Below are 144179 nucleotides of genomic sequence, written 5' to 3' on the forward strand. Positions count from 1 at the left end.
TAATGGTTGCACATAGCTTCTTGGTTAGAAGTGGGACTTGTGCCCACTTCCCATTCTCTGTGCTGGGATATTTGTCTGGCTTGAACTAGTACAGATCTTGTGCATGCTGTCACAGTCTCTGTAATTTCAAATGTGCATTAGGCCTATTGTGTCTGAAAAATGCTGTTTCCTTGGAGTTGTTCATCACCTCTGGCTTTTATAGTCTTTATTTTCACACACACACACACACACACACACACACACACACATATCCCTAAGACTTGAGGGGAGGGCTTTAATGGGCTTTCCCTTTAGTACTGAGTGCTCCAAAGACTCTCACTCTCTGAATGTTGTCCAGTTGTGGTTGTTCGTATTAGTTATTATCTACTCCAAGATGTCTCATTCATGATGAGTCTCAGTAATGTGATACTCCATGGATATAACAATATGTAGTTAGAAGTCGTTTTATTTCTTTGTTCATTTGGTGAAATAATTATAGTAGATTTTCCCTTGAGGCCTCTGACCTATCTAGTCTCAGGTTCTTGGCCTCATTAGTGTGTCAGGTATAGGTTCCATCTTGTAGAGCTGGCCTTAAATCCAATTAAAAGGTGGTTGGTTACTCCTATAGCATTTGTGCCACCATTGCACAGTCAGTGGGTAGATCTTGTAGATAGGTTGCTGTTATAGCTCACAGGGTTGACACCTGGGTGAGGTTGATGATTACTTTTCTTCTCCAGTAGTGTGTATCATACCTTTCAACACTATGAACTCTATTTACCTGGAGTGAAGCTTCTAATTGAGCATGAGCTTTTGAGTGCATCTTTGGTTTCATTTTCTTTTCATTCATCCCATTTTGCTACCGAGGCCCCTAACTATACACTCTCTGAACTGAACTGTTCTCTTTTCCTCTATAGTTTGACTTCCTATTTGTTTTGTAGTTGGAGGCATATTTGAATGTCAGCTGTGACACTGAAAGACTATGTATTGCTCTTGGCTACAGAAATAATGTGAAAACAATCTTGACCTTACTTTGCACATGGTTCTTATGACCATGTTTTCTCAACCTTGTTCAGGTAGTGATGTGTAGTAAAATTGATAATAAAAGATGAAATGAAAGTTAAAAGAATGTTCATTCTGTTACCTAACATCACAGTCTAGTGCCAGAGACTGGTAGCTCTGATGCCCCAAACTACTTAACCATTTTTTTCTTCTCCATTGCTAGATCTCAGTTCATGTTCTAGTTTTGTCCTTTTCCTATTCCATTTAAGAATAATTTTCTGGTTTCAGGCTTGACTTTGAAGAGGATTTGGCACTATTGGGTTTGTGTGCTGTTCAAGTGCTGCTGCAGGGAACTGAGGAGAGAGCACGGTCCAGCTGGGAAGCCAGGACATGAGTTAGAGCTCCAAAAGGAGATCCTGAGAGGTCATTGCATGAAGCTGTGAGGATGAAGCCTGGATTGCGTTTTAGAACACGAGATGAGTCAGAGCCACAGTGAGGAGATCCTGAGAGTTCATTGTATGAGGCTGTGACGGTGAAGTAGGGATTACCTTTTGAGACCACAAGATGAGTGCAGTGACCTATGACGATGTGCATGTTTACTTCAGTGTGGAAGAGTGGGCTTTGCTGGATTCTTCCCAGAAGAATCTATACAAAGATGTGATGCTAGAGACCTACAGGAACCTCACAGCTATAGGCTACAGTTGGGGAGACCGTAATACTGGAAAACATTGTCAAAGTTCTAGAAGACATGGCAGGAATGAAAGAAATCATACTGGAGAGAAACTCTCTGAAAATACTCAATGTGTTGAAACCTTTGCATATCACAATCATCTTCAAATACATAAAAGAAGGCATACTGGAGAGAAATCCTATGTATGTAATAAATGTGATAAAGTCTTTGTATGTCAGAGTCGTCTACAAAGACATGAAGTAGCTCATACTGGAGAGAAACCTTATGAATGTAATCAGTGTGATAAAGCCTATGCACATCATAGTAGTCTCCAAACACATAAAAAAACTCATAATGGAGAGAAACCGTATAAATGTAATCAATGTGGTAAAGCCTATGCATATAAAAGTAGTCTCCAAATACATAATAGAACACATACTGGAGAGAAACCATACAAATGTAATCAATGTGATAAAGCCTTTACACAATACAGTAATCTCAGAGTACATAAAAGAAGACATACAGGAGAGAAACGCTATGAATGTAGTCAATGTGGTAAAGCCTTTTTATATTACAGTGCTCTCCATATACATGAAAGAATACATACTGGAGAGAAACCTTTCGAATGTGATCAATGTGATAAAGCCTTTTCACGACAGTGTAAACTTCAAATGCATAAAAAAACTCATACTGGAGACAAACCTTATGAATGTAGTCAGTGTGGTAAAGCCTTTGTATGTCAAGAGAGTCTCCAAATACATAAAAGGACGCATTCTGGAGAGAAACCCTATGAATGTAATGAGTGTGGTAAAGCCTTTATATGTCAAAGGGGTCTCCAAAGACATAAAAGGACTCATACTGGAGAGAAACCTTATGAATGCAATGAATGTGGTAAAGCCTTTGCACATCACAGTAGTCTTCAAGAACATAAAAGAACACATACTGGAGAGAAACCATACAAATGTATTCAATGTGATAAAGCCTTTTCACAATACAGTAATCTACAAAGGCATAAAAGAACACATACTGGAGAGAAACCATACAAATATAATCAATGTGATAAAGCCTCTTTTAAAAATGCTCATCTTCAAGCTCATAAAAGAACACATACTGAAGAGAAACCTTATTAATGTAGTCAGTGTGGTAAGCTTTTTGCATATCAAGAGAGTCTCCAATTACATTAAAGGACACATACTGGAGAGAAACCGTACACATGTAATCAACATGATAAAGCCTTTACAAAATACAGTTATCTCCAAATACATAAAAGAAGACGTACTGGAGAGAAACCTTATAAATATAGTCAATGTGATAAAGCCTTTGCATGTCGAAGGAGTCTCCAAAGACATGAAAGAAAACATACTGGAACTGGAGAGATACCATATGAATGAAATTAGTGTGATAAAATCTTTGCATATCAAAGTAGTCTCCAAATATATAAAAGAAGACATACTGGAGAGAAACCCTATGAATGTAATTAATATGGTAAAGCCTTTGCATATCAGTAGTCTTCAAAATCATAAGAAAATAATCATACTGCTGAGAAACCCTATAAATGTAGTCAGAGTGGCAAAGTTTTGCAATTCATGGTAGTCTTCATACAAGAGTAAAACTTTGAGTGTGTAATTGAGCTGTTAAATCCTGTGCATAAAATATTAATCTGTGATGATCTGAAAAAAAATAATACTGAAGGAAATCTGATTGTAAAGTATTGGGTAAGATCATTAGCCAACATATGTACATTTAGTTATTCAAGATTATTTAGAGGAAAAAATCTAGCAAGTGTCAACAGTCTCTTCAGTCATTATGATGTCTTTATTTTGTTTGTACCTGCAATCTCACATAGACAAAAGGCCTATGAATTTAAACTATAAAACAACTTTTAGATCTCTTCAATCACAGAAAAAAAAATCTATGAGTAAAACTTTATGGATATGTATTAGTACATTTTCTGTTGCTGTAGTAAAACATAATGCCTAAGTCAACGTATGAAAGAATTTAATTGGCCCTTAGTTCATGAGAAGTACAGATCACCATGAAAGTGGCATGGCAACAATTGTCAGACAGGGCAGCTAAAGCAAGAAGCTAAGAACTTACACCCTCAACTTGCACCATGAAGTAGAGAGTAGGAACTGGAAATGGTGTATGGATGAAAACTCTCAGGCCCACCCCTAGTGACATATTTCATAAGCATGGCAGCATTTCCTAAATCTTCTGAAATGATACCACCAACTGAGAAGGATTGATTTCTCTGACTTCAAGTCTACAGGCTAATTTTCTGTTATGTGAACCACTTCACAATGAAGAAAATCTCTGTAAGCCTTTTAAATGTTTCAAGATTTGTGTTACTAGAATGAATGCTTACAAGAGAAAAGCATTCATGAGGAAAATTTATTTACAGATTTTAACTATGTGATGTCAGTGTGTCTTTGTGTGATTATGTGCATGTGCATTCTGGTTCCCAAGAAGGTTAGACCTTTGGAGCTTGTAGCATGAATTATAGGAAGTTGTCAAAAACTTGACTTTGGTCCTAGGAATGAACTTGTCTTAATTGTTCAACCATGTCTCTAGACCTTTAATATTTTAAAACCTTTTACTATCATCTTGATATCAAGAAATAGGGAAGAACTGATACAAGAGGAAACCCTATTCATGTATATGATTTTTTTTTAAAGAACTTATACACCACAGTTGTCTTCAGGTTAAAAAAAAAAGAACTTCTTTCACCTCTTTAATATCATAGCCTTGAAGGAAGCAAATTTCCATGTTCACACAAGACTGATGTTCGAGATCGGTGCATTGTGGTTCTATTTTGCAACATTTGAGGTAGTTATTAAAGTGTGCTGTATGTGTTGCAAATCTATTTAGTCAAATTCAATTTATGGTCCTTATATTCCTCTGTGGCCATTGTTCATCCTCAATTGTGCTTTCATTTAGAGATAGATATTTTTGTATTGCAATGTATAGAATAGAATGGCCATCATCTAAGTAGTCCATTGTTTATTTAAACATCAGGCAATGCTGATCATACTTTTCAATTAAGGGTGTCTGTGAAAGGGTGGTGGGTTTTTATTCTTGGTTTTCTTTTTTATATTTTCACAAATTCCCTTTAGATGTTGTTTGTTATTCAGCCTAGGTTGGATGTCAGGAATTTGTCTGGAATACATTTGAACTCATGATCCTCATGTGTCAATCTCCAGTATAAAAGTCCAAGGGTAGATGATACACCCCTAACGTTTGCTATTTTTTCAACGTGTTTTAAAATGTTAATTTTAAATTGCTTAATAGAGGAGAATATAAGAAATATTAAATACCTCATGTGTACATCCAAAGCTGCACTTTCATCTCTGAAAGAGATGTAATGAGGTAAAAATGATCAGCAATCAGCTGTATATTTGCCATCTGTTTTCCCCTTTTCTCTGCTTATTTTATTAGCTTGGTACTATTTTCCATTACACATGATTCAGTATCTTCTGTACACATGTGTAAAGTAAGAAATGCATTATCCTTTTTACTGTTTTTACAATGGTGGCTAAAATGTCATAAATGAGAACTATGTACACTAATATTATCTTGATTTAGGACCTCTGCCACTGAAAAAGCCAGGGCTTATGATGTTGCTCTGAGATACGTCTTTTTAAAACTGTCTCATTGCATTGTTTAAGTGGTTTCTGTATTGTTAATGAATTAATGTTGTATTCGCTGTAAAATAGTGATAGATCCCCAAAAACTATAGTGTATTAGTTTGGACTTTAAAATAGTTGAGCTTAGAGAGGCTTAACAATGGTAGTCTGAATGTCAGCTTAAATTTCACCAAGAAGCAGCGTGCACTACACTGGTGTGCTATTTAATACTTGTATGAGGAATAGCTAAATCTGGAGGGTGACAAATAATTGTTATCCATGACCTCCTCTGAAGAAACCATTGTAACAAGTTTTAGCTGACAGCAGACACTAGGACCACCATCAGTGTTGATGGTTGCTGCTAATTTTCAGTTTAATAGAGAAAATAATGATTTATCCCATCACCTTGATATATTATTTGCAGATAGGATAGGTAATTCTCATCTCTGTTGCACTTCTCTTGAGTAGTTGATCTTATTTGATTTCTTACAGTGCTTATTTTATGTGGCTTCAGCTCTGTCAGTTCATTTAAATTGTTTCAAAGCTCCACACCAAACTTAGGATTTAAAATGGCAGAGTGAAAATATTTGTTCTCTATTCTGTCTGAAGTTACCCTTATACAACACAATACAGATTCATGTAGACAAATATTGCTGTAACTCCAAACTGAAATATTTGAAAAATGGTTGCCACATGTAAAAAGAAGATCCTTGTAGAAAGAGATCTCTGAACTGACAGAACAAAGACATGGCTCTTCTGTTCCACTAGATCAGGACATATAGGGAGGCATGGGAGTATCCATAGATGTTTGGCAGCATGAACTAGCAAGAATAAAAGCAAATAAGGTATACACAAGTGCACTATCCTTACAGCGGGAAAACAGAGGGAGAGATTGCCACAGACTCTTTGGTACCTGATTTTCATGAAGGAGAAATGTTTTAACTTTTTCCAACACCTAATATGTATTCTCCATTTTTCTCACAAACACGTGTATAAACTGTTCTGTCGAAAAGAAGTTCCATCTGGTCTAGAATATAATGCTCTTCTCTCCTACCCCAGTATTCCTATGAATAACTGGTCTTGGGGTACTCAAGCCATTCAAAGGTAAGTAAATAAAAGGAAATGATCATGGTCCATGAAAAATGCTACAACAAGAAGAAAATAAACCCAAAAACAAGTGACAATCCATGATGAAATTGTACAGGCCTAAGTGGTGGGGTAGTTTATGAAACAGTTAAACTTTTAAAATGAAAGACAGAGGACTCAGTGGTTAAGACATATACTGCTCATTGAGTGACTTGAGTTTACTTCCTGGTACCTGTATCAGGTGACTCACAATAACCCCCTGTAACTCCAGCTCCAGGGGTATTGGCCACCTCTGTCCTTTATGTGCACCTGCACACATGTGAACATACCCATGAATGTACTTATAATCAACAGTCATTTTAAAAAATCTCTAAAATGACAGTGTTGGCTGTACCTTGGTGGTAATTTGCCAGTCCTGGATAGAAGCCTTGGGTTCAGTTAGTAGCCCTGCAAAAAATTCAGTGTTCATTATCTCAAGAGCTAGGAGTTAATTATAAGAGAGCAGTCTGGCAGAGCTAAGGAAGAAAAAATGCATAAGGAGGAATAACAGACGTTAGAATGCAAAGTCAACATTGAAGCCTAAGTGAGGTGGCTTGATGACAGGCTTTGGAAGTTGAACAAACTGAAATAGGAAAGAAAGGAGATGTATTTAGAGTTCTGGAAATAGAGATTCAATGTTGCAACAAAAGTATTTAAATGACTCCAGAAGTGTTCTACATAGAAATCTTTATAAGTTGAAAGAATACACAAAGACCAAGGAAAAATGAATATATACTCATCACTATCATTATATAGTCTAGGTCAACAACGTAGGGAATATGTGTGCTTCCACTGTGCATCCCATGAAAACAGATCAGATTCCCTGTAGATGATGCTGTGTAATTGAATGATAATCGAGAATATTTAGCATTTCAGGACAGTGATAAATTCTGTAACTTATCAGGGGAAGTAAAGTGTGACCTCAGAAGCAAACTCTACTGACATCAGTTTAAACTATTAAACACTGAAAGTAAGTAGTACATATCCGTTATTTTTTTATAAGCTGCAAAGAGACTGAGTATGCCCAGGGTATATAGGGTGATTGTGGAACACTGTACCAATAAGAGTAAAATGACATAGTTATAGTACAGAATAAAATAACCAAGCAGAAATAAATAGGAAAAGGAAAGAAGACAGAGGTAGCATAGTCTGTCAGTTTCTCATTATAACCAAAAAACATAAGACAGAAAACTTAGATTATTAAGTGAAAGAGGTATTAATATTCTTGAAGAAATAAAGCTAAACACAATAGGACATTTAAAAAATATTTAAGCAAGATGATGTATTGGAGAGGAGATAGGGAGTATATACATACTAAATTTCTAACTAAAGAAATAATAGGAGTTGACACCAAGGATGAAAGACCAAAAAGATTTCCAAGGTGTTCTTTACGCTTGCAAATACCAGGGTCATACATGAGCATTCTAACACACACACACACACACACACACACACACACACACACACACTTCACAAAGAAACAGATACTGTACTCCTTGACTAAACACTTTCTCACTTTGTTCCCGTGGAAATTGTTCTCAGTATGGTCAGAAGTGGTATCACCTTTGGACTTGTCAGACATACATTCTGAGATCCAGAGGTCCCAGGTCACATCTGTGTGTCACAGACATTGGAGAAGCCCCTCCCTGCATTCCTCTTGGTCAAAGTGTTCTGTAGAACTGCAGATGGCTTTTTCTTAGCTTTCTTCCTTTCTGGTTTTTCTTTTTATATTTTTTTTTTGTTCGAGAAAGGGTCTTTTTATGTAACTCAAGCTGGTCTAGATCACTGTGTAGCCCAGGCTGGCCTTGTACTTTCTACCCCCTGCCTCAGCATACCAAATGCTAGCCTTATAGCCATGTACTGCTATGTTTCACTAAATAACTTTGTGTGTGTGTCCTATCAATCTTTGTTAAAGTTAATTTATTTTCCTTTTTTATTTTTGCCACATTGGCCTTTTTATTTTTTCAGAAGTATGTCTTTGTTCACAGAAAACGAGATTACCTTTCTGTTCCATGAAGAAGATGAAAACAGCTGGGTTACTGTTGAGAACATCCGAGAGAACACCACACACCAATGAGTAGAATCAATAAGAACATAATCTTGGCCCTTTTAACACTGACTAGTTCTGCATTTCTGCTGTTTCAGTTATACTACTACAAGCACTGTTTGTCACCAAAGGTAATTCTGTTTTTTCTTATTAGACATCATTGTGGCTTTGTGTTTCCTTAACATTTACATTGCAGTATATTCAATTAATAATGTTGAACCTTTACAGAAACATTTCTCACAGGGGTTCTCAACTTTGTAGGATGTAGTAGTCAGTTCAAAATGACAATGAGATGTTTTTGTAATATACAATTAAATCAAAAGTAATGTTTCAATAATATTTAATCTAGTCACGTTTTCTGATAAATGAAACTTATTGTTCCACAAATTAGTATCAGTTAAATGAAGTCACTTAATAATTTTGATATGTTATCAAACTTACTTTGTCTTATAGTATGTGTTTTGATTTAGAATCTACCAGAGGAATTGTCGAAGAACTTACCTTCATTGCTGTTTGTAGGACTGAAGATGTGGAGATACTGGTTTGGAGTCCAGTAGCTTTTCGTAGTAGTAAATGCCTGTAGCACCATTTTGGGATGACTACATAGCTTTCCAGGATCTTAGGAGAGATTACCCTAAGTCCATCACAGTCTAGGGAAGGGGGCTATTTGCTATCTTAGAGTAAAGAAGGCCTACTTCTTCTTATGTTTGGAATTTCTTGTAGATGTTCTCTAGGCCCTAGCCACTTAACTACATGAGTTTGTATTTTCTGTGGTCAACAAAGGAAACCAATCCAATTATCTAATAATTAAAGGTAACGAACAATTATACTATATTTCATAGAGGGATAGGCTTGACTTTTCAGATTCAGGACAGTCGTTCATGTTTTTGAAATGCAGACTAGTTTGTTTGGATGTTCTGTCAGGGAGCACAGCTCCTCATATACCCTTGGCCCAAGAACAGTCCTCTTTGACTGACTGAGTGCTCGTCTTTAAGAGGGAAAAACATGGAGCAGTGAGGGAAGACGGGGACACCTGCCTGGCCAGGCAAATTAACCCTGACAGTCAGTGGGGTAACAGATACCACAGTGCCATTCCCCTCATATCCTGAAATACAAACTCTAGTAGAATGGCAGCTTTGTGAGCATTCTATGGACTCTAATTTTCAAGTACAGATATTCTTCAACTTACAGTAAGATTATACCCTCATAAACTCATTATAGGATCAAAATATTGTAAGTAAAAAATAACAAGCCTCACTTACTGAACACCATAGTTTGGAATATAGTATGCTGTGAAATTGAGTAACTTCATCATCATATGGCTGGTAACTCCACAGCACTGTTAGTATTGAATAGCCTGTCACTTGGCCAGGAAAAGACAAAAGTTCAAAACTTAATGTATCGTTTCTATGCAGTGTATAATACTTCCACACCTATTGTAAACTCAAAACATTGTGAGTCTCCCTATCTGAAGTTGGGATCCATTCATAATTGGCTTACAGTTCATACCAAAAAGGAGAAGACGTGTTTCTAGGGATTATTTTCTTGTTACACCTAACAGGTTAATGTGGTTTGAATTCAGGACACTTGTCTAAATTGTATTTACTAATGACTTGTTAAGACCTAGGATATATAGCAGGAAAACTGAGATTAGCAGGGCAAAGGTCTTACTCTATTTGAAAGTCATAGCAGTAGTAGTGATTCTTGTTTGTCGTGGGGTTCTCTGTGTAGCCCTGACTGTCTTGGAACTAGCTATGTAGACAAGGCTGGCCTCAAACTCTCAGAGATCCACCTGCCTCTGCCTCCTGAGTGCTGAGATTAAAAGAGTGCATCACCACTGCCTGGCAGTAGTAGTAATTCTTGAGTCTGGGCTCAGTTCAAGTCTTTGTTCAGTCATCTGGCTTTCAGCTGGTCACTTCTCTGAGCTTTGATTCCTTTGGTTAGGATTCTTAGCAACATTACCAACTGAGCTAAACTAGTCTACTTGATGTGATGCATCTCACTTAGTGTTTTCTACATGTATATGATCAAAGACAATAGTTTCTGGCAGCTTATTTTTCCTACTGAAGGTTTACATTACCATTTTGAAAATCAAGTTGAGAGGCTAGTGAGATCACTCAGTGGTAAGGTCACTTGCCTCCCCGCTGGACAATCTGAGTTCAATTCCTGGAACCCACATCGTAGAAGGAGAGAACTGATTCCTGAAAGTTGTCCTCTGACCTCTGCACATGTCCTGTGACACACCTTCTCCCACCACTTAATAAACTAACAAACAAATAAATAAAAATAAAGATGCCGGGGTGTGGTGGTGGTGGTGGTGGTAGTGGTGGTGGTGGTGGTGGCGGCGGCGGCGGCGGTGGCGGCGGTGGCGGCAGTGTCTCACGCCTTTAATCCCAGTACTCGGGAGGCAGGGACAGACGGATCTCTGTGAGTTCCAGGACAGCCTGGTCTACAAAGCGAGTTCCAGGAAAAGTGCAAAGGTGCAAAGCTACAAAAAGAAACCCTGTCTCGAAAAACCAAAAAATAAAATAAAATAAAATAAAATAAAAAAATAAAAATAAATAAATAAAGTTGAAGTAAATGACTATAGAGTACTTGTGAGCCTATTTCTCACTGTTTTATGCATGAGTTAACTGGGATCTAGATTGAGTGTTTCTTGCTCATGATTAAAGTGTTCAGGACCTAAAAGCTTGTGTCTTTACTTGAGCTGCTCTGAAGTATAAGTAAACGTCTGTCTAAACAGAGTGTGTTCAGATTGCCAGATATGAGATGAAATGGCTTTCAGAATGCTGTAGGATAACTGAAATTATTGGGGTTGATGGCTAAGTAAAAGACAAAGCAGTAACTGGAGCAAGCCTTATATTGTTCTTCCTAATCAGACAAGCTCCCTCCCCCCAGTGCCTTATTACTAGCAGGCCACTCACAGGCTGTTTTCTGCGCCAGCTTCCCATTTGTTCAGTAATTTGTTTTCCGTTAGAGGGAGAGATTTGAAAGAAGAATGGCAGCAGTTGTTCACAGTGAACAACTTCCTATGTTATCATTAGGAATGGGAACTAACCTTACAGCCATGTAGAACGTATGCAGCAAAGGCTTTTGGAATAGTTTTAAGTGGGTTGCTTGGTAAAATTGTGCAAAGATTTTCACTTGATCTATGACTTTTATGGTGTCTGGCAATCTCTTGTAACTCCAATTCCAGGAAATTTGATGCTCTCTCTGGCCTCTGCAGACACTTAACACATGTGGTATATATGTATAGGCAAAATACTCATAAACATAAAATAAATACATTTTAAGTAAAAGCTACTAGACTTGCTGGCAGTAGTGGCACATTCAGTACTCAGGAGGCAGATCTCTGAGTTCCAAGACAACCAGGACTACACAGAGAAACCTTGAAAACATTTAAAAAAAAAAAAAGGCGAGACAGTGCAAGGAGATGTCTGTACTATGGAACTATGGACTCTGGAGAGTCCAGTAAATGAAGCGTTCCAGTGAGGCAGATGCTACCAAGTCTTGGTAGATGAAATGAGATAAGAGCTACCAACCAATGGAATTAGCATTGTGGAGGTCAGTGGTAGTGTGTGTGTCTGGCGAAGCGGAATTGAGCTCAAATGAATTGATAGGAAAGAATTAAAGGCAATGAGAGTGACATTGGGAGTTTTTCACCATGGAGAAAAAGAAATTGTTGGAGGAAAGATCTGTCACTAGGTTTTGGGTTGTTTTTGTTTCTTGTTTTAATTATTTTTAATGGGAAAATAATTTTTGGTTTGTATATTCATAGGAATGGTCCAGCAGAGCGATGTCTTTGGCCAAGCAAGAGGGCCTGAGATGTAGTTGGTAGAGAAGTGGCTGTAAAGAGAAATGTAGGCAGTTCATCTCTTAGGAGAAGAGGGCAGTCAGACTGTTTGAATGTAATCTGAGTAGGTGGTAAAGTGTTGGGAGGGTTTGAAAGGTCTCTACTTCCTTTTCTTTTCTTAGGAAAGAGAAAGCAATGCAATATGGTGACAGAGGGGATATGGAAAATGTTTTAAAAAGAAAAAAGAGCAGAAAAAGTCACCTAAGAGAAGGAGAGGATTAATGCCAAGGAAATGAAATGTAGCACTGCTCAACAGAATGAAGGCCTACCCAACATTCCTGGAGATCCAGCAGTGACACCAGTTTGCAGCTGTAGTTAGCTGTGTGCTTGCTTGTGCAGACAAGTGAGGAGTTGGATTCCCTTGCTTGTTTTGCTTTGTTTTGTGATGAAGGGTCTCACTATGTAGTCCAGGTTGGCCTAGAAACCACTAATGATCTTCTGGCCTCGGCCTCCCAAATACTGGAATTATAAGTTTGTTCGACCATGCCCAGCTGTGAATATGAACCGTTTTGTGGGATTTTTTTTGTTTGTTTTGGTTTTGGTTTTTGGAGTTTTGGGTTTGTTTGTTTGTTTGTTTATTTATTTATTTATTTATTTATTTATTTATTTATTTATGTGTGTGTGTGTGTGTGTGTGTGTGTGTGTGTGTGTGTGTGTGTGTTTTACTAAGCAAGTAAAATAGTGGCAAATTGTGAGTTTGTAGGAGGGTTTGCCTTACAAAACATGGTTTTTGTGACAGCATTGCTCATAATGGTTTCACAGAGGAAGTAGACTGGGGAGTGACTGCTAATAAGAATGTAGTTTTGACATGGTGTAAAGTTCTAGGTAGAGGTGATAGTAATACTACTGTAACCATATGTTTACTGCTCTCGTTGGAGTCATGAACCTGAGAGAGCAGGGCTTAAGAATGAGGTGGACTAAAGTCTCATTTGATAGCCAACTTTATTCAGAGCATCGGACTATATATACTCTGAGGGTTAAGTGCTGCAAGCCACAGGAAAATGTAATGGAATTCAGCTATCACAAAAGCTACTACTTGGAAAGGTCAAGGAATTTTCCTAAGGTCAAGCCATGGCTTAAGAAGTCTTGGTTATATTTTAGCTGTTGTATGTATATATTAGCTGATTCCTGCAATGATTTCCTTGTATACTATGTATGCTTCCAAGAACTCATAATGGTGCATTTTATTGGAAATACCTACCAAGCATCCAAGGCCAAATGATCACCTGAATTAAGGTAAATTAAACTCAGACCTTCCTTTCTTATACAGCCTTAATGGTATTTATACTAACATTATAGACTCCTAAAATTTACCTAACCACCCCTAGGAATGTAGTATGAGCACATAAATTCCCTTTTTCTGATATATTAACCAATTTTAGCTCTTAGTGGTCCTCCTGCTTTACCTCTCCCCCTTTGGGTTATAAAAGAAAGCCTGACAGTCATTACTTAAAGAAAACTCTAGTCTGCCTTTATGACCCTGTAAGAATTCAAGCCTGGTGACCTTGCTTTAGCTAGAGCACTGCAATTGCATGGGTATATAACTGTAAACCTCAGAGCCTTGAGGAGGATTTTGAGGATTTTTTTTTTTTTTTTTTTTTTTTTTTTGCTTTTTCGAGACAGGGTTTCTCTGTGTAGCTTTGCGCCTTTCCTGGATCTCGCTCTGTAGACCAGGCTAGCCTTGAAATCACAAAGATCCGCCTGCCTCTGCCTCCTGAGTGCTGGGATTAAAGGCGTGTGCCACCACCGCCCGGCCGATTTTGAGGATTTTTACTAGAGAGGATTTTGATTTCTTGTTTTTTTGGAGTTGTCTCACAAGCACTCAGAATTCCCCTTGCATGACTCCATTTTAGACTGTGTTCCAACATCCATACATTTAACTATACAGTTAACTATACACTTTAAAAATGGTAGGAATTATGATATATAATCTTATTCCAGTAAATTTTGTATAAAATAATCTACAAGCTCATTAGAAATGTACTTACTCCAAACTCAACCAATTCAACTGCTTAAAAATTCAGGCTCCTCTCCTAATGTAGGGCTGTAGTGAAAATCAAATTTCTGTCTACAGTTTCCATCACTTGCCAGATTGAATATTACAAAGTTCCCTGCGTTTTTATTTTTCTGTTGTTTGTTTCTCTCACATGTCCATTTGTATTAAATTGTACTGTCTACAGTGCAGATCTTGTGAGTGACTGAGTCAGGCTCTGCCTTAATTACTCTTCCTCCTTCCTTTCTTCTCCAATTAACAATTTCATACTAACATTTATTTAACCGAGCACTAGGCCAGACATGGTAATACAAAGAAAGCTTGGCCTTGGCACCTGGCGTTGAGTGTGCAGCTTAACAAGAAGATGAGCGTTGTTTTTAGGAATGTTGTGTTTGTAGGATGAGGCGATTCTAATTGTCCGTCAGCTTCCTCTCAGTTATTTATACTTCATAGGTAGAAAATCATTGAAAGCATAAGGAGCTGTCAAACTTCTTTGAGCTTGAAACACTCTTCTTATCTCTAGACCGTCCAACATTCTTTCTCCTATTTAGTTTCAAACATTTGGAGGCATAGGCTATTACTACTGATAATATTGCTTTATTCCTTCTGACTCTCTGAACCTGGACATTTAAAAAGTACTATTAATTTATAAGGAACCCAGAACATTTGAAAAATAGTGTACATGATGAAAAGTGTGGGTATTGGGACCATCTCTCCACTAGAAATAATGACTTTGTGTTGCAGTGTTGTTATGAGGGAGTATGTGGGAGGGACCTTTGAGATGTGTTCATTATACTTTTTAAACCTCATTTTCCATCTCATCACTAATTCAGTACATGGAGATACAGTTAGGAATATGGGACTAAATAGACAAACCCTAATTTCATAGAGATAGCAGAGAACCAGCTGGTTCATGCTGTAGTCTCAGGACTTGGGAGACTGAGGCAGGACAGAGAGAAGGATTGAGGCGGATGAGGAAGGAGGGGGACACAGACAGACATAGGAATGTGGGTGCAGATGCTGTTGCTTGATGGGCATTCACTGGCCATACCATTGAATAATTTCAGAGCAGCACATGCAGCACCCGCCATACCAGCTCATAGAGCCTTCATACTCCTATGGCGCTCGGGCACTATCTCCTCCCTCCAGCCCACACCTGCAGTGTGACAGGGGTCTTGTCTGCCCCAGCGGCCTGCACGGGTCATTGATCCGTGGCTCCCCACCCCTACACAACACCTCACCTAGCCCCCGCCGCCATCTTCCTTCCCTGTTATATCATTTTTCAAGTGTTAGGAGATAAGAAGTGTAAGTTTGCTTTCTGTTCTTCCTACTAACATCTACTTCATAGAAACTAATGGGAGGACACTAACTGAGCATTCTTCTCCTTCGGGAGAAATCTGTGTTATTTTCAGAGTCCTTAGACCTATTCTCCATTCCCCATACCTTTGTTTTGCTACTTCCTTCTTGCCACACTACCTTCTGTTTCCTACTGTCATTTTTTACAATGTTCTGGCAAAAAGCAAATCAAGACAAAAATATGGCTTCATTAATGGTGTAACGATTGCTTTAGTTTTGTTACTAGCATTTGTTTTAAAATATTCAGTCTTGATCTTTTCCTTATTCTAGGATGGCTGGTTTCAGATAGCTGAGAATATGGGATTTCAGTGCTTAAAGACTGAAAGCAAAGATCCTCGGCTAGATGGAATCGACTCACTTTCTGGAACTGAAATCCCTCTGCACTATGTCTGTAAGCTGGCCACTCACGCCATCCACTTGGTGTTCTTTCATGAGAGGAGCGGCAACTACCTCTGGCATGGTCACCTGCGGCTCCAAGGACACATGGACAGAAAGTTTGTTCCTTTTCGAAAGTTACAGTTCGGTCGTTATCCTGGAGCTTTTGACAGGTAAGTCAGTCTATAACAATAAACAATAATAAATCAGTGATATTATGTGTTTATAGTTATATGTAATCTGTATACTCCTACATTAAAGTATTATACGTCAGCGAAATCTGCTGCAGTTCGGCAACAGCATGGATGGGTCCTACAATGCTGAGTGTCCCAAGGCAGAAAAAATTAATAGCATATGCTATACTGTGTTCATGGATATATTTAAAATAGAATAAAGGTACTAAGAATAGTAAGGAAAAGTTACCCCCAAAGAAGAGAGAGTGTATCCCTAGAAGGGGAAGGATAGACAGGGAGTTACTGAGTGGGGTACAGAGACCTCCAGGGGAGCTGACAAGATTCAGTGTCTGTGATGAGGATGAAGACACAAATGCTTGTGACGCATTATTTTGTGCCTTTATGTTTACATGCACTTGAGTGAGCGTGTGTGTGTGTGTGTGTGTGTGTGTGTGTGTGTGTTATTTTAATTTCCCTGTGTCCTGACTCACACTGTAAACCTAGCACTCTGGAAGCTGAAGCAGGAGAGTTGCAAGCCGCAGGTGAGGCTGGGCCAAGGAACAAGTTGCAGGCCAGCCTGGCTGTAATCATGAAACCCTGCCTCAGAAAACTAAGACAGATCATGGGAATAAAAATAATTCTCTGTGTAGAAGTCTGTCCTTAACTACCACACTAGTAAACGCTGCTGACAGGAAACAGGTACTTGAGGAGACTCGGGAAACCGGACTGTGAAATGTCAGCTTTCTGACCCAGAGTCGGACTTAACACATCTTAAAGCAGTCTCAATCATTAAACTTTAACGTTTAAACACTCTGAACAGCAATTGTTTAAGTGAATGGACCAGTTAATACATTATTAAAGCCGATGATGTACTCAGAAATTATTATGTATCCTGAATTTTTTTTTTTTTAACACAGGATCTCACTCTGTATCCCTGGCTGTTCTGAAACTCACTATATAGACCAGAACAGGCTGGCCTAAAGGTGTTAGCCACCATGTCTGTCTTCATTCAAACTTTTGAGGAAGCTGAGCACTCAGCCCAGGGTAAGGAAGGAAGAGAGAGAGGGAGGGAAGGGAGGGAACAAGGGAGGGAAGGGGCGGGGAAGGAAAAAAGCAAGGAGATTGATTTTTCAAGGTAACTGCTGTAACCAAGTGGTTTAGTTTGGGATTTAACTTTTAAAAAATAATTTTAATAAAGAACCCCAACTACAACCTTATGAAATGATAGCCATTTCTATAAAGTTTGTTCATGATAATAACTAATCTTCCAAATATAGTTTAAATATATTTTATCTTTTTCTTCCCTTTTTAGGATGGTATCGGCAGTGCAGTATTATTCCTTATTGCAAAGATGTCGACCTAGGAATTTTTATACAAGATTACAAACCTGATATTATTTTGGCATTTCAGAATGCTGGACTTCCACTAAAATACAAGTTTGGGAAGGTTGGTGACAATGAACTTAATTTCATAAGTAATGTGTCTCAGTTGTAAAGTTTACCTTAACTAACTTATACATGATTAAAGGTATGTCAAACATAGTTTTATCACCCAGCACTAACCAGGATGGGCTGTGGAAGCCTATTATCCCTTAACATTTCTATACCAGTTAAGGAAAATTTTGAAAATATGCCTTTTATTGATAACATGAAAGAAGGAACTTGGGCTCTTGTAAGTGAATGTGTTGCTATTCTGTTATGCAATAATATGGCACAAAATTAATATAAAGATAGAGTCCTGCTACTCTGTTTGAAGTTATATTTGTTTCTGAGTCGTCTAATTAAATGCTCACTTAGGATTAGGTGTCATAATAATCATCAGCACAAATATCCCATCGACTGCTAAGGGACAGAGATATTGAGCCATGTTTAACAAGTGCTTGAGTTTCTTGTTTGTCTCACGTGTGCTAAGGTAAGCAACTTCCTCCGAGGTTAACGTGGGCAAGGGCACTCACTGTGACCCAAATGAACTCTAGACAATTTGATTGCTCTTCACAATGCCTATGAACCTTTTTGATAATGCTGCTCCTAATTTTTTCCCAGGGAATTTTTTTTCATTCCTGGAAAATTATTTCTCCCCATCAGAAGTAATCATTCTAATTTATTAAAAAAAATTAGTGTTTTCTGAGGCCAAATCAGTAGCTTTAGTCACTGAGCAGATACTTGCCAAAGGCTAGTGTCTGGCACTGTCTACAGATGGATACATTAGCATTCATCTCCCTGAGAGTCACATAAATTACTATCTGATGCTGTTGAAGACACATGCACCAAGTCCGATGTGAACTTTACTTTTAGGATAACTTTCCTTTCCTTTCCTCATCAACTAAACATGGAATAATAATGCTACAATAAGACCAGACACATACCATCACATCAAGGCTGGACAAGACTATCCACTAGGAAGAAAAGCATCTCATAAGTAGGCAAAAGAGTCAGAGACAGCCCCTGCTCCCACTATTAGGAATCTCACAAGAACACCAAGCTACTCAGCCATGGACATATGTGGAGAAGGCCTAGATCAGACCCTCACAAGCGCCCTGTTCTCAGCAAGCCCTCATGAGTCAATTGATTCTGTGGGGTGTGTTCTCGGTGTCCCTGAGTTCGCTGGTTCCTCTGATCCTCCCTTACCCTTCTCTGCAGGACTCCCCAAGCTCCACCTAATGTCTGGCTGTGGGACTCTGCATCTGCTTCCCCAGTTGCAGGATGAAGTCACTCTGGGCTCTTTGATGAGGATTCTGCTAAGCTCTGGTCTCAGAACACTCTGCAGGCAAGACAAACTGTAGGGTGATAGTTGTGTGACTGGATTGGTGTCTCAATTGAGGCCCTTCCTAGTTACAGAATATGGACATTTCAGTCTCTGTGTTTCCTATTACTAAGAGTCTTTGGTAGGTTTACTCTCGTAGATTCCATGGGGTTTCTGTTTTACCAGGTTTCTACCTTGACCCTAACATGCCCCCTTATTCCAATAGTTCTCTCAGTATTTTCTCCCTCCCCTGACCCAACTAATCCCTCCTGTTCCCAACTCGACCAGCCCCTAATTCACCTGTAAAATCTGTTCTATTTCCCCTTCCCAGGGAGATTCTTCCGTTCTGCCCAGCCTGTAGGCCCTACTTGTTACTTAGCCTCTCTGGGTCTGTGGACAATATCATGGTTATCTTTTACTTTACAGCTAATATCCACTTATAAATGAATACATATCATGTTTATCTTTCTGGGTCTGGATTACTTCACTCAGGATAATATTTTTTCTAGTTCTGTCCATTTGATGCAAATTTCCTGATGCCTATTGTTTTTAACAGCTGAGAATACTCCATTGTATAAATGTACTACATTTCTTTATCCCTTCTTTGGTTGAGGGATATCTAGGTTGTTTCCAGTTTCTGGTTATTATAAATAAAGCTGCTATGAACATAGTTGAGCAAGTGTCCTTGTGATAGGATAGAATGTCCTTTGGGTATATGCCCAGGAGTGGTGTAGCTGGGTCCTGAAGTAGATTAATTCCCAATTTTCTGAGAAACCGCCATATTGAATTCCAAAGTAGCTGTACAAGTTTGCATTCCCACCAGCAATGGAGGAGTATTCCTTGCTCCACATCCTCCCCAGCATGAGCTGTCACTTGTGCTTTTGGTCTTAGATATTCAGACAGTTGTTAGATGGTATCTCACAGTCGTTTTGATTTGCATTTCTCTGATGGCTAAGAGTGTTCAGTGTTTCTCATTCATTTGAGATTCCTGTATTGAGAGTTCTCTGTTTAGGTCTGTACCCTATTGTTTAATTGGATTATTTGGTTTGTTGATGTCTAATGTCTTGAGTTTTTTTTTTTTATATATTTTGGATACTAGCCCTCTGTCAGATGTGGAGTTGGTGAAAATCTTTTCCCATTCTGTGGGCTGCCGTTTTGGTCTATGGATGGTGTCCTTTGCTTTACAGAAACTTTTCAGTTTCATGAGGTCCCATTTATTAATTGTTGATCTTAGTGCTTGTGCTTTTGGTGTTCTGTTCAGAAATTTGTCTCCTGTGCCAGTGCAGTCAAGGCTGTTCCCCACTGTTTCTTCTGTCAGGTTCAGTGTGTCCATACAAAGACTCAACAAAGAAAGAGAATTACACACCAGTCTCCCTCGTGAACACAGATGCAAAAATACTCAGTAAAATTCTCACAAACTGAATCCAAGAGCACATCAAAAAGATCATCCACTATAATCAAGTAGGTTTCATCCCAGAGATGCAAGGAAGGTTCAACATACGAAAATCTGCCAATGTAATCTACCATATAAACAAACTGAAAGAAGAAAACCACATGATCATCTCATTAGATGCTGAAAAAGCCTTTGACAAATCCAATGCCCCTTCATGATAAGAGTATTAGAGAAATCAAGGATACTAGAGACATACCTAAGCATAGTAAAGGGAATTTACAGGCAGCCTGCTTTCTTACAAAACAGAGAACCTCCTGCCCAGGGAAGGCCCCACCTACATTGAACCTGGCCCTCCCCCATAGTCACTAATTAAGAAAATGCTCTACAGGTTTGGTTATACCCTGATCTTATGGAAGAACTTTCTTATTGAGGTTCAGTTATAGTTAGGTGAGTGGGAGTGTTTTCAAAATGTTTATACCTTATTTTTCAAAATATGATCGAAACTGCAAAGTTAGTGTATAATGAGTTTTTTCTTTATAAGATAGTATACCACAGAAATTAAGGTCATAGAGTCAGCTTTTAAATCCAAACTGTACATGTGACAAGTACTGTTTCCTTCAGCAATTTTTTATTTGACTTCTCTGCATATGGTTCCTCCACTTCCAAGTGGAAATAATATTAGACATTGTCATGCAGCCTTGTTTTAAGGACTAAAAATGTTGTTGTATAAAAAGGATTTGAAGGGATTCAAGATTTCCTGAATGCTGTTAGCTTGTGTTAATGCCACTATAGTAATAGTGGGAAAATGATGCCTTTTATAGTCTTGTGAGAAATTTAGGTACCATCTGATCAGTGTGGTATGAAAGTGCTACATCTGTGTTTTGAGAAGTCCTGTAAAAGTGTCAGTCTTTTGTCTTAAATTTGCTATCAAAGGTGAATTTTTCTTCTCAGGATGTGATCTGAAAACACAGTCCTCACAAGCAGTGTTCAGTCAGCTGCCACATTTATGGTAGAGACAACTTTGGTTTCCTCCCATTGCCCTTTCTAGTAGCAGTGTTGGCCAAGTGTGAAGTTCTCTGAGGAACAGGAGAAATGAGCAGTGAGGGAACGGTCTGGACAGATGGTGTGCATCCCAGATTTTGTCTCCTGTTACTGTGACCTTAGAGGCAGAGAAAAGAACAGGGGAAGGCTGTGTGGAGCCATTTCTTTGGGAGAATCCCCGGCCATATGCCGTTGTCAACACGATTCACTTTAGGAAATACAGGATTGATTACACGGCCATCTATAAAAGGGAGGACCTGAAACTTGAAACTAGTGTGAGGGTTTTTTAAATTTCATAATAGTGTTTTTTAAACCCATGTGTGCATCATACCTACACACATAAGTTACCTACAGGGGACAGAGCCTGTTTCTAAACCAGGAAGTGCTGTGGGATGGTCTGTATGTCAAGTGTGTTGCTGATTGGTCAGTAAATAAATCACTGATTGGCCATTGGCTAGGCAGGAAGTATAGGTGGGACAAGGAAAAGAATTCTGGGAAGTGGAAGGCGGAGAGAGGGGGACACTGCCAGCCGCCATCAGGACAAGGAAGATGTAAAGTACCGGTAAGCCACAAGCCATGTGGCAAAGTAAAGATTAATAGAAATGGGCTAAATATAAGAGTAAGAGCTAGACAATGACAGGCCTGAGCTAATGGCCAAGCAGTTTAAATAATATAAGAGTTTGTGTGTTTATTTTGTAAGTGGGCTCTGGAACTGGCGGGACTTGGTGGCGGGAGCTGGAGAGAAATTCTCCAGCAACAAGGAAGAGAGCAGCTGAGTCACTCACTGCATGAGACTCAGCAAGCCTGCACATGGAGTGCCCCAGCATGTTTTTAAGAGGGAAATGGCACAGTGAACACAGGTGGAAACATGCTAAAGAATAGTTTCATAAGGCATGTGCATAGTCTGACTCTTTACCTAACGGAGTGAAGGGAGTACTTCCCTGTGCACAGCCTCCTTTTCCATCTCCAGTGCTGCCACAGGAGGGAGGGAGGAGGTGATTGAGTTGATGACATAAAAACAAGTCCCCATCAGCAACGATCTTCTAGGAAACTGAATTAAAAGGGATATGGGACTTCCTTGATTTGATGAAGGGAAGATAATGAAAACCTTGAGGGAGCTTCATGTTTAATGGTGAAACTCAGAAGCTTTTCCATGTAGCAGGAATCTTAAAAGTTTTTATTAATAAAATCAAACCTGAAGCCAGGTATTGGGGTGAATGCTGGAAGACCAGAGAAGCAGAACAAGCCACAGCTACCTCACCTTGCCAGTTCCTCAGCTGATCCTGTTTCCTCAGACTGGAAGCCTCTGAGTCCTTATCAAAATGAATCTCAGCTGAACTGCTTCTCGAAAGCCTGAATGCTTAACCAGCCAAAAATGGTTCTAGTTTCTGGTCCTCACACCTTACATACCTTTATGCTTGCTGCCATCCCTCCCTGGGATTAAAGGCGTGAGTCACCATACTTGGCTGTTTCCAGTGTGGCCTTGAACTCACAGAGATCCAGAGAATTTCTGCCTCTGGAATGCTAGGATTAAAGGCATGTGTGCCACCATTTTCTATCCTGTGTATCTAGTGGTTGTTCTGTTCTCTGACTCCAGATAAGTTTATTAGGGTGCACATATTTTGGGGTACACAATACCACCACATTTCCATTACAATCAGAAGCAGCAGCCTGTGTTGACTGCTCCTATTAAACAGGATGCTAGTGTTTAGGCCCTGGAATATCAGCTAAAATGGGAGGTTCAGGAAAAGTGAGGTGCTAATGGGAATAAACTGTGTTTATGAGGAATTCGGGGGGTCTTCAGCTGTGCTCCTGGGACTGCAGTGTTTGGTGCAGACTTAGATTTGGAAAGGTCAGGTCGGTCGTAGTTGATGGCCACTATCTCACTTAGCCTTTTCTACTTAGCACCAGGAGACACCCTGTTCTAGAGTGCTGGGAATACTTCTCATTTAGCAATTATGTTCAAAGATTGTACAACTGTGCTGACAAAATTATTCTAACCACCCCAAAGTGGCTTTATTGGCTCTCAAATTTGGGGAAGAAAATAAAACTATCCTACTCTAGTTCACTGTTCAAGCTAGCAAGTGTTGTAACTGCTGTTTTAGCAAAAGTGGCATGAAATGAAGTGGTCCAAGTAAGAAAACAGATGGGAGAATTTTTTACCATAGTAAGATCTCTTAAATTTGTATCCTAATTTAGGGTGCCTTGCTCTAATTTAAATCTGTTCAGATTTTGGATCTCTTCCCAAGGCTTTAAAGTACAGACTGTTCTGCCAGATTGAATCATAGCTTTTAATCCAGGCAACAATGAGAGATTTAGTATCAGTCATTATTTACTGGTGACCCAGGCAAAGTCCAAGCATGTGCTGTTGTGTGTGACTTGCTGCCTCCTTCCTCTGCATGGTCTGACTTTACAATTACTTATCACGTTTTGTGATTATCTTTCCTGTTCTCCTGGGAAGCCAAGATACTCTTCTGTAGAATAGATTGAAAATGAGTAGAGAAATGAGAATCAGAGAGTCTGGGGATTTGGTTAGGAACAACATTAGAGTTGCATTGTTTTTGTATCATTTTCACATTGTTTCTCTAGTTTAAGTGTTTGGGGTTTGCTCTTAGATTCTCCTTCACTGTTCCAAGCATTCTTTTGTAGCCTGTAGTATTCTACCACGTGTATCCTGAAGCTGTTGTTTTTCGCTCTCAGCTCTTTGATGAGACTAAAGACTAATATTAAGGCAGATGCTTCCTGGTTGCTGTTACTAGGGAGATGGTGTCTGCCTCAACTCGGGTTCATAGTGTCAACCTGATAGTATGGGGCAGGTGGACATTCTGCTGACCAGCAGGTGATTGTGGGGGGTGGAGGCTGATGAAGGATGGCTATTTCTCTTGACAAAATAAGACATTCTGTGGACATGAGTGTACAGGGTAAAACTTTCATCAGGAGATGGTGGGTCTAAGCAGTGTCTTGTTTGTGTCTCAGCTATGAGGTTTTCTGTGGCTGTCTTTCCATAGATGCCAGCTGGGACTGTCCACTAACTGCCAGTACCCACTGCCTTTTGTAGCAGACTTGTTGGCTTTTTTAGAATATTCAGGTACACTTTCACGTGTGGTTTCATGTTTGCTTTGTGGTAAAACAAGATATTCAAAAGTAAAATCCATTCTTGGGGTTCACTTGGTGGTAAAACATGTTAATCAAATACAGTCAGATCCCTTTTCCCCAGTTCTCTACTCTCTCTGTAATTCTCTAGTATATTAAACTTTTGATCCCTATTATTGCCATTTCCTCATTAAATACTGAAAGTTCTTCCGAGTTATGATGAAAAAAATTTCTCATTGAGAATCCAACACAGAATATAGAGCTATGTAACTATAAACAGGCCTGCTGTTTTTTACTTTCCTTTGTTATAGAGTTTATGTAAGGATCTATTTCAATATTTTATTTTTTGAGACAGAGTCTTAGTAGACTAGACTGCCCCAGAATTCACTATATGACTGAAGCTGGACTTGAACTCCTGATCCTCATTCCTTCCCTTCCCAAGAGGTTTAGAAATGTTCTTTAAAATTTAAGAGTAAAGAGAGGTAGAAAGTAGAGTTATTATTGCATATAGAGTAGCGGAAAAACCTCGGACATGCTGGAGGAATCAATCCATTTGCCTTGGAACACAAGATTGTACAAGAAAAGAAAATGACCATTTCCTCGATCTTGTGGAAACGTTTTTACACATATTTCCCCAGGATTCTCAATACAGTCTCAGGGCTGACTTTGATTTTGCCTATTTTTGGTGTGTTCCCATCTCTGAAGCAATCATTCCCTGTAACTTACTAACCAGGCCTGGGTTAGGTTCAGATTGGTTGGTTTGTATTTTTTTCTCCACTAGAGCTTATGGATGGGATTAGCTCTCCTTCAGATGGACGCAGAATAGAAGAACAAGACCAGGGTGTAAACCCCAAAAGAAGAAAGGGGTGCTGAGCAGACAAAGAATTAATGCCAACTCTCTCCCCAAATCTGCTTGATACAAAAGGGCTGTCCCTTCACCAGGAAGGCCTGGCAGTTGAGGTACATGGCCTGATGCTCCTGCTTGTCCTTGTTTTCCTGCAGGTACCTGTTTCCCAAGTACACACTGTGCTGGACCGAGTTTGTAGACATGAAAGTCCATATGCCCTGTGAAACAGTTGACTACATTGAAGCCAACTATGGTTAGACCTGGACGATTCCTGTCAAGATGTGGGACTGGAAGAGCTCGCCCCCAAATGTGCAGCCCAATGGGATCTGGCCTATTTCTGAGTGGGATGAGGTTATCCAGCTGTACTGAGAATACAAAGTTATGGAGGGACATTTCTCAAAAAGAAGGCGGGTAGCTGGTTAAAACATGTGAGAGCCAAAGAAGATAAGTGAAAAGTTTGAAGACAGAAATGTTCTAACTCGTGGGCCATCTAATCGGCTATGCCATTCAGCATTTTCTGAGGTGTTTATACACCAGGTAAAACGCTAGGTTCTGGTGGTCAGGCAGAGATGAATGAGCAAATGCCTGCCTCTCACTTGTCATGTCCAATTTTCTGTTAAGGGAGTCTCCCCAACCTTCTGAAGAGCTGATGTGCATTGTGATGTATTCCATGATTCTTAAAACATTAAATAATGTTTATACTGGGAAGTGAGCTCATCAGACAAAGCTAAGGAAGGGTACATTCATTAGGATTAATTCATTCATGTCAGCCCTCAGGACTTAAGCTACTGTGTTAGTGCCCCTTTAAGATTGTGGAATATGAGTTAGTATTTTGTGAGTGATTAGACTTTGTGTCACACAGAGAAAGACAGTGGCAGACTCATTTTTCAAGCAGTGTGATCCACAGTTGACTTAAACACAGGGTGATTTATAAAGGAAGATGAGAGCCCATTTCAAGTCTTGTCAAGACATATACTCTTTTCTTCATATTTGAAGTGAGAAGTTGATGCCTGTGTGATATTTAAATGTCTGACGTCATAGGAACATTGTCACTGACCTGCAGCAGTTCTTGATAAGTCAGTCATGCTGCCCAAAAGTTGTGATTTCACAGAGCTTACTTTACTCATTTCATTCTCAATCGCTGTTAGACTTAAAAATAGGAGTTATTCATGGATAGTTTTCTATGTTCTGAACTTATAACTCTTCTACTCTTAATTTGAATGTTGACACTAAATACTAGTAGATATACCTCTGAGTTTTCTAAATATATCATTTATTTATGTATGAACCGTAGCTCCATTTCTTTAATCGATAGCCTACACTCTTCATTGATTTAGTATAAAGATATAACTGTTGTTCTATCCAATATTATTCAGGTTTCCATAATGGAGGGTTAATGTGAACCTGATAACTCTTCCTCATTCCAAATCACTGCTTTTAAAACCTGTGTCCATCTCTAGATTTTCCTTCTGCTGAGTATAATAGTGCAAGGACTCAGACTTCTCTACTACCAAGTACTACACCTGCTTGACCCTTTGACCTCCTTTTTCTTCTCAAAATACACTCGTGAGTAGGCTGGGCTAGCTGCACCCATCTCTGTACCTGTACTTAAGTGATGTGCTCTAAGTGAGATATGCAGGGCAGTCTGGCACAGTAAATGTTGCCTGGAAGAAGAGATTCTCTACTCTCTGCTGCTTAGCGACACTATCCCTGGCAGCTTGACAGATTTCCGATTGGAACTATAGTTACTAAAATGGTAACCAGAATATGAGGGAATGGGCTAGCAGAAATTCAAAAACAAAAACAAACAAACAAAAAAAAACAACCTTGGGGGACATTACCTGAAGCCACCCACTTCCAAATTTAAAATTACATGAAAACTCTTTGATGGTTGAAAAAAACCACAGTATATGAGGATACATCCTCCATGTAGGAATACTGAGTCTCATCATAGCTGTCATAATCAGATTTTAAAGAAACAAATTATAGATCATAAACAGTTCTTTTCTAGAAAATAAGTCCATAGAATATGTATCCATGCTTTAGATAGCCAACCCTAATTTCATTTTTTTTTGTGCACCAGAAATAAAATGATTATAATAGTGTTCTTGAGAAAAACCTACCCTATCTGGAGAGAACTCTTTGTTTGTACTTAGTATCCAGAAGTAAGTTCACTCACATCACATTTCTTGAGAGCTCCCATCTTATGCCAGGAGATCTCACCTACTCCTGTTCAAGTTACCTCACCTGTGTCCATCTTTGGAGTTTAAGGTCTGGAAGTGTTCAGAATAAAGCAGTCTTGGACTGTGGTCAGAGGTTCTATATTCCTCCCTACACAGAGGACAGCTAAACTTCTTGTCTTCCCTCTGGTTTGGCATTAGTGTTGAAGTTCCATCCTATCCTGCAGAAAATGAAAGCCTTTCCCCCAGAACTCGAAGGTGAGGCCTGCATCTCAAAATGATCCCATGATTCAGTCACAGTTACGCCTGTGCTTCTTAACCTTTGAATTCTGCTGAGTGTCCAGAGACCTTGGGTTAGGTGTTCCCACTACCTGTACCTTCTCAGATCATTTTTTCTTTCCTCCCTGAATATGCCAAGTGTCCATCTCCTATATTACTACTTTCTGGTCCCATTGCCTGGCTTTCTTGAAGATACTATGTGTAGTAACTTGTTGGTAGTTACATAACCAAGGTTATCTGCAGAGAGACCCTGAGAAGCAAATGCTTTCTCATTTTGCAACATCCAGCTTCTTCTCCAAGCTTGGGGCACATGCCATGCTCTTGGCTGCAGTTATTGACATCTGCCCTCTGAGATAAAATGCTAGTAACCACAAGTGAGTGTCCCTACGAATAGCTGAGCAGTTAGAGGGCAGGCTTCCCAGATTCCCTAGCTGCAGACCCTGAAATGTGGCCCCTGTGTACTCAGTGAAACATTCACTCTAGCCCACATTTTCTCAGCCACTGAGTAATCCCAGGAAGGAGTGAGCTGAGCAAAAGAGCTGAGGCTGAGATCCAAGCATTCTTGACTTCTAGTCTGCTGCTGTCTGCAGTTCTGAGATCAGTTCTTAGTGTGGCCTCCATGACACGTCACTCCAGTGTCTCAGTGACATGTGCTTTGGGGTGTTCCTGCCATCCCCACTGAAGGCCTGAGGTGACAAAAGACGCTAAGGAGGAATGTTTCTTTCTTGTCCAAAATCATTTAACTAGGACACAGAAATTGCAGGTGAGGATACACTGCCTTACTCAGAAGGTGGCATGCCAGAAGTTGCTTAGAAATAACATGGGGGTGGGGCACTGATGAGATGGCTTAGCGGGTAAAAGCACTTGTCACCAAATCTGACAACTTGAGTTGGATCCCAGGATCCATATGGTGCACGGAGAGGACTGATTTCCACAAATGGCCTGTGGCCCCTGCAAACATCACTCTGTGCAATGACTCACAGAACCAAAGCTTTGGAATGCTTAGTCATTTACTACCTACCCTGGATAGACATGTGGGCTGATGGAGTCTTCTTGCCCAGCAAGTGTGATGCCTGGATCAGTACAAAGCACCAGAAGTCTGAGCAGAAGGATTACCATGTTCAAGGCCAGGCTGGGCTACATAGTGTGTTTCAACCCATCCTGGGCTACTGTGTAAGACCCTGTATTGAGGGAAGGAAAAGGAGGAGAGAGAGAGAGAGAGAGAGAGAGAGAGAGAGAGAGAGAGAGAGAGAGAGAGAGAGAGAGAGGAGAGAGAATGAGAATATACTCATGTCAATCATCTGCCTACAAACTTATTTTTTTTCTAATCCAGACAAGACTCAACAGGGTAGGTAATGCTATTTTAAATCACTTCACTTTAGAGCAAAATACTAATTGTAGTTAATTTTAGAAAAAAAAAACCAATTCAGTGTTGAGACCTTTCATATAGGACTAGTAAGCAAATATAAATTTTCTGAGAAATTTGTTTCTGTACCCTCTTACCTAGGCTAGAATTTGTCAGTATAATTCCTGGACCCAACCGAATAGAATTTCTCTGAGGGCCCATGTAGTCATCCAAACTTCTACTTATGAGTACCTTCACAGAAGGGAGTATATAGGAAAGCTTCGTCATATAAGGTATTCTGTCATACACTTTAAAAACTCTAAGCTCTTACAGCCTTCTGGCAATTTATTCAAAGCATGAAAACTAGTTCATGAGTTTGTTAAATGCAAACCATGTAGCTCTGTCAACACGTGTGTGACTATGAACATGTATGTGAATTTTCTAGACAAAGTAATATTTTAAACATGAGATTTCAGTGTATGAATACCAGTTTACTATTTGGTTTTTGTTTTAAGGTAGAGTTTATGATACTGCTGAAAACACTTTTAGTATTATTACTGTGATCTGAATTTGTAATCTATAACCTACTTTGGGATGATATAAAATGTTTTAATCTCTTGTGCTTTTTGTGTTTGTTTTTTAAACAAACTAGAAATAAAAAGCCAATAGCACTCAAAACTAGTGAAATCATAAAATTGGCACAAACACAATATTTCTAAAATTTGAGTCTGGAAATCATAGAGGCCTACACACATACCCAGGAATCCAAAATTTCTCAGTGACAAAGTCTGCCACATGACATTTAATCATGCAGATTTGTCTTATCTGCTCATGGTAGCCAGGGAAAACACCCACTGTGGAGAACCATGACATAGTCAAAGAGCTCTAGAAAGTTCTTTTATACTATTTGAGCTAAAGTCAAAATTGTAAATAAATACCCCCGGACACAGCGTGAAAAGTCATAGTTTATGCAAACCCAAATATCTATAAAAAGGATATATATGAAAAGAAAGAAACCAAAGAAGACCCACATAAATGTAGGTACTGTGTCAAGCATTAGAAAAGTCAAAAGATGTGAAATTTGCCCAAGTTGATGTATACATTTGGTGTGCAACTCCTACGATGATCTTAGGCATGTTTTTCTAAAATCCTTATTCTGTAATTCTATGACAAATTTATCTAGAGGAGCTCAAGCCATCTTGACAAGAATAGGAAAGAGAGTGCAGGAGACATGGTTCCAGTGATAAGAGCACTAGCTCCTCTTCCAGAGCTCCTGGCTTCAGATCCCAGCATCCATGTGGCAACTCACACTGTCATTAACTCCAACTCCAGGGGACCTAACACCCCTTTCTGTTTCTGTGGGCACCAGACATACACATGGTGCATATACAGGCCAAACAAGCACATATATTAAAGAAAAATCTTCTGAGACAAAGAGATGTGAGTCTCCTTGAATTTGAATAGGTCTGTGATCTTAGAAGGGAGGTGGTGATCCCAAGTTTGACAGTGAAATCAGTTGCTCTGTAGAGATGACAGATCTTAAATTCTTGTCTTCTCATTTGAAATCCACTGGTTTTCATTTCTGCCAATTCTTATTACTACTGGCTTGGAAAATAATTTTTTTAATTATAACTTGTATCCAACATTATTTTCAACAAGAATATATATGTGTAGATATATATATATTATGTATATATAATATATATGGTATATATAATATATATATTTGATATGAAAATTTTATGTGGTAGCAATAGCTGGTGCCTGAGTGCTGCAAGGAGACTGCTGTGGGTTTTCACAAAATGGTGAATACAGTCTCTTTCCAGAAGTCAAGAGTCTTAGAGATGGCATCAAAGGTGGCCTTAGTGAAGTTGTCCAATGCGTCAGTGAAGACCCAGGTGTCAATTTTGGCCAGCAGTGTCACTTTGAATACAAGAATGAACATGGGGCCTGAGCTGCTCAGGGCAGGGTTGAGGCACATCAGCAGAGAGCCATAGCAGCCTGTCACCTCACATGGTACAGTGTGGAGTTTACCATTCTTATCCCACCAGTTACTCCAGCCTCTGCACTGGGACAATGGAAATCTTGGCCCCATAGGAGGGTCTGAGGAGATGCTACCTCCTCAGGGCTCTTAACACCCAGGCCAATATTACCATTGTAGATGACCACAAAGCTGGCAAGCCAAAGTCCACATAAGCCCTGGCCTGATCATCAGAACCTCATCAAGGGACTCTCCAAAGGAAAAGTCAGTGATCACATGTTCTTGGATGGGCAGAGGGAACAGGTAGATCTTCAGGGACTTGATCTTCATATCCTAGACCACTGGACATAAGTTGGTGACTTCTTATCTTTGGCTCTGCCTCCAAAACCCCACAGCCTTGACTCCGGTCTTGACCACTATGTCCTCTATGAAAGGTTCTGAATCCTCCCAAGCATGGGCCTTTATCCTACTGCTACATGGGCATCACCCATTTGATATTTTCTTGAACAAGAAGTGAATCCAACCCGAAAAAGAAATAAGTAAAAAACTATAGAGATTGTTGTTTCCTGAAGAGGGGAAAAGGCATTGGGTGACAACTTATAAAGGTAGATATCAGGGTGATGATGGGTGGGAACTGAGATCCCAGCAGATGCTGGTTTGTAGAGTTGACAGCTGGTGGTGTTGGTGACTTAGAGCCCTTAGATGTGCCAAACACTGCAAACCTTGCATAAGATGTACCCACCTGGAGGGTAGCACCCTTGACACTTGCCCTCTGAGGACAGCAGTAGCCCACATTCCTCAGGCTTGTAACAGCCAATGTGAAAACTGTCCAGATCAACAATTCCCACCATCCCCTTCTGGTTCCAACGTTATGGCCCACCCCACACTAAGCATTGTGGGGCAGATTTCTAATACCAAGTCCTTGTCACAGTGAATCTGGATGATGGCATCCACTGTGAAGAGGATTCCATCAGGTTCATTGTGACACACCACCGACATTCTGAACTGTGTACTGGCTGCTGAGATGTGGCTGGTGACTGAGCCAGGGTTTGTAGCTCTAGACCATGCCTTCCATATTGGGTGTTTTGTGTATTCTACCTGCTGGGCCCAAATCTCAGGCTATCATCCCTGTGCTGTGCTAGGCCAGCCTACTGTGAAAGCTGCTCTGTGGCCACCCTGGAGAAGTGTTTTACATTCTCTAAACCCATCCTAGACTGGATCCTTTAGACCATTCAGAAGACTTACTGTAATAGGGTCCCAGACCTTAGCACAACTGACTCCATAACAGAAGTACCATTCAGCCCATAAACTCTACATGTCGACTGTACCACCTGACAAAATGAAAACAAAGACCTAATCCATCTACGTCCACAGTTATGAGAAAGTCTCTAAATGTTCTAACCCTGCTTTTCGGCTTCTGTAGTTCTACTTCTGGCTAAGTGTTCCTGTTAACTAAAGATGTCAACCCAGAACATTTTTTGTGCTTAAAAGCTCACCCTGAGAAAGGCTCAGTGCTACACTGGGATCCTGAACACCCAGTGTAAAAGCCAGCTGGCTAATAAGAACTTTCTATTGGCTTAAACCCATGTCCGAGCAGTCTTCTCTGGTGAATACTCCACAACACTTACCACTCCAATCAGGTGGCTTATGGCATGCACCAATTTCTTGGGCAGTATCTCCAGCTCCTATTCCAAAAATGGGGACCTGGGGCCTGTACCCTAACTACCTTTCTTCCTCCTGCAGTGCTATGTACCCCAGCAACTTTATCCTTCCCTTGTGGTCCTGGCTCATGATGCCTCCTAAAGCCATCCTCATAGACTTCACCAGGGCCTAGGAGAAGACCCCACCTGGACCATCTACAGGCTCTCTGAGCCACCTTGACGTTACAGAGAAAGCAGGACCAGCTGGGTGCTGGTGGTAGTGTAGAAAGACCAGGTAGTTCGGCCATAGGGGTAGAATAAGACCTCCACTGGGTATCAGAGACCTTGCAAAGTAAAAAGGTGTTGGGGTCATGCTATTAGGTCAGAAAGGGGAGAACATGACTGCCACCCATGTCCAGACCATCCAGCATGCTGGGCAGGGAGTCTATCTCAGCATCCAGGCTTCTGGAGCAAATGACCCCTGCTTTTTTGGGGTGGGGGGCTGGGAGGCTGGGAACAGAAGCAAAGAAAGAAATAATACAGCTTGCAATCCCTGGGTTCCTCTCACCTCTGCTCTGAGAGAGAGACCCCATACATCCCATCCTCTACCCCAATTCTCACATAACTTCTTATAGTGATGGTACAATTAGTTATTCTGTCCAATATTAAGTTTTACATAGAAAATTGTAAGTATAGTAAGAAGGAAAAAGGCAAAAAGAAAAATTGTAAAAGTATACAGTATATTTAATTTATACTATATGATTGTTATGATCACACTTAAAATTCAGGTATTGAAGTCCCACCTTAACTTTCAGTATGCACAATATTATGGGATGTGGAAACAGAACCTTTTAATAGACAATTCAGGTACAATGGAGTTCGTATGTGCAAATCCTAATCCAGTGACGACTGTGTCATTTTAAGAGAGACTAGGACAAGAATGACTCATAAGGAGAGTACCGCATGTGGACAGGAAGAGGGTGTCCGTCTACAAGCCTGGAAGAGGAACCTACAGAAGGAACTAACTTGCAACACCTTAATTTGGATTTCTGGCTTCAGAACACAGGTGAAGGATAATGAGCTTTGGTGTGGCCTGTCAGAACTGTAACATAATCAGACAGAGTGGGAAAAGCATGGACACCCTAGGAACAATTTCTCTCCCACAGCACACTGAAAGAGCAGGGGACAGAAAGAGGAGCAGGCCACAGGTGCTTTCTGCAAATGTTAGGTTGTGTTTCTGGGCACTAATTGGCCAGCTCATCTTATTCTTCCCTCCACTGCGTCCTCAAGCTACAACCAGAATGAGTCTTCGAGTCCCAGCTGAAGTTACTGTTCCCATCTTTGCAGCTCACTGTTGTCTTCCTATCCTCTACCCTCCCCTCCAAGATTCCAGGCACCCAGGGCCCTGTCCTGGGTATTGTACTTTAGAAACCCTGCTTCTGGTCTCCTCCCCTGCCTACGCTGTACCCATGCTCCACCTTCTAGACAACAACCTGGACATTTGGGAACCCTGAATTGCTTTACAATAGGCACCGAGCTCATTTTTAGTGTTGGTTCGGGGCTCTTTTCAAGTCTGTGGAGCAGAGTCCACCTAATACACAGGGCCCTTTACTGAAACAAATGGAGCTGTGGGTAGGAAAAAATAGAGAGGAAGGAATTAGGAGTCTCCGTTTTTCCTTTAAGGTCCTCAATTGCCCATGGAAGCCTTGCTTCAAGGCCTTGTCTAAATACCATCCCTCCCACACATAATGCCTGGTCATCCAGCCAGAATCTTTGACCTCTTGTCCTAACTAGAGTTTACCTTCTCTGCTCCTGAGGACTGTCAATCTTGTATTCAGTCTGTCATGTCCCCTTCACCTTTCTGACTCTACCCACATACCTGAGCTTTGTAATCCAGACAGTATCTTCTCCGTTTGTAATAAAATTATGAGTTTACATGGGTGTAGGGTAAGGAGTCCTAGGTGTGACAAGCAGCCTGAGGTCTCAGTGCCTCACAGCAGTGATCTCTCCTGTTGCATTAGGGCTGTGGGTTGTTTGGGGTTTGCTCCATGGTACCCAGGCTGCAGGAGCAACCTCAAGAATGACTTTCTCGCTGCTGCCTCAGCCCGCAGTCATCCTGCTGGAGCCTCTCTCCATGGTCTGTGTCATATTTGTTCATATTCCATTGGCTGATTCTTGCACATGACCAAGCCTGGCTCTGAAGAGGGAAGTGTATTCTTTCCACCTATGCAGAGCTACTGGTCACATGAACTTGAAGGGTTTCTATAATCCTCACAGAGAAGGGAACTAGAATGCAGTTTTAACAATAATATAATCAACTACAACAAAAATCTGTTAATACTATGCTATGTGCTACTTGTGATCTTAAATACCTTACCTGATTTCCTTCTAATTTGATTCCGACAGTTCCAGCACTGCAGCCATTTTACAAATAAGGTAACTGAAGTAGAGAGAAGGTTAGGAATTTGCCTGGCATCCTACAAATGAATAGACAAGAAATGTCAACCTGGATGAATACCTCAGAGTCATTTGCTCTTATTCATCAAGGTACAATGCATTTATGAATTTATTGTCTCAAATCCTGGGACCTTCAGAGAGAAATACCTAGAGATTGATTTTTTAATCATATACTAGCCGGGCGGTGGTGGCGCACGCCTTTAATCCCAGCACTCGGGAGGCAGAGGCAGGCGGATTTCTGTGAGTTCGAGGCCAGCCTGGGCTACCAAGTGAGTCCCAGGAAAGGCGCAAAGCTACACAGAGAAACCCTGTCTCGAAAAAAAACCCAAAAAAAAAAATCATATACTAATCAAGCAACATTTGATGGACATCTATTCAATGTGGTACTGAGGGATATAGAAGAGATGTAAGACATGATAAATAGTAAGTTTACTAAGTGTGGTGAAGCGCTGAGAATACACCAGACAAAGGATGAAGTGTGTGGGTGCCTGTGCCTGTGCTCTGGTGTGTGTGTGTGTGTCTTTGTATAGGCACAATCTTAGTATGAAAAAGCTCTTAGGTGATGGGCTGACAAGAGGGCTAGGTGGGGAAAGACACTTGCTGCCAAATCAGAAGTTCTGAATTTGATCCCTCAGATATATAGCAGTGTCTGTATCTTAACCATGTGATCCAGTCTCCACCCAAAAGCATATTAACCAGGAAAGGACATCTTTCTTCTCATGCCAAGCAGGCTATGTCTTCTGGAAACGTTAAATGGGGGAGGAGCACAGGATGAGGGATGTTGGCACTGAGTATGGTGAGTACCTGAAAGAAGGCCCTGACCCTCTCTGTTATTGGGCTAAGAAATGTCCTGCTTTTTTCCTTCTTGGATCTGATTTTCAACTTTTCCTCAGTTTCATGGGGTTCAATAACTTCCTCACTTTGCTTAGCCTTCCCAGAATGACTTATTGTCTGTCCTGGAAATTTCTTAAAGATTTATTTTATCTTATGTATTATCATTATCATTATCATCATCATCATCATCATGATTAGCTGTCTTAGACAAAGCTTTATTGCCGCAAAGAGACACCATGACCACAGCAGCTCTTACAAAGGAAAACATTTATTTGGGTTTGCTTACAGATCAGAGTTTTATGCCATTGTTGTCATATCGGGAAGCATGGTGGCACACAGGCAAACATAGTGCTGGAGAGGTAGCTGAGAGTTCTACAACTGGATCAGCGCACAGCAGGAAGAGGGAGTGACTCTGGGCCTGGCTTGAGCATCTGAGACCTCAAAGCCCACCTCCAGTGACATACTTCCTCCAACAAAGCCACATCTACTCTACCAAGTCCACACCTCCTAAGTGTCACTTTCTATGAGCCTATAAGGGGCCATGTTTATTCAAACCACACATTATTATTGTTGTTGTTGTTGTTATATGTGGGTGGTATTCACATACAGGCACCTTCTTGATAATGCAGCCATGCGGAAGTTAGCAGACAACTTCTTGTGGGAGTTGATACTTTTCTGCCCCTGTGGATTCTGTGGACTAAAACTAGGTCATCAATTTGTGCATCCAGGACTTTTACTCACTGAGCCATCTTTTGGGCCCAAAAATACTTTTATTTTCTTCAAGTGTCTTGGTCCATGTTCCAATTTGAATGTCCTATGAATTTAATGGAGGATTTTTACTAGAGAGGAGTTTGACTGGAGAACTAGAAGAATGTGATGGAAGATGAGGAAGAGCCAGATAAGAAGAATGAGATGAGTAAGAATAAGATGAGAAAGACCAAGATGGGGCAGAATTAAGATGAGAGAAGTAAGATAGAACTTAGAGGGGGACAGCAGATAAATGTAGAGAGAAATCAGGCAAGAGAGGAGCTAGGCATGAGAACAGAACTGAAGCTGAGGAGACAGAATTTTATCATAGAGGAATAAAGTATGAACTAAGAGCTCGATGTACTTAGATTCTTTTCCTGAAAATAATTCTTGCTGTTCATAGCTTCTCTTCTGGTTCCCTGGGAAGAAGATTATTAAGGCTGGACCATAATAATAATAATAATAAAGTATGAATGGTACTGATACTTAGAGAAAAAGATTTTCATTTCAAGTGTGGGAAATAAGGGGCAAGGTCATATTTTCCCAGATACAACACCAAATGTATTACCAAATACATATTGAGTAGAGTTAAGTGGATTCTCAGACCAACTTAATCACTGAAACGTCATTGTGCTGATCGGAAGTGAGGTATGTTGAGTGTGACCAGCATTCTCTAGTTAACTGTCCTTTATAATTCTGAACATTAAAAAGGTTAAATTCAAAGTACATGTGTTTATGTGTCATGTGTTATTATAATTCATAGAAGGCAGTTATTAAATGGCTATTAAAATAAGTTTAGACAAAATGCCTATCTAGCATACTAAAGTTTAGAAGTGCAATCAGTCCCTTTAATATGAGACTTTCTATTTTGCACTATTCATATATATATATATATATATATATATATATATATATATATATATATGTATAATGGATTCTTCGAAGTGAACAGCATGCTGCCCAGTGGCTAGGAAGTAGTATTGCAGGAGAGAAAGGAAATGCCATTAGTGATGCTGAGTATGGAGACACAGAAGCAGGAAGAAACATGAACAAGCTGCGAATAAAATGGGTTATGAGAGTAGATCTAGAATTAACCTGCTGTTTAAATTTATGGCACGACCACAATGTTTGTATTAATAGAAGCACATTCTGCCAATAGACGTGTGTGTGTGTGTGTGTGTGTGTGTGTGTGTTCTGTTCTGAATATTTTAAAATGAGACACTGACTTACATTCATTGTCTCATTTTTGGAATCAAACCATCAACAATATTATGTATAATCTGAACTGATCCTTGGTATAAATAATAAAAGAAAAGGAGCAGAACTGTAACACTTCTGCTTTGAAAACATCACCTCCACCTCTGCTGGAGCAGAGATTAACACTTCTGGTAGGGAAACTTTTTCCCCACTGCTGGAACAGAGCTATAACACTTGCATTGGGGAAGCTTTTCCCTTCAGAGCTACAAAACTTACAGCTATGCATTTGAAAAGCATTCACTTATAAAAACCTGAGAGGTCATCCTACTTAGAATTCGCATACATTGTTTAGCATAATAAACACTGTTCATTTAAAAAAAAATCACCTCTTAACACTCCAGAATGCATCAATTTTAACTTTTTTTTTTTCGTTAAAAGACAAAGCCTGACTCTTGACCCTTCTGCCTTGAAGTCCAGAATGATTGAGTGATAGGCATGCCAGGCTTAATAGTGACTTTTTGGAAGAGTCACATCCCATTACAGTTTTCAAAAAAAATTCTCTTTAAGCCAAGCATGGCAGTGCAAACTTGTAATCCCAGCACTTGAGATGTGGAAGTACTAGGAACCGTTGAAGGCCATCCTAGGCTACATGGAGAGTTTAAGGCCAGCTTGAGTTACATAATACAGAACTGGATGTGGAGGGTAAATTATTTCATATTTTTCTATGGTCTCAATAAATTTTGTAGAGAGGACTTAAAACTACAATACTGTGTCTAGTACTTTGTAATTTTCAGAAACTCCTATCAAAATCTACATCTAATACTTACCAATAACTCTTTACACCAAGAGATGCCAGTCCGAGGAATTGTCTATGTTTGTTTCGAGTCCTAATCTGGAAGACAGCATCTTCTAGACCTGGATGTCAACTAGGCAGCTCAGCCTCATGAGCTTATACATCACTACCTAGTAATCTTTCCCACTCTGTCCCCAATCAGAAGCAATGGTATCTAAATCGCAAGTAACGGTATCCAAAGCAAAATCCAAGGAGTTATTCTGAATCTGTTTGCTTAGTACATGCGTTTACACACCAGGGGGGTGGGAGACAGAGACACAGACAGAGACGGAGAGAGAGAAGGGAAGATAGGAAGAAGGAGGGAAGGAGGGAGGGAGGGAGGGAAGGAGGGAGGGAGGCAGCAAGCAAGCAAAGCAAAAGGAATCCTTATCCACCGGAAGTTTGCATGTAGCCCACACTCTGCACTGTCTGGTGAACCAGCACACCAGGGGAGACAGTTCTGCCTTGCTCGCTGAGGTTTTTCTAAACTCTCAGGCAGCCTCGGTGGGCTGTTGAAGGGCTGGCTGCCTGCGGCTTTCTAAAGGCCAGGCAAACAGCAGGGCTCCGAGAACGTGGGACAGTGAAGTGGCAGAAAACGCGGACGGTCCCAGGCCACCTCAGACACTACTGAGGAAAGCCTGTGAGGCTGCGCGCTTGACGGCACCTTTGCGACGGTCGTCGCGACTGCCGTAAAGCGAGGCCCCCGCCGCTGCTGTGGAGTGAGGTAAGATGAGGCACCCGGGCTGTGTCTCTGGGCTCTGGGCGGGCGTCCTCAGGCAGGTGTCGCTGGTCGCCGGGTACCCGGACTGGCGGTCGGCCACATTCGGGGTACCCGCCCTAGGCGGTGGAGCAGCGGAGGTCGGCCGCAGGTCCATGTGTGAGTCAGTCCGCCGGCATGCTGCGCTCCTCACGGAAGCAGGTAGTCCCCACGTGCCCTTGCGGTCCGCTGATCGTCCTGACCCGCTTCGATTTCCGAGGTTGATGGAGACGCTCGTAGAAGCCGGGTCGGGACGGTGTCATCATTTGAGCTGGGTGGTGAGAGCGGAGGATGGGGGAGAACGAGGAGACGTGAGGACCGGTGCATGGCAAGGTGCCTCGGCAGGGGAGGAACTGCTGCAGCCCGCTGCTCTGCCTGCATCTTCAATAGTGGCTGGAGGCATGAACTCGCCAGGGACAGGGACAATGGCAGGCGGCTAACCAGAGTTCCCCCTGAAGGAGTTTGATGCCCCGCGAAGGACTTGAGAAGTTCTGTGTGCAGGGGCCAGCTGCAGCCGCTTCGAAGAGAGGAGGCGGTTGAATTGCCAGTGTCTTTCCTGTCCCCTGAGACTCCTCAGTGTTTGTCCTTAGTACGTTTGGAGGAGTGCTCACTGTGCTTAATAGTAACGGTGGATGAGGGTAATAATAATAATAAGGTGGACGCGGTTAGCCATGACAGATAATTGCGTGTAGCTTTGCTGTCTTGCATTTACATTATCAGTTGGGGAATATCAGGAAAGATTGGATATAATTGGGGCGGGGTAGAGGCTTTAGATAAGAGTACAGAAAACTGAATTCACATTTCATCACTGTCTTCAATTTCTCAGGTAGCACGAAGGAAACCACTTTGCTGTGTGACTCAAACTTACTCAGCTATAAAGAATGATACTCTAGTCTTTCTACCTTTATATATTTCAGATAAATAAAAGTCAGCCAGGCATGGTAGCTCACACTTGAATATCAGCACTTTGGAGGTGGAGACAAGAGAATCACTGCATAATGAGCTTCAGGCCAGCCTGGGGTAAATGCCCTCAAGAAAGCAATTAATTTCTTGCTTCTTGAAGGAAAGGCTTTTCTCACTACCTTAGAGTTAATATTGCTGTGATGAAACACCACGACCAAAAGTGACTTGTGGAAGAAAGGGTTTATTTCACTCCCTGTTCATTCTAACAGTTCACCATCAAAAGCAGTGGGGGAAGAAACCTGGAGGGAGGAGCCAATGTAGAGGCCATGGAGGAGTTTTGCTTACTGGCTTGCTGCCATGGTTTGCTCAGCCTGCTTTCTTATAGAACCTGGGACCACTCATAATGGGCTGGGTCTTACCACATTAGTAACTAATAAGAAAGGGTCCCCCATATTTGCTTACAGCCTTGGTCTTATGGGGGCATTTTCTCAGTTGGGTTCCCTCTTCTCAGATGACTCTCGAGTTGACCTAAAATTAGCTAGCACACCCATAAAAAGAACTTGATTTGAGCTGGGAGGATAATTCAGCCACTAAAGTGCTTGTCATTACAAGCATGATCATCTGATTTCCATTCCCAGAAGTTACATAAAACTGAGCATGGCAGCCTGCAGGTCTACTCTTAGATCTGGGGAGATGGAGACAGAAGGATTCCTGGGAATTTCTAGCTACCCACCCTTGTTCATATAGTGACTTCCAGGCTAGGGATAGACTTTGTTTTTGGGGTATAAGCGGTAGGAAGGAGGATGGCTCAGTGACAGAGAGCAAGCATGAGATGTTAACCTGAATTCAGATATTAGCACTCATGTAGGAAGCCAAGCATGGCTGTGTGCATGTCGGTCACCCCAGAACCAGGGGAGGCAGCAAAAAATAAGGGTTGCTGGCCACCAGCCTGGCTCCAAAGTCAGTGAGAGTCTCTGTCTTGAGGGAATAAGGTAGAGTGTGAAAAATCAAAATACTGAATCTCTTTTGGCCTGCTTGCTGCTGCCCTCATAGAAGTGCACATATACCCGACACACACAAGTCCCCAAACCTGCAGAACACAAGTGCACATAGCCTTCCCAAACACACATAATTGCACATAGCCCCTTATATACCCACACAAAGGATGATCATACCTAAAGAATGACACTAGAGATAGTCTTACCTCCACATACTTGCATACACTGCTTTGCACTCATCATCTCCCTACACAATAACAACTGGTTTAGTACCATTCTCTTCTAGCCCTAAGAACACATTACCAAAATGAAGTTGGTGGTGGTGTTGGGTTTTTGTTTTGTTTTGTTTGAGACGGTCTCATTATGGAGAGCCCTGTCTGGCCTGGAACACATTATGTAGACTAGGCTGACCCTGAACTCAGCAATCCTCCTACCTCTGTCTCCCAAGTGCTTGAATTAAAGGCTTACACCGCCATACCTGGTTAAGAGTAGAATTAAAAAAAAAAAATAACATTTTTTTTTCTATTACAAAATTAGGTTCAAGTGAAAAAGCCATTAAATAAAAAGAAAAGCATCTATATTTTCTCCCCTTGAAATTCAGTCATACCTACCATTTCTTTTTGGTTAAGAAATTTTTTTTATTCATTTTATATACCAATGACAGATCACCCTATCTTCCATCGTCTGGCCTCCCAGCCTGCCCCCGTACCCATCTTCCATTTCCTCCTTCAAAAAGGTAAGGCCTCCCATGGGGAGTCAGCAGAGCTTGGTACATTCAGTAGAGGCAGGTCCAGGCCCCTCCCTTTGTATCAAGGCTGTGTAAGATGTCCCACCATAGATAATGGGCTCCAAGAAACCAGCTGATACATCAGGGATGGATCCTGATCCTACTGCCAGGGGGCCCCTTAAGCAGATCAAGCTATACAACTGTCTTGTTTATGCAGGGGTCCTAGTCCAGTCCCATGGAGGTTCCACAGCTGTTGGTATAAAGTTCATGAGTTACCACCAGCTTGGTATGGTTGTCTGTGTAGGTTTCCCCATCATAACCTTGATGCCCCTTGCTCATAGAATCCCTCTTCTCTCTCTTCGACTGGACTCCTGTGCTGTGATAGGAATATATCATAAGAACTCAGGTGGTTATGGCAAAGTCACCACCTGGAGGAATCAGGGAATTCCTCCAGAGGAAGCCAAATCCCAAGGAGTTTTTGGTGTTACTTGGCTTGTTATATATCAGCTGTATTCTGTTATGAAAATCATGTGTGCCTTCATAGTTTTCCCAATTGACTTTCCCCTAAGAAGGGCTAACAGTGTGGACTGATCACTCTCTGGACATACACATTCCAGGAATTTGGAGAACAGCCTCAGGTAAGGCTTTCTCTGGAATCAGATTACCTCCCTTAGCCACTTTCAAGTAATACAGGAAACACTGCCCAGGTGGGCACCCAGCTTCCAAGGACTAACAATGATAACAGCCCACCTGCAAGTCTCCTGACTTAAATTCCACAAGGAGACACCGCCCAGGTGGGTGCCCAACCTTCAAGGACTAACAGTGATAGCAGCCCACATATAAGTCTCCTGACTTAAAGTAAATTCCACAAGGAGACACTGCTTAGGTCAGGTGGACATTAAGTAATAGCTTTATAAAATTTAGCTCAGGCCCTTCTTTCTTACAGCCTTACTAACTTTAGACCTCTAACTCCTTACCTAACCACTTCTAGGAATATTTAGATTTTTAAAATTCTTTACCAAACACATTTTAGACTATAGTTGTGCACATAAGATCCCTCTTAGATATTACCCGAATTTAGCCTTTAGTCAATTCATTAGTCACTACCCCTTTTTGTTGCAAATGGCAATTAACAACTATTGCCCCTCATTGTGATTCTTATCACCCCTCCATTTGATCCTGATAGCGGACAATCACTGCCTGAGGAAGTTCAGGCTGGGTGTCCTGGGTGGAGGGGAGGATTGTGATTTTGGGGGGATATATAACTGTAAAGCAAGGGACGAAAGGTGAATTAAAGCGAATGGACCAAAGAACTCTGCGTGCGTAGATTGATTCGCCGACCTTAAGAATAAATTCTCAGCTGGTTGATAGATTCTTCCCTGGACCCTGGAAAGGAGACTATTAGGGGCTGGACCCCCATAGTCCCCGATACTCTGGAGCTTGGCCTGATGCTTGGCTGTGGATCTCTGCATCTGCTTCCATCAGTTACCTTATGAAGGCTCTATGATGACAAGGTGTTCACCAGTCTGATTACTGGGGTAAGCCAACTCAGGCACCCTCTCCACTATTGCTAGTAGTCTAAGCTGGGGTAATTCTTGTGGATTCTTGCATAAGAATTTCCCTAGCACTAGGTTTCTCTCTGTCCCCATGATGTCTCCCTCTATCAAGGTATCTCTTTCATTTTGCTCTCCCACTCATTCCCTCACCCAACTTGATCATCCTGATTCCTTATGTACTCCACATACCTTACCCTACATTGCCCCCTAAACCCTCATTTTACTAATGGAGATCTCATCTATTTCACCTTCCCAGGACGATCCATGTGTCCCTCTTAGTGTCCTCCTTGTTAGCTATCTTCTCTAGAGCTGTGGGTTGTCATCTGGTTATCCTTTGCTTTACATCTAGTATCCACTTATGAGTGAGTACATGCCATGTTTGTCTTTCTGAGTTTGAGTTTCCTCACTCAGGATGATATTTTCTAGTTCTATCCATTTGCCTGCAAATCTCAAGATGTCATTGTTTTTTAACTGCTGAGTAGTACTCCATTATGTATATGTGCCACATTTTCTTTAGCCATTCATCAGTTGAGGGGCATCTAGGTTGTTTCCAGATTCTGGATATTACTAATAATGCTGCTATGAACATAGTTGAGCAAGTTTCGTTCTGGAATTCTTGAGCATTCTTTGGGTATATGCCCAAGAGTGGTATCTCTGGGTCTTGAGGAAGATTGATATCCAATTATCTGAGAAACCTCCACACTGATTTCCAAAGTGGCTGTACAAGTTTGCACTCCCACCACTAGTGGAGGAGTGTTTCCCTTGTTCCACATCCTTTCCTAACATAAGCTGTCATTAGTGTTTTTGATCATAGCCAATCTGACAGTTGTAAGATATTATCTGAGAGTCATTTTGATTTACATTTCCCTGATGAGTAAGGATGTTTAGTTCTGTAGCCCATGTTTTAAATGGATTGTTTGATATTTTGCTGTTTAGTTTCTTCAGTTCTTTATGTATTTTGGAGGTCAGCCCTCTGTCAGATTTGGGGTTGTTAAAGATCTTTTCCCATTTGTAGGCTGTCATTTTGTATTGTTTACCATGTCCTTTGCCTTACAGAATGTTCTCCACTAGAGGAGGTCCAATTTGTTAATTCTTGCTCTCAGTGTCTGTCTACTGGTGTTATATTTAGGAAGTGGTCTCCTGTGCCAATGCACTTAAGGCTACTTTCTACTTTCTCTTCTGTTAGGTTCAGTGTAACTGGATTTATGTTGTGGTTTTGATACACTTGGACTTGAGTTTTGTGCGTGGTGATAAATATGGATCTATGTGCAATCTTCTACATGTTGACATCCAGTTATGCCAGCACCATTTGTTGAAGATGCTTTCTTTTTTCTGCTATACAGTTTTGGCTCTTAGTCAAATATCAGGTGTTCATAGGTGTGTGGATTAATGGCAGGGTCTTCAATTTGATTCCATTGCTCCACATATCGGTTTTTTATGCCAGTACCAAGCTTTTTTTTATTACTACAGCTCTATTGTAGAGCTGAAGGTCAGACATGGTGATGCCTTCAGAAGTTGCTTAACTGTACAGGATTGTTTTGGCTATCCTGTGTCCCCCCCCCGCCCTTGATGAAATTGAGTATTGTTCTTTCAAGGTCTGTGAAGAATTGTGTTAGGATTTTGATGGGGATTGCATTGAATCTGTAGTTTGCTTTTGGTAAGATTGCCGTTTTTACTGTGTTACATGTCCCTAAACATTGGAGATCTTTCCATTTTCTGATATCTTCTTCAATTTCTTTCTTTAGAGACCTAAAGTTCTCCTATATACAAATGATAAATGGGGCAAGAAAGAAATCAGGGAAACATCACCCTTTACAGTAGCCACAAATAATATAAAATACCTTGGGGTAACTCTAAGTGAGTGAAAGACCCATATGACAAGAACTTTAAGTCTCTAAAGAAAGAAATTGAAGAAGATATCAGAAAATGGAAAGATCTCCAATGCTTATGGATCTTTCAATCACTTAGTTAGAGTTACCCCAAGGTATTTTATATTATTTGTGGCTATTGTAAAGGGTGATGTTTCCCTGATTTCTTTCTTGGCTCATTTATCATTTGTATATAGAACAGCTATTGATGTTTTTGAATGAATCTTGTATCCCTCCACATTACTGAAGGTATTTATCAGATGTATGAGTTCCCTAGTAGAATTTTTGGGGTCACTAAGTGTACTATCATACCATCTGCAAATAGTGAAAGTTTGACTTTTTCCTTTCCAATTTGTATCTTCTTGATCTCCTTTTTTTTTTTATTGCTCTAGCCAGAACTTCAAGTACTGTATTGAATAAATATGGGAAGAGTGGATAGCTTTGTCTTGTTCCTGATTTTAGTGGAATTGCTTTGAGTTTCTTCCCATTTACTTTGATGTTGGCTGTCTTGCTGTAAATTACCATTATTATGTTTAGGTATGTTCCCTGTATTCCTGATCTCTCCAAGACCTTTATCATGAAGGGGTGTTGGATTTTGTCAAAGACCTTTTCAGCATCTAATGAGATGATCATGTAATTTCTTCTTTGAGTTTGTTTTATATGGTTTATTACATTAACAGATTTTCGTATGTTGAACCATCCTTGCATCCCTGGGATGAAGCCTACATGATCAAGGTGGATAATTGTTTTTATGTGTTCTTGGAGTCAGTTTGCTAATATTTTATTGAATATTTTTGCATCAATGATCATGAGGTTGATTGGTCTGTAATTTTCTTTCTTTGTTGCATCTTTGTGTCGTTTGGGAATCAGAGTAATTGTAGCCTCATTAAAGGAGTCTGTTTCTGTTGTGTGGAACAATTTGAAGAGTATTGATATTAGCTCTTCTTTGAAAATCTGGTAGAATTCTGTGTTCAAACCATCTGGTTCTGGGCTTTTTTTGGTTAGGAGACTTTTAATGACTGTTTCTATTTCCTTAGGGGTTATTGGTCTATTTAAATAGTTTATCTAGTCTTGATTTAACTTTGGTATGGGGTACCTATCCAGAAAATTGTCTATTTCTTTTAGATTTTCCAATTTAGTGGAGTACAGGTTTTTGAAGTATGACCTGATGATTCTCTGGATTTCATCATTGTCTCTTGTTATGTCCCCCTTTTCATTTCTGATTTTGTTAATTTGGATGTTCTCTCTCTGCCTTTTGTTTTGTTTGGATAGGGGTTTGTCTATCTTGTTGATTTTTCTCAAAGAACCAACTCTTTGTGTCATTGATTCTTTATATTGTTCTTTTTGTTTCTGTTTTATTGATTTCAGCTCTCAATTTGATTATTTCCTAGCATCTATTCCTCCTGGGTGAGTTTGTTTCTTTTTGTTCTAGAGCTTTCATGTGAGCTGTTAGGTCACTAGTATTAATTTTCTCCAACTTCTTCATGTGGGCGTTTAGTGCTATAAATTTTCCTCTTAACACTGCTTTTTTAGTGTCCCATCAGTTTGGGTATGTAGTAAATTCATTTTCATTGAATTCTAGGAAGTCTTTCATTTCTTTCCTTATTTCTTCCTTGACCCATTGGTGACTCAGTTGAGCATTATTTATCTTCCATGAGATTGTAGGCTTTGTATAATTTTTGTTGTTGTTGAACTCTTTAACTTTAAGCCACAGTCGGCTGATAAAATACAGGAGGTTTTATTCAATTTTTTTTTGTATCTGTTAAGATTTTTTTTTTGTGACTGAGTATGTTGACGATTTTAGAGAAGGTTCCTTGGGGTGCTGAGGAAAAGGTATATTCTTTTGTGTTAGGATGGAATGTTCTATAGATTTCTATTAAGTCCGTTTGAGTCATAACATCTGTTCAGTCCCTTATTTCTCTGTTAAGTTTCTGTCTACCAAATATGTCCATTGATCAGAGTGGGGTGTTGAAGTTTGCCACTAATAGTGTGTGGGGTTTGATGTGCAATTAAAGCTTTAGTACTGTTTCCTTTACATATGTGGATACCCTTGTATTTGGGGCATAATTTCTGAGAATTGAGACTTCCTCTTGGTGCATTTTTCCTGTGATGATATGTAATGTCCTTCCCGATCTCTTTTGATTGATTTTAGCTTGAAGTCTATTTTGTTAGATAATAGGATAGCTACACTATCTTGCTTCTTAAGTCCATTTGATTGGAAAGTCGTTTTTCAGCCTTTCACTCTGAGGTAGTGTCTGTTTATGAAGTTGAGGTGTGTTTCTTGTATGCAGCAGAAGGATGGATTCTGTTTTTGTATCTATTCTTTTAGCCTGTGTCTTTTTATAGAGGAATTCAGTCCATTGATATTAATGTATATAATGACAAGTGGTTGTTAATTCCTGTTATCTTTTGGTGGTAGTTTGTGTGTATTTCCCTTCTTTGAGATTTACTACTGTGGGGTTATCTATTTCCTGTGTTTTATGGGTACACCTAACTTCCTTATGTTGGAGTTTTCCCTCTTGTGCTTTCTGTAGGGCTGGACTTGTGGATAGGTATTATTTAAATCTGGTTTTGTCTTGGAATATCTCGTGCACTCTGTCTATGGTGATTGAAAGTTATGCTGGGTATAGTTGTCTGGGCTGGCATCCATGGTCTCTTAGTGTCTGCATTACATCTGTCCAGGACCTTCTGACTTTCAGAGTTGCCATTGAGAAGTGAGGTATTATTCTGATGGATCTGCCTTTATAAGTTACATGGCCTCTTTCCTTTGCTGCTCTTACTATTCTTTCTTTATTCTTTATGTTTTGTGGTTTCATTATTATGTGATGAGGGGACTTTTTTGTGGGGGGTCTAGTCTATGTGGTGTTCTGTAACTTCTTGTATCTTCATAGGTATTTCCTTCTTTGAGAAAGTTTTCTTGTTTGATTTTGTTGAATATATTTTCTGTGCCTTTGAGTTGGTATTCTTCTGTTCCTCTTATTCTTAGATTTGGGCTTTTTATGGTGTCAGAGATTTCCTGGATGTTTTGTGTTATGACTTTTTTGGTTTAGTGTTTTCTTTGACTGATGAATCTATTTTTTCTATGTGTCCACCACGCCTGAGATTCTCTCTTCCATCTCTTGTATTCTTTTGGTTATGGTTGCATCTGTAGTTTCTGTTCATTTACTCAGATTTTTTTATTTCCATTATTCCCTCCTTGTGTGTTCTTCGTTGCTTCTGTTTCAATTTTCAGGTCTTGAACTGTTTCCTTCACCTCTTTAATCACTTTTACTTTGTTTTCTTGGCTTTCATTAAGGGACTTATGATTTCTTCCAATTTTTTTGGTGGTCTTTTCATCAGTTTCTTTAAGGGGATTTTTCATTTCCTCTTTAAAAGCCTCTATCATCTTCATAAAATGATTTGTAAGATCACTTACTTCTGCTTCTTCTGTTCTGTGATGCTCAGGTCTTGCTGTTGTAAAACCTCTAGGTTCTGTTGGTGCCATATTGCTCTTTATGTTGTTGTATATATTTTTGCACTGGTGTCTACCCATCTTTTCCTCCAATAGGTGTAAGAGGTGTCTTTGTCTAAGGGAGCTGCTCTTGGTTGAGTCTGTGCTTACTGTGTCTGTGTCTCAGGGGACCACTCTTGGTTTAATCAGATGTAGCAGATTCTGTTTCTCAGGGAGAAACTGAGGTTACAGGGGGATGGTTAGGTTAGGGTCAGGGAGTGGGTCTTGTGGATTGCTGTTTCCAATGTGGGGTATATTGGGGAGGCTTGTGTGGAGGAGTGTTGCCTGCTGGCCTGAAACTAGGGTAGCAATGGGTGGGGGTGGGGAGCATGGATTGTGCTTTCATGCCAAATCCTTGAGGCAGGACTCTCTGGATGGGAGAAGATTCATTCACCTCTTTGTCCAATCAGCTGGCAGATTATGTCCAACCTTACCTATCTTACTTTTTAATACAACCTATGTTTCCTGGGTCATTTATTTCCATCACTCCCTCAGAACTTTTCTTATAGCATAAACGTGTCCCTGCATGTTTATGATTTTTCTGGATAATCACATGGAAAGACTGCTCTATTTTACCCTCACCTTCTAAGTGGCAATGTGGCGAGGTAGAAGTTATTTTGCAAAGGATTACAAAGTGAATGAATAGTACATAGATAAAGACCCATTCTGATCATTATTATTATTATTTTCAGTCCTAGGATTGTGTATGCAAGCACTGTATTGCCAAGTTACATTCCCATCTCTTTTTTTCAGTTTTTATTTTGAGATAGTCTCACTAAGTTTCCTAGGCTGGCCAGGAAGTCTGTTGCACAGGCAGCCCTTAAACTTAACCATCATCCTGGCTTGTCTCTAGAGTAGCTGGCATAATAGGTCTGTGCCATGAGCCTCTAGTAGACTTCCTTTTTTAATTTAATGTTGTTATTTGTTTTTTACTCTTTTTGGGCCTCCTCCAACCAGCTCCCCAATAAATCACATTCAGATGCTTATTCTTAATTATGATTGTCTGGCCTTAGCTTGGCTTAGTTTCTAGCCAGCTTTCCTTAACTTAAATTAACCCATCTATCTTTTGCCTCTGGGTTTTTCCCGTTCTCTTCTATAAATCTTAATCTTACTCCGTGGCTTGCTGGTTTTGTAGCTGGGTAGCTGGCCCTTGATGGTTTCCCGTTCTTTGGCACCTTCTCTATATGTTCTATCTGCCTGAGATTCCCATCTATCCTTTCTGGTGCCTTGCCATTGGCAAGTTCTTTATTAGACCAGAAGGTGTTTTACACAGGCACAATAGCACAGCTTACAGAATTAAAGAAATGCAACATAAACTAAAGTAACACAACTTAAAGTAATATTCTACCAAAATTAAAAAAAAAAATTGTCCACTGTATTTTAGTCATATTTTCCTCTCCCCCAACTACTCCCAGATACCCACTCAACTTCAGATTCTTTCTCATAAAAATGAAAACAAAAAATACATGGGTTCCGTTTTGTGTTGACCAACTATTCATGAGCATGTGGCTTGTCCTGGATTGTGTTTAATATATTCTGACTCTCCATTGAATAAAATTGGTTTTCTCCCTCCCAAAAGTTAATGGTTGCACATAGCTTCTTGGTTAGAAGTGGGACTTTGTGTCCACTTCCCATTCTCTGTGCTGGGATTTTTGTATGGCTTGAACTAGTACAGATCTTGTGCATGCTGGCCCAGTCTCTGTAATTTCAAATGTGCATTAGCCCTATTGTGTCTGAAAAATGCTGTTTCCTTGGAGTTTTTTTTTTTTAATCACTTCTGGCTTTTATAGTCTTTCTACTTTCTCTTCTGTATATATACCTGAGCCTTTGAGGGTTGCTTTAATGGGCTATCGCTTTAGGACTGAGTACTCCAAAGTCTCTCACTCTCTAAATGTTGTCCAGTTGTGGTTGTCCATATTAGTTATTATCTACTGCAGAAAGTCTCCTTTCTGATGAGTGCTCAGTAATGCAATACTCTATGGATATAACAATATGTAGTTAGGAGTCATTTTATTTCTATGTTCATTTGGCATAATAATTATAATAGATTTTCCCTTGAGGCCTTTGACCTATCTAGTCTCAGGTTCTTGGCCTCATTAGTGTATCAGATATAGGTTCCATCTTGTAGAGCTGGTCTTAAATCCAATTAAAAGGTGGTTGGTTACTCCTATAGCATTTGTGCCACTATTGCACAGTTAGTGGTTAAATCTTGTAGACAGGATGCTGTTATAGCTCACAGGGTTGACACCTGGGTGAGGTTGATGATTACTTTTCTTCTCCAGTAGTGTGTATCATACCTTTCAACACTATGAACTCTGTTTACCTGGAGTGAAGCTTCTAATTGAGCATGAGTTTCGGAGTGCATCTTTGGTTTCATTCATCCCATTCTGCTACCTAGACCCCTAACCATACACTCTCTGATCTGAACTCTCTTTCCTCTGTAGTTTGACTTCCTATTTGTTTTGTAGTTGGAGGCATATTTGAATGTCAGCTGTGACACTGAAAGACTATGTATTGCTCTTGGCTACAGAAAGAATGTGAAAACAATCTTGACCTTACTTGCACACGTTTCTATCACAAGTGTGTTTGGTTCTTACGACCATGTTTTCTCAACCTTGTTCAGGTAGTGATGTGTAGTAAAATTGATAATAAAAGATGAAATGAAAGTTAAAGGAATGTGCATTCTGTTACCTAACATCACAGTCTAGGGCCAGAGACAAGAGGACTGATAGCTCTGATGCCCCAAACTACTTACCATTTCCTTCTTCTCCATTGCTAGATCTCAGTTCATGTTCTAGTTTTGTCCTTTTCCTATTCCATTTAAGAATAATTTTCCGGTTTCAGGCTTGACTTTGAAGAGGATTTGGCACTATTGGGTTTGTATGCTGTGCAAGTGTTGCTGCAGGGAACTGAGGAGAGAGCATGGTCCAGCTGGGAAGCCAGGACATGAGTTAGAGCTCCAAGAGGAGATCCTGAGAGGTCATTGCATGAAGCTATGAGGATGAAGCCTGGATTGCCTTTTAGACCACAAGATGAGTCAGAGCTGCAATGAGGAGATCCTAAGAGTTCATTGCATGAGGCTGTGACGGTGAAGTCGGGATTGCCTTTTGAGACCACAAGATGAGTGCAGTGACCTATGACGATGTGCATGTGGACTTCAGTGTGGACGAGTGGGCTTTGCTGGATTCTTCCCAGAAGAATCTATACAAAGATGTGATGCTAGAGACCTACAGGAACCTCATAGCTATAGGCTACAGTTGGGAAGACCATAATACTGAAAAACATTGTCAAAGTTTTAGAAGGCAGGGCAGGAATGAAAGAAATCGTACTGGAGACAAACTCTCTGAAAATACTCAATGTGTTAAAACCTTTGCATATCACAATCATCTTCAAATACATAAAAGAAGACATACTGGAGAGAAACCCTATGAATATAATAAATGTGATAAAGCCTTTGTATGTCAGAGTCATCTGCAAAGACATGAAGTAACTCATACTGGAGAGAAACCTTATGAATGTAATCAGTGTGATAAAGCCTTTACATATCATAGTAGTCTCCAAACACATAAAAAAATTCATACTGGAGAGAAACCTTACAAATGTAATCATTGTGGTAAAGCCTTTGCACATCAGAGTAGTCTCCAAATACATAATAGATTACATACTGGAGAGAAAGCATACAAATGTAATCAATGTGATAAAGCCTTTTCACAATACAGTAATCTCCAAACACATAAGAGAATCCATATAGAAGAGAAACCCTATGAATGTAGTCAATGTGGTAAAGCCTTTTTATATTACCGTGATTTCCAAAGACATGAAAGAATACATACTGGAGAGAAACCTTTCGAATGTGATCAGTGTGATAAAGCCTTTTCACGAAAGTGTAAACTTCAGATACATAAAAAAACTCATACTGGAGACAAACCTTATGAATGTAGTCAGTGTGGTAAAGCCTTTGTATGTCAAAAGAGTCTCCAATTACATAAAAGGACACATACTGGAGAGAAACCCTATGAATGTAAGGAGTGTGGTAAAGCCTTTGTATGTCAAAAGCGTCTCCAGAGACATAAAAGGACTCATACTGGAGAGAAACCTTATGAATGCACTCAATGTGGTAAAGCCTTTGCATATCACAGCAATCTTCAAGAACATAAAAAAACCCATACTGGAGAGAAACCATACAAATGTATTCAATGTGATAAAGCCTTTTCACAATACAGTAATCTGCAAAAGCATAAAAGAACACATACTGGAGAGAAACCCTATGAATGTAGTCAGTGTGGTAAGCTCTTTGCATATCAAGAGAGTCTCCAATTACATAAAAGAACACATACTGGAGAGAAACCCTATGAATGTAGTCAGTGTGGTAAAACCTTTATATGCCAGAAGAGTCTCCAAATACATAAAAGAACTCATACTGGAGAGAAACCTTATGAATGTCATCAATGTGGTAAAGCCTTTGCATATCACAGTAGTCTCCAAGTACATAAAAGAACACATACTGGAGAGAAACCATACACATGTAATCAATGTGATAAAGCCTTTTCACAATACAGTTATCTCCAAATACATAAAAGAAGACATACTGGAGAGAAACCTTATGAATGTAATCAATGTGATAAAACCTTTGCATGTCGAAGGAGTCTCCAAAGACATAAAACAAAACATCCTGGAACTGGAGAGATACCATATTAGTGTGGTAAAGCCCTTGCATATCAAAGTAGTCTCCAAATATATAAAAGAAGACATACTGAAGAGAAACACTATGAATGTAATTAATGTGATAAAGCCTTTGCGTATTAGTAGTCTTCAAAATCATAAGAAAATAATCATACTGCCGAGAAACCCTATAAATGTAGTTAGTGTGCTAAGGTTTTGCAATTCATGGTAGTCTTCATACAAGAGTAGAACTTTTAGTGTGTAATTGGGCTTTTAAAGCCTGTGCATATCACATTAATCTGTGATGATCTAAAAAAAAAAAGAATACCAAAGGAAATCTGACTATAAAGCATTTGGTAAGATCATTGGCCAACATATATGCATTTAGTTACATGAGATTATTTTTCTGGAGGAAAAAAAAATCTAGTAAGTGCCAACAATCTCTTCAATTATTATGATGTCTTTATTTTGTTTGTACCTGTAAACTCAGACAAAAGGCCTATGAATTTAAAGTATGAAGCAACTCTTAGATTTCTTCTCTTCAATCACAGAAAAAAGAAATCCATGAGTAAAACTTTATGAATATGTATTAGTGCATTTTTTATTGCTGTAGTAAAACATAATGCCTTAGTCAACTTATGAAAGAATTTAATTCGCCCTTGGTTCCTGGGAGATACTGGATCACCATGAAAGTGGCATGGCAACAGTTGTCAGACAGGGCAGCTAAAGCAAGAAGCTAAGAACTTACATCCTTAAACTGAACCATGAAGCAGAGAATAGGAACTGGAAATGGTGTATGGATGAAAACTCTCAGGCCCACCCCTAATGACATATTTCATAAGCATGGCAGCATTTTCTCAATCTTCTGAAATGATACCGCCAACTGAGAAGGATTGATTTCTCTTACTTCAAGCCTGCATGCTAGCTTTCTGTTACATGAACCACTTCAAAATAAAGAAAATCTCTGTAAGCCTTTCAAATGTTTCAAGACTTGTTTTACTAGAATGAATGCTTACAACATAAAAGCATTCATAAATAAAATTTGTTTACACTTTTTAACTATGTGATGTCAGTGTGTCTTTGTGTGCATCTGCATTCTGCTTCCCAAGAAGGTTATACCCTTGGAGCTTGTAGCATGAATTATAGGAAGTTGTCAAATCCTGACTTTGGTCCGAGGAATGAACTTGTTTTAATTGTTCAATCATGTCTCTAGCCCTTTTAAATTTTAAAATCTTTTACTATCATCTTGATATCAAGAAATAGGGAAGAACTTGTACAAGAGGAAACCCTATTCATGTATATGATTTTTTTAAAGAACTTATACACCACAGTTGTCTTCAGGTTTAAAAAAAAGGACTTCCTTCACCTCATTAACATCATAGCCTTGAAGGAAGCAAATTATCATGTTCACACAAGACTGATGTTGGAGATCAGTGCATTGTGGTTCTATTTTGCAACATTTGAGGTAGTTATTAAAGTGTGCTATATGTGTTGCAAATCTATCTAGTCAAATTCAATTTTTTGGTCCTTATATTCCTCTGTGGCCATTGTTCATCCTTAATTGTGCTTTCATTTGGAGATAGATTCTTTTATTGCAATGTATAGAGTAGGATGCCCATCATCTAAGTAGTCCATTGTTTATGGACATCAGGCATCTTTAAACATCAGTCAGTGCTGATCATACTTTTCAGGTAAGGGTGTCTGTGAAAGGGTGGTGGGTTTTTATTCTTGGTTTTCTTTTTCATATTTTCACAAATTCCCTTAAGATGTTTGTTATTCAGCCTAGGTTGGATGTCAGTAATTTGTCTGGAATACATTTGAACTCATGATCCTCATGTGTCAGTCTCCAGTGTAAAAGTCCAAGGGTAGATGATACACTCCTAACGTTTGCTATTTTGTCAACATAATTTGAAATATTAATGTTAAATTGCTTAATAGAGGAGAATATAAGAAACACTAAATACCTTATGTATACATACAAAGCTGCACTTTCATCTCTGGAAGAGATGTAATGAGATAAAATGATAAGCAATCAGCTGTACGTTTGCCATCTGTTTTCCCCTTTTCTCTGCGTATTTTATTAGCTTTGTACTATTGTCCATTACACATGATTCAGTATCTTCTTTACACTTGTATAAAGTAAGAAATGCATTATCCTTTTTACTGTTTTTATAATTGTGTCTAAAATGTCACAAATAAGAACTATGTACACTAATATTATCTTGATGTAGGACCTCTGCCATTGAGAAGCCTAGGCTTATGATGTTGCTGTGAGATACTTCTTTTTAAAACTGTCTCATTGCATTGTTTAAGTGGTTTCTATATTATTAATGAATTAATGTTGTATTAGTTGTAAAATAGAGATAGATCCCAAAAAACAACAGTGTAGTAGTTTGGACTTTAAAATAGTTGGGCTTAGAGAGGCTTAACAGTGGTAGTCTGAAGGCTAGCTTAAATTTCACTAGGAAGCAGCATGCATTACACTGGTGTGTTATTTAATACTTGTATGAGGAATAGCTAAATCTGGAGAGTGAGAAATAATTGTTATCCTTCTATGATGAAACCATTGTAACAAGTTTCAGCTGACAGCAGACGCTAGGACCACCATATGTGTTGATGGATGCTGCTAATTTTCACAGTTTAATAAAGACAATTCTGATTTTATCCCATCACCTTGATGATGCATTATCTGCAGATAGGATAGGTAATTCTCATCTCTGTTGCACTTCTCTTGAGTAGTTGATCTTATTTGATTTCTTACAGTGCTTATTTTATGTGGCTTCAGCTCTGTCAGTTCATTTAGATTGTTTCAAAGCTCCACACCAAAACTTAGCATTTAAAATGGCGGAGTAAAAATATTTGTACTCTATTCTGCCTAAAGTTATGCTCAAACAACACAATGCAGATTCCTGTAGACAAGTATTGCTGTAACTCCAAAATGAAATATTTGAAAAATGGTTGTCACCTGTAAAAGGAAGATCCTTGTAGAAAGAGATCTCTGAACTAACAGAACAGAGACGTGGCTCTTCTGTTTACAGTAGGTCAGGACATATAGGGAGGCATGGGAGTATCCATAAATGTTTGGCAGCATGAACTAGCAAGAAGAAAAGCAAATAATGTATACACAAGTGCACTATCCTTACAGCAGGAAAATGGAGGGAGAGTTTGCCAGAGACTCTTTGGTACCTGTTTCTGACATCATGATAGAGTAATGTTTTAACTGTTCTTAGTATCTAATATGTATTATCCATTTTTCTCACAAACACATGTGTATAAACTGTTCTGTTGGAAAGAACTTCCATCTAGTCTAGAATATAATGCTGTTCCCTCCTCCCTCAGTATTCCTTTGAATAACTGGTCTAGGGGTACTCAAGCCATTCAAAGGTAAGTAATTAAAAGGAAATGAGCATGGTCCATGAAAAATGCTACAAGAAGAAAATAAACCAGAAAACAAGTGACAACTCATGATGAAATTGTACAGGCCTAAGTGGGGTAGTTTATGAAACAGTTAAACTTTTGAAATGAAAGACAGAGGACTCAGTGGTTAAGACATACACTACTCCAAGTGACTTGATTTTGCTTCCTAGTACCTATATCGGGTGATTCAATGACCCCCTGTAACTCCAGCTCCAGGGGCATTGGCCACCTCTGTCCTTTATGTGCACCTGCACACATCCAAACATACCTATGCATGTACTTACAGTTAAAAATCATTTTAAAAATCTCTAAATAAATAAATAAAAATAAAAAATAAAATCTCTGAAATGACATTGTTGTTTATACCTCGGTGATAATTTGCCAATCTGGGATAGAAGCCTTGTGTTCAGTTAGTAGCCCTGCAAAAAATAAAGACAGTGTTCATTGGCTCAAGAGCTAGGAATTAATTCTAAGAGCGCAGTCTGGCAGAGCTCAGGAGGAAAAGACACACAAGGAGAAATAACAGACATTAGAATGGAAAGTCAGCATTGAAGCGTCAGTGAGGTGGCTTGATGACAGGCATTGGAAGTTGAACAAACTGAAATAGGAAAGAAAGGAGATGTACTTACTGTAGTGCTCAAAATAGAGACCCCGGTGTTGCAATGAAAGTATTTAAATGACTCCAAAAGTTTTCTACATAGAAATCTTTATATGTTGAAAGAATACACAAAGACCAAAGAAAAATGAATATATGCTCATCACTATCATTACATTGTCTATGTCAACAAGATGAGAAATATGTGTGCTTCCACTCTGCATCTCATGAAAACATCAGATTCACTGTAGGTGGTGCTGTGTAATTGAATATTAATCGAGAATATTTAGCATTACAGGGCAATGATAAATCCTGTAACTTATTAGGGGAAGTAAAGTGTGACCTTACAGGCAAACTCTACTGACATCTGTTTAAACTATGCAAACACTGAAAGTAAGTAGTACGTATCCGTTTTTGTTTTTTGTTTTTTTTTAATAAGCTGCAGAGAGACTAAGTATGCCCAGGGTATATAGGGTCATTGTGGAGCACTGTACCAATAAGAGTAAAATAATATAGTTATAGTACAGAATAAAATAATCAAGCAGAAATAAATAGGAAAAGGAAAGAAGACAGAGCTAGCATAGTTTGCCAATTTCTCGTTATAACCAGAAATCATAAGACAGAAATCTTAGATTATTAAGTGAAACAGGTATTACTATTCTTGAAGAAATAAAGCTAAACACAATAGGACATTTTAAAAATATTTAAGCAAGATCTTGTGTTTGAGTGGAGGTAAGAAGTATATACATACTAAATTTCTAACTCTAAAGAAATAATCGGAGTTGACACCAAGGATGAAAGACCAAAATGATTTCCAAGGTGTTCTTTACCCTTGCAAATACCAGGGTCATATATGAGCATTCTAACACACACAAGCACACACACACACTCACACACACATACCCTTCACAAAGGAACAGATACTGTCCTCCTTGACTAAACACTTTCTCACTTTCCCGGGGAAACTGTTCTCAGTATGGTCAGAAGTGGTATCACCTTTGGACTTGTCAGACATACATTCTGAGATCCAGAGGTCCCAGGTCACATCTGTGTGTCACAGACATTGGAGAAGCCCCTCCTTGCATTCCTCTTGGTCAAAGTGCTCTGTAGAACTGCAGATGGCTTTTTCTTAGCTTTTTTTTTTTTCACCAGGTTTTCTTTCTCTTATTTGATAGTCATAGCAGTAGCAATGATTCTTGTTTGTCATGGGGTTCTCTGTGTAGCCCTGGCTGGCCTGGAACTAGCTCTGTAGACCAGGCTGGCCTCAAACTCTCAGAGATCCACCTGCCTCTGCCTCCTGAGTGCTGGGATTAAAGGGGTGCACCACCATTGCCTGGAAGTAGTAGTAATTCTTGAGTCTGGGCTCAGAGTTCAAGTCTTTGTTCAGTCATCTGGTATGGTGATATTTCATTTGTACTGAAATGTGATTTTATTTGTTAATAAATAAAGTTGCCTGAGGGTCAGAGCTAATAGCAAGCCATAGCAGAAGCCAGGCAGTGGTGGCACACACCTCTAATCCCGATCACATGACAGACAGATCTCTGTGTGTTCCAGGATACAGCCAGCATGGAAACACAGGCCTTTAATCTCAATACCAACCATAGAAGACCTGGAGGTCTGTATACACAGGCAATGATGAGAAGGTCATGTGGTTGGGTTTACAACCAATGAGAAGGCAGAACAGAAAGTCAATAAAAAGACAGATACACAGGAAGTAGGTTTCTTTCAGAGAAGAAGGACGGCAGCGGCAGTGAAGGGTAAGGAAGCGTTTTTAGAATCAGCTCTGACCTCTTGACTTTTGACTCTGCATTTGGCTCTGTGTTTCTTATTTAATAAGACTGTTATATCTACATTTGGCTCACACATGGCACGAATTCATTAAAAACCACTTGGCTCAGCTCAGCTTGGCGGCTTGGTGGCCTATCGGCTCCTCGGCTTCCTACCTCAGGCCAGCTCGGTCTAGGCTCCAGGCCCGACTGACCGTAGCTACACCGGTGCTACGAACAACTCAGGCCTGCCCTGCCGGAGCTACCGCTAATTGCAGTAGCTACATGCAACTGCAGATAGAGCTGCTTTTGGCTGAAATGCCAACACATATGGTCAGGTCTTAAGGAAGCCGGAGCCCAGGCTCAACTTGGCTCAAGTGGGAACACGTGGCTGGATTTAAGCTTTCAGCCAGAACTCATGGCTATGCTTTCTTGCTTTCTTTTTTTCCCCTCTCTGTCTCTCTCTCTTTGGATTCACACCTTGGATGCTAGGTAGCTGTTTTGAAATTCCCTCAGATTTCTACTGTTCTATGCAGTCTTTGTATGTCAATTAATATATTAGATATTTTAAAGGAAAAAACTATTTAAAAGAGAATTTTTTTCTACATTAAAAAATTGGGTATTATGCGTACATTAGCACAAAATTGGTCTATGTTTGTTAAAATTTTTGGCAGTCTGAAAATGGAACAACTATATGAGAAGAGTAATGTTGATGAGATTATGCACATTATTACTTTCCTTATCCTTATTTTACTATTTAAAAAGATAGTCAAATTAAGTGCCAGGATAAAAGCTCTAGAAAAACCTGTTAAAACTGTTAAAATGAATTATAGAGAAATTCACATTCAGACAGAAGAAATTAACAGTGAAATTGTTTCAGGATTGGAATATAAGGTTATAGAAAGAAAGCCTGTTTTCACAGAATCACCCTTAATTTATCCTGTAACAGTATAGCAGCTACCTGGTCAAGTCAATGCACAAAATATTTGGACTCCCATTGAAATGTTAGATTTACAAAGGTTTAAGGAGGCAATAGTATCTTATGGCATGCTATCCCCATTTGTAAAGCAAATGTTAAACTCCTGGTCAACTATAATATGATTATACCACAGGACTGGCAAGAGCTGGTAAATGCTGTTCTGGAACCTGGGGCATAGCTGCAGTGGCGTATGTGGTTCAAAGGAGAAGCTAAAAACATAGAAAATCAATGGAGGTCTAAAGGTATACAAATCTCCCAGGATCAGCTTGTTGGAGAAGGCCAATATACTGCAATGCAAACACAATGTTATATGATATCCAAACCCTAATTCTATGTTGAATGGCAGCCTTGAATGCATGGGACAGAGTTGAGGAACCAGAAAAGAAAAGTGAGTCATTTACAAAGGTTATACAGGGCCCAAAAGAATCCTTCACGGATTTCTTACAAAGACTGACTTCAGCAGTAAACAGAATGGTCCCGAATTCAGAAGCTAGCAAGATAATAATTGAATCTTTGGCTTTTGAGAATGCCAAAGCAGCATGCAAGAGAATAATCAGGCCATTAAAGGCAAGATCTGTACCCTTGGAAGATTGGATTAGAGATACGTTTAATGTTGAGGCTCATGACCATGATGATATGTGGATAGGAGAAGCAATTTCAAGAGATTTGAGAAATGTCAGATGTTTTGGATGTGGAAAGCAAGGACATTTGAAAAGGGACTGTAAACAGGGCATTTCTAGAAGCAATGTTTATTCAAGGGACAATGGCAACAAAATACCCCTTCCTTCTGGGGTATGCAAAAAGTGTGGTAAGGGAAAACATTGGACCAACTAATGTAGATCAACAAGGGACAGACAAGGTAATACTTTGCCTTGGTCTTTGGGAAACTCCCAGAGGGGCCTCAGAAAGGCCCCCACAGCAAATCCAGTTCAGACCTTTCCTGCAGTCATAGAGGAAACCTCTACTCAGAGCAATTAAATAACCAAATGTCATTTATTCAAATGACAATTTGAATAAACCAGGCTGCTTGGGGTGATGACACAGCTGAGACAGAGAGAAACCATAAAGAAAATTTTTTTGGCAAACTTCTATAAATGAATGGAGACCAAAGTTAACAATAAGAATAAATGGTGTTTTGTTGTCTGGTCTGGTAGACACAGGTGCTGATGTGACTATAATTGCACCAGAATTTTGGCATCCAACTTGGCTTCTTCAGGAGGTAAACGTTCAGCTGTTAGGAATTGGAACATTATTAATATTATTATTATTATTATTATTATTAATTTTTTTTTGGTTTTTCAAGACAGGGTTTCTCTGTGTAGCTTTGCGCCCAGGCTGGCCTCGAACTCACAGAGACCCACCTGGCTCTGCCTCCCGAGTGCTGGGATTAAAGGCGTGTGCCACCACCACCTGGCTTGGAACATTATCTTAAGTGAAACAGAGTGCAAGATGGCTGGAATGTATAGGTCCAGAAGGACAGAGAGGAAAATTAAAACCATATGTGGCTAACATAGCTATGAACCTGTGGGGTCGAGACCTGTTGCAACAATGGAATACTCAGATTAATATCCCTCAGACCGCAGAAACAATCACAAACTAGCACATGTTTCTGAGAGAAATATTAGAAGGTATTATTCTAATGAGTGGTCACCAGCCATCCATATTATACAAGAACAGGGCACAACAACTGATGATCTTCCAAAGATAGCAATAGCTCTACCTTTAAAATAGTTAACAGACAAACTTGTATGGGTTCATCAATGGCCTTTAACAACAGAGAAACTCCAGGCTTTAGAAGAGCTGGTAGAAGAACAGTTAAATGCTCAGCATATTGAAGAATCAACCAGCCCTTGGAATTCTCCTGTATTTGTTATTAAAAAGAAATCTGGTAAATGGAGAATGGTAACAGACCTTAGAGCAATTAACAAAGTAATTCAGCCAATGAGCTCTCTACAATCTGGAATTCCTTTGCCTACTCTGTTACCAAATGTTGGCCTCTTATAGTTATTGATTTAAAAGACTGTTTCTTTTCAATACCCTTACAAGAAAAAGACAGAGAAAGATTTACCTTCATGGTGCCTACTTACAATAATTCTCAACTGGTTAAGAGATATCAATGGAGGGTCCTCCCACAGGGAATGTTGAATAGCCCAACCGTGTGCCAATATTTTGTACAACAGCCATTGGAAGTGATACATAAAAAATTTCCTAAATCTATAATTTATCATTATATGGATGATATTTTACTAGCTGATTCAAATGCAGATACTTTAGAATGTTTGAAGAAGTAAAGAAAATTTTGCCTTGCTAAGGATTACAAATTGCTCCTGAAAAGATACAAAGAGGAGATTCTATTAATTATTTAGGATATAAAATAGAGCTACAAAAATTTAGACCCCAAAAGGTGCAAATTAGGAGAGATCAACTACAGACTCTTAATGACTTTCAAAGATTATTTGGAGACATTTCTCATCTATTAACTATTGATTGGGTAAAAAATGATGAACTGCATAATTTGTTCAAAACCTTAGAAAGTGACAAGGACTTCAATAGTCTAAGAGAATTATCACCTGAAGCTGAGAAAGAATTGGCCTTGGTAGAAAAGAAAGTACATGAAGGACACGTGGATCATAATCAATCCAAAGCTGGATTGCATTTTGGTTATTTTACCCTCTAGGCATTTTCCTACAGGAATATTAATGCAGAGGGAAGATATTATATTGGAATGGATATTTTTACCAAATAAACTGAATAAAAAATTAAAAACTTATGTGGAAAAAATCTCTGACTTGATTTGGAAAGGAAAATTGAGACTTTGTCAATTAGCAGGAATAGACCGAGCAGAAATGGTCATACTGTTAACTAAGGAGGACATTGAAAAATTATGGTCAGAAAGTGAACCTTGGCAAAGAGCTTGCAGTAATTTTTTGGGAGAAATTAATAGCAAATATCCCAAATGTGATAGAATTGATATTATAAAGAGAGCTGGTTGGATTTTGCCTCAAATTGTACGTGAAAAACCCATATCTGGAGTTCATACATTTTATACAGATGCCAACAAACAAGGAAAGGCAGGTTACAAATCAGAAAATTTAAGTAAAGTGGTTCAAAGTTCTTATAATTCAGTTCAAAAATCAGAATTGTATGCTATTCTGTTGGTATTAATGGATTTTTCAGAACCTCTCCTCATAGTTACTGACTTTCAGTATGCTGAAAGAGTGGTATTACATATTGAGACTGCAGAATTTATCCCTGATGCTTCAGAATTAACTTCACTATTTATTCAATTACAAGATACAATCAGGAAAAGGAGTCATCCTTTATATATAACTCACATCTGATCCCATACGGGTCTGCCAGGCCCTCTAGCACAAGGTAATGATGAGACTGATAAATTATTGATAGGAAATGTACTGGAGGCCTCAGAATTTCATTTAAAAAAAAATGTCAATAGTAAAGGTTTAAAAAAGGATTTTTCCATGACCTGACAATAAGCCAAGGAAATTGTAAGGAAATGTCCTACTTGTTCCTTTTACAATCAGACATCATTACCAGCAGTATGTAACCCAAAGGGTATTCAGAGGAATGAAATCTGGCAGATGGATTTGTTTCACTTTGCAGAATTTGGAAAACTGAAATATGTACACCATACCATTGATACTTATTCAGGATTTCACTGGGCAACTGCTTTGAGCTCTGAAAAAGCTGATTCAGTAATTACTCATTTGCTGGAAGTTATGGTCATCATGGGTATACATGCAAAAATTAAAACTGACAATGCTCCACCATATGTCTCAGATACAATGAAACAGTTTTTGCTTATTACAATATAAAGCATATTACAGGTATACCACATAATCCTACAGGCCAAGCAGTTATAGGAAGATCAAACAGACCTCTAAAGGATATGCTAAATAAACAGAAAGGGGTAACAAAAGCCCCCAGAAATAGACTGCATAATGCTCTATTAAGTTTGAATTTTCTCAATGCTAAAGAGAAAGGAACAACAGCTGCAGAGAGACATTGGATAATAGAAAAAAACTACAGAATTAAATCAGCCTATATACTTTAAGAATGTGCTGACCTCAGAATGGAAACCAGGATATGTGTTACATTGGGGACAAGGTTTTGCTTTTGTTTCTACAGGAGAAGATAAGCTATGGATACCATCAAAATTGATAAAAGTTCGAATTGAACAAGAGAGACCTCTTAATTAGAAGAGGTGATAGTTCATCAACCAGTGTGACCATTCAATTTAAACTAACTTATACCATTAACACATGCCTTTTCCTTTAATCAGATATAACTTGCCAAAAGGGAACCTCCCCAAAATTAGTCTTGGGGAAAGATTTTTGTTTTTGTCTTTTAGGAGAATGAAGGCTAAGGAATCTGAAGAACACTGGACAAATGAGACATCTGAAGAAAAAGGACAAATCATCTAGAAAAAAATGTCCTAAGAAAAAGAGTAAAATGTCCTATTGGTATATCATCTATAAAATTTCATAATTCTTCCTCAATGTTTGTTTCTGTTCTTCTCTAAAGAAATTTAACACTATTGGTCTTCTTGTAGTCCCAGTTCAATTAAAATTTAAGCTGACTTTGCAGTTAGAGAATGGCTCTCTCCTTCTTTAAACTCAAGCATGTTGTTAAAAGGAAAATGCAAATTTCCTGTATAATGCCAGAAGAAAGAGCCATCTTCTGATATGGGACAGGAGAAAAACCAAATTAATTAAGGAACTATTCTATAACTACTAATCTCAATTCTTTGATTCTATTCTGATTCTTTAACTTTTCTTAAAGTATGAATTTTATATCAAAATTTACAAGATATATATATACACACATATATATACACATTTTAAACTTTTTAAGATATTATTGGTCATATAGAATACTAATTCTAGAAAAAAGGCTTCAATTAGCTGCCTATACATGTCTTTGTGTTCGAGTCTCTTATCAGTTTTCTGCAGGAAATCACAGCCAGGCCTAACATCAACTGAGGTCTCCAGGAAGAAGATGGGGCCCCAAAACAACAACAATTCCATGTGGACAATAATAATATCACTAAGCTGACAAACATCATCTACAGATCAGCTTTGGACAACAAATTGCTCAGAGCAATTATGAGATGGCTAGCTGAGATGATCCAGTTTCAAAGACTACTTGAATATGGACTTGAGATAAACCCTGAACTTTGGCATTATGCACAGACTGGATAACAAAGGATATAGCTACCTTTCTTAGAATTTGACAATTAACCCAAAATTTTTCTTTTCAGAATAAAGATACCTTCGCCCATATCCAGCAGGAAGCAATTTTAAGAATACAACGCCAACATTCCCAAAGAGGTGGTGTAGGGCAGCTGGTTTTTTGGTCTTTTAATGTGTTTTGGGTCTGGGATAATTTTCATTGTTTAGGATGGTTGGTTACAAGTTGTTGTTAAGGGTTAGGAAAAGGGCTAAGCAAAGGAGATTAGATTTAAGGTTCTTGTTTTAAAAAAAAAAGATACATAGAAATGATAGAATAGAGGGTAGATTATTGAATCTACTCAGAAAAATAAAGAGAAGCTATAGATACAATATAGATTAAAAGATAGATTATTGAATCTACTTTTAAAAGACAGTTACTAGTTTTAAATACTTTACATTGGATTGGATTTTTTATATTGTATACAAATTATATATATTGAGATTGATATTGTTAGAAAATGCTATATGAATATTTCTAATCTTGTTCAAGATATTGTACTTATACCGTTGATTTAACAATGTAATGCAATTTGCTGATCCTTGAATGTTATTATTACCAACTATTAGGATATAAAGAAATGCAAGTTAGTAGTTAGACATTACAATCCAAATTGTAGTCATATTAAGTATGTTTTCAAGATTGAGCAGATATATTTTAGATAGACAGGTCATCTTCAAACCCTTTACAGATCTACAATATATGGCATTTAAAATGTTTTAATAACTTAGTAAATTTTTCTTTTTTTGTTATGACTATGAGACATGTTGGCTCCTGGCAGTACCAATCTACTTCAGAGAAAATATGGGCATTGAAGAAACTGCATATGGAGTTAACTTTCATTGTGGCAAAAGCTAGCCACTGAACAACAAAGTATCCTCGAATCAACTGCTGACAAACAGGACAGACAGGACATGAAACAAAGGACTACCAATTCTTGCCAAAACAAGTGTGGCTGTGGCCTTAACAAAAGGCATCTTCTGAGGCCAGGACAATATGGCACCATCCCTGAAGTGGCCTTTGCAATCCAGAAAAAGTACAGTGCACTTTTCTTCAAAGGCAGCTGAACAGGTAGTGGGTCAATAGCTTCTGATGTGGAGTGAAACAGCAGCTGAAACAGTTACTCTTGAAGAGTAACTAAGCTCACACCTCTCAATAGTAGACTGACATTTAATAGAGGGATATGGAGAAGAACGGGATGCTAAGATGAAGCCACACACACACAGCCAAGAAGAATGGACACTGAATTAAAAAAAAATCAACAATTTCCAGGATTTAAAATCCTGAATTGTGACATGACACTAGTGGAATCCATGTGTTTCTGGTACATGGACTGCTCTCACCAAATGTGAGGTCGAACTGTTAACCTTGTGTACATCCTACTTCACAAATGAATCTGTCAGATACACTAAGCCTATAGGCTGAAGATGATGCCCCAACACTGCAGAGAAACCTCAGGTGACTGTCCAGGCAGCTGGCAGTTTCTGTCAACTTACATTTTTTTTGGAAGCTGCTTGCGTGCACTTCCTGTTTTTATTTTTTATTAGGTAATATTATTTCCTTCTTGGGTCTCTGAGGGAGTTGAAGATTAGTTAGTTATAGTTGAAGATTAGATAGTTATAGTTATAGTTTTCCTTGTTAAGAATTTCAGAAAAGAAACTCACTAAAGAGGTGTAAGTGTATAAATTTGAAAGACGTTATAAGATAGTTCTGTTAGTAATATAAGTTAGGATAGACAGTGAATCAGGTACATTTTGGACTTACCAAAATAGGATAGATAATGGAATTATTTTCTCTGAATTTGTCAAATACAAATGGAATAGACATTGTTTAGGTATCTATTGCTTGTATATGTGGTATATAGTTATTGTACTTTTGTATATAGTTTTTCTTATATTAGTTATACCTTTTTTCCTTTTTTCTTTTTATTAAAATAGAAAAGGGGAAATATGGTGATATTTCACTTGTACTGAAATGTGATTTTATTTGTTAATAAATAAAGTTGCCTGGGGGTCAGAGCTAATAGCAAGCCATAGCAGAAGCCAGGCGGTGGTGGCACACACCTCTAATCCCGATCACATGACAGACAGATCTCTGTGTGTTCCAGGATACAGCCAGCATGGAGACACAGGCCTTTAATCTCAATACCAACCATAGAAGACCTGGAGGTCTGAATAGACAGGCAGTGACAAGAAGGTCATGTGGTTGGGTTTATAATCAATGAGAAGGCAGAACAGAAAGTCAATAAAAAGACAGATACACAGGAAGTAGGCCTCTTTCTGAGGGGAAGGACGGCAGCTGCAGTGAAGGGTAAGAAAGGGTTTTTAGTATCAGTTCTTAGCTACTGCTCTGACCTCTTGGGCTTTTAACTATGCATTTGGCTCTGTGTTTCTTATTTAATAAGATTGTTGTATCTACAATCTGGCTTTCAGCTGGTCACTTCTTAGAGCTTTGATTCCTTTGGTTGGGACTCTTAGCAAAATTACCAACTGAGTTAAGCTAGTCTAGTTGATGTGATGCATCTCACTTAGTGTTTTCTACATGTATATGATCAAAGATAATAGCTTCTAGCAGCTTATGTTTCCTACTGAAGGTTTTACATTACCCATTTTCAAAATAAAGTTGAGAGGCTAGTGAGATTCCTCAGTGGTAAGGTCACTTGCCTCCCCGCTGGACAATCTGAGTTCAATTCCTGAAACCTACATTGTAGAAGGAGAGAACCGACTCATGAAAGTTGTCCTCTGACCTCCATACATGTACCATGACACACCTTCTCCCACCCCTTAATAAGCTAACAAACAAACAAATAAATAAAAATAAAGTTGAAGTAAGTAATTATAGAGTCCTTGTGAGCCTATTTCTCACTGTTTTATGCATGAGTTAACTCAGATCTAGATTGAGTGTTTCTTGCTCATGATTAAAGTGTTCAGGACCTAAAGCTTGTGTCTTTACTGGAACTGCTCTGAAGTATAAGTAAAACTCTGTCTAAACAGAGTGTGTTCATATTGCCAGATATGAGATGAAATGGCTTTCAGAATGCTGTAGGGTAATTGAAAATATTGGGGTTGATGGCTAAGTAAAAGACAGAGCAATAACTAGAGCAAGCCTTATATTGTTCTTCCTAATCAGACAAGCCCCCTCCCCCCAGTGCCTTATTACTAGCAGGCCACTCACAGGCTGTTCTTCCGGGCTAGCTTCGCATTTGTTCAGTAATTCGTTTTCTGTTAGAGGAGAGATTTGAAAGAAGAATGGCAGCAGTTGTTCACAGTGAACAACTTCTCATGCTATCATTAGGAATGGGAACTACCCTTACAAACATGTAAAACATATGCAGAAAAGGCTTTTGGAAAAGTTTTAAGTGGGTTACTTGGAAAATTGTGCAAAGATTTTCACTTGATTTTTGACTTTTTTGGTAGCTGACAATCTCTTGAAACTCCAGTTCCAGGAAATTTGATGCTCTCTCTGGCCTCTGCAGACACTTAACACATGTGGTATATATGTATAGGCAAAATACTCATAAACATAAAATAAATACATTTTAAGTAAAAGCTACTAGACTTGCTGGCAGTAGTGGCACATTCAGTACTCAGGAGGCGGATCTCTGAGTTCTAAGACAGCCAGGACTACACACAGAAACCTTGAAAACATTTAAAAAAAAAAAAAAAAAAAGGCGAGACAGTGCAGGAGATGTCTGTAGTATGGACTCCAGAGAGTCCAGTAAATGAAGTGGTCCAGTGAGGCAGATGCTACCAAGTCTTGGTAGATGAAATGAGCTAAGCGCTACCAACCAATGGAATTAGCATTGTGGAGGTCAGTGGTAGTTGTGAGTGTCTGGCGGAGCGGAATTGAGCTCAAATGAATTGATAGGAAAGAATTAAAGGCAATGAGAGTGACATTGGGAGTTTTGCACCATGGAGAAAAAGAAATTGTTGGAGGAAAGATCTGTCACTAGGTTTTGGGTTGTTTTTGTTTCTTGTTTTAATTATTTTTAATAGGAAAATAATTTTTGGTTTGTATATTCATAGGAATGGTCCAGCAGAGCGATGTCTTTGGCCAAGCAAGAGGGCCTGAGATGTAGTCGGTAGAGAAGTGGCTGTAAAGAGGAATGTAGGCAGTTCATCTCTTAGGAGAAGAGGGCAGTCAGACTGTTTGAATGTAATCTGAGTAGGTGGTAAAGTGTTGGGAGGGTTTGAAAGGTCTCTACTTCCTTTTCTTTTCTTAGGAAAGAGAAAGCAATGCAATATGGTGACAGAGGGGATATGGAAAATGTTTTAAAAAGAAAAAAGAGCAGAAAAAGTCACCTAAGAGAAGGAGAGGATTAATGCCAAGGAAATGAAATGTAGCACTGCTCAACAGAATGAAGGCCTACCCAACATTCCTGGAGATCCAGCAGTGACACCAGTTTACAGCTGTAGTTAGCTGTGTGCTCGCTTGTGCAGACAAGTGAGGAGTTGGATTCCCTTGCTTGTTTTGCTTTGTTTTGTGATGAAGGGTCTCATTATGTAGTCCAGGTTGGCCTATAAACCACTAATGATCTTCTGGCCTCAGCCTCCCAAATACTGGAATTATAAGTTTGTTCCGCCGTGCCCAGCTGTGAATATGAAACCATTTTGTGGGATTTTTTTGTTTGTTTTGGTTTTTGGAGTTTGTTTTTTTTTTGGGGGGGGGTGTTTTTTTTTTTTTAACTAAGCAAGTAAAATAGTGGCAAATTGTGAGTTTGTAGGAGGGCTTGCCTTACAAAACATGTTTTTTGTGACAGCATTGCTCATAATGGTTTCACAGAGGAAGTAGACTGGGGAGTGACTGCTAATAAGAATGTAGTTTTGACATGGTGTAAAGTTCTAGGTAGAGGTGATAGTAATACTACTGTAACCATATGTTTACTGCTCTCGTTGGAGTCATGAACCTGAGAGAGCAGGGCTTAAGAATGAGGTGGACTAAAGTCTCATTTGATAGCCAACTTTATTCAGATCATCAGACTATACATACACTGAGGGTTAAGTGCTGGAAGCCACAGGAAAATGTAACAGAATTCAGCTATCAAAAATGCTACTACTTGGAAAGGTCAAGGAATTTTCCTAAGGTCAAGCCATGGCTTAAGAAGTCTTGTTAATATTTTAGCTGTTGTATATATGTTAGCCGATTCCTGCAATGATTTCCTTGTATGCTATGTATGCTTCCAAGAACTCATAATGGTGCATTTTATTGGAAATACCTACCAAGCATCCAAGGCCAAATGATCTTCTGAATTAAGGTAAATTAAACTCAGACCCTCCTTTCTTATACAGCCTTAATGGTATTTATACTAACATTATAGACTCCTAAAATTTACCTAACCACCCCTAGGAATGTAGTATGAGCACATAAATTCCCTTTTTCTGATATATTAACCAATTTTAGCTCTTAGTGGTCCTCCTGCTTTACCTCTCCCCCTTTGGTTTATAAAAGAAAGCCTGACAGTCACTGCTTAAAGAAAACTCTTGTCTGCCTTTATGACCCTGTAAGAATTCAAGCCTGGTGACCTTGCTTTAGCTAGAGCACTGCTATTGCATGGGTATATAACTGTAAACCTCAGAGACTTGAGGAGGATTTTGAGGATTTTTACTAGAGAGGATTTTGATTTCTTGTTTTTTTGGAGTTGTCTCACAAGCACTCAGAATTCCCCTTGCACGACTCCATTTTAGACTGTGTTCCAACATCCATACATTTAACTATACAGTTAACTATACACTTTAAAATAGTAGGATTTATGATATATGATCTTATTCCAGTAAATTTTGTATAAAATAATCTACAAGCTCACTAGAAATGTACTTACTCCAAACTCAACCAATTCAACTGCTTAAAAATTCAGGCTCCTCTCCTAATGTAGGGCTATAGTGAAAATCAAATTTCTGTCTACAGTTTCCATCACTTGTCAGGACTGAAGATTACAAAGTTCCCTGCGTTTTTATTTTTCTGTTGTTTGTTTCTCTCACATGTCCATTTGTATTAAATTGTACTGTCTACAGTGCAGATCTTGTGAGAGACTGAGTCAGGCTCTTCCTTAATTACTCTTCCTCCTTCCTTTCTTCTCCAATTAACAATTTCGTACTAGGGGCTGGAGAGATGGCTCAGAGGTGAAGAGCACTGCCTGCTCTTCCAGAGGTCCTGAGTTCAATTCCCAGCAACCACATGGTGGCTCACAACCATCTGTAATGAGATCTGGTGCCCTCTTCTGGCTTGCAGGGATATGTGCAGACAGAACACTGTATACATAATAAATAAATAAATCTTTAAAAAAAAAAAAAAAAAAATTTCGTACTAACATTTATTTAACCGAGCACTAGGCCAGACATGGTAATACAAAGAAAGCTTGGCCTTGGCACCTGGTGTTGAGTGTGCAGGTTAACAAGAAGACAAGCCTTGTTTTTAGGAATGTTGTGTTTGTAGGATGAGGTGATTCTAATTGTCCGTCAGCTTCCTCTTGGTTATTTATACTTCATAGGTAGAAAATCATTGAAAGCATAGGAGCTGTCAAACTTCTTTGAGCTTGAAACACTCTTCTTATCTCTAGACCATCCAACATTCTTTATCCTATTTAGTTTCAAACATTTGGAGGCATAGGCTATTACTACTGATAATATTGCTTTCTTCCTTCTGACTCCCTGAACCTGGACATTTAAAAAGTACTATTAACTTATAAGGAACCTAGAACATTTGAATAATAGTGTACATGATGAAAAGTGTGGGTATGGGGAACATCTCTCTACTAGAAATAATGACTTTGTGTTGCAGTGTTGTTATGAGGGAGTATGTGGGAGGGGACCTTTTATTTTCATTTGGAAGTATCAAACAGAACCTGACACTTGAGATGTGTTCATTATACTTTTTAAACCTCATTTTCCATCTCATCACTAATTCAGTATATGGAGATGCAGTTAGGAATATGGGACTAAATAGACAAACCCTAATTTCATAGAGATGGCAGAGAACCAGCTGGTTCATGCTGTAGTCTCAGGACTTGGGAGACTGAGGCAGGACAGAGAGAAGGATTGAGGCGGATGAGGAAGAAGGGGGACACAGACAGACATAGGAATGTGGATGCAGATGCTGTTGCTTGATGGGCATTCACTGGCCATACCATTGAATAATTTCAGAGCAGCACATGCAGCACCCGCCATACCAGCTCATAGAGCCTTCATACTCCTATGGCGCTCGGGCACTATCTCCTCCCTCCAGCCCACACCTGCAGTGCGACAGGGATCTTGTCTGCCTCAGTGGCCTGCACGGGTCATTGATCCGTGGCTCCCCACCCCTACACAACACCTCACCTAGCCCCCGCCGCCGCCATCTTCCTTCCCTGTTATATCATTTTTCAAGTGTTAGGAGATAAGAAGTGTAAGTTTGCTTTCTGTTCTTCCTACTAACATCTACTTCATAGAAACTAATGGGAGGACACTAACTGAGCATTCTTCTCCTTCGGGAGAAATCTGTGTTATTTTCAGAGTCCTTAGACCTATTCTCCATTCCCCATACCTTTGTTTTGCTACTTCCTTGTTTCCGTACTACCTTCTGTTTCCTACTGTCATTTTTTACAATGTTCTGGCAAAAAGCAAATCAAGACAAAAATATGGTTTCATTAATGGTGTAACGATTGCTTTAGTTTTGTTACTAGCATTTGGTTTAAAATATTCAGTCTTGATCTTTTCCTTATTCTAGGATGGCTGGTTTCAGATAGCTGAGAATATGGGATTTCAGTGCTTAAAGACTGAAAGCAAAGATCCTCGGCTAGATGGAATCGACTCACTTTCTGGAACTGAAATCCCTCTGCACTATGTCTGTAAGCTGGCCACTCACGCCATCCACTTGGTGTTCTTTCATGAGAGGAGCGGCAACTACCTCTGGCATGGTCACCTGCGGCTCCAAGGACACATGGACAGAAAGTTTGTTCCTTTTCGAAAGTTACAGTTCGGTCGTTATCCTGGAGCTTTTGACAGGTAAGTCAGTCCATAATAATAAACAATAATAAATCAGTGATATTATGTGTTTATAGTTATATGTAATCTGTATACTCCTACATTAAAGTATTATACGTCAGCGAAATCTGCTGCAGTTCGGCAACAGCATGGATGGGTCCTACAATGCTGAGTGTCCCAAGGCAGAAAAGAATAATAGCATATGCTATACTGTGTTCATGGATATATTTAAAATAGAATAAAGGTACTAAGAATAGTAAGGAAAAGTTACCCCCAAAGAAGAGAGAGTGTATCCCTAGAAGGGGAAGGATAGACAGGGAGTTACTGAGTGGGGTTCAGAGACCTCCAGGGGAGCTGACAAGATTCAGTGTCTGTGATGAGGATGAAGACACAAATGCTTGTGACGCATTATTTTGTGCCTTTATGTTTACATGCACTTGAGTGAGCGTGTGTGTGTGTGTGTGTGTGTTATTTTAATTTCCCTGTGTCCTGACTCACACTGTAAACCTAGTACTCTGGAAGCTGAAGCAGGAGAGTTGCAAGCCGCAGGTGAAGCTGGGCCAAGGAACAAGTTGCAGGCCAGCCTGGCTGTAATCATGAAACCCTGCCTCAGAAAACTAAGACAGATCATGGGAATAAAAATAATACTCTGTGTAGAAGTCTGTCCTTAACTATCACACTAGTAAACGCTGCTGACAGGAAACAGGTACTTGAGGAGACTCGGGAAACCGGACTGTGAATGTCAGCTTTCTGAACCAGAGTCGGACTTCTCTTTCTCCTCGGAAGTCCTTAATAATGATGTTATAATCTGTCTGAAACTCTGGAACTTGATATGAACATAGCAGTGAATGTTTGTCCTTTGCCTTAAAGTCTATCATTCTTATAAGAATTTTCATATCGATATCTTTTGTGACCACTTTCAGAGAAACACTGCTTTGTTAGCTTTAGAACTGTAAGCGCATGTGTATTTTTGTTTTCTTGTTAGTGTTTAACATCATGAATTTGAGAAACAGCTGAAAGGGTGTTCAGAACTGGGGAAGTCAGGAATATAAGTGACCAAAAGCGATTAGTGGGTTGTAAGAAACAGTTTCTTGTCAATGTTTCTTCCTTTATTTTTGTCGAAATCTTAGCCACTATTCACATATGCACTTTTTCTTACTTTGTGTTTCAAACATTTTTTTTTGTGGGGGGGAGTCATTTAGCTCTTTAAGGTATTAAAAGTTTATATCAAAGTTTAGTTAATAATTTAATTAAGTTCAATATTGTCAACTAAGAAATAACTTGTAAGTGTAATGTGTGCCAGTAGATAAAGTTTTACATAGAGGAATAGAAAGTTCTCAAGAAATATTCATAGAAGGTGGGTTTCCGGTATTTTTCCAGTCAATGAGGCTCCCAAGCTACTATAATTTAACTCAGTATTTCTTAGATGTAAGAACTATTTACCTCTCTAAAACTAAATTGATAACTGAAAATGATGTTGTTCAACTTTCATTTCTGCTTAAAATGCCAAAGTAGCTATAAAACTGTTTTACATGCACCAAGTCAGGCCTAGTGGCACAGGCCTATAGTCCCTGCTCTTGGGAGTCTGAAGCAGGAGGATTGCAAATCAGTGCCAGCTTTGTCAACTTAGGAAGAACTTGTCTTAAAAAAAGAGGGGTGATATAGCTCAGTGGTTGCATGCAGAAGGCCCTAGGTTCAATCCATACCATTCCCTCCTCACTCCCAAATTAAGCTGCATTAGTGAAAATACTTAATACTGAAATTCTGTGCTGCTATTGGATGTCAGATTTCCAAGGTCCTAATAAAGTTGTTGATTGAGACCTGAAGTATTTGAAGAAAATTCACTTGATGTTTAGCTCCTTGGCTAATGTTCACTATTTTAAAAGGCTGCCTGTGTTCTGGATTAAATGTTGATAGAAAATCTTCTTAACTTTCCTTTTCAGGCCAGAGTTACAGCAAGTTACTGTAGATGGACTAGATGTGCTTATTCCAAAAGACCCAGGACACTTTCTAGAAGAAGTACCACACTCCAGATTTATTGAGTGCAGGTATAAAGAAGCTCGGGCATTCCTGCAGGTTAGAGACGATGAAATAATGTAGTTCTAAATTAAATTAATGAGAATTATGGCTCGATTAGTTTTTAAGAGGAAGTGAAGATGGCTTATGCAGAATAGGTTTAAATGTCTTGTTAAGTTGATCATTTTTCATCCTACGTATTTTCTTTTCATTTAAAGTTAAAAACTTCAGTTTTTTCCTAAGGGTTAGTGGTGTAGTGTAATGGGTTGAGTGCCTGTCTGAAATGCACAGGGCTTGAGTTTGATTTCCTCCACCACATAGATCAGGTGTGGTAGCAGGTACCTATAATCCTGGCACTTGGAAGATAGAGGCAGAGGGTTGATGGTGATGTTCCACTACACAGTGAGTGCAGAGGCAGCCTGGACCACCAAGAGCCTATCTCCAACAGGAAAGCATAGATTCTGCTGGCTGATAAGGCAAGTTTGTAACCCCAGCCAGCACCCAGCCAGCTAAGGCAGAAGATCTCAGTTAGAAAGCATCCCTGGGCTTCACACATGGACGCAAGCACACAGGCATACACACAGTTTCTTCTTCCATGAATGTGTCTGCTTCATTTCTTCTTGCTTGGGTTTTTTTTTATTTTGGGGGGTTGACCAGCCCACTGGGGGCAGTGCCACCCCTGTGCATATGATTTGGGGTTGTATAAAAGTTATAGCTGAGTAGGCCGGTAAGTAGCATTACTTCATGGTCTCTGCTTAAGTTCTTTCACTATTTGTTTGTTTTGGTTTTATTTCTTCTTTTTTTGGCTTTTTGAGAGAGGGTTTCTTTGTGTAGCCCTGGCTGGAACTCACTCTGTAGACCAGGCTAGCCTCGAACTCAGCAATCCACCTGCCTCTGCTTCCAGAGTGCTGGGATTAAAGGCTTGTGCCATCACCAACCCACTCTGCTTTAGGTCTTACTTTGAGTTCCTGCCCTGACTCCCTCAGGGGTGGACTGTGAATTGGAGTTAGTAGTAAGATGAATTAAACCCTTTTCTCCCCTGAGCTGTATTTTGATCTTAGTGTTTATCACACAATATAAAGTCAATTAGGACAAATAGAATGTGAAACTATCAACTTTTTATTGCTGCCCAGTATCCAAGACTCAAATACAAGGGTCTCAGATACTGTATGTTGATACCCCAAGACTTCAGCCTGACAGCCCAAGTGGAGGAGGAGGAGGAGGAGGAGGAGGAGGAGGAGGAGGAGGAGGGGGAGGAGATGGAGTTTGGTGCTTCCTGCCCTAAAGGAGGAGGAAGAGGAGAGAGAGGAGGAGGAGGAGGAGGAGGAGGAGGAGGAGGAGGAGGAGGAAGACAATGGGCAGGAGGAGGAGGAATAGAGTTTTGTGCTTCCTGCCCTAAAGGAGGAGGAGGAGGAAGTTATGGAGTTTGGTGCTTCCTGCCCTAAGGGCGTTTCCCAACTCTGCCATAGAAATTACCACAGTGAACTGTGAGTGTCTCGTACCCTCCTAATTCTGTGAACTTAACAGCAGGCACCTATTTTATTCACGGTAGTCAGTTGCTGCCATGCCATTTGTGATGCTGGCTTTGTTTGATTTCTTTTTCCCTTCTGACATTGTGTTGATATTACTAATGTGGAACCAATGAAAGGTTTGGTCATGTTTTTTATCCTTTTCCTCTTACATGTTTCATTCTTTGTTTCTTGTGTTAGAAAGATAATAAATAAATAAAAGACCAGGAGGGTCCACTTTCAAGTTAAAGTGAACTTACACCCATTTGTACACTTGATGGCGCCAAACAGTCTTCAATGAAGTGAAGTACACAGGATGGTTATAGCCGTGAATTAATCCAATTTAAAAAAACAAACAAAAAAAAGCATACAAAAATCTAGTAAAGTAGTCCCCTAGCTTTCTCATTTTATTTAATAATGATTTTTAAAAAGTGTCAGACTTACATAACAATTGCAACTACAATACAAATAATATGGTGTTTTTGCTTTTTTCTGGTGCGTTTGAGAGTGATCTATAAACTAGTGTCCTGAAGCCTCAAATAACTCAGTATTTTCTAAAAACCAGAATATTCTCTATATCTGAATAAAAAAATCAGGGATTAACATACATTGCTTTTAATCTCTATCTACGTCTGTGTGATAGCACATGCCTATAATTTCCACACTTGGGAGGTCAGGACGGGAGGATTGCCCAAAATTCAAGGCCTGCTAAGGCATATAGCAAGACCAGTTTTAAACCTGTGCAAGTGACACTTAGGAAAGCTGCGTGCCCTAGAGCTCCTAACAGCTTCCAGGACATCATCAGTCTCAGACCCTAGAAATTGTTGATGCACTCATAACCTTGGGGTGAGGCCTTGTGAAGCTTGCAGCTTTGGGGAGTTTCCTGTGACCTTTAGTTTTCATGTACTTCCTGAGTCCTGTGACCTCCCTTCTCCCCCAGGTGGAGATGTTTAAGTTCAGAGGAAGGGCTACAGAACACTATTGATGTTCACATCATTCACCCAGTTTTCAAGTCTTAAAGTCTTTTGTGACTTTGCATTTTTCCCTTTGTAATTAGAAGTATTTGTTTGCAAGTTACTTTGCAACTATTTAAATCTTAACATTTCTCATCAAATTTGTTATTTAAATAAGAAACTCATGGTTTCCTATTTTCATGAATTGTAGACCCTTACTTTTATCATTGATTTTAATCTGAAGATTGTTGTATATTTGGCTGTTAGAAGACTCTTGACCACAGCTTCTGTATCTTCTGTCTTATCTCCATCTTTCTTCATTTTTATCAAAATATAGATATTCTAAGTTCATCTTGTGAATTTCCTGTCTCAGCCCTGGGTTCAGCCATTTCTCTGAGTCGTGGGTCCTTGTATAAGCCAAGGTCTGGACAGTAGGAAGCATGCCCATTGCTGTTTGGGTTTTTCTGTACACAGGCCCTCTCACTTAACAGGGACATTATGCATATGTCTGTTTATATTTATTTCTAAATCTGTTTGTTGAAATTTATAAATTCAAATCATTATGTCCAGCCCAATTAAGTTGTAAGATCTAACTAAACAACATTGGATGACCTGTCAGGGGACTCATTACTGGAGAGATTAGATTGTCCCTCTCAGCAGCCATTAATTGTCTGTAGCTCTTCATCTAGGGTTGGAGCCTTGTGGAATTTCCCCCATCCACATTGTAATATCAGCTGGTGCTGTCATTGTACAGGTCTTGTTTAGGTGACCATATTGTTAAGATTTTTAGGTACACATCCCTATTATCTATAGAGGGTACTCTCTCATAGTAGACATCCTGATCCTTTCACTTATAGAGTCTTTCTGCCCCTTTTTCCATGTTTCCTGAGTCTTCGATATAAAGACTGTGTTGTAGATGTATTAACTAGTTGTGGATGCCCCGTGCTCAGCTGTTCATTTCTGGGTTGACTCCTCCAAGCCCTGGGTCTGAAGTATGTAGTGTCCTTAGCAATAAGGTCTTATCTTCATGTTCTGGAACACAACCAAGGACGAGGACTTACATTGTTTGGGGAGCTTCTTAGACTCCTCTGACCAACCTCTTTGAAGGGAGGTTTCCTATAAGGCAAGTGTTCTTTAACAGAGAGGAAACTGTAGCTTTAAGATGCTTTTAACATTGATAGGCATTATTGGCTTAGCACTTAATCTAAATGGTAGATAGTCTACAAATGTGCAGCTCTAGGCATTCTCTCTTAGAATAAGCATAAAAATATGGACCTCTTTCCAGTCATTGGTTCTAAAAGAAGTAGTGACTAAGGAAAGGGATATTTTATTTCAGGATATTCTGTATAATTTGCTTAATTCATAAAAACTGCTTTCCTGCAGGGAGCTTTCTTTCATAGGATACTCTTGCTTCCCTCAAGATCCATGTAGTAATTCTATTCCTTATAGTCCCAGGGACATGTCTCTGTGAACTATATACTCTCCTGTTCTGTTGTAAAAGAGAAGAAATCACATAATATTTAGGATACTGTCAGAGTTAGTCATTTGCTGTGGAATAATGCTCTTGTACATTGGTTTAATAAAATGCTGATTGGCCTGTAGCCAGGGAGGAAGTATAGCGGGGCAGGCAGATGAGAAGAATGCTGGGAAGAGGAAGGGCTGAGTCAGGAGTCACCAGCCAGACACAGAGGAAGCAAGATGACAAGGCAGAATTGAGAAAAGGTACCAAGCCACGTGGCTAAAAATAGGTAAGAATTATGGGTTAATTTAAGTGTAAGAACTAGTCAGTAATAAGCCTGAGCTAATGGCCAAGCAGTTATAATTAATATAAGCCTCTGAGTGATTATTTTATAAGCATCACAGGACCTCAAGACCGGTGGGACCCAAGAAACCTTACAGCTACAATCATTTCTTCATTTAGCCACTCAACAGTATTTGTTGCTAACCTACTGTGTACCAGGTGGCATTCTAAAGCTGTTGATTCAGTGATGGAGAAATGCAGTACCTGTTCTCATATGTTTACAGCCTCACTGAGGAAATGACACAAAAGCAACACTTACAACTAAATATAAGAATTAAAAAGATAGAGAACTAGCTCAATGGTTAAGAGCACTGGCTGCTCTTCCAGAGGACCTGGGTTTGATTCCCTGCACCCACATGGCAGTTCACAACAGTCTATAACTCCATTCCCAAGAGATCTGATGTCCTCTTCTTTCCTCCATGGCAACCAGGCACATATATAGTGCACAGATATGCATATAGGCAAAATCTCATATACATAAAATAGTAAAAACAAAAATTTAAAGACTTACAATTTCTGTGTAAGTGGCAACCATTGTTCATGGAGGAGCTGACTATTTTGCTTGGCTTTATGTATTAGCAAATGTTGAATGGAAACATTGGGGAAACACACTCATCTGTCTTTTTAGGGAAATAAGGATATTTCTCAGAGGTTGGAGCTCAAACATGATTTTGTTAGTCAGAGGCATACTGAATAAGAAAGCAACATATAAACTCACATAGACTAGAAAGGCTGTGGTATATTGGAGAAATTATATCTTATTATTATAACAGGACATGTAAGAAGAGGCTAGTGATAAGGCCAGACAATAGCCAGAGACCTGTGTCCCTGGTCTGCTAGACCAAGTAGTTTATATTTTGTTCCATAGTGACATATCACTGAAGAATTCGTGCTGTTCAGATACAGAATGAAATGTACTAAATCAGAAATTAAAATGCCTAAGTAAAAGATAGCATTAGTACAAATTCTTATACTTTACAAAAGGGCTTTCAATCCGATCTGTACAGTAGTTGTATAAAGCATAGTTATTATCTTTAAGTTATAAATGAGGACATTAACCACAGTGAAATTTGTTTTTTCCATTCTGTTGTTCATTTTTCAGATGTAGAGATACTGTTCTAGACACTGGGGTATTTTATACAATACCCCAACAAACGTCCCCTCCTCATTGAGCTTACACTCTTGTAAAATGGTCTGCCCATCCCAAAGGAGATGGACCTAGAGTCCAACACAGATGGTCTGATTCAAAATGTGTCTTTCTGCTTGATGACCCAATCTGTAAAGACAAGTAAACAACTGCATCTAAAACATCATATAATCTATTTGGATTAAATAATGCTCCTGGCTCTGTAATTAGCTCTTCTTTTCTCCCAACTGCCCAACCTGCTAACTTCTGATGTACAGAGGAAACAGATAACAGTTCATGTCTCATTGTTGGGAAATCCTCATTATTTAAATTTCTTCCTCTTAACCTGGCTTCTCCTAGAATCTATTTGAATTATTTTAATGTGTGACTAAGAAGCAACTATAAACTTTGATTTCTGGGCTTATGGGGTATATGCATTTGTGCCTGTATGTAGATATGTGGGCACACTTGTGCACTTGCGTCTGTGAGGCCAGAGGTTGGAACTAGGTGTCTTCCTCTATTACATCTTGATTATATCCACTCCCAGGTCCTCTGTACTCCTGCCCAATACACCCCCTTTCCATTTTCATGTCTTCTTATTTTTATAACTCAAAGAATCCAATTAGTGCTTCCTACATGCACGTGGGAGTGGGGCCATGCACCAGAGCTTGGGCACGTTAGCAGCAGTCCACAACTTCTTCACCTTATTTTCTGAGACAGTGTCTCTCACTTAACCTGGAACTGATGGACTGGCTAGACAAGCTGGCCAAGGAGCTCCAGGATCTGTTTGTCTCTATTCTCCCCAACCCCCACAGCACAGGTATCGCAGACCGACATCAACACTCCCAGCTTTTATATGGGTGTTGAGAATCCAAAGCCACTGAGCCACCCAAGCCCCCTACATTTGGATTTTTTCGCAGTAGAAAAAAGAGGCAGTGCTAATTTCCAAGTTCAAATCAGATATCATAGAAAAGTTTCTAACAGTTTAGGGATTGTTATAATAAATAACTGTTTATTAAACTTACAGCATTACCTTGAGGATAACACTGTGGATGCTATGGTTTTTCGGAGGAGGGCAAAGGAATTACTGCAACTAGCAGCCCATACATTATAGGAATTGAGAGTGCCCTTCTGGCTGAGCAGTGGAACTTGTCTAGGTAAAATTGCTTTCCTTTTATCTCCATCTCTTCCTTTTGACTTTAGGAGTGAATGTTTGAGGTGATCAGACATCAGTGATAATGGAACTATAATATTTATAAGCTGAACAAACATTAATGTAGAAGCAAAGATGTGTTGACTCCTTTAAAGAAAGTAATTGATGAAATATAAAATAGAATCTTTTTGAAGACTTATTTATTTATGTATTATATGTAGAGAAGTGCTCTATTTGAATATACACCTGCATGCTAGAAGAAGGTATCAGATCCCATTATAGATGCTTGTGAGCCACCATGTCGTTGCTGGGAATTGAATTCAGGTCCTCTGGAAGAGCAGCCAGTACTCCTAACTGCTGAGCCATCTCTCCAGACCTATAAAATAGAATCATAAGGTCACTTGTATTTACTAAAAGATATAATTATGTGTACAAATTTACATCAGACATGTAGAATATGTTTGGTTTTCAGGTAATCCTTAAATTAGCATTTTGCTATTTCTAGCTTCAAGATTATTATTGCTTTAAATTGAAATATTGCAGGAAACATTTCTTGTGAGAGGAAGATTGACAGGCATGATTTAAGGTCATCCATAACTTCCAGATCATTGAGAGCATCACTGGTTAGGCATCACTGTTCACCTGAGATGGGAAAGATGCTTTTTGTAGTTTTAAGCAGGCAGCTATTAGAATCTGAGAAATTTTTCCGGATACACCATTCATTACGTCAGCTTCTTGGACTTTAGTATTGTTTAGATCATTAAGATTGTTGCATTTATCTGTTCCTTCTCAATTTTTATTGTAGTTGATTATAATTGTATCTGTATTTTTTTTAAATTGTGACTGTATTTGTAGAAAAGTTAATGCCAGTTAGTTCAGCTTTTTAAAAGTTACCATAGAATTTATTTTCCCATTCAGGACACTTTAAGATTGAAAGGAAATGCCTTAAATAATTATGTAGGTACAACAGGTGTAGCCTGAGATTTGTGGCTGTCCTATATACTGGGCTATATGAGAGATTACATGCTTAGACAGGGTGAGGCACACATTTTTAATTTAGCACAGGGGGTAGAGGCGGGAGGCTCAAAAGTTCAAGGCCATCCAGGCGGTGGTGGCACACGCCTTTAATCCCAGCGGCTTGGAAGCAGAGCCAGGCAGATCTCTGTGAGTTCGAGGCCAGCCTGGTCTACAGAGAGTGATCCAGGAGTGGCACTAAAACTACACAGAGAAACCTTGTCTCGAAAAACCAAAAAAAAAAAAGAAAAGAAAAAAAATGTTCAAGGCCATAGCAACAAAGCAAATTTAAAGCCAGTCTGGGATGTGTGAGACCGTGTCTCAACAACAAAACAGTAAAAGCATAAAAGAATACATGGTAATCTCTTGTGTGTGCGTGTTTGCTTGAAAACCTTTTTATACAATCGTGTTTGTTTTTATAGTCAGTAGCTAAAAATGCTTAGTCGTTTGATTTGAAATTTACCCTTGTGGTTTATTTCATTTATAAAATAAGAGAGTTATATTTGATGATATTGTTTATTAAATGATATTTAAGGACCCCTTTATTTTTAGGTTTTGGTGGTTTTTTAATGTTTTTGTTTTGTTTTGTTTTGTTTTAAGCAGGGTCTTACTGTGTAGCAACGCTGGCCTAGAACTCTCTGTGTAGACCAGGCTGGCCTTGAGCTCTCAGAGATCCACCTGTCTCAGCATCTATTGAGAGGCAAACCCTTCATTTTTAATAGTTCATAGTTGTTTATTAGAATTCTTTTATAATTCCAAATCATATTTTGTAATAGCAAACCTCCTGGGCTGACTCTAGACACTTACGTACTTTAAAAGCTATTGGAGTGGAAAGGTTAGAAGCTAGTAGGGAGGACTGGGGAGTTACTAATAATGTTTAGGTGTAAGCTTTCTCAGTTCGTTGTTGAGATACCTAAGCCAGATGTAGATACAAAAGAAACACCGAGAAATAGCATTGGATGTGCACTGCATATCATACCTTAAAAGATCTTTTATGTTACCCATCAGTTATGAGCTGTGGGAGCTGTTAAATACTATAGATTATGGACTCAGGAAAGTATATTAAAAGAATTAAATATTCTTAACACATCTTAAAGCAGTCTCAATCATTAAACTTTAATGTTTAAACACTCTGAACAGCAATTGTTTAAGTGAATGGACCAATTAATACATTATTAAAGCTGATGATCTACTCAGAAATTATTATGTATCCTGAAATTTTTTTTTTTTTACACAGGATCTCACTGTGTATCCCTGGCTGTTCTGAAACTCACTATGTAGACCAGAACAGGCTGGCCTAAAGGTGTCAGCCACCATGTCTGTCTTCATTCAAACTTCTGAGGAAGCTGAGCACTCAGGCCAGGGTAAGGAAGGGAGAGAGGGAAGGAGAGGAGAGAGGGAGGGAAGGGATGGAACAAGGGAGGGAAGGGGCGAGGAGGGGAAAAAGCAAGGAGATTGATTTTTCAAGGTAACTACTGTAACCAAGTGGTTTAGTTTGGGATTTAACTTTTAAAAAATAATTTTAATAAAGAACCCCAACCACAACCTTATGAAATGATAGCCATTACTATAAAGTTTGTTCATGATAATAACTAATCTTCCAAATATAGTTTAAACATATTTTATCCTCCTCCCTTTTTAGGATGGTATCGGCAGTGCAGTATTATTCCTTATAGCAAAGATGTCGACCTGGGAATTTTTATACAAGATAACAAACCTGATATTATTTTGGCATTTCAGAATGCTGGACTTCCACTAAAACACAAGTTTGGGAAGGTTGGTGACAATGAACTTAATTTCATAAATAATGTGTCTCAGTTGTAAAGTTTACCTTAACTAACTTATACATGATTAAAGGTATGTCAAACATAGTTTTATCACCCAGCACTGACCAGGGCTGTGGAAGCCTATTATCTCTTAACATTTCTATACCAGTTAAGGAAAATTTCGAAAATATGCCTTTTATTGATAATATGAAAGAAGGAACTTGGGCTCTTGTAAGTGAATGTGTTGCCATTCTGTTATGTAATAGTATGACACAAAATTAATATAAAGATAGAGTCCTGCTACTCTGTTTGAAGTTACATTTGTTTCTGAGTCATCTAATTAAATGCTCACTTAGGATTAGGTGTCATAATAACCATCAGCACAAATATCCCATCGATTGCTAAGGGACAGAGATATTGAGCCATGTATAACAAGTGCTTGAGTTTCTTGTTTGTCTCACATGTGCTAAGGTAAGCAACTTCCTCAGAGGGTAACGTGGGCAAGGGCACTGTGGCCCAAATGAACTCTGGACAGTTTGATTGCTGTTCACAATGCCCATGACCCTTTTTGATAATACTGCTCTTAATTTATTCCCAGGGAATTTTTTTTTCATTCCTGGAAAATTATTTCTCCCCATCAGAAGTAATCATTCTAATTTATTTAAAAAAAATAGTGTTTTCTGAGGCCAAATCAGTAGCTTTAGTCACTGAGCAGATACTTGCCAAAGGCTGGTGTCTGGCACTGTCTACAGATGGATACATTAGCGTTCATCTCCTTGAGGGTCACATAAATTACTATATGATGCTGTTGAAGACACATGCACCAAGTCCGATGTGAACTTTACTTTTAGGATAAGTTTCCTTTCCTTTCCTCCTTTGTTCGAAAGGGACTCTGGAATTCATACTTTTGTTTTCCCTGCAGAGTGACAGTTTTAACTACCATGAATTGTCATCATTTAAGACTCATTATTGTATATGCATTTAAGAAAGGCTAGTATAGTATCCCACTTCACAGGGATTTAAGTTTTAAAAGCATGCATCTTAGAATTAATGCTCACTATATACAACATTTTTCTTTATTTAAAATAGGAAATGTATTTCTGTTGTTTCAGTCCGTGAAAGTTTTTGTTTTCCCTACAGGTGGAAGACAGCTTGGAACTATCCTTCCAGGGAAAAGATGATGTAAAACTTGACATTTTTTTCTTCTATGAAGAGACTGACCATATGTGGAATGGAGGCACGCAGGCCAAAACAGGAAAAAAGTTTAAGTATGAATCAGAGAAGTACTTATTAAAAGGGGCTTTGGGAGTAATTTCAGAAAGGAGAAAGGAAAGTCCGTCCCCCAAGGCTCCATCAGCAGCTACTGTGCTCTCAGCTCACCCACAGTCCAGCTTTCCTGGGAAACTCTCCTGAGAACTGGCTGTGAGGATGGTCTGAGAGGAGGGGCCCTGCCAAGGCTAGTCAACCGCAGGAGTCATGATGAAAGCTCTTGAGTTACCATAGCAAACTTACGATGCAGGTTTTCTTGGGTTCATCCATCCTCCTAGGATCCCTGAGTCTTCATCTGAAGATTGCAAAGTAAATTTGTTCTGGAGGTTTGAGAGTAATCCAAACCTTTTCCTGAAAGTTACAAACTATCCATCCCTAATTGACTCTGACTCTAGAACGTATTCGTTAAACCTTTATTAATTATAAAAACTACTTTGCTTTATGACAACACACTCCACTGAGTACAGTCTGGCTATAAGATACATAGAAATAAAAATACAAAGGAAGAGAGATGGGCCAGTGAGATGGCTTAGCAGGTGAGACACTTGCTGCCAAGCCTAGCAACCTGAGCTGCATCATTGGGGACCTGCATGCTGGAAGGAGAGACCACCTCCCAGAAACTGTCCTCTGATCTCACACATACAACATGCTGTGCCCACTTACACATGTACACACACAGATAAATTAAAAGTAATTTAAAATTTAAATATACTTAGAAATAGGTAAATCAGTGGGTTTATATGTGTCTTGGTTGGGGTTACTATTGCTGTGATGAAACACCATGACCAAAACACAAGTTGGGGAGGAAAGGGTTTCTTTGACTTACACTTGTGCATTGTAGTCCATCATGGAAGGACGTCACACTGGAACTCAAAGAGGACAGGGACCTGGAGGCAGGAACTGATGCAGAGACCATGGGGGGTGCTGCTTACTGGCTTGCTGATCATGGCTTGACTTCTCAGGCTGCCTTTTTCCTTTATTCTTTTATACTTTATGTCCCAACTACAGTTTCTCCTCCCTCCCCTTCCCCCAGTGTCTCCCTGACCTTCTCTTTCCCCCAGGTCCATCCCCATTCCATCTTCCCTCAGAATAGAGTAGGCCTCCCAGGGATATCACCCAAACATGGTGTACTAATGCTACAATAAGACCAGGCACATACCATCACATCAAGTCTGGACAAGACGACCCACTAGGAGGAAAAGCATCTCATAAGCAGGCAAAAGACTCAGAGACAGCCCCCACTCCCAGTATTAAGAATCTCACAAGAACGCCAAGCTACTCAGCCATGACATATGTGGAGAGGGCCTAGATCAGACCCCCACAAGCTTCCTGTTCTCAACAAGCCCTCATGAGTCAATTGATTCTGTACTGTGTGTTCTTGGTGTCCCTGAGTCCTCTGGTTCCTCTGATCCTCCCTTCCTCTGCAGGACTCCCCAAGCTCCACCTAATGTCTGGCTGTGGGACCCTGCATCTGCTCCCCTCAGTTGCTGGATGAAGTCACTCTGGTCTCTTTGACGATGATTCTGCTAAGCTCTGGTCTCAGAACACTTTGCAGGCAGGACAAACTGTAGGGTGAAAGTTTTATGACTGGATTGGTGTCCCAACTCTTCTACTTGAGGCTCTTCCTAGTTACAGAATATGGCCATTTCAGTCTCTGTGTCCCTTATTACTAAGAGTCTTTGGTAGGGATACTCTCATAGATTCCATGGAGTTTCTGTTGTACTATGTTTCTACCTTGACCCTAACATCCTCCCCACCCCCTATCCCACTCCCACCCCCGATTTCCCCTTCCCAGGGAGATTCTTCCATTATGCCCATCCTATAGGCCCTTCTTATTACTTAGCCTCTCTGGGTCTGTGGACAATAGCTAGGATATCTTTTATGATACAGCTAATATCTAATTATAAATGAGTACATACCATGTTTATCTTTCAGGGTCTGGGGTACTTTGCTCAGAATGATTTTTTTTTCTAATTTTATCCATTTTCCTACAAATTACCTGATGCCTGTTGTTTTTTACAATTGAGTAATACTCTATTGTGTAAATGTACCACATTTTCTTTATCCCTTATTTGGTTGAAGGACATCTAGGTTGTTTCCAGTTTATGGCTATTATTAATAAAGCTGCTATGAATATAGTTGAGCAAGTGTCCTTATGGTAGGATGAAGTGTCCTTTGGGTATATGCCCAGGAGTGGTATAGCTGGATCCTGAAATAGATTAATTCCCAATTTTCTGAGAAACTGCCATATTGAATTCCAAAGTGGCTGTACACTTTGCATTCTCACCAGCAATGGAAGAGTGTTCCTTGCTCCTCATCCTCCCTAGCATGAGCTGTCACTTGTGTTTTTGATCTTAGCCTTTCAGGCAGGTGTTAGATGGTTTCTCAGAGTCGTTTTGATTTGCATTTCCCTGATGGCTAAGAGTGTTAAGTGTTTCTCATTCATTTGAGATTTCTGTATTGAGAGTTCTCTGTTTAGATCTGTACCCTATTTTTTAATTGGATTATTTGGTTTGTTGATATCTAGTGTCTTGAGTTCTTTATATATTTTGAACAGTGGTCTTCTGTTAGATGTGGAGTTGGTGAAAATGTGGGCTGCCATTTTGGTCTATGGATGGTGTCCTTTGCTTTACAGAAACTTTTCAGTTTCATGAGGTCCCATTTATTAATTGTTGATCTTAGTGCTTGTGCTTTTGGTCTTCTGTTCAGGAATCTGTCTCCTGTGCCAGTGCAGTCAAGGCTATTCCCCACTTTTTCCCAGTTCAGTGTATCCATACAAAGATTCAACAAAGAAAGAGAATTACACACCAGTCTCCCTCGTGAACAGACATGCAAAAATACTCAATAAAATACTCACAAACTGAATCCAAAACACATCAAAACGATCATCTACCATGATCAAGTAGGTTTGATCCCAGAGATGCAAGGAAGGTTCAACTTACCAAAATCTGCCAATGTAAACTACCATATAAACAAACTGAAAGAAGAAAACCACATGATCATCTCATTAGATACTGAAAAAGCCTTTGACAAATCCAGCGCCCCTTCTTGATAAAAGTATTGGAGAAATCAGGGATACTAGGGACATACCTAAGCATAATAAAGGCAATTTACAGGCAGCCTGCTTTCTTACAGAACACAGAACCTCCTGCCCAGGGAAGGTCCACCTACAATGAACCTGGCCCTCCCCCATAGTCACTAATTAATAAAATGCTCTATAGGTTTGGTTACAGCCTGAACTTATGGAGGAACTTTCTTATTGAGGTTCAGTTTTAGTTAGGTGAGTGGGAGTGTTTTCACAATGTTTACATCTTATTTTTCAAAATATGATAGAAACTGCAAAGTTAGTGTATAATGAGTTTTTTCTTTATAAGATAGCATACCATAGAAATTAAGGTCATAGCATTTAAATCCCAACTGTACATGTGACAAGTACTGTTTCCTTCAGCAATTTTCTATTTGACTTCTCTGCATATGGTTCCTCCACTTCCAAGTGGAAATAATATTAGACATTGTCATGCAGCCTTGTTTTAAGGACTAAAAATGTTGTTGTAGAAAAAGGATTTTAAGGGATTCAAGATTTCCTGAATGCTGTTAGCTTGTGTTAATGCCACTATAGTAATAGTGTGAAAATGATGCCTTTCATAGTCTTGTGAGAAATTTAGATACCGTCTGATCAGCTCGGTATGAAATTGCTACATCTGTGTTTTGAGAAGTCCTATAAAAGTGTCAGTCTTTTGTCTTAAATTTGCTATCAAAGGTGAATTTTTCTTCTCAGGATGTGATCTGAAAACACAGTCCTCACAAGCAGTGTTCAATCAGCTGCCACATTTATGGTAAAGACAATTTTGGTTTCCTCCCACTGCTCTTTCTAGTAGCAGTGTTGGCCAAGTGTGAAGTTCTCTGAGGAACAGGAGAAATGAGCAGTGAGGGAACGGTCTGGACAGATGGTGTGCATCCCAGGTTTCTCTCTCTGACCTTAGAGGCAGAGAAAAGAACAGGGGAAGGCTGTGTGGAGTCATTTCTTTGGGAGACTCCCCAGCCATATGCCATTTTCAATACCATTCACTTTAGGAAATACAGGATTGATCACACCGCCATCTCTAAAAGGGAGGAAAGAAAACTTGAAACTAGTGTGAGGGGTTTTTAAGTTTCATAATCGTGTTTTTTAAACCCATGTGTGGTTCATGCTGAGAAAACTCTAAAACTATTAGAGAATCCTATATCACTCTTTGGATTATGTCTTCTAATGACCAGCTCAGGCTTGGGGAAGCTAAAACACACTGATGGTCAGTGACTGTCTAAGGCCATGGACCATAAATAACAGAGCCATGATTTCACCTCAGAATGGTTTGACCCTGGCCTAAACACTTGAGTTAATAGCGTAAATTAGTTGATCCGTGTGAAGTATTAGAACAGTGCCTGGCACCCTATAAGTACATGTCACTGTTAAATACTGCTTCTATTCCCACTTCTAGATTGTCTCTACTACTGCTGTTATTCATCAGGTGCTGGACTAGCACAGATCACAGCACCTTCAACACATACTGACTTGAGTAGTTACCCCCTTGGTGAGCATTTTCTTCCTGGGTATCATTCAGTCTTTTACTTCTTAGTTCCCATTAGTCTTTTATTGTTCTGCTGTTATATCTTTTAAATATATATGTTCTGTATCTGCTTAATTTTCAAAAGTTGTCTGTGGTTTTCATATTTGCTTTTCATCTATAGAGTCCAGATCACCTGTAATAAAAAGTGATGAAAATATAAGAAGTTTTTGGGTTTTTTGTCCCTGAGGGGTGGTTGAAGGGAGGGGATAATCTGTTTAATTTTCTTACAGAGTTTGTACATAATTAGCATTATTGCTTTCTAACATATTCAGTGGAGTGTACAGGTAAAGCTATCTTAGCCCAACCTTCATGTGGGAAGTTTTTCCTTTTTAAGTTTTTATTACCATATATTCATGGTACATAGTAATGGGTTTCATAAAGGCCTTTTGTTTCAAACATGGGTACTTTGGTATGCCCCATAACCTCCTCTTTTTCCTTGTCTCCCTTAGTCCCCTTCCTTCTCTCAGTCCTGCTTCTAATCATTTTTCACACATTGTCTTAGTTAGGGTTTCTCTTGCTGTGAAGAGACACCATGACCATGGCAACTCTTGCAAAGGAAGACATTTCCCAGGGTGGCTCAATTACAGTTTCAGAGATTCAGTCCATTATCATCATGGCGTAGTGGGGAGCATGACAGGAGCATGGCAGCATGCAGCCAGATGTGGTGCTGGAGCTCAGAATCCTACATCTTTCAGGCAACAGGAAGTCGGCTGAGACACTGGGTGGTCTCCTGAGCATAGGAAACCTCAAAGCCTACCCCCACAAAGACACATTTTCTCTAACAAGGCAAAACTCACCCCAACAAAGCTACACCTCCTAATAGTACCACTCCACATGAGATTATGGGGGCCAATTACATTCAAACTACCATATTCTACTCTGTGGCACCCATAAGCTTGTAACAATATCATAATGCAAAATTGATTTAGTCCAATTTCAAAAGTCACCATAGTCTCTCATGTCTCAATAATGTTTAAAGTTGAAAGTCTCTTCTGAGATTCATGCAGTCTCTTAACTATAATCCCCTATAAAATCAAATTTGTAGCTAGAGTTTTCCTGCCTGGCCCACAGTCAAGACAAATCTCTCTCACCTGCCAGACCCACAGCTGCTCAGACCCAACCAAGTAAACACAGAGACTTATATTGCTTACAAACTGTATGGCCGTGGCAGGCTTCTTGCCAACTATTCTTATATCTTAAATTAATCCATTTCTATAAATCTATACCTTGCCACGTGGCTTGTGGCTTACCAGTACTTTACATCTTCCTTGTCATGACGGCGGCTGGCAGTGTCTCTCTCACCCAGCTTCCTATTCTCTCAATTCTCCTCTCTGTTAGTCCCGCCTATACTTCCTGCCTGGCCACTGGCCAATCAGTGATTTATTTATTGACCAATCAGCAACACATTTGCCATACAGAACATCCCACAGCACAGATCACTTACTTCCAACATATAATGGCCCAGGATATACATGACCATTCCAAAACATCAGGAAGGGAGCATAGTGAGGAAATACTGGACCAAAGCAAGACCAAAACTCAGCTGGGTAAACTCCAAACTCTTCATCTCTGTATTTGATGTCAAAATGCTCTTCAGATCTCCAGCACTGTTCAGCTTTGTTGACTGTAACACATTTCTTTCTCTTGGGCTGGTTCCACTCCATTACCAGCTCTCTTTGGCAAGTATGACATGTTGGGTTCTGCAAGGCAATCCAGGCTTCAACTTCACAGCTTCACACAATGTTCTCTGTAGGGCTCCATTCAGGAATACCCCTGATACATGCCTGACCTAAGAGGCTTTCTTTAGCAGAGGAGGCAAATTCCATAACCTGTTTTTGCTATCCTTAACTCTAAAGCCAGAACCACATGGCCAAAGCTGCCAAATTCTGCTGCTTGCTGGGGCTGGACCTGTTCCTCTCATTCATTTACATCTTTACCAGCTTTCTAGAAGTCCTTTATTGCCTAATTTAGCTGTCTTGAAACTTGTTTTGTAAACCAAGTTGGCCTCAAACTCAAAGATCTGCCAGCCTCTGCCTTCCTAGTACTGAGATTAAATGTGTACCCCTCCATACCCAGCTCTAAACTTTTTTTAAGTTCCTTTTCACAAGTTGGGAACTTACCTGGGTGGGATCTTGCCCTGAAGTCACCATTCCCTATATTCCATTTCTTAATTCATTTATCTCCTTGAACATAGGACTTAGCTCCAATCCACTTCCTGGTTGTAATTAACTATGTTGCAACTCTGGGGTGAAGTTATCCTAACTGTTCGGGAGTCAGGGGACACCTTGAGCTGTTAGGACAGTTCTGGCAACTGGAGCTGCAATGGGACAGCTGAGCTCTAGAGGCAGAGATACCCCGGATACCTCCTGCTGCTAGGACAGCTCTGACAGCTGGAGCTGCAATGGGACAGCTCAGCTCTGGAAAGGTATCCTGACTGCTCAGGAGAGTCATGCCTAGAGCTGCTAGGACAGCTCAGTAGGGAAAGGTACTCCGACTGTTCAGGAGTCAGGCTATACCTGGTGTGATGGGAGATGGTCTCCCTGCAGGATATGACAATCCTGTTCCTCTCCTGGAGAGCTGCTACAGCTGAGCTTTGCTCAGCTTCCACTTAAGTGGGCTTCCCTGCAGAGCTCTGCTTCTTCTCTGGCCCGAGGAGATGTTGCTTCTTTTGCTTCAGTCTGCTAAAGGGGAAACTCCTGCAGAAATGTGGCAATCTCCTCCAGCTCCAGTGAAAAGTTACTTTTTCTGCTTCCCCTTGCTCAGCCCCCTAAGGGTCATCTCTGCAAGGTTCTTCTGGTGAGCTCCCCCTTGCTCAGTCCCCTGAAGGACATCTCAACAAGGTCTTCTCTGCTCAGTCCACTATGGGACATCTTAGCAATCTTCTTCTCTGAGCCAATGAATGCAGATCTTCACACCCAAGACTCTTTTGAGAAGGAGATTTATTTGGGAAAGAGGAGTCCAGGAAAGTTGCTGCTTCTACAAGGGTGGAGAGAACAGGCCACAGCTGACCAGGAGGGTGGTTTATGTAGGATCTCTTGGGGGCAGAATTAACCAGGGATTGGTTGATTTTTCAGCTCAGGGATTGGTTAGTTTCGTGAGTTAGGGGCAGTGATGGCCCTGATCTCAGAGACAAACTGTGCTTTTTTCACTGACCTTTCTTAGCCTTTTAACTCTAATTTTAAGGCCAGGGCATATTCTTTCACTGGCTCTGATTCTAGGAACAAAGAGTGTTTCTTTGGTACTGGTTTCAGAGTCTGGGCATGTTTTTTAGGTTCTGGGTTTGGGGATAAAGTGTTTCTTCCTCTGGCTCAGGTCCCAGATCCAGGCTGTGTTTATTTCCATGGGTCTGCACTCCAGGGTCAGGGTGGGTTTCTTTAGCTAGCCCCTTTATCCCTACACTGGTACTCTTTTACTCCTCAAAATTTACATTTTGTAATTTACCCTGCTCATCTTGCTCCTTTTCATTATAATTCTTTATTAGAGTTATCACTAATAATCACACAACACAGTCTATACTAGCTTGTTTTGATATCTCCTCTGCCAATGGAATTAGTTCAAAACTCTTCTTATTAGTCTCAGACAGAAAAGGGCAAAAGTTAACCACTCTTGTTAACCAAAATATCACAAGAATGATCTCTAGGCAACTTACTAAAATTATTCCCTGGAACCTCTTGATCCCCAAAATTCTTCATCACTGTCTTCCTTGCTCCTTTAGTATGGCTCATTAAGCAGTGCTTAAAGCATTCTAATGCTTTCATAGCCCTAAATACCAAAGTCCAGATTCCTCCAAACAAAAACGTGGTCAAGTCTATCATAGCAATACCCCACTTCTGGTACCAACTTCTCTCTTAGGTTTTCTATTGTTTTGAAGAGACACCATGACCACAGCAGTTCTTATAAAGAAAATATTTAATTGGAGTGGCTGACTTACAGTTTCAGAGATTCAGTCCATTATCATCATGGTGGGGAGCATGGAGGCATGCAGGCAGACACTGTACTGGTAAAGCAGCTGAGAGTCCTAAATCTTTTAGGCAACAGGAAGTCGATTGAGACACTGGGCAGTATCATGAGCATAGGAAACCTCAAAGTCGGCCCCTACAGTGACACACTTCCTCCAACAAGGCCATACCCTCTCCAACAAAGCAAGACCTCCTAATAGTACCACTCCCTATGAGATTATGGGGACCAATTACATTCAAACTACCACACACATCTATAAATTTTATGTGCCCATATAAAATGTAGGATCCACAAATGAGGGTTAATGTGTGATATTTGTCTTCATGAGTCAGGTTAATTTCACTTCATATGATGATCTCTACTTGGCCATTTTCCAGTAAAGGACACAATTTCATGTTTCTTTATGACTGAATGAAACTCCGTAATGTGTGTATATACCACAACTCTTTATCTATTCAACTGTTATCAGAAACTCCATTATGTATGCATATACCACAACTATCTCTTCAACTGTTGTCAGAAACTCCATTATGTGTGTATATACCACAACTCTTTATCTATTGATCAGTTGTCAGAAATTCCATTATGTGTGTATATATCACAACTCTTTATCTCTTCAACTGTTGTCAGAAACTCCATTATGTGTGCATATACCACAACTCTTTATCTATTCAACTGTTGTCAGACATTAAGTCTGAGTCGATAGCTTGGCTATTGAGGGTAATGCTGCAGTGAACATAATGTGCACGTGTTTGTGCAGTGTGTTTGACTGAGAGTCCTTTGAGTGTATACCCAGAAGGGGGGTTGTATAGAAGCAGCTCCAAATCCAAGACTTGATAACATTAGAACTGTATGAAGTGTAAAAGCTTTGAATAAACAAACTGTTGAGTAATAGCCTATAGAATGGGAAGAAGAAAAAACTTTGCTTCTGTACATGGGACAGAATATTTACAATATATTAAGAATTCAATAAGCTAAATACCAAAACCCAAACAACTCAGTCAGTAAATGGGCTAATGAAATGAAAAGACAGGTCTCAAAAGATGAAGTACAAATGACTGATAGATACCAAAAAGTGTAAATTAAAACATTGTTATTCCGTCTCACTCCAGTCAGAATGACTATCATTAGGAAAACAGAATGTTGGCAAGGATGCAGGCAAAAGGGAATCTGTGGGTGCCCATAGAGGCTCCCTAGTAAGGCCTTACTTAAGATCAGAGAATCTGAGCTTGCTTTACCCAGCAGGATTGCCTAGTAGAATGATTTGGCCAGGGGTGTGGTTATCAGATGTTTTGAAGGGTTTACACATATCGGTACTTTGCACTTTGATCTTGAAAGGGGGAGGTCTTTTGCCTTTCCCCTTGCTAGTATATAAGAAATCCATTAGATAAATCTCAGGCGGCTGGGTGTTGACCCACAGCCCTCCTGAAGCAATCCTGTGTCTCTGTCTTTCTCATAGTCTCTGACTATATTTCTATCTAATACTTCCTCATTCCTCTCTCCTCCCTCCAAGAACCCTTCAGCAGGTCGGGGCTGGCCACGGACAGGAATGCTGATACACTGCTGGTGGCACTGTAAATTGGTCCAGCCACTACGGAAATATGGAGGGTCCTCAAAAAAAAATGAAAGAACTTTTTATTTCACAACTTCTCAGTTCCTACAGCTATTTGATTGGATTTCTTTGTATTCTTCATCTGAATCAATGTATGAATAGAAGCTAGGTGTTTTAGAGATAACCTTGGGAGCTACTGTTTATGGGATACTTAGTGTATGCAGCTACTATGCCACAAATTTATGTGTACCTTCTTGTATAACCCTCTTGAGAACTTTGTAATGGAGATTTGAATACTGCTGCCTTTATCTAATGGAGAATAACACAGAGCTGAGACCCAGAGCTAGGCTGTGTCATTTTAGAGCCCATGTTCTCCTTCTTCTCTTCTCCCTCCTTTTAAAATAAATTTTGTTCTTTGACAATTTCATACATGTATATAATGCATTCTGGTTACTCTCTCCCCAGCTTATGCTCTCTGGTTACTGTCTTATTTTCCACCCCTGTCTGTCTGCCCCCTTCCCTACAGCTTTCCCATGTTCATAACCTTTGTGTAGTGTCCTGCAGAGACTTAACTAGGGCCTATGGCCCTCCGTGTGGCCATGCCAATAAGAACCCGGTGGACTCTCTGATGGGTACACAAGTGTATACTATGTCTCCCCATTACTCGGAATCTTTAAATGGTTGGGCCCTGTGATTTCTCTTTCCTGTTCATAGCTGACTAATGAGTGGGCCTCACTTATATAGCCTGGTGCCAGTAGCACAGCTGCTCTGAGTTGACCATTGCCGTGACTGTGTGGTCCTTTGAAAATGGCATTTCACAGACCTTCTCCCTACTTTCCAGTAAGAGCCCACTTTTCTTTTCTGTATACTATTGGTGTCACCAAGATCACTCTCATATTTTTAATCCTCCCCTCATGAAAACACTGTTGAGGTAATACAGCTACTGCTATCTCCCCAAGGGAATTGTTTTAACTATAGGCACAGCGGCTGCACCTGAATCTGCTGCTGCTTCAGCTACTGACTGGTTCCGCAATCACTGCCTGCTGCTCAGGCTGCGGTCCAGCAGGACTTGTGCATCCTGCTGGACCCACCTCTGCCAAACTAAGTCTCTATCATTCTATTTTACCAATAAAGACTAGGGAGTCAGATACTGGGGTGAAAACCTGCTAGCTCAGAGATGCTGAGAAGCAACCAGCTGACCTTCCTCCTTAGCTAGTGACCCACCAAGAGAAATTCCCTTCTGCTGTCCCCAGCCAAAAAGACCACCAGACTCAAAGTCCCTCCCTACTACTTCCTGTGTGTGTGTCTATCAGTTCTCCAGACTCCCTCTAGCTCTCTATGGCTACTTCCTGTCAACTAGTTGCTAGTGTCATCTCTTGACCCATGGTTTTATTTAATTAACACAAACTTGGGGTTGACACTGTGATCAAATGTCCCATAACAGGTGATCTTTTATTTATTTAGTAAGTAGTATTGGGTCCTTGTAATGTCTTTCATCTTTGGATAGATCTTCAAGGAATTTTGACTCATCCTTTGTAGACTACACTCCAATCCCATGTAACTCTATGTGATTTATTACTTCATTTCATTTTTTAGTTATTACTTTATTTTTGCTCTATACTAAGAATACTGGTACAAATGTATTTTAGTTTCTGCTCTCATTGTGATCATAATCTTGCCCATAAAATAGATACAGCATATTCTGTAAGCAAAAAACAAAATTACAGAACTGTATACAATATTTAGTTGAGGTTCTTGTCAAAACACAACAAGGAACATGGCTTAAAATAGCAGAATTGGTTAGGTACCTTTGGGGGGAATATGGAGAGAGTCTAATGATAGGTTTATGTAATTGCTTTACTATTCTGATTATTCCAATTTTTAATTTTAAAATTTTCAAACTTAACTTTTGAGGCAGTTATTCTTCACCTGTTTCTCCATTTTACTGACGAACAAAATATAATAACTTATTTAATAAACAGAATATACAATAGCTTACATTTAATACAAAAATATTTAATGAGCAAATATGACTTCTTGCACATTTATCCACTTTTGGAGTGCCTTTAGTTTTTGACATTGTCTAGAATATGATAGTCCATATTCCAGGACTATAAAGGAGGATTACTTGTTTCTTAAGTCATTACAACTAGTGACTTAAGTGATACCATAGAAATAATATGTATGAAGATGACTTCTGACCTTTAAATATACTGCTGATGACTGGCATTGTGAAAACCTGTTTCCATTATTTTTTGAGCTACTGATTCCCTGTGAGCCTTAAGCCACCTACTGTGCTTCAATTAATTTCATTAAAAACAATAATGTTCTTGGTTTTTTTTGTACAAAAGCAGATTTGTTTGCATCTGCTTGTAACTGATGAAGTTATGTGGCAGTAGAACTAACCCTGACATGATTTTAAGTTGAAGCAAACACTTAAACTTTTAGAAAATAATCTAAATTAAACTTTCATGAATAAATAACATTTCTAACCTAAAAAAATAATATGTCATAAATGTGGAATAGTGATTATACACTAATAGTGTGAAAGGAAGCCTAAATGTGATTAGTGCATGCTGTATGCATGGACTGTGTTAATATGTACATTAACTAATATACATTAGTGAAAAAATAAAGCACAAAGAAGTAGGGTCATGTTACATATCATACAAAGAAGTTCAATATCTATTAAGCAATTATGTCCCATTTATTATGTAGTATCCCTGAGCTAAGCCCCAAGCTCACTTAGTAGCTATTGAATTAATGAATATGGATGGAGAAATAAATTAATATAGTTATAATATGGCCAGATTGTCATCCCAAAAAGTTATTAAATTTTTATTGATAGTTACCAGCAGTAACTGATATTGTTAGGTTACTGAATTTCACATTGTAATTATAGTCATTGTGAAACTTGATTGTTTCTTTGAGTCTTTCCCTGCCCTCCACTCCCCACCTCCCACACCCGCTATGGCTTCTAATTAATACAAGATATCTATCATAAAACAGGATCAGCTATTGATGAGTTACCAGAGTTATTAACTGGCAACTATTCCAAATTTGTAGACTCTTTAGTGTTACCAGGCACATCTCTCTCCCTACATTTAGTCTACATTTCAAAATTCAGTCATGAAATATTATAGTGCTTTAGATTATATCATTTTAAATATTAGTTAAGCACTAGGTGAAACTTCTATATCAGTGGTTCTCAACCTGTGGGTCACAAGCCCTATAGAGGTGAGATAACCCTTTGACAGGGGTCCCCTAAGGTCATCGTGCATATCAGATATTTACATTACAATTTATAACAGTAGCAAAATTTCAAGTATGAAGTAGCAATGAAATTAATTTCATGGTTGGGGTCAGCACAGCATGAGGAACTGTTTTAAAGGGTCACAGGATTAGAAAGGTTAAGAACCACTATATATCTAAACCTGATTTGAGTATGGTTTTAGGATAGTGGCTCCAGGAAATCTGTTAGGCCTGGATTCAAGTCTAAAATGTGCATTTTGTGCTCCCTGAGTTTTTGAGCTTCATATTTCTACTCTATGAGGAGAAAATAATATCACACCCTTCCCAGAATGCACCACTGCTTAGATTCCATACTGCAAAATCATCTGGTTTAGGACTTGGGACATAATAGGTTTCAACTCTTTGTAATTCCTAGAACTCTGATTAGCAAGGTTCCGTATCATGCAGTAATTAGGAAAACAATTTTTTAGTGTGTTGAAGTCTACCAGATATTACTGGGAAGATTGCAGATTTATACTTCACACTGACAGAGGGATGAAATGTAACATAGAGTAGGTAGGGAGAGTGTCAAGTAAGGGCTGAGCTAGCACAGTTTAAATGAATGCTGCTGAGTGGGGAATTGTTAGTGAGTTACCTTAAGTGGACCCTAAGAAAGAGACCTGTAATGAAGTATAGAGGTGATGCCAAGGAGTGCTGATGTACGGTAGTTGCCAAGGTCTTGGTGTTGAGCCACAGACATACAGCACTGGTTTTCTTTAGCACATATATGCTTAAAAGGGGTTGCTGGGTCATAGGAATAAGACATTTCACCTTAAGGATCTTACTTGGGGATTGTTCTCCACTGTACTCTACACTGACATCACTGTGTTATAAGACTTCCCATTTCCTGCATATTTTTGTCAGCACTGGATATGCTCATTGATTTTCTTAACTGTTTTGATTAAGTACTGTTGTTACCATACTGTAGATTTAATTTCTACTTTTTCATATTTATTGACCATTTAGATGCTCTGTTTTGTGAGGAACCTATTAAATATCTTACTGGTTTTCCTCTGTTTGAGGTATCAGTCCCTTTCTCACAAACTGTAGCTTCTATATATTGAAAACATCTTCCAGAGCCTGCCAGCACCTGACTGGACTAAGAGGTGAGTCTTTATCCTCATACTCGAATACCCCAGCCCCTAGACTTTGGGCCCAGGGACACAACCCTGTTCGTCTACACCACCACTCACTGCAGTTCCAGTTTCAGGCCAGTTGGCAGGCAGACCTCCTGCACATAGGTCAGACTACCCCCATCCCCCATCAGACCCTGCAATCCAAGCCACACCTCCCCCAAATCCCACTGCAACTGCCCCCTGAGAAAGAGCCTACCAGCACCCAACTGGACTAAGAGGCCAGCTGGCAGGCAGACCTCCTGTAGACAGGTCAGATTACCACCATCTACCACATGCTAAGACTGCAGCTACTCCGAGACAGAGCCCACTAGTGCCAGTTGGACTAATAGCTGCTCCCTAAGACATAAAGTCCATCAGCATCAACTAGACCAAGAGCTCCCACTGGATCAAGAGTATCAATCAGACCAAGAGAGGCTACTTCAGACACAGACACCGCTTGCACCAAGTGGAGAAAGATATGGGTAGATGCCAGTGCAAAAATACAGTCAACAACATAAAAACCAATATGGCTCCATCAGAACCTACATCAGCAAGACCTGAACATCCCAACATAGAAGAAACAGAAGATATCTACCATAAAAATGACTTTAAGAAGATATTAGAGATCTTAAAAGAGGAAATGAAAAATTCCCTTAAAGAAATCGAGGAAAAGTCAAACAAAAAAAGGGAAGAAATCAGTAAATCCCTTGAAAGCCAAGAGAAAGCAAACAAGTGAGGGAAACAGTTAAAGATTTCAAAACTGAAATGGAGTCAATAAAGGAGACACAAATTGAGGTAATGCTGGAAGTGGAAAATCTGAGTAAACAAACAGGAACTACAGATGCAAGTATAACCAACAGAATGCACGAGATGGAAGAGAGGATCTCTAGCTTTGAAGATACGGTAGAAGAAATAGATTCATCAGTCAAAGAAAACACTAAAGCCAACAAAGTCATGGCCCAAAATGTCCAGGAAATTTGGGACACCATGGAAAGACCAAACCTATGAATAATAGGGATAGAAGAAGGAGAAGAATACCAATTCAAGGGCACAGAAAATATATTCAACAAAATCATAGAAGAAAACTTTCCCAACCTAAAGAAGGAAATGCCTATAAAAATACAGGAGGGTTACAGAACACCAAATAGACTGGATCCAAAAAAAGTCCCCTTGCCACATAATAATCAAACCACTAAACATACAGAATAAAGAAAAAATATTAAGAGCTGCAAAGGAAAAAGGCCAAGTAACATATAAAGGCAGCCCCATAAGAATAACACCTGACTTCTCAATGGAGATTCTAAAAGCCAGAAGGTCCTGGACAGATGTTATGCAGATACTAAGAGACCATGGATGCCAACCCAGACTATTATACCCAGCAAAACTCTCAATCAACATAGACGGAGTAAACAAAATATTCCATGATAAAACCAGATTTAAACAATATCTCTCCACAAATCCAGCCCTACAGAAAGCACTTGAAGGAAAAATCCAACCTAAGGAAGTTAGATACACCCATGAAAACACAGGCAATAGATAGTCCCATACCAACAAATGCCAAACAAGGGAAATGTACAACACTATCACCAAAAAATAACAGGAATTAACGATAACTGGTCATTAATATCCATCAATATCAATGGTCTTAATTCACCTATAAAAAGACATAGGCTAATAGAATGGGTACAAAAACAAGACCCATCCATTTGCTGCATACAGGAAACCTACCTCAACTTCAAAGACAGACATTACCTCAGAATAAAAGGCTGGGAAAGACTTTCCAATCAAATGGATTTAAGAAGCAAGCTGGTGTAGCTATCCTAATATCTAATAAAATAGACTTCAAACGAAAATCAATTGAAAGACATCTGGAAGGACACTACATATTTATCACAGGGAAATCTGACAAGATGAAGTCTCAATTCTGAATATTTATGCCCCAAATACAAGGGCACCGACATTCGTTTAAAAAAAAAATTACTAAAGCTTAAATCGCACATCAAACCCCATATACTAGTAGTGGGAGACTTCAACACCCAACTCTCACCAATGGACAGGTCTGCCAGACAGAAACTTAACAGAGAAATAAGGGAACTATCAGACATTATGATTCAAATAGACTTAATAGATATCTACAGAATATTCCACCCTAACACAAAAGAATATACCTTCTTTTCAGCACCCCATGGAACCTTCTCCAAAAGCAACCACATGCTTGGTCACAAAGCAAATCTCAACAGATACAAAAAAATTGAAATAACCTCCTGTGTCTTATCAGACCACCATGGCTCAAAGTTAGATTTCAACAACAACAAAAATTACAGAAAGCCTAGAATCTCATGGAACCTGAATAATGCCCAACTGGATCACCAATGAGTCAAGGAAGAAATAAGGAAAGAAATTAAAGATTTCCTAGAATTCAATGAAAGCGAATGTACAACATACTCAAACTTATGGGACACCATGAAAATAGTCTAAGAGGAAAATTCATAGCTCTAAATGCCCACATAAAGAAGTTGGAGAAATCTCACACTAGTGACTTAACAGCACAACTGAAAGCTCTAGAACAAGAAGAAGCAAACTCACCCAGGAGAAACAGACACCAGGAAATAATCAAATTGAGGGCTGAAATCAATAAAATAGAAACAAAGAGAACAATACAAAGAATCAATGAAACAAAGAGTTGATTCTTTGAGAAAATCAACAAGATAGATAAGCTCTTATCCAAATTAACCAAAAAGGCAGAGAGAGGATCTAAATTAACAAAATCAGAAATGAAAAAAGGGATATAACAACAGACAATGAGGAAATCCAGAGAATCGTCAGATCATACTTCAAAAACGTGTACTCCACAAAATTGGAAAATCTGAAAGAAATGGATGATTTTCTGGATAGGTACCCCATTCCAAAGCTAAATCAAGACCAGATAAACTATTTAAATAGACCAATAACCCCTAAGGAAATAGAAATAGTCATTAAAATCTCCCAACCAAAAAAGCCTAGGACCAGATGGTTTCAATGCAGAATTCTACCAGATTTTCAAAGAGCTAATACCAATACTCTTCAAATTGTTCCACACCATAGAAACAGAAGGAACATTACCAAATTCTTTTTTTTAAAGGTTTATTTATTATGTATACAATATTCTGTCTGCCTGTGTCCTTGCAGGCCAGAAGAGGGCACTTTACAGATCTCATTACAGGTGGTTGTGAGCCACCATGTGGTTGCTGGGAATTGAACTCATGACCTCTGGAAGAGTAGTCAGTGCTCTTAACCACTGAGCCATCTCTCTAGCCCCCCTACCAAATTCTTTTTATGAGGCTACAGTTGCCCTGATACCAAACCACACAAAGATGCAACAAAGAAAGAGAATTACAGACCAATCTCCCTCATGAACGTTGATGCAAAAATACTCAATAAAATACTGGCTAACTGAATCCAGGGACACATCAAAAAAATTATCCACCATGACCAAGTAGGCTTCATCCCAGGGATGCAAGGATGGTTCAACATACTAAAATCTGTCAATATAGTACACCACATAAACAAACTGAAAAAAAAAAAACCCACATGATCATCTCATTGGATGCTGAAAAAGCCTTTGACAAAATCCAACACCCCTTCATGATAAAGGTTCCAGAGAAATCAAGAATACAAGGAACATATCTAAATATAATAAAGGCTATTTACAGCAAGCTGACAGCCAACATCAAATTAAATGGAGAGAAACCCAAAACGATTCCACTAAAATCAGGAACAAGACAAGGCTGCCCACTCTCCCCATACTTATTCAATATAGTACTTGAAGTTCTAGCTCGAGCAATAAGACAACATAAGGAGATCAAGGGGATACAAATTGGAAAGGAAGAAGTCAAACTTTCATTATTTGCAGACGATACAATAATATACATAAGTGACCCTAAAAATTCTACCAGGGAACTCCTACAGCTGATAAACTCCTTCGGTAAGGTGGCAGGGTACAAGATTAACTCAAAAAAATCAGTAGCCCTCCTATAAACAAATGAAAAAGGGACTGAGAAAGAAATCAGAGAAACATCACCCTTTACAATAGCCACAAATAATACAAAATACCTTGGGGTAACTAACTAAGCAAATGAAAGACCTATATGATAAGAACTTTAAGTCTCTGAAGAAAGAAATTGAAGAAGATATCAAAAAATGGAAAGATCTCCCATGCTCATGGATAGGTAGAATCGACATAGTGAAAATGGCAATCTTACCAAAAGCAATCTACAGATTCAATGCAATCCCCATCAAAATCCCAACACAATTCTTCACAGATCCCGAGAGAATGTTGGGCTTCTAAGACATTTCCATTTGGAAGTTTGTCTTCTTGGCACAAAATGGCTTACTGGGCAAAGAACTGCCCTTGCCTCAACGGCTGACAGTACAAATGCAATGCTGTCCTTTCTGGACAAGCAGGACACAAGGAAAGCGACCACTGTACTCTGCCAAGACAGCGTAAGATGGTCTTTCAGAATTCCTGCTTCTGAAAATGGTCTGTCAGATAATTTAGGCCTGTAGCCAATCTGAATGCACCAACAATGCTGAGAAACATTAGGTGACTGTCCAGGCTGCCAGCTGTCTCGGTCTACTCTTGCAAGATTCCCGAAAGTTGCTTGCATCCATCTACCATTTCTCAGGTACCATTATATTCCTTCTCAGGTCTTTGATGGGATTGAAGACTAGCAGTTATAGTTACAACTTAGTAGATAAAAGCATTAGATTCAGGTTCTTTAGGATAGGACAACTTTTGGAACGATATTTATAACATGCCATTTACCTATGCTCTATACTTCTCTGGATTTTAGTATGTGTTTCTTGCTTGATATTGTTTGCATTGGTTGTAGTTCCATCTTATCTAGGTCATTATCCCTCATTATTCCTGGACAATATTTGATAACCATTCCTTTGTATATAGTCTTGTATTAGGTTAGAACTTTCTTATTTAGACAAAAAGGAGGAGATGTAGTGGGTAGCCATTCCAGCTTTGATCTGGAAGTTCCAACCCCCATTGAGACTTCGGCAACTGTCACGCCTACAAGGCAGGGCCAAGGGAGGTGCCGGGAGACCCGAGATCTGGATGGGCCAGTGCTCTCTGTTCCGGGACCCTGGACTGTGGAGGTGGGCCTAGCAGAGCTCCAGAGAACACCGCTGGACTGCGATACACCTTCCCCAGATCCCGCGACCTACCTATCCCTTAATTGGTAAGTTACACCATTAAATAAATCTCTTTTTAACTACGTGGAGTGGCCTTAATAATTTCACCAATAGCTAGGAGGTGCGAGGAGGGAGGAGGGAGGAGCGGTGATCTGTGGATAGTATGTTGAGTGAGTAGAATATTTCTTAATAAAGAAAAATGAAAGAAAACAACAAAAAAAAAACCAAAGAAAACATCTTCTTCCAATTTGTCCTTTATTCTTTTCGCTCCTAATGGAAGCTTGTTCACTGAAATTTCTTAGTTTTAATGTAATTCTGTGTATCAGTCTTTATGTTCAGTACCTTTGGTGTCCTTTTTACAAAATAGTTTCCTATTTTGAGGTAATCTAGATTGTCTTTTAGACACTTGGTTGTTTTTTATGTTATAGAAAGTAAAGATCAAGTTGAAACTCCATACTTGATACTTTCTAGGCTTTTTTTTTTTTCTTGTGTTCTCTTTCTGTTCCAAGAGTCAGTCCTGAGTACCACATTACATTTAGACTTCCTGACTTTTGACCCTGGAGTTTATTCCAGGGTTGTAGAAAAGACACTAGTGTTTCCAGACTGCCATCCATCATTACATGTCCTAGCTCTGCTGAGTCAAAGGCATTGAGTTGCCTTCACTGTAAGATTTAGTATCTCTGTAGAAATGATCTCCCGTCCTTCCTAGTTTCCATAGATCTCCCCTCCCTGAGGTCTTTCTTTCATGGTTTTTAGAGGACTTTGCTAATGTATCTGTCCTAAGTGACAGATAAAGTCACTTTTGATAAACTGGCAGGCTGAGTGAGACCTGAGTGCTGCCTGACACTGAGTCAGCTCTCTACCGTTTAGTGATGATGACAGGTGACACTCAGAGAATGAGTTGATCCAGCCCAGCATCTTTGGACAACTGGAACAATAAAGATGAGTCATTCTGGTTACTTCCAGTTATTCTGCCCCTCACCAAGTTAGACTTAGGGGTGGGGTTGTCCCTGGTGGACTCCCAGCTTCAGAGGCTGATGCTCTGCTCCCATGGTTACAGCTCTCAGGAAACACACTTGTTTCTCAGTTCTTACAGCTGCAAAGCTAAAAGGCAGATTGAGTCATTTTTTAAGTGAGTATATTTGAAGTATTGGCTTTTCTAAAATGATCTCATTCCCTGCTCTATTTCTACCTTCATATTTTGCCACATACTGATTATATCATAGGTCTCCTTAATTGAATCTCCAGATAGCGAGTCAGCAGCAGCAGGTGTAAGTTGAAAGAATGAGGGGAATACTTGAAGAGGCAGTTTCTTCTACGGTGAGCTTTGATTTCTAAAGAGAAGATTTTACTATAAAACTTGTATGTGAAGTAAAAATTTTATTTTTTAAACTTACATATTTTGTTATTTAAACATAATTCTGTAGCATGCTAACTTGTTAGTATTTGAGAGACAGAGACATATCCACAGGTGTTAATAGTTTGTTTTAGGTTTGGGGTTTTGTTGTTGTTGGGGGTGCTGTGTTTGTTTTTTAGTTTTTTGAGACAGGATTTCTCTATGTAGCCCTGGCTGCCCTGGAACTCACTATGTAGACCAAGATGGCCTCAAACCTGGAGATCAACCTTCCTCTGCTTCTCAAGTGCTGAGATTAAAGTTGTGGACCACCACAGCTCAGCTGATAATTTTAAAAAAGATACTAGGCAGTATAATGTAACTTTGGTTTTTCAAGAATTGAGTCTAATTCTTAGATGAGTGTATAAGAGCAAGATTGTTAAACATACACAAATTTGACAATGAAAAGTATAAAAATGTCATAATGAGGCCCATTATTATGTATATTAATATGAGAATGAAATATGGAACAAACAAAGAGGATTAGTAACAGATTGTAGTAGATCCTGTCTGTAATCTCAGCACTTAGGAGGCTAAGTCGGGAAGACTGAAAGTTTGAGGCTTAACAAAAGAGCACCAGGTATGCCTTTAGCTGTCACACAGGCCAGAAGATGATACACCAGAGTCTTCTAAAAACTGTCACCTCTTCACATCACATGTAATTAAGTCATGCTCAGGAGTGAGATGAAAACAATGACATTTACAAATACAGAAAGGCTAAGAAAGTTTAGGCCTCACAGATCTATGCACAAAGACATATTAAAGAAGCCAGAAGAGATACTGGGGAAATGGTCCAGTGGTTAAGGCACTTACCATGCAATCAAGAAGTCCAGAGTTCAGACACACACACACACACACACACACACACACACACACACACACACACACACGAAAAGAAAAGAGACAAAAAAGAAGCCAATTTAAAAATATTTTTTTAAACTGAAAAATTTTAAATATTCTTAATTATAATGAGTCAAAGGGAAATTATAGTAGAAAATACATTATACTTTGTACTGAGATAATGTATATACAACATACTGAAACTTACAGGATATAAAGAACTAAGTATAAATGTATATATAGCCTTGCCTTGAAAAAAAATACTCATTAAAACTGAGGTCTGGAGACATGCCTGGTAGTTAAGGGCACTTGCTGCTTTTCCAGAGAAGGACATGAGTTCAGTTCCCAGCATCCGATTGGGTGGGGCACAAACATCTATAACTTCATCGTCAGAAGATCTGACCCCTTCTAGATTCTGTGGCCACCCACACACACGCATGCATATACATCCATACAGACACATACACGTAAGGATAAATATTTTTTAATACTTGTATAACTTAAGGATTCACATGGAGATAAGTATAAATGATCAGTGAAGTTTTCTGAGGAATTGAAGTAAAAAGTCAAAAGAAATTAATGAAACAATAAATAGTATAAAAGATCAATTCCAGATGCTGGTTTGTTTAAAAATTAATTTTATCTAGGCCAGCCTGGTCTACAGAGCTAGTTCTAGGACAGTCAAGGCTACATAAAGAAACCTATCTTGAAAAAATAAATGGATAAATAAATAGTTTTAAAATTTGTACACCTAACAGACCTTTAGCATGATTGATCAGGTATATAGGGGAAATGAAATAAATAAAAATAATATTTATACCCCATACCCAAGATGTATGGCCCTTTATACTTCTCACTGTGTTGGACTGATGATAAAAAAAATACTGTGGGTGATCTATGTATAGCATTTGCAGTACGATGTGAAATGTAAAAAGTACAGAAAAATACAAAAAAGAATCAACTCAGGAAGATACAGATAGTCTACACCCAGTCTAGAAAATGCACTAATAACTAGAAAGCCTTTTCCCTTTCTTTCCCCTTCCAGGAGTTACCAAGACCCACATGGTTTACAAAGAGTAAACTGTCCATCATACCTACACACATAAGTTAACTACAGGGGACAGAGCCTGTTTCTAAACCAGGAAGAGAGCAGCTGAGTCACTCACTGCATGAGACTCAGCAAGCCTGCACATGGAGTGCCCCAGCATATTTTTAAGAGGGAAATGGCACAGTGAACACAGGTGGAAACATGCTAAAGAATAGTTTCATAAGGCATGTGCATAGTCTGACTCTACCTAAGGGAGTGAAGGGAGCACTTCCCTGTGCACAGCCTCCTTTTCCATCTCCAGTGCTGCCACAGGAGGGAGGGACGAGGTGATTGAGTTGATGACATAAAAACATAAGTCCCCATCAGCAAAGATCTTCTAGGAAACTGAATTAAAAGGGATATGGGACTTCCTTGATTTGATGAAGGGGAGATAATGAAAACCTTGAGAGAGCTTCATGTTTAATGGTGAAACTCAGAAGCTTTTCCATGTAGCAGGAATCTTAAAAATTTTTATTAATAAAATCAAACCTGAAGCCAGGTATTGGGGTGAATGCTGGAAGAACAGAGAAGCAGAACAAGCCACAGCTACCTCACCTTGCCAGTTCTTCAGCTGATCCTGTTTCCTCAGACTAGAAGCCTCTGAGTCCTTATCAAAATGAATCTCAGCTGAACTGCTTCTCGAAAGCCTGAATGCTTAACCAGCCAAAAATGGTTCTAGTTTCTGGTCCTCACACCTTATATACCTTTCTGCTTTCTGCCATCATTCCCTGGGACTAAAGGCGTGAGTCACCATGCTTGGCTGTTTCCAGTGTGGCCTTGAACTCACAGAGATCCAGAGAATTTCTGCCTCTGGAATGCTAGGATTAAAGGTGTGAGTGCCACCATTTTCTATCCTGTGTATCTAGTGGTTGTTCTGTTCTCTGACTCCAGATAAGTTTATTAGGGTGCACATATTTTGGGGTACACAATACCACCACATTTCCATTACAATCAGAAGCAGCAGCCTGTGTTGACTGCTCCTATTAAACAGGATGCTAGTGTTTAGGCCCTGGAATATCAGATAAAATGGGAGGTTCAGGAAAAGTGAGGTGCTAATGGGAATAAACTGTGTTTATGAGGAATTCGGGGGGTCTTCAGCTGTGCTCCTGGGACTGCAGTGTTTGGTGCAGACTTAGATTTGGAAAGGTCAGGTCGGTTGTAGTTGATGGCCTCTGTCTCACTTAGCCTCCTCTACTTAGCACCAGGAGACACCCTGTTCTAGATTGCTAGGAATACTTCTCATTTAGCAATTATGTTCAAAGATTGTACAACTATGCTGACAAAATTATTCTAACCACCCCAAAGTGGCTTTATTGGCTCTCAAATTTGGGGAAGAAAATAAAACTATCCTACTCTAGTTCACTGTTCAAGCTAGCAAGTGTTGTAACTGCTGTTTTAGCAAAAGTGGAATGAAGTGAAGTGGTCCAAATAAGAAAACAGATGGGAGAATTTTTTACCATAGTAAGATCTCTTAAATTTGTATCCTAATTTAGGGTGCCTTACTCTAATTAAATCTGTTCAGATTTTGGATCTCTTCCCAAGGCTTTAAAGTACAGACTGTTCTGCCAGATTGAATCATAGCTTTTAATCCAGGCAACAATGAGAGATTTAGTATCAGTCATTATTTACTGGTAACCCAGGCAAAGTCCAAGCATGTGCTGTTGTGTGTGACTTGCTGCCTCCTTCCTCTGCATGGTCTGACTTTACAATTACTTATCACGTTTTGTGATTATCTTTCCTGTTCTCCTGGGAAGCCAAGATACTTTTCTGTAGAACAGATTGAAAATGAGTAGAGAAATGAGAATCAGAGAGTCTGGGGATTTGGTTAGGAACAACATTAGAGTTGCATTGTTTTTGTATCATTTTCACATTGTTTCTCTAGTTGAAGTGTTTGGGGTTTGCTCTTAGATTCTCCTTCACTGTTCCAAGCATTCTTTTGTAGCCTGTAGTATTCTACCACGTGTATCCTGAAGCTGTTGTTTTTCGCTCTCAGCTCTTTGATGAGACTAAAGACTAATATTAAGGCAGATGCTTCCTGGTTGCTGTTACTAGGGAGATAGTGTCTGCCTCAATTCTGGTTCATAGTGTCAACCTGAAAGTATGGGGCAGGTGGACATTCTGCTGACCAGCAGGTGATTGTGGGGGGTGGAGGCTGATGAAGGATGGCTATTTCTCATGACAAAATAAGTCATTCTGTGGACATGAAGTGCCGGGTAAAACTGGCATCAGCAGATGGTGGGTCTAAGCAGTGTCTTGTTTGTGTCTCAGCTATGAGGTTTTCTGTGGCTGTCTTTTCATAGATGCCAGCTGGGACTGACCACTAACTGCCAGTACCCACTGCCTTTTTGTAGCGGACTTGTTGGCTTTTTTAGAATATTCAGATAAACTTTCATGTGTGGTTTCATGTTTGCTTCATGGTAAAACAAGATATTCAAAAGTAAAGTCCATTCTTGGGTTCATTTGGTGGTAAAACATGTTAATCAAATACAATCAGATCCCTTTTCCCCAGTTCTCTACTCTCTCTGTAATTCTCTAGTATATTAAACTTTTGATCCCTATTATTGCCATTTCCTCATTAAATACTGAAAGTTCTTCCAAGTTACGATGAAAAAAATTTCTCATTGAGAATCCAACACAGAATATAGAGCTATGTAACTGTAAACAGGCCTGCTGCTTTTTACTTTCCTTTGTTATAGAGTTTATGTAAGGATCTATTTCAATATCTTATTTTTTGAGACAGAGTCTTAGTAGACTAGACTGCCCCAGAATTCACTATAAGACTGAAGCTGGACTTGAACTCCTGATCCTCATTCCTTCCCTTCCCAAGAGGTTTAGAAATGTTCTTTAAAATTTAAGAGTAAAGAGAGGTAGAAAGTAGAGTTATTATTGCATATAGAGCAGAAGAAAAACCTCGGGCATGCTGGAGGAATCAATCTATTTGCTTTGGAACACGAGATTGTACAAGAAAAGAAAATGATCATTTCCTCGACCTTGTGGAAACATTGTTGTGACACGTATTTCCTCAGGTTTCTCAACACAGTCCCAGGGCTGGCTTTGATTTTGCCTATTTTTGGTGTGTTCCCATCTCTGAAGCAATCATTCCCTGTAACTTACTAACCAGGCCTGGGTTAGGTTTAGATTGGTTGGTTTGTATTTTTTTCTCCACTGGAGCTTATGGATGGGATTAGCTCTCCTTCAGATGGACGCAGAATAGAAGAACAAAACCAGGGTGTAAACCCCAAAAGAAGAAAGGGGTGCTGAGCAGATAAAGAATTAATGCCAACTCTATCCCCAAACCTGCTTGATAGGAAAGGGTTGTCCCTTCACTAGGAAGGCCTGGCAGTTGAGGTACATGGCCTGATGCTCCTGCTTGTCCTTGTTTTCCTGCAGGTACCTGTTTCCCAAGTTCACACTGTGCTGAACCAAGTTTGTAGACATGAAAGTCCATGTGCCCTGTGAAACAGTTGACTACATTGAAGCCAACTATGGTAAGACCTGGACGATTCCTGTCAAAACGTGGGACTGGAAGAGCTCGCCCCCAAATGTGCAGCCCAATGGGATCTGGCCTATTTCTGAGTGGGATGAGGTTATCCAGCTGTACTGAGAATACAAAGTTATGGAGGGACATTTCCCAAAAAGAAGGCGGGTAACTGTTTAAAACATGTGAGAGCCAAAGAAGATAAGTGAAAAGTTTGAAGACAGAAATGTTCTAACTCGTGGGCCATCTAATCAGCTCTGCCATTCAGCATTTTCTGAGGTGTTTATACACCAGGTAAAACGCTGGGTTCTGGTGGTCAGGCAGAGATGAATGAGCAAATGCCTGCCTCTCGCTTGTCATGTCCAATTTTCTGTTAAGGGAGTCTCCCCCACCTTCTGAAGAGCTGATGTGCATTGTGATATATTCCATGATTCTTAAAACATTAATAATGTTTATACTGGAAAGTGAGCTCATCAGACAAAGCTAAGGAAGGGTACATTCGTTAGGAATAATTCCTTCCTATCAGTCCTCAGGACTTAAACTACTGTGTTAGTGCCCCTTTTAAGGTTGTGGAATATGAGTTAGTATTTTATGAGTGATTAGACTTTGTGTCACATAAGGAAAAACAGTGGCAGACTCATTTTACAAGCAATGCGATCTACAGTTGACTTAAAGCACAGGGCGATTTATAAAGGAAGATGAGAGCCCATTTCAAGTCTTGTCAAGATGTATCCTCTTTCCTTCATATTTGAAGTGAGAAGTTAATGCCTATGTGATGCTTAAATATCTGACATCATAGGAACATTGTCACTGACCTGCAGTAGTACTTGATAAGTCACTCAGTCATGCTGCCCAAAAGTTGTGATTTCACACAGCTTACTTTGCTTATTTCATTCTCAATCGCTGTTAGACTTAAAAAATAGGGGTTATTCATGGTTATTTTTCTATGTTCTGAACTTATAACTCTTCTACCCTTAATTTGAATGTTGACACTAAATACTAGTAGATATACCTCTGAGTTTTCTAATATACCATTTATTTATGTATGAACTGTAGCCCTGTTTCTTTAATCGATAGCCTACACTCTGAATTAATTTAGCATAAAGATATAAATTTTCTTCTATCCAAAATTACTTCAGGTTTCCATAATGGAGGGTTAATGTGAACTTGATAACTCTTCCTCATTCCAGATTACTGCTTTTAAAATCTGTGTCCATCTCTAGATTTTCCTTCTGCTGAGTGTAGTAGTGCAAGGACTCAGACTTCCCTACTACCAAGTGCTACACCTGCTAGACCCCTTGACCTCCTTTTTCTTTTCAAAATACACTCGTGAGTAGGCTGGGCTAGCTGCACCCATCTCTGTACCTGTACTTAAGTGATGTGCTCTAAGTGAGATATGCAGGGCAGTCTGATAGAGTTAATGCTGCCTGGAAGAAGAGATTCTCTACTCTCTGCTGCTTAGGGATGCTTTCTAAGCATCTCACCTACTCCTATTCAAGTTACCTCACCTGTGTCCATCTTTGGAGTTCAAGGTCTGGAAGTGTCCAGAATAAGGCAGTCTTGGCCTGTGGTCAGAGGTTCTATATTCCTCCCTACACAGAGGACAGCTAAACTTCTTGTCTTCCCTCTGGTTTGGCATTAGTGTTGAAGTTCCATCCTATCTTGTAGAAAATGAAAGCCTTTCCCCCAGAACATGAAGGTGAGGCCTGCCTCTGAAAATGATCCCATGATTCACTCACAGTTACACCTGTGCTTCTTAACCTTTGAACTCTGCTGAGTGTCCAGAGACCTTGGGTTAGGTGTGCCCACCACCTGTACCTTCTCAGATCACTTTTCCTTTCCTCCCTGAATATGCCAAGTGTCCTTCTCCTATATGACTACTTTCTGGTCCCATCCCCTGGCTTGCTTGAAGACACCTTGTATAGTAACTTGTTGGTACTTATGTAACCAAGGTTATCTCCAGAGAGACCCTGAGGAGCAATGCTTTCTCATTTTGCAACAGCCAGCTACTTCCCCAAGCATGGGGCACATGCCGTGCTCTTGGCTGCAGTTATTGACATCTGCCCTCTGAGATAAAATGCTAGTAACCACCACTGGGCGTCCCTACGAATAGCTGAGCAGTTAGAGGGCAGGCTCCCCAGATTCCCTAGCTGCAGACCCTGAAATGTGGCCCCTGTGTACTAGTGAAACATTCACTCTAGACCTCATTTTCTCAGCCACTGAGTAATCCCAGGAAGGAGTGAGCTGAGCAAAAGAGCTGAGGCTGAGATCCAAGCATTCTTGACTTCTAGTCTGCTGCTGTCTGCAGTTCTGAGATCAGTTCTTAGTGTGGCCTCCATGACACGTCACTCCAGTGTCTCAGTGACATGTGCTTTGGGGTGTTCCTGCCATCCCCACTGAAGGCCTGAGGTGACAAAAGACGCTAAGGAGGAATGTTTCTTTCTTGTCCAAAATCATTTAACTAGGACACAGAAATTGCAGGTGAGGATACACTGCCTTACTCAGAAGGTGGCATGCCAGAAGTTGCTTAGAAATAACATGGGGGCGGGGCACTGATGAGATGGCTTAGCGGGTAAAAGCACTTGTCACCAAATCTGACAACTTGAGTTGGATCCCAGGATCCATATGGTGCACGGAGAGGACTGATTTCCACAAATGGCCTGTGGCCCCTGCAAACATCACTCTGTGCAATGACTCACAGAACCAAAGCTTTGGAATGCTTAGTCATTTACTACCTACCCTGGATAGACATGTGGGTAGTAGAGTCTTCTTACCCAGTGTGTGTGAGACCTGGGTCAATACAAAGCACCAGAAGTCTGAGCAGAAGGATTACCATGTTCAAGGCCACCCTGGGCTACATAGTGAGTTTCAACCCGTCCTCTGCTACTGTGTAAGACCCTGTATTGAGAGAAGGAGAAGGAGGGAAGAGAGAGAGGGAGAATGAGAATATACTCATGTCAATCATCCACCCACACATTTATATTTTTTTCTAAGCTAGGCAGGACTCAGCAGGGTATGTAATGCTGTTTTAAGTTATTTCACTTTAGTGCAAAATACTAATTCTAGTTAATTATAGGCAAGCAGACCAATTTGGTGTTGAGACCTTTTATATAGGACCAGTAAGCAAATATAAATTTTCTGAGAAATTTGTTCCTGTACCCTCTTACCTAGGCTAGAATTTGTCACTATAATTCCTGGACCCAACCGAATAGAATTTCTCTGAGGGCCCATGTAGTCATCCAAACTTCTACTTATGAGTACCTTCACAGAAGGGAGTATATAGGAAAGCTTCGTCATATAAGATATTCTGTCATACACTTTAAAAACTCTAAGCTCTTACAACCTTCTGGCAATTTATTCAAAGCATGAAAACTAGTTCATGAGTTTGTTAAATGCAAACCATGTAGCTCTGTCAACATGTGTATGACTATGAACATGTATGTAAATTTTCTAGACAAAGTAATATTTTAAACATGAGATTTCAGTGCAGCATACCAGTTTACTATTTGGTTTTTGTCTTAAGGTATAGTTTATGGTACTGCTGAAAACACTTTTAATATTATTACTGTCAACTGAATTTGTAATTTATAACCTACTTTGGGATGATTCATAAAATGTTTTACTCTCTTGTGCTTTTTGTGTTTGTTTTTGAAACTTGAACTAGAAATAAAAAGCCACTAGCATTCAAAATAGTGAAATAGTGAACTTGGCACAAATACAATATTTCTAAAATCCAAGTCTGGAAACCATAGAGGTCTACACACATAACCTGGAATCCAAAATTTCTCAGTGACAAAGTCAGCCACATGACATCTCTCATCATGCAGAGTTTGTCTTATCTGCTCATGGTAGCCAGGGAAAATACCCACTATGGAGAACCATGACATAGGCAAAGAGCTCTAGAAAGGTCTTTTTTTTTTTTTTTTTTTTTTTTTTTTTGGTTTTTGGTTTTTGGTTTTTTGAGACAGGGTTTCTCTGTGTAGCTTTGCACCTTTCCTGGATCTCACTCTGTAGACCAGGCTGGCCTAGAACTCACAAAGATCTGCCTGCCTCTGCCTCCTAAGTACTGGGATTCAAGGCATGCGCCACCACCGCCCGGCCCTAGAAAGGTCTTTTATAATATGTGAGCTAAAGTTAAAATTGTAAAGAAATACCCCAAGGCACAGAGTGAAAAGTCTTAGTTTATGCAAATCCAACTATCTATAAAAGGAAAGACATATATATGACAAGAAAGAAACCAAAGAAGACCTACATAAATGGAGGGACTGTGTCAAGCATTAGAAAAGTCAAAAGATGTGAAATTTGCCCAAATTGACGTATAGATTTGGTGTGAAACTCCTACGATGATCTCAGCCATGTTTTTCTAAAATCTTTATTCTAAAATTCATATGATAAATTTATCTAGAGGAGCTCAAGCCATCTTGACAAGAACAGGAAAGAGAGTGCAGGAGACATGGTTCCAGTGATAAGAGCACTAGCTGCTCTTCCAGAGCTCCTGGCTTCAGATCCCAGCATCCACATGGCAGCTCACACTGTCCTTAACTCCAACTCCAGGGGACCTAACACCCTTTTCTGTTTCTGTGGGCACGAGGTATACATATGGCGCATATACAGGCAAAACAAGCATACATATTAAAGAAAAATCTTCTGAGACAAAGAGATGTGAGTCTCCTTGCATTTGAATAGGTCTGTGATCTTAGAAGGGAGGTAGTGATCCCAAGTTTGACAGTGAAATCATTTGGTCTATGCAGATGACAGATCTTAACCCACTGTCTTCTCATTTGAAATCCACTGGTTTTCATTTCTGCCAATTCTTATTACTACTGGCCTTGAATTATAACTTGAATCCAACATTATTTTCAGCAAGCAAATATATATATATATATATATATATATATATATGCCAAATATATACATTTATTTGGTATGAAAATTTTATGTGGTAGCAATAGCTGGTGCCTGAGTCCTCTGCAAGGAGACTGCTATGGGTTTTCACAAAATTGTGAATACAGTCTCTTTCCAGAAGTCAAGAGTCTTAGAGATGGCATCAAAGGTGGCCTTAGTGAAATTGTCCAATGTGTCAGTGAAGACCCAGGTGTCAATTTTGGACAGCAGTGTCACTTTGAATACAAGAATGAACATGGAGCCTGAGCTGCTCAGGGCAGGGCTGAGGCACACCAGCAGAGAGCCATAGCAGCCTGTCACCTCACATGGTACAGTATGGAGTTTACCGTTCTTATCCCACCAGTTACTCCAGCCTCTGCACTAGGACAGTGGAAATCTTGGCCCCATAGGAGGGTCTGAGGAGATGTTACCTCCTCAGGGCTCTTAACACCCAGGCCAAGATAACCATTGTAGACCACCATGGCTACAAAGCTGGCTAGCCCTAGTCACTTCATCCTGATCATCAGAACCTCATCAAGGGACTCTCCAAGGGAAAAGTCAGTGATCACATGTTCTTGGATGGGCAGAGGGAACAGGTAGATCTTCAGGGACTTGATCTTCATATCCTAGACCTCTGGACATAAGTTGGTGACTTCTTGTCTTTGGCTCTGCCTCCAAAACCCCACAGCCTTGACTCCAGTCTTCACCACTATATCCTCTATGAAAGGTTCTGAATCCTCCCAAGCATGGGCCTCTGTCCTCTGGGACCTACTGCCACATGGACATCACCCATTTGATATTTTCTTGAACAAGAAGTGAATCCAACCCAAAAAAGAAATAAGTAAAAAACTATAGAGACTGTTGTTTCATGAAGAGGGGTAAAGGCATTAGGTGACAACTTGTAAAGGTAGATGTCAGGGTGATGATGGGTGGGGACTGAGATCCCAGCAGATGCTGGTTTGTAGAGTTGACAGCTGGTGGTGTTGGTGACTTAGAGCCCTTAGATGTGCCAAACACTGAAAACCTTGCATAAGATGTACTCACCTGGAGGGTAGCACCCTTGACACTTGCCCTCTGAGGACAGCAGTAGCCCACATTCCTCAGGCTTGTAACAGCCAATGTGAAAACTGTCCAGATCAACAATTCCCACCATCCCCTTCTGATTCCAGCATTATGGCCCACCCCACCCTTAGCATTGTGAAGCAGATTTCTAATACAAGTCCTCAGCACAGTGTTTCTGAATGATGGCATCCACTATGAAGGGGATTCCATCGGGTTCATGGTGACACACCACCGAAATTCTGATCTGTGTGGTGGCTGCTGAGATGTGGCTGGTGACTGAGCCTGGGTTGTAGCCCTGCTATGGGATGGTCTGTATGTCAAATGTGTTGCTGATTGGTCAATAAATAAAACACTGATTGGCCAGTGGCCAGGCAGGAAGTATAGGCGGGACTAACAGAGAGGAGAATTGAGAGAACAGGAAGGTGGGAGGAGACACTGCCAGCCGCCGCCATGACAAGCAGCATGTGAAGACGCCAATAAGCCACAAGCCACGTGGCAAGGTATAGATTTATAGAAATGGATTAATTTAAGATGTAAGAACAGTTAGCAGAAGCCTGCCACGGCCATACAGTTTATAAGCAATATAAGTCTCTATGTTTACTTGGTTGGGTCTGAGCGGCTGTGGCACTGGCGGGTGACAAAGATTTGTCCCGACTGTGGGCCAGGAAGGAAAACTCTAGCTACACTAGACCATGCCTTCCATATTGGGTGTTTTGTGATTCTACTTGCTGGGCCCAAATCTCAGACTATCATCCCTGTGCTGTGCTAGGCCAGCCTACTGTGAAAGCTGCTCTGTGGCCACCCTGGAGAAGTGTTTTGCATTCTCTGAACTCATCCTAGACTGGATCCTTTAGACCATTCAGAAGGCTTACCGTAACAGGGTCCCAGACCTTAGCACAACTGACTCCATAACAGAAGTACCATTCAGCCCATAAACTCAACATGTCGACTGTACCACCTGACAAAATGAAAACAAAGACCTAATCCATCTACGTCCACAGTTATGAGAAAGTCTCTAAATGTTCTAACCTCGCTTTTTGGCTTCTGTAGTTCTACTTCTGGCTAAGTGTTCTTGTTAACTGAAGATGTCAACCCAGAACATATTTTTTTGTGCTTAAAAGCTCACCCTGAGAAAGGCTCAGTGCTACACTGGGATCCTGAACACCCAGTGTAGAAGCCAGCTGGTTAATAAAGACTTTCTATTGGCTTAAACCCATGTCCGAGCAGTCTTCTCTGGTGAATACTCCACAACACTTACCACTCCAATCAGGTGGCTTATGGCATGCACCAATTTCTTGGGCAGTATCTCCAGCTCCTATTCTGAAAGTCATGACCTGGGGCTGGTACCCTAACTACCTTTCTTCCTCCTACAGTGCTATGTATCCCAGCAACTTTATCCTTCCCTTGTGGTCCTGGCTCATGGTGGCTCCTAAGGCCATCCCCATAGACTTCACCAGGGCCTAGGAGAAGACCCCACCTGGACCATCTACAGGCTCTCAGAGCCACCTTGACATTACAGAGAAAGCAGGACCAGCTGGGTGCTGGTGGTAGTGTAGAAAGACCAGGTAGTTCAGCCATAGGGGTGGAATAGCATCTCCACTGGGTATCAGAGATCTTGATAGTAAAAAGGGGTTGGGGGCATGCTATAAAGTTAGGATGGGGAGAACATGACTGCCACCCATGTCCAGACCATCCAGCATGCTGGGCAGGGAGTCTATCTCAGCATCCAGGCTTCTGGGGTGAATGACCCCTGCTTTCTTTTCTCAGGGGGAGGCTGGGAACAGAACCAGAAAAAAGAGAAATTGTACCTAGAGATTTCCTGCCTGGCCCATAGTCAGGGCAAATCTCTCTCACCTGCCAGCCCCACAGCCCCTCAAACCCAACCAAGTAAACACAGAGACTTATATTGGTTACAAACTGTATGACCGTGGCAGGCTTCTTGCTAACTGTTCTTACAGCTTAAATTAATCCATTTCCATTAATCTATACCTTGCCACATGGCTTGTGGCTTACCAGCATCTTCACATGCTGTTTCTCATCATGGCGACTGGCAGTGTCTCTCTGACTCAGCCTTCCACTTCCCAGCTTTATTCTCCTCCTTGTCCTGCCTACACTTCCTGCCTGCTTATGGCCAATCAGTGTTTTATTTATTGACTAATCAGCAACACATTTGACATAAAAGACCATTCCACAGCACTTCCCCTTTTCTTTTTTTCAAAAAGGAAGGTTTTAACCTTAACAAAGTAAAATTACATATAATTTGGGAATTTGGGTGTAGCTTCTCTTACTACTTCCTGCTGGAGGGGGGTGCTATATCTTATGGGGACACAAAGAATATTTTAGAATTATGGAATAGTCCATGAGGGTGTATCGTTTGAGCCAGTTGCCTTCAAACCATTCTGGATGTTGGATCATCTGGGCCTTGGTGTCATCGGAGATCTTTCAGGGGGTCTTGGCTGGTCAAACCTGATGTATCTTAATCTTGAACAAATCCATAGCCTCTGGCTTTCTGTGGAAACAAAAGCAGAGTCTCCTTTCCAAAGCAACCTATCCTTATATCCAAATTTTGAAGTCAAGGTACCTTTAAAATATGCATATTGTTTAACTCAGTTTCCTTTACAATCAAATATCTCTCTGCAGTTAAGAATCCCAAAGACAACACAATCCAGATTCTCTGTGTAATATTCATCTCTATGTGGCTTATTTTTTTATACTACCTTTACTATCTCTTTAAAGACTTTATTTTAAAAAACTATTTATTTCTTTATATAACTGTATATATTCCTTTTTCTCTCTCTTTCAAGCCTACGTACATTTTTACACACATTGTAAACTATTACATCTGAATCTGTCTTATTGTGAATCTATTGCTTTAAACTGCAGCAGCTGTGGCTGCTGGCTCCGCCCACCTCAGCTTTCCAACATGGTGGTGGTATGCCTTCCACCAGCTCTGGGAGCTATCGTGGGTCTATGCTTTTAGCCAAGCAGCATGTAGACCAGAAACCACTTTTTTTGTTTTGTACCAGCAAAGGCCAAATCCACCACGCAGCTTAATGTGCCACTTGCAGAGGCCTCATTCCCGCCATACTGCAGGTCGAGCACGCACGATAGCTCAAATCAGCAGCTGCCGCTCATTTGAGAGAGACAATTAGGAAGCTGTTTTTAGCTCCATTTTAGAATCTTTTTTTCTCAGTTTTTAGGTGGAAACTCTTGCCACCACGTTGGACGCCATTTGTAGCTAGAGATTTCCTGCCTGGCCAACAGTCAGGACAAATCTCTCTCACCTGTCAGTCCCACAGCCGCTCAGACCTGACCAAGTAAACACAGAGACTTATATTGATTACAAACTGTATGGCCATGGCAGGCTTCTTGCTAACTGTTCTTACAGCTTAAATTAATCCATTTCCATTCATCTATACCTTGCCACATGGCTCGTGGCTTACCAGCATCTTCACATGCTGCTTGTCATCGTGGCAGCTGGCAGTGTCTCTCTGACTCAGCCTTCCACTTCCCAGCTTTATTCTCCTCCTTGTCCTGCCTACACTTCCTGCCTGCCTATGGCCAATCAGTGTTTTATTTATTGACTAATCAGCAACACATTTGACATAAAGACCATCCCACAGCAAGAAATAATACAGCTCGCAACCCCTGGGTGCCTCTTACCTCTACTCTGAGGGAGAGACCCCATACATCCCATCCTCTACCCCAATTCTCACATAACTTCTTATAGTAATGGTACAATTAGTTACTCTGCCCAATATTAAGTTTTACATAGAAAATTGTAAGTATAGGAAGAAAGAAAAAGGCAAAAAAAAATTGTAAAAGTATACAGTACATTTAATTTATACTATATGATTGTTATGAGCACACTTAAAATTCAGGTATTGAAGTCCCACCTTACCTTTCAGTATGCACAATATTATGAGATGTGGAAACAGAACCTTTTAATAGACAATTCAGGTACAATGGAGTTCGTATGTGCAAATCCTAATCCAGTGGCGACTGTGTCATTGTAAGAGAGAGTGGGACAAGAATGATTCATAAGGAGAGTACAGCGTGTGGACAGGAAGAGGGTGTCCGTCTACAAGCCTGGAAGAGGAACCTACAGAAGGAACTAACTTGCAACACCTTAATTTGGATTTCCAGCTCCAGTACACAGGAAATATCTACTGTTTAAGTCACCTAGTCAGTGTGGTCCTTTATCAGGGTCCTCACAATCTAATGCTGGAATCGAGACATTAGTGTTTGTGAAGGATGGACACTGATCATCCATGCAAAGCAAAACAACCCACATGAATGTGCTAAAGCTATCCTATGAAGGAGAGATAGCTTCTTCAGCCGAATGAAACCCAGCAACAATAAGACTAGCTGCTAGAGTGTTATTCTGATAAATGTAATATGAGACATCTACAATGTACACACAGACACAGACACAGACACACACACACACACACACACACACACACACACACACACACACATGGGTAGGGAGCATGCAAGTGGCCCTGGGCCCAATCTCCAGTAAGGGGGGAAAATAAAAAAAAATAATAATAACAAAAAACAAAACCTTTGCAAGGTTGTAACCTACAGTATAAAAGACCGAAGCAGAACCAAGCAAGGGCTGAGACAATAGCTCAGTGGGTAAGTGCTTGTGCTCCTAGGATGAGAGCTCCAATTTGGGTCCAAGGAGCGGCACAAAGCTGGGAAAGGCTAGCACTGGGAGCTGAAGCAGAGACAGGTGGGTCTAGGAACTTGGTGGGCCAGCCAGGCTAGTCAGTCAGCTCTGGGCTCAGTAAGAGATCTTGCCTTTAAAAATAAGAGAGAGAGCAGGAGAGGAAGACACCCACTGTCCGCTTCTGGTTTCTACATGCTGCTGCTGGACTAGTGGTGCACCCCCAACCCCAACACACACACACACACACACACACACACACACACACACACACAATTAAAAACAAAAACAGTAACCTAAAAACCTGCCTTCTAAGAACTGAGACAAGATTATTCCTTTAAATTTTATCCTGAAGGGTGCCTATACTACTGAGTTTAAAATACGTCTCAGAAAAACAATATGTACAGCATGCATTCCAAACAAGAACCATGGGGGCTGCGGAGATGCTCAGCGGTTAAGAACACTTGTTGCTCTTGCAGAGGAGGCAGGTTCCATTTCCAGCACCCACCTGGCAGTTCACAAGCATCTGTTGCTGAGATCGTAGACTAGAATCTCAAGTGGTGCTTAGCCAGGTGAGCGTTATTGGCTTAGATAAGGTCAGCCCTAGGAATATCCCACCAGTTCTAGCCACAAACAGGGGGTCCAAGTTCAAAATGACTCATGGCTAGATTGAGCAGGGAGGCTTGGATGGCTATCTTGCTCAAAAGCATAGAGGCAGGTTCTTGTCCAGAGGGTTTCTAGGAATTAGCACAGGCCTTTGAAAACTATTGTAGAAGTTAGTTGAATGGGGGCAAGAAAGCTGTTAGCAGGATTCAGGATTGTGAGAAGGATAGTTTTGAAAGGTAAGAGTAGAGTAACAAGGAAGCCCTGCAGTTCATTTTGGGCCCATGCATCACAGTGTAGCAATGTGAAGAGGAGGCTGGGGACCTGCTGCTTTCAGTTGGAGAGCAGACAGGGAAGGACTTATAAAGAGATGCCCAGTACAGAGTATAAATTATGTGTCTCAATCCTCATTCTCACCCCCTAAAACCTCACACTCATTAGTATTGGGGGTGGGTAGTTGAGACTAACCATCGACCTCACTTCTGCTGCTCTATGTGAGCCCTAGTAAATCAGGTGGAATAAATCCATCTTGTTTTCATTCATGCCCATTTCCCCCCAGCCGGGGAGTCTCCTGCCCCAACCAGAAAGCGCTCAAACACTTATCACAAGCAAATGGCACTGGGCCAACCTAGAATCCCTGCAAAAGGATAGAGACAGCGAGTGAGAGCTGAGCCAGGCTCAAGGCAGACCACTTCCATTAGTGTGAGTCTTCAAAATGGGTCTGAAACAGCAGCTAGTAAAGTTTATTTCAGGCCATTTGCAAAGCTGTCAAATCTTCACTGGTTAAAAAGACAGATACATGCTTGAGGAGGGCAGAAGTAGGCATTAATACCTGTTATGAAAGGCAGAGGTGAGAACCCTGGTGGGAAAGCAAGGTTTCTTTGTTGATCTGTTCTCTTTGTGGGTCTTTGCAGATCGGATTTAAAGTGACATCCTCTCATTTTCCTAAGAAGCTTCCTGGAAACCTTGGCTGGATTGAAGGATAAGGAGGTGCTGCTTTCATGGCCTGGTGTGTGTGTTTGGTTTGGGATTTGTCAGTCTGGAAAACCGGGGCCTCCTAGCAGCTTGTGCCTGGCAGCTTTCACCCACCTGCCTAAAACACAAGCCAGGGGGGCACAGAGGCCCCTCTCAGCTCAACCGGGCACCTCCACTCTTGGCCCCTGGAACTGTGGCCTTTATTTCAAGTCTGGTCCCCTGGGGACTGAGTGGGGAGTGAGGGCAGCTGATAAGCCTGGCACTATTGACTTTATGGGGAATATTCACTGTATTTACTTTCTACACCTAAGCTGCACTCTTATCAGCTGCCCACAGAGCTCTAAATCCTGTCCAGGGAACCAATTGATGAGTCATGTTCTTATACCAAGAGCAGCGAATAAAAAGGGGACAACATCCCACCCACACCTTTCTGCCCACCCCACCCCATCTTCCTTCATTTTCATCCCTGCTCTTGGGTTTATTGCTTGAAAAATAGAAGCATTCACTGTTCCACACCTACAGAGTTAAGGCCAAGCCAGTCTTGTCTTGAGAGTTTGGCAGGTAGCTGGGCACACCCAGGGCTGTGTGCCCCTCTAACTGGTAAACTATGGGGAAAATGCCCACTCACTTGAGCCAGTTACACGCCCCACTTTATGCTTCAGTAGTCGACATTTGCTCTGGACAGAAATACCCCCCAGGCCTCCACAGCAGGTGTCTTAGGGAGGACTTTCTGTGTGTGCATGTGGAAGTGCGGGTGTTGCCGAGGAGACGTCAGCCTGGGTCCTGGAGAGCAACTGTAATTGGTGAACAGCCTGATGGTCAGGAGAAGCTTCGCTCTCCTTGCTGGCATTGCCCTCCTGCTTCTTCCACACCCTGGTCATAGCAGCACTGAGCAGGGACAAGAAGACACTGCAGAATGCCCTCTGCAGACAATGAGAGCCATGTGCTTAGCTTTTCCTATCCCTAAAACAAAAGAACAAGTACTGGAGTCTAGCTGGTTTTTTGTTTTTTTTTTTGTTTTTTTTTTTTTTTAAAGACAGTTTTATGTAACCTAGTTTGGTTTCAAACTCCCTGTGTAGCCAAGGATAAATTTGGACTTTGGATTCTCCTGTCTCCACCCTGTTAGTATCGGGATTACAGGCCTATAGCACCACATCAAGTTTGTCACTGTGGAGTTGGAAGGCAGGGCTAGGCAAGCATTCTACTAGCTGAGCTGCATCCTCAGCCCTCATACCGTTTACTTCACATGCTTAGCACATCATAGCTCACTGAGTCTTCACAATAACTCATGAAGTTGATATTTACAATTTGCAATTAAGAAAACTGAGGCCGGGAGAGGAAGCATTCTGCCCGCTGTGTGAGCGTTAGTGGTTCAAATGTCAGTTGGTCTGCCTCTAAAGTCAAAGCTCTAGTCTTCTCAGCTACCACAGTAAGCTGCTTCCCATGTGCCATTCCTTAGTATCTTAAAGCAATGAGTATTTATTACTCCTATTTTATAGGGGACATCTTTGGAGGGTACTTCTACCTGTCTGGTGTGTATGTGGAACCCATCTAGTACTGGCTCTGTGTGTAGAGATGCTTTGAAGATGCTAGCGTCTCTTTTCTGTTCTAACTCAGAGAAGTCTAAAGGTAACAGTGAAACAACTAACCCCTTCATTGAGAGAGCAGACCAAAGCTCTCAGCTCTCTGCCTCTGCTCCCACACTCAGGCAGAGATGGGGGCCAGGTCAATGCTTTTTCCCTTCTGTGGCTTGGTTTGCTCTCTCACTTGCTTGCATCCATAGCTACCCTTCTTATTTGGGGGGTGTTGTCCTGAGGAAACAGAAAGAGGTCTGAAGATGGGAGCTAATCAATCAGAGTTGCACGGTACATTCTGTAAGTGGAGCAGCTCACACTAATGAGAGAGAACTTGCAGCCTCTGCCGACTCAACTGAGTTAGCTCTATGCCCAAGTTTTGTTTCTTTGAGTATACGTTTTGGAATTTCACTTAGTTAGGAATAATATTTTGTTTTGTCTACAATTATAATTTGTCTGGTAACCTGTACACACACACACACACACACACACACACACACACACGCACATACATGCACAAACACACAAATACATATATATATACATATATATGTGTGTTGTATATATACATATATGTTATATATATGCATATTATACATACACACACCACACACACTCATATAAATATTGGTTTGTTTGTTTGTTTGTTTGTGAGAGAACAGACTAATGAGAGAACTTGAGTGAAACACCTAGAGTGATACTGATGTTTAGGGTTAAGTAATGGGGCATTAAGTATTGGGATCTACTGAAGTTCACCATGTAGCAAGTGACAGAAACTGAGATTTATTGTGAAGAACTCAGCATGGACATGGGGGCTCCTTTGTAAAAGGGGTACAAGGATTTTAAATTTACCAAGAAAAGTTACACTGGGCGGTGGTGGAGCACACCTGTAATCCTAGCACTCAGGAGGCAGAGGCAGGCCTCTGTGTGGTTGAGGCCACCCTGGTCTACAGAGAGAGTTCCAGGACAACCAGGGCTATACAAAAAAAACCCTGTCTTGAAAAACAACAACCAAAAAAAGAAAGAAAGAAAGAAAGAAAGAAAGAAAGAAAGAAAGAAAGAAAGAAAGAAAAAAGAAAAAGAAAATGAAAGGTTTCCATGGCCAAGAGTTACACCAGACCAATAAATTAGCTGTAAAGAATGAACACAGATCCTGGGAGATGACTCAGTGGGTAAAATGTTAGGACAGGATTTCAGATCTGTCTGCCTTTCTGTACTCCCAACAATTTGAAGGTAGTTATGGGGTCATCAGAGCAAGCTGGCTAGGGAGACTAGCCATATGATCATCCCCTGGGCTCAATGAGAAACCTTGAGTGATTGAGGGTGACACCTAATGTCAACCTCACCTCCACATGCAAATATACACATACCATGCACCTACCCACACATGTGCACAAGCATGCATACACACACATGCACATCCCACACATACACATGAATTTTTTTAAGATTTATTTATTTATTATGTATAAAATATTCTGCCTCCACGTATACCTACACACCAGAAGAGGGCACCAGATCTCATTATAGATAGTGTGAGCCACCATGTGGTTGCTGGGAATTGAACTCAGGACCTCTGGAAGAGCCATCTCTCCAGCCCCCACATGAATTTTTTTTTCAATTTAAGTTAAAATGCATGGTTTAAGTTGGAAATAAAAACTTAAAAACAAGAGTTATAGCTTAAATTTAAAAGAAAATAGAATTTTTGACAGAAAGCTTGACAAAGGGTCATCTTTATCGTTTAGAGGTACATTTCTTTAAATCATCTGAACTCCTGTGCACCTTTAAACCCCAAAAGATGCTCATCAAAAGACTTATAAACCTAAAGCAAGTTGGGCTTAATGTTGCCTGCCTTTAACCCCAACTCTTGGGAACAAAAGTCAGGTAGATAGGCCTACCTGGTCTACATAGTGACTTACTGGCCACGGCTGCCTACTGAGAAGCTTCTGGAAAAACAAAAGCAACACTCCTACAAACACAAAAGAGAAAGAACAAATACAAGACAGAGAGGTTTCCACAAATCTACTAGGCTAAACCTTCCAAGAATATAAAGTAATGACCTAATGGAGGTACATAAAAGCAATAAAAGCATGGTAGCTTTCAAATAAGGAGTGTGTCTCCTCTTATAGTGACTAAGAAGCATTAAAAAAAAAATAGGTTATATGTTGTTCCAAAAAGAAAAGTTTCAAAAAACTATTTCAGAGCAAAAAAAAAAAAAAAAAAAAAAAAAAGACTGTGTACATTTTTGAGTACACCACAATAACATTAGAAACTAATAGCAAGCCATGGCCAATAACAGTAATAATACAATGAAGCTTTAAAAAAACACTTTCTAAAAAGGAAAAAATAACAGACTTAGAGGCTAATAGCAGCCAGAAGTCATTGCACACATCTATGACAGAGGCAAGATGATCATCTGTTCCAGGCCAGCATGGGCATCATAGCAAGACCTTGTCCCTAAAATTGAAATAAAATAAAAACTTAACCCTATTGATGACTCTTGGGTCAAAATTTATACGGCCAACTACCAAAACTTAAGAGCTAGAATACATAAAGAAAAATATCTGCCTAGCGGGATATGCTTGTAAGTTCTGTTACATATCAAGAACCAGCTAATTCATATGACAAATAAACACATGCACACTGTGTGGTTGGGAACAGGGATGAATAACTGACTGGATGCAGAGAAGTATGATGCTGATGCCTGGAAACTATGAATTGAGGATTGAGAGAGGGGTTTAGCATGCGGGGGGGGGGGGGGACGGGGGGGGGCGGTTATAGGAAAGGTTAACACTGGTTAAGGCTGATGCTTTACCTCTAGTCAAAATGACTGTGGTCACCCATACTTACCTGGTCTGGCAGAACCTCCAAGGACCCCTAATTTTTCCTGAACCTGACAACCCTGCATAGGGGACTAGAAGGCCAGTATACACAGGCTTCTCCAGGCAGATCAATTAAAGCAGCAGGACCAGAGAGCCTGAAAACACCAGGCTCTCCTAGGGACCTGTTCATCCCCCAGGCTTTCCCCAGGAGCTCTGCAGGTGCCATCTCTCTAGGGGGCAGCGAGAGCCATGAATAGTAAGCCTTTTAGCTCAAGCACATAGAGGCTTTTAGCTACCTAAACTTAATCCCCCAATAATCGGATTATGTAAATTCCTACTCCAACCTCTTCCACTGCAGGACCTAACCTCTAAATGCTATACACTGGGAGAATGGGATGGGAGCAGACCCATCACTCTGAAGAGCCACTGCTAGGGAACCGATGTACCCAAACGGCTTCCAAAAGCATAAAGCCAACAGTAACATTTAAGAAGATTCAAGAACAAAAGCCAACCCTCTTCCAGTATACTAACATACTTATGCTCCGAGTCTTTGTGCTTTGTCTGAGTGTCTGTCCACTTGCACAGATTTTATTTTATAGCTTGTTACACTTAACATCATCCACTGGATCCTGCCATCCAGTTGCCATAATTCTCTTTACAAATGAAAAATGTGCCATTGAGGAAATACATCACCTCACAAATGTTGGCTAAGGTGAAGGATAATGAGCTTTGGTGTGGCCTGTCAGAACTGTAACATAATCGGACAGAGTGGGAAAAGCATAGACACCCTAGGAACAATTTCTCTCCCACAGCACACTGAAAGAGCAGGGGACAGAAAGAGGAGCAGGCCACAGGTGCTTTCTGCAAATGTTAGGTTGTGTTTCTGGGCACTAATTGGCCAGCTCATCTTATTCTTCCCTCCACTGCGTCCTCAAGCTACAACCAGAATGAGTCTTCCAGTCCCAGCTGAAGTTACTGTTCCCATCTTTGCAGCTCACTGTTGTCTTCCTATCCTCTACCCTCCCCTCCAAGATTCCAGGCACCCAGGGCCCTGTCCTGGGTATTGTACTTTAGAAACCCTGCTTCTGGTCTCCTCCCCTGCCTACACTGTACCCATGCTCCACCTTCTAGACAACAACCTGGACATTTGGGAACCCTGAATTGCTTTACAATAGGCACCGAGCTCATTTTTAGTGTTGGTTCGGGGCTCTTTTCAAGTCTGTGGAGCAGAGTCCACCTAATACACAGGGCCCTTTACTGAAACAAATGGAGCTGTGGGTAGGAAAAAATAGAGAGGAAGGAATTAGGAGTCTCCGTTTTTCCTTTAAGGTCCTCAATTGCCCATGGGAGCCTTGCTTCAAGGCCTTGTCTAAATACCATCCCTCCCACACATAATGCCTGGTCATCCAGCCAGAATCTTTGACCTCTTGTCCTAACTAGAGTTTACCTCCTCTGCTCCTGAGGACTGTCAATCTTGTATTCAGTCTGTCATGTCCCCTTCACCTTTCTGACTCTACCCACATACCTGAGCTTTGTAATCCAGACAGTATCTTCTCCATTTCTAATAAAATTATGAGTTTACATAAGTGTAGGGTAAGGAGTCCTAGGTGTGACAATCAGCCTGAGGTCTCAGTGCCTCACAGCAGTGATCTCTCCTGTTGCATTAGGGCTGTGGATGGTTTGGGGTTTGCTCCATGGTACCCAGGCTGCAGGAGCAACCTCAAGCATGATTTTCTCACTGCTGCCTCAGCCCGCAGTCATCCCGCTGGAGCTTCTGCTCCATGGTCTGTGTCATATCGATTCACATTCCATTGGCTGATTTTTGCACATGACCAAGCCTGGCACTGAGAAGGGAAGTCTATTCTTTCCACCTATGCAGAGCTACTGGTCACATGACAGTGTTATGCCCAGATCTCCGGGACCCCCAAAAGACCACGACAGAGACCGAATCCCACATGTAAAAGCAAAGAGCCTTTATTTCAAGCTCTGGAGCTTGGTCCCTCTGTCTGTCCAACGCAGCAGTGAGAGCAGAGAGCCCTGAGCTCAGATGGGGCAGAGTTTTTATCATAGCAGAGGCTGGGGTGAGGGGATTCCCAGGGTCCAGGACCCTGACTGGCTGACAATTGTCTAGGGTTATCTGTAAAATAACAACAACAAATAAATAGGTGTGTGCTAGACTCAAGGACATCTGGCCACCTTATCTAATGGTTGGAATGTTTGGGATGTCAGGTACTTCCTCACCCCTGGGTAGACCCCTGGGTGGTATCACCTTAAGGCTTTTCCTGGATCTGGGTGTTGCCTGCCAGTAAGCCTGTCACAGAAGCTGTGTCTACGCCCCTAAGCCTGTAATGGCTGCTGTGTGGTCAAGCTATTTGGGGGCCCCTCCACAGACAGTGTTAGGGTTTATATAATTCTCTCATAGAGAAGGGAACTAGAATGCAGTTGTAACAATAATATAATCAACTACAACAAAAATCTATTAATACTATGGTATGTGTGCTTGTGATCCTAAATGCATCTTACAAATGAATAGACAAGAAATGTCAACCTGGATGAATACAACCTCAGAGTCATTTGCTCTTATTCACCAAGGTGCAATGCATTTATGAATTTATTGTCTCAAATCCTGGGACCTTCAGAGAGAGAAATACCTAGAGATTGATTTTTTAAGCATACACTAATCAAGCAACATTTGATGGACATCTATTCAATGTGGTACTGAGGGATATAGAAGAGATGTAAGACATGATAAATAGTAAGTTTACTAAGTGTGGTGAAGCGCTGAGAATACACCAGACAAAGGATGAAGTGTGTGGGTGCCTGTGCCTGTGCTCTGGTGTGTGTGTGTGTGTGTGTGTGTGTGTGTGTGTGTGTGTGTGTCTTTGTGTAGGCACAACTTAGTATGAAAAAGCTCTTAGGTGATGGGCTGATGAGAGGGCTAGGTGGGAAAAGACACTTGCTGCCAAATCTGAAGTTCCGAATTTGATCCCTGGAACCCACAGAGCTGAAGGAAAGAACTGCCTCCCTGGAGTTGTTCTCTGACCTCCCACATTCACCTCGGTGCACCCAAGGCAATAAATGCAGAAATATAATTTTTAAAATGTAAAGCTTTTCACCGGGAAGGTGGCATCTGAGTAAATAGTAAAGAATGTCAGTCCCTTGAGGGCAGGGGTTTGTGTCTCGTTTTGTGTGGAGTTACACTCTCCTCACCCACACAGGGCCTGAGCAGGGCATAAGCTTCAAGTACTGACCTGATGCACAGTAAAGGAAGGGAAGGGAAGGACTCCTAAGGACAGTCTGTGAGAAGCACTTTTAGGTAGAGGGATCTATGCAAAGGCTAGGAGGCAGGAGGGTGTCTGATGCGTTCCTGAAAGGACAAATCAGAGTCTCTGGAGAGGAATAAAGCCCAGGGAAAGAAGGGACAGGTTGATGAAAGAGACAGAGATCTCAGGGGCCAGAGATGGAGATCTCAGGGGCCAGAGATAGAGATCTGAGAGGCCAGAGGTAGAGATCTGAGGGGCCAGAGGTAGAGATCTGAGGGGCCAGAGATGGAGATCTTAGGGGCCAGAGATGGAGAACTCAGGGGCCAGAGGTAGAGATCTCAGGGGCCAGAGATGGAGATCTCAGGGGCCAGTTAAAGCCTGCAGCTCACATTCCTTCTGTTGTTTTAGTCTGTTGACAACGTCTCTCTCACTACATAGACCATGGTGGCCTCAAATGTCCCATCCCTTTGCCTTGGGATTGCAGATGTGTGCCACCGCACAGATTAATGCTTAATGGATGAATGAATGAAATGGAAAGCCACCAGAGAGTTTAGATTTCGGAAGTGACAGAGGTCTGACTGGTGTTTTCTCAGATCATCCTGGGAGATACAGGACAGGAAGGAAGTAAGAGTAGAGTCTCTCCATCCCCGAAATAACAACACCCTGTGTTGACTGACAGGAAAAACTAGACGGGACCCATAATAAATCCATCAATCTATTCAGTGTGGTGCTTTTAAACTTTGTTGTGCGCCTTCATTTCCTGGGGGCACTTGGTGAAATTGTAGGTCACAGGCTGCATCCCCCAAACTCATGTAGAGGGTCTGGAGCTGGGCATTGGGATCAAACTGCACCTGCGCTGGGATTTGAAGAAGCACTGGGTGAGTCAGTAAGAGCTCGAAGCTTTCAGATGCTTGTCCATAGGAGGAGGTTGGAAGCAGCACCCCCTCCCCGAAAGCCTTAGACAAAGGAGGGGCCCTCTTTCCTTCATTGCTCCTTGGCTGCTACACATGGGAGGGATGATGGGGCAAAACGGGGAGGGACTGGAGGGAGTCCTCGGCAGAAAGCCCCCCTCCCGCCGTCAGACAAAGGGCGGTGTCCTATAAAGGCTGCAGCCGAGGCTCAGCGTCCAGGCGAGGGCGCACACGGACAGCCGGCAGCCGCTGCGACAGCGCGGGCTCCCAGCTCCCGGCAAGAAGGTGCGTTGACTTAAGGGAGTGGGAGTGGGCAGGAGCAAGGGGGCCACCGAGCAGGCCACAGAGAACGGAGAGAGATGTGGCCACTCGGTAGCAGCCACTGAGGGGACTCTTTGGGTGACCCGGGAATTTTAAGAGGGGCAGTGGCAGTGGAGCGGCACTCGGGGAGAGGGTCTGGCCTCCTAAGGCGCGCGTGTTGTCCAAGCCGCTTTAGCTGGAACGCAGGGACAGTCCCCTCCACCCCAGAGCATCTCCAGGGTTCTTTATACCGCCGCCAGATCTCTCTTAGAGATCCTCCGACACTTGGCAGATGTGAAATTTCAACCCCTATATGCTTTCCCAGATTCCCGAAATAACGGGCGGGTTTGCTACGATGAGATAATAACTTTTTTTTTTTTTTTTAAAGAATCGGGAAGGGATAGCTGGGGAATGAAGAAGGTCCACAGACAAGCTGCAGATTGAGCAAAAAGAGCAGAGAAGTCAAGTGCGTGCAGGCTGCGAGGCCCCCGTGTAAAGTGCGCCTCAGCATGGACAGCCCATGAAAATGGTTGAAGGGGACCACCTTAGTCCGCTCCCCGACAGAGCGGTATCCAGTGTGCTCTGCTGACTCAAAGCGAAGCGTGGGGTTGCTTAAGAGAGACAACTTGCGTGATAGTATGCATAGTGAGTGCTAATATGTGAGTGTACGTGCATGTATGAGTGAGCGTCAAGTGTACACCTCAAACTCGCAGTGGCTGGGGAATGGGATGGGTTAAATAGATAGGTAAGAAACTTTCCTCGTACCGTTTACTTTTTAATTTTTTCCAACTGGTATAGAATAACTTTCTAAAAATTAACATAAAAGGTGTTCGATATTATTGTAACATTTTCAAATAAACTGTTGTAGTCATTTCCTTCCCTCGTCCCACACCGCCCGCTACCCTTATATCCCCACCCCCGACCTTGTAGCTTCCCCTGTGAAGTTTTGCTTGGTACTTTTTTATTAACGGAGCAGAACTGTACCTAGTGTTGGCTGTTAGACCATCCCTAATCCAGTTATTCAAAGGGCTGTTCGGCTTCCTTCTCAGGGGGCATCTGCACTTCCAAGAGACGGTTGTAGGAAGAGACAAATACACAGGATTGAGTTGCAGAAGAGAAACCTTAAGAACAAAAGACCTGTATGAGCCTGCAAGCCTGAGGTAACCCTGTAGCAGTGTGAGTTGCTGAGGCCTTTTGTGCCTTTCTAGCTGACCTGGGGTTTGTGTCCAGGAGCTGTGGGCACCCAAGAGCATCATCGGCTATTAGCAACAGCGGACACCTTCTCTAGGAGCGTAAGTCATTTTCTTCAGTAATGTGCTACCTTCACTGGTGACAATATAAAGAGGTTGTACACTCTATATTCACGGTGTATTTAACATGACATTTGTCCAGGAGCTCTCTATAGCATCCATGCCCTAGTGAGAGAAGTTGTCCAGGCAGGCCTTGAACTTAGAAAATTTTTTTGTATGTACGGGTATGTATATGTGTACAACTTGTATGCCTGGTGCCCAGAAGAAGGGGTTGGGTCCTCTGGAACTTGAGTTACAAACAATTATGAACTGCCATGTGGGTAGTGGGAATTGAACCCAGGTCCTCTGGATGAACAGCCAGCGCTTGTAACCACGGAGCCATCTTTCCAGCCCTTACAACTCATTCTTGAGTTTATAACCCCTACCTACCCAGGTGTGTGTGGCTAGAATTCAAAAGTTCTATGAACTTGAATAGGGAGATATTACATCTTTATTTTCTATTAACATTTATTCTAATGTAACATTTCCTTTAGGTGTAAAGTGCATTAATATCAACCATTTTTGATTCCCTTCTCAGAATAATTATTTTAAATGCATTAAATACATAGACACAGAAAAAAGCCAATAATATTTAGTAGCTGCTCAGATACTGTGATTTCAAATACAATACAGTAGTAAAGATTTATCCTAAGACAAGACAACAGTGATGAATTTGTCACCAGTGGAAGTCCTAGAGACTTGTATCTCACGTACCAAATGTTGCAAATATTTTGAAAAAAAAAAAGCCAAGTATCATTTCTTAGAAATTATGGTAATATGTGTAGTTTTTAATGTGTTAAAAATTAAGCAAATGCATTGCCATATTGCGTTTTTAATTTTAGTATTTTAATAACTACTAAGTATAACATTATTTTCTATGTCGCTGTGTTTTAACTTATGCATTTAAAATTTTGACATAGGAACCATTATATATTTGAAATCATTGTTCTGAGTAGACTGCAAACCCAGGCTTCCCTTGACCACCAAAAAGATTCATGGTACAAAACAGAAAAAGAAGAAGTTAATGAGCCCTAACCTAGTGGGAGTCCTCAGTCGTGACACTGATGCTTTGCCCTTATTTCAACGTGTATCCATGGCATCTGGTGCGGAATTTTTCCTCTTATTTTGCTCTGAAATCAAGATTAGTGGCAATCAGTCCTTGCAACTGGAAAAACACTAAATGCAATTTTCCTTTGATTTAAGAAGTATAGTGCAGCGATTTTCTAGTGGCCTCTATTTTGAGCTTTTCCAGTTTGTTAAGTTACTGATTTCTGTTTCCCCCATGGAGAAGGAGAGTAAAACACTCAAGGCTAAATCAGCAAGTAATTACCAAGCATCCCTCAGGCAGTAGGCTATATTTTAGAAGAGGTTTTTTTTTTCCCCTTTCCTTTCCTTTCCTTTCCTTTCCTTTCCTTTCCTTTCCTTTCCTTTCCTTTCCTTTTCTTTCTTTCTTTCTTTCTTTCTTTCTTTCTTTCTTTCTTTCTTTCTTTCTTTCTTTCTTTCTTTCTTTCTTTCTTAACTGACCCTTCTGTCTGTCTAATACAATAGGCTCCGGCCGTCTTAGAACAACACCACAATCAGTTTACCCTGCCTAATCTTCTTTGCTTCCAGCTTGAAAAGGACCCCCCCCCCCCAGGGGACTAGAGTTGACTTGGCAGTGAGCTAAACCCTCCTTTGATAAGACAACTTTGTCCTTCAGCCCTGGCCAACTTCAGTGTGAACAAAATCTAATAGTTTTCTTTCTGTCTTCAAGTCCCCTTGATCTGGGTTCAGGTAGAGTTTTCTGTTTCAGGGATAGCTGGGGTAAAGTTCTGGCAACATACTTTTATTGTAGGACCAAAGACCAAAAGATTCAGAAATGACTAGGGCTAGACACAAGAGAGTGGGGCAGTGTACATTTCTAAACAGGAAGAGACCTGGTCCACCCTTCTGTTTACAGGGAGGTGTGGTCTTCCTGGAAGCTTGCTCTAGCATGTAGGTGTGTTGTTTCTCTCCTTCTATAGAATCTATTTTCCTCCCTCAGGTAAACAAAAGGCAGCTTGCTCCTGAGGGTCCAGCAGCAGTACAATAAAGGCCATGTCCTGACTCAGGATGTAGTTCTGAACCCTCCTCAAGAGTCTGCCATAGGTTGAAAATACACATTGAAATTGTATTTGACATACCTAACCTATAGAAAATCATTAACTTAGACCAGCATACCTTAAACGGGCCCAGAACACTCACATTCACCTACAATGGGCACAATTTCCAATGCAAAGTCTATTTTTTAAGAAAGTGGGAAATGTCACATACAGTTTATTGAATACCTCGATCCACAAAACACTGGCAGCATAGTACTATGCACTCCAGCTTACTCCAGTGATGGTGTGGCTGACAGGGAGCTGCGGTTGATCCCAGGGTCTCCAGAGAGTATCATGCTATGCGACGAAGACTCATATAGTCAGGGTTAGGAGGAGGCTGGGTAGAGCTGATCCCTCCCTCGGTGCTAGACATTGAACCTTGGGCCTCCTTCATGCGTGCTAGGCAGGTGCTCTTGCCCAGGGGCCCAAACTCACTTGGTAGCTCAAGGAGGCCTTGATCTTGGAATCTTCTTGCCTCAACCTCCTAAGTAGCAATGAATGCAGGCCTGCATTGCCAGGCCTAGTTAGAGCAGCTCTTTAAGGAACGTAGAGAAATAGAGGGAGAGAATGTGTGGAGGGGATTCAAGAAAGAGGAAAGGGCATGAGGGAAAGGTAGAGTGAGGAATAGGTGTCACTCTTTGGAACAGGCAGAAGGCACTAGGTGCCCTGGGAAGCTGAGGCTGGAGCATGCTGCAAGTGACAGCAGTAAGCTGCAACACCAGGCTGCCTAGGGCGGGGCTTTCGCTTATTGCCAGTGTATCCTGAACGTTCCCAATAAAATGCACTAATCCAGGCCACCTGGGCAAAAAGGGGGTGCGTGCCTCCAGGAGTTAAAGATGGCAAAATGAGGTTTGGCGGTATTTGATGATACCTTTCCTAATGTGAAAAAGGTGAGCTATGGGAGTGCTAAGAAGCCTGGGTATCTGCTGTAGATCCATGCCACAGAGCACCCGCCGATGATCTTTTCATTCTTACCAGGCTGAACACCCCCATGTCTGTTTTCATAAATCTGGGTATCATAGCCCTTTCTCCCCCTGCTCACAGTCTTCCAAATGTGCTCCTGTGTGAACAATTCTCGCTACTGGAGATTGGAGCAAAACCCTCCAGCTAAGGTCAGCTAAAACAAGGAGAGCTGTCCCATTTTCTCCATTCAAAATGTCATTTTATTGAGGAAACCCCGGGGTGCAGCGTTTCTCTCTTTTTAAAAGCTCTTGACACACTGCACGTTCACACCCAACACTTCCTGGGATAAACGTGCACTCAATTCCACACTGTAGATGACTTTGATCAGCTGGGAGGGACGGGTTATAAAGGAAGTAGTGGGGTTGGAGATGTCACTTAGTTGGTGCGGCATGGCGAACTTGAGGCCCTGGGCTCAATCCCTAGCATGCATAAACCAAAAATGGTGGCACATGCCTGTAATCCTAGCATTCAGGAGGTGAAGTAAGAGGATCAGAAGTTCAAGGTTGTCCTTGGCTGCATAGTAAGTTTGATGGAAGCCGCGAATACGTGAGATCCAGCCTCAAAAGTGTGGGTGTGTTAGGGGAGAGCAAGGGAGGAACTAAATACAGTTTTGTAATGGTGACTTCAAAACAATCAGGGAGAAAAGGCTACAGGGTTCTTATTTTTGCCCTTTCCTCTGCCATTTTTTTTTTCTTCTTAAAAAAGACATTTCTAAAACACTCAAAATGGATTTCCTAACGTCTGAGTTGAGAAGCTCTAACATTGCAGGTTCTTGGCAGAACATGTGATAGTCACTGGGCCTCTTGCAATGTCTTGGCCACCAAATTCCCTTTTCTCTCCCATCTCAGGAACCTGGACATGACCAGAAAGATCTTCACAAACACCAGGGAGCGGTGGCGGCAGCAGAGCGTCAACAGCGCCTTCGCCAAGCTGAGGAAACTCATCCCCACTCACCCTCCAGACAAGAAGCTGAGCAAAAATGAAACGCTTCGCTTGGCAATGAGGTACATCAACTTCTTGGTCAAGGTCTTGGGAGAGCAAAGCCTACAGCAAACAGGAGTAGCTGCTCAGGGAAACATTCTGGGGTTCTTTCCCCAAGGGCCCCACCTGCCAGATGTGGATGAAAGAACTCTACTCAATGACCCTGGCCCAAGCCATGAGGCTCCCTAGGGTGGCTGTGCTGGTCAGCCCCCAGGGCAGTACTGGTTGCAGAGTCCTGTGGTTTCATGCTACGGAGAGGTATGATGCAGGAGGTGATTGGGACAGAAGCTGAGATCTGCAGAAGAACTTGAGGAATGTTGCTCTGACCTCATTACCTCAGAACTTCAGGCAGAACGACTTGTTCTATAAGTCTGCACGAGACCATTGCAAAAAAACAAAACAACCATCTTTTTAAAACTGCTATCTCACTCATGACTTCATTAATGATGATTTCCTTCTACTGGATCTCGGATGAATGAGCAAAGCTTGTTGCCCTCTGAATATATTTAAAAGTTTGCTTTGAAAAAGGAGACATGTTTATTGAGGGTACATACAAGAAATCTTAAAATTGATGAATGAAAAGGTAGCCACTGTGGAAACCAACACAGGAGAGGCGTGGGGCCATCTCTGGAGCCTTCGGAGCAGAGCAGTGAGGAATTATGTATGTGAAAGTCTCCATATCCTTCGACCTCTATAGAATCATGACCTTCTAACTTTAGTTGAACCTCTGAAACCAAATAGTGGATTGCATTCATACCAAGAAAAACCTCAGTAATTTAGGAGCTAGACTTCATAGTTTTCTTATTAAAAGTTAGCTAAAATGAGTGAACAGACCACTTAGATTGACACACTGGGTACTAAAACGTTTAATTCAGCCCACATTCCTGCTGACTTAAGTCCTGTACAATTCGATAATTATAAAAACCCAAATATTGCCATTTTCTGTTTTGTTGAGAGCAAACAATAGACATAAAGGACCAGATGCTAATGATGTCGTGCATTTAGCTTCACTTCCTGTCTCCCAGGGAGCATCAGCTGGGTCTTAAGCTGGAGGCAGGGGTGGAGCCCTATGGATGCTCCAGTCATCACCACACACCATTCTGGGCCTCGTGATACTTGGATTCAAAGATAAATCTGGTAGCTGAGCTCCAAATGCAGATGTCTATCTCTGGACATTTTATTTCCCCAGAGTTCTTTTGGCTTTATGATCTTCTGAATTACAGGTGGGAAATCTATGGATTGTGGTTATGAATTCCCAGTGTCTACACAACACAGGAATTTAAACTTCTTGTCTCTCTAGAAAGTATTCTAAAAAAACTGCATCATTAAGGTCGTTTTAGCCGATGCACTTGTAGAACAATGTGTTTCCCTCCAAATCCTTTATTTAACCTGCACTAGGTCAATTTCCCCACAGAAACAGCATAGCTTTTGGAGACCGGTAAGCACAGAGGCTGGCCGAGTCCTTCCTTCCACCCCAGATGTGTATATCATTCTCACCAGTCTGGGGAAGTTCAAGGCTGTCCCCAAATTGCCAGGCAGTGGGACATTTCAAAGTTTTTATGGTAGTTGTCAACTAAGTAACACTACCCTCTCATCTGGTACATTAAATAAAATACGTCTGACAGTGATTTTGTTATTACATAGGTTCTGTGAATATGAAGAAAGCACAGAGGCCCTCTGTCCCTAAATACAACATTTTTGTGCTCTACACAGAACGCATTCACTTTCCTGATTGTTGGAGCTCTTGTCTGTGCTTAACCGGGGCCTCCCACTGGAGTGCTTACAAGGACCCCAAAAAGATGTGAGGAGGTTGAGTTATCATTACAGTAAATGGGGGGAGGGCATACTTATCTAAAGAAGCCGGAGAGGAAATCCTTTCATAGATGAGTAAACCTCTACAATGTTATTATATGTGATGTACTCCTTACAATATTTGTTCAGCTTTAATTTTCTGTTTCAAGTTGAATTAGATTAACGTGACTATCAAACAAACACACAAAAAAACCCAAAACCAAAAAGCAACTGTAATCTCATGTAGTCCAAAACCAAGTCATGATGTGTGTGAGAATGGAAGCTAATTCAGAACTCCCTCTACAGTTTCCTTTGGTGGTCCTAGCCATAAGACTTCATAGTTCAAATGCGTTACCGTCTGCTGGGTGCTACTTCTGTTTACAGACCATTTGAGTCTAACAGAAGAGTTAAGCCAAATTTTCTATCTATGTTTCTCTGTTCCTTGAATTAAAGTGAGCATTTGGTCTGCGTTGGACAGTAACGGAAATGTGTAGAAACCATATTCAAGCAGGGCCTTGCTTTATATTGACTGTGTTACTCCATTTCACAGAGAAGAAAACAGGTCTGTCTCATGGGCCATCAGCTGAAACCTAGGACACAGATGCCAGTTTCCTGATCCTCTCTCTAGCCTGTTCATAGCGTTGATCAGTCACCGTGTGTTGAGATTGAAAAGGAACAAGCGCCTTATCATTATGTTAACCTTTCCCCAAAAGCATTTAGTGATCTTCTTATGTTTTTTTGTGATATGAAATTATCCTGCTCTGTAGAATGTGAGTAGCTGTGTTAACCAAAGATTTTTATCTGTTGATGTGTTTGGTGAGTTCTTAACCATTGATAATAATTTGCTATTTAACTGTTAACTTATTACAAATAAACTATTTAAGAAAATAATTGTCCTTTTATTTTTAGGTATAATTTCATAAACTTACTAAGCATATCCATCCCATCTCTCCACTTTCATGGTCACTGTCCTGATATGGAAGAAAACCCTTTCCATACTCATTGTCCTTAGTTTAGAGAAAAAATTAGCATCAACTGATGTCTCTCCCCTCTCCCCATGTCCTCACAGCAGCATGCTTTCTTCTTTCCCCCTCTCTTTTCTTTTCCTTTTCCCCCCTTTTAGACAGTTTTACCACATAAGATCCTGGTGGTCTTGAACTTATGATCCTTCTGTGTCAGCCTCGATTATGCTGGGATTACAGGCAGGTGCCACTACACCTGATTCATATGGCTTCCTAATTGTCCTCAAATCACAGCTGTGGTCAGATTGCTTCTGTGCTCCTGAACCCTCAGTTCATCTACCACACAGACAGACATTTCAAGAGCTAGGCCACCTGCAAACCTGGCCCCATCGTACCTTCTCCTCTTCCCACAAACCCTACACGTGTTACATGGGCAATAAAATGGCTTCACTCAATGATCCATTTTTCCTACGTCTTCCTTTAGCCTTGTGATTTCAATTGTTCGTTCCATTCTCATTCCTTCCACTTGCCTCTCCATCTGTATCAAATCTCAGACACTAAATCCTTCATGGTTGGTCTCAATATATAACCCCCTTCCACCCTCCATTCCTTCCCCTCACCCTTTTTGAGATGAGGACTCACTCTGTAGCTCAGGCTGACCTCAACCTCCTGGCCATCCTCCTTCCTCACCTCCCCAGCACTGGCACTGCAGGCTTGAGCCAACAAGCCCCTGGCTACGTACTCTTACACAACGTCCCCGAGTTCTGTTTGACCCACTCACTGTTTCCTCATCTCCCTCATCTGACTTACAACCTCTTTTCCTTTGCCTTTGTTATGGACACCTGTATATATCCTGTTCTTTCTGAAAAGCTGAAATCCATCCTTGAGTACAGGGATGGATTCTGATGTTTAATCCTTACTGTAGCCCTGCAACTCGCCTCTACTTCTAAAATGTGAAAATGATTCCAAGACTATCCATGTCAAGAATATGGTTGGCTTCCCCTGGGGTGGGGTGGGGGGAGACAAGACATTAAAATGAAGCTGCACAGGCTGTTTTTTCCCCCTCTGAGAAGCTCAGTCTAATGCTTCTCTTTAAAGTTTCCCATAATTACCATCCAAGAATACTCCTTATAGCACCTGCCTTGTGAATTTCATCACCTAAGAATGAATGGCTTGAGTTGGCCAAAATAAGTATTAAGTTATGCACGACTGGCATTGTCCTTAAAAGGCAGAAGATGAAAGAGGCTGGGGATAATGGTCAGCTTAACTGCTGACCTAGGCCAAAGGTTAGTCAAAAGTCACATCCTTCCCTAGAGAGGTCAATGATATGGAGGGATCTGAAAGGCCAATAGCAATGCAAAGTGAGGGATTTGCAGCAGGTGTTTCAAAAGGAATTCGAAGGCTAGAATGTCCTCCAGGGATCTCAGGAGGCCGGAGGTGGCAAGGCCTCCCCAGCCCAATGTCTTCTTCTTGTGCCCACTTGCTGCTTACTGGAGACAGTCACGCATGACTTCATTTTCTTATCTTATCTTCGCTAATGGTGTATCATAAAGAAGTTCTAAAGACACTAGATTTATACATAAGTTTCAGTTAGGTTCATAATTTACCAAGTAACATTTATTACAAGACTTTAGAAATTCCCACTCAAGAAATTTCCTTGGTAGACTATTAACGGTCATCATTAGAAAAGTATTGAAAATGTGGACTATAGTGAATGCAATCCCATTATTTGTTCTAAGTAATCACAGAAAGAAGTATATAAAGAATTAATCAGAATTCTGGTCAAAGAAGTATGTGCATGATCTTAGTGTCGTAAATCTCCAGAAGTCCTTGCTATACCACAAGTAAGACAAAAGGATATCTTCCATTCCAGAATTCACAACCTATACCACATAATGAGACCTTGTCTCTGGGAAAAATTCTTTTTCAAAGAACTATAGATATGAATATTTCAGAATTATATGTAAGGAACACGTGAGTATAATATTAAGAATAAGACTGACAAAGTTTTCACTCTCTGCCAGACACTGACCCTAAGAACTTCTAGTATATTGGCTTACCTAATTTTCATAATAATATTATATTTGCTAATGCAGCATTAATTGTATTCTATTAATTATATGTACTTCTTTTTGTGGTCCTGGGGAGTGAATCTGGGACCTTGGGCATATTT

General features: G+C 40.4%; 4 protein-coding genes and 1 pseudogene across 5 annotated transcripts; all 5 read left to right on the forward strand.

The window, feature by feature from the left end:
- Positions 1 to 1272: 1272 nt before the first annotated feature.
- On the forward strand, positions 1273 to 16180 carry LOC131903654 (zinc finger protein 431-like). The gene is made up of 3 exons (XM_059254364.1): positions 1273 to 4474; positions 8385 to 8574; positions 15916 to 16180. The coding sequence occupies exon 1, from the start codon at positions 1543 to 1545 to the stop codon at positions 2776 to 2778; it is 1236 nt and encodes a 411-aa protein (XP_059110347.1). The 5' UTR covers positions 1273 to 1542; the 3' UTR covers positions 2779 to 4474; positions 8385 to 8574; positions 15916 to 16180.
- A 938-nt stretch (positions 16181 to 17118) lies between these two features.
- LOC131903655 (ribitol-5-phosphate transferase FKTN-like) lies at positions 17119 to 27426 on the forward strand. The gene is made up of 3 exons (XM_059254365.1): positions 17119 to 17237; positions 17506 to 17639; positions 25465 to 27426. Exons 1-3 carry the CDS (start codon positions 17189 to 17191, stop codon positions 25531 to 25533), a joined length of 252 nt encoding a protein of 83 aa, XP_059110348.1. The 5' UTR covers positions 17119 to 17188; the 3' UTR covers positions 25534 to 27426.
- Positions 27427 to 52751: 25325 nt separating this feature from the next.
- Positions 52752 to 59885, forward strand: LOC131904764 (zinc finger protein 844-like). The gene is made up of 2 exons (XM_059255803.1): positions 52752 to 53802; positions 59673 to 59885. The coding sequence occupies exons 1-2, from the start codon at positions 52864 to 52866 to the stop codon at positions 59883 to 59885; spliced, it is 1152 nt and encodes a 383-aa protein (XP_059111786.1). The 5' UTR covers positions 52752 to 52863.
- Positions 59886 to 73470: 13585 nt separating this feature from the next.
- On the forward strand, positions 73471 to 113217 carry LOC131903656 (ribitol-5-phosphate transferase FKTN-like; annotated as a pseudogene).
- Positions 113218 to 133825: 20608 nt separating this feature from the next.
- On the forward strand, positions 133826 to 141476 carry Tal2 (TAL bHLH transcription factor 2). 2 transcript variants are annotated; one of them, XM_059255765.1, is made up of 4 exons: positions 133826 to 133885; positions 134289 to 134545; positions 135109 to 135192; positions 139121 to 141476. In XM_059255765.1, exon 4 carries the CDS (start codon positions 139131 to 139133, stop codon positions 139440 to 139442), a length of 312 nt encoding a protein of 103 aa, XP_059111748.1. In that variant the 5' UTR covers positions 133826 to 133885; positions 134289 to 134545; positions 135109 to 135192; positions 139121 to 139130; the 3' UTR covers positions 139443 to 141476. The 2 variants fall into 2 exon arrangements, with proteins under 2 accessions (XP_059111748.1, XP_059111749.1); XM_059255766.1 differs by lacking the exons at positions 133826 to 133885; positions 134289 to 134545 and having other exon boundaries at positions 134575 to 135192.
- The last annotated feature ends 2703 nt before the right edge of the window (positions 141477 to 144179 follow it).

The sequence above is a fragment of the Peromyscus eremicus genome, chromosome 2 (assembly GCF_949786415.1).
Source record: "Peromyscus eremicus chromosome 2, PerEre_H2_v1, whole genome shotgun sequence".
NCBI lineage: Eukaryota > Metazoa > Chordata > Mammalia > Rodentia > Cricetidae > Peromyscus > Peromyscus eremicus.

What these genes read in the sequence shown, in the direction of transcription:
- LOC131903654 (XM_059254364.1), top strand. Translation starts at nt 1,543, where the DNA reads ATGAGTGCAGTGACCTATGACGATGTGCATGTTTACTTCAGTGTGGAA.
- LOC131903655 (XM_059254365.1), top strand. Translation starts at nt 17,189, where the DNA reads ATGTCTGTCTTCATTCAAACTTTTGAGGAAGCTGAGCACTCAGCCCAG. An exon ending in AGCTGAGCACTCAGCCCAGG is followed by an intron (nt 17,238 to 17,505) that starts GTAAGGAAGGAA and finishes TTCCCTTTTTAG; the next exon opens with GATGGTATCGGCAGTGCAGT. An exon ending in TAAAATACAAGTTTGGGAAG is followed by an intron (nt 17,640 to 25,464) that starts GTTGGTGACAAT and finishes GTTTTCCTGCAG; the next exon opens with GTACCTGTTTCCCAAGTACA.
- LOC131904764 (XM_059255803.1), top strand. Translation starts at nt 52,864, where the DNA reads ATGAATGTAGTCAATGTGGTAAAGCCTTTTTATATTACCGTGATTTCC. An exon ending in AGAGATACCATATTAGTGTG is followed by an intron (nt 53,803 to 59,672) that starts GTAAAGCCCTTG and finishes CACTTGGCTCAG; the next exon opens with CTCAGCTTGGCGGCTTGGTG.
- Tal2 (XM_059255765.1), top strand. Translation starts at nt 139,131, where the DNA reads ATGACCAGAAAGATCTTCACAAACACCAGGGAGCGGTGGCGGCAGCAG.